The sequence below is a fragment of the Malaclemys terrapin genome, chromosome 6 (assembly GCF_027887155.1).
Source record: "Malaclemys terrapin pileata isolate rMalTer1 chromosome 6, rMalTer1.hap1, whole genome shotgun sequence".
NCBI classification, from domain to species: Eukaryota; Metazoa; Chordata; order Testudines; family Emydidae; genus Malaclemys; species Malaclemys terrapin.
In genome coordinates, this window is record NC_071510.1 from 57,254,853 (window position 1) to 57,388,582 (window position 133,730).

Sequence of the window (133,730 nt, forward strand, 5' to 3'; positions counted from 1 at the left end):
TATCTAAGACAGGATACTATATTTGATAAGCTGCACTTTACTTACATCTTACAATATCCCTGTTTAACAAGGGATCATCTGGTAAATAAATTAGGTTAGGAATACAGCATCTCACATTTGTCATCTCATTTCTTTTCCAATGAGGAAATAACCCACTTTTGGAGTCCAATTTTTTTTCAGACAACTGTGAAGTCAGGAGATGTAAATATACAGATGTGCACAAAATTAAAATTAAGTCATAAATAAATGCTTTTGTTCATTGGAAGTGTTATAATATGTTTATAATCACAGGGCATTAAGAAACCCCCTTATTGATTTATGGTTAGGGATTTTGGAATGGAAAGTCATTTTAAAGATAAACCTCATTCTAAGGGGGAGCTTTGGGTTTTTCTCAACCAGCTAGGTGTTAAAATATAACTTGACCTTTCTGTACTAAAATGTCTTTGTTAAAACATTTTAAATATCCACCTTATATCCTAGCCTAAGCAAGCCCTGCACATGGTATCCTAAGCCATTTTGCTACCTACCTTAGGTGGATTTAATCCTTTGACAGACAGGTATTGACACAAAGAAAATTCTTCAATATTTTAGAAAATATACAGTCTATATACTTTATGATAATTAATTCATATTTGATAAACACAGCACTTTAGACACTCCAACTGCTATAAGAAGGGTATTTGTTACTGTCTTCGCAGGAATCAGTTGTTATGAGGACTTCATGTTTCAAGTGGCTGTTTATACAAACTAGTAATTAGATCTGATTAAATCTAGGATTACATTAATTTTTCAGTGCCTGCATTGACCTGCCATTAAATTTACAGTATAGAGATTATGGACTGACTCCAAATATTCCCCTGGTGCAAACTGCACACAGCTATCAAAATAACCCATTTTGTATGGATAACAAATCCATGTGTTAGTTAGCTAAAACAAAGAAAGGCACACATTTAACCCATGTAACCCTGCTGAAATTTGACTTTGAGTTCTTGCTAAATAAATTGACAGAAGACCTTTCATGAGAAAACGGAAGAAAGGAAATATGTTTGTGAACTGTTGGTAGCAGTGCCAAATACCTAGATGGACTTTGGATAGTTTAATAATCATCTGCACGAAATCATGACATGAAAGAAAACTGTACAGTGTGCAAATCAGTGCTACTAAATTGGTTGAGCTGCCTAACATACCTTTTATAATTTCACGTGAGTAAGAGTAAGAATTTCAACTTTTGTCTATGTTAAGCAAAGAATTTAACAACTGTATGATTATTTTGAAGTCCCCTTTAAAATAATCCAGGTTTAATATCTTATTGCTCAATCATTTCTCATGAACTCATATGGAACTCATGACCCCAAATTCACCTCAGCTATGAAGGAATCAATAGGGCTGTAGTACTGATTTACAGTTTGCTCAATCACTTGCAGCATAACATTAATTATCTTGATCCCGCTCTTACAAACGTTAGTCGGAAAACCCCTGTCATATAAAGTAGACTAATCTGGTTTGTTTAAAATAAAGAAGATTCTGAGCCAGATTCTCAACTGGTGTAAATCAACATAGCTCAGTTGAAGTCAATGGAGCCACATGGATTTATATCAGCTAAGGATTTGACCAATGATCTACAGTATTGTTTCTTGGCTCAAGAAACCAAACCAGACTCAAAATTTCATTGACGTCATTGTAAATCTCTTTAATGACCAAAGACGTCAATTAAAACATTTGTATTGACAGCTTTCTTTTGGCGAGGTCATATACTTTTACTAATGTAACCTTGATATCTCATCTTAAGCTATCAATGCTGAAACAACATTTCTAAAACATATCACCTTCTGAATGATTCATAGACCAGAACTGAAAATCTAGACAACACAATGACAGAGTTCTTCCTTTTTAGATAATAATGTTCAGAAAAAAGGAGAGTGTTGCATTATGAACCTGATCTAATGACCGTTCCAGTCAATAGAAAGAAACCCATTAACTTCAGTGAGCATGAAGTTGGGTCCTAAATGGGTAGACAAAAATAGCATTACACTAGTAATAAAATAGGAGTGACTGTTTGCAATTCTATACACAAATATCTTGTGAACACCCTTAGATGTTAACTACATAACTTTTTTTTAATTTTTTTTTAGAAAAGACCATTGTAATTGTCAGGAGTGAGCTCTTTCGCCTGAGCCTGAGGACTAGGGCAGCCTAGCCTCCAGGCACATTAATGAGCTCAGCTGGGCTGTGGTAGGACCATCTGATTGACTGGCCTTCCTGATTGGCTGAAGGGAGACAGCAGGCCTGCTTTTAAGCTCAGCAGCAGCTCACTAGTTACTCCCTGTTTGTGGTGATAGTATCTGTCTTGTTCCCTCATCTGTGCTAACCCTTCTTGCACTTGAGTACTGTCGTTGACCCTTGACTCTGGTTCTTGTCTCCTGTTCCAACCACTAGGAACAAACCCCAGTTGTGACAGTAATTACAAGTTTGTGCATTTTTTTGGCAACTTTACATAGAAGGTCAAAAAGTAGTTACCATGTACTTTACACTGTGATATAGAAGATGAGGAAACCTTTTGGACCTTGCAAGTAATATATATCTTGTAATTTAAAAACTTTTAAATAATATTCCCCCTCCTGCTGAGGATTCTTTTACTAAAGCATGACAACTGTTAACCCCTTATACCTAGAACTGTGTAGCCTAGTATATAGAGCACTGTGCTGGGACTCAGAACACCAATATTCCTGGCTCTGTCACTGGCCTGCTGGGTGATCTTGGGAAAGTCATTTTATGTCTGTTTCTTTATCTGTAACAGGGAGATGATGACTATGTAACAGGGGGGCTTGCCCCTAGGCTGGAATGCCTGGACTTAAGTCAGCCCTGATTACAAGAGGAGCCCCGCCTGACAGGAATCAAGTGATTCCAATATAAAAGGCAGCAAGGCCAGGGGGCAGGCTGGGCAAGTTTGAGAGACTGTAGAGCTGGGATTGATGGGAGGAGCAGATACAAGGAGCAAGTGAGTGAAAATAAAGAGAAGCTGAAGGAAGCAGAACTAGAAGGGAATTGCAGATAAAGCTGTAGCACGAGAAAGTCTCCTGCAGGGTCCCTGTGGAAGGGACAGTACCTCAGGGAGGAGGTGCTGTGTCCAGTTTAAGGCTGTATGGAAGATGCATTTTGTGGGTGTCTTTTGGGAACTGTATTCATCTAATAAAATACCCAGACCCTGAGAAGGGCTGCAATTGAGCAAAGCTGTGGAGTTTTATTTAAGGAAGAGGAGGAAAAACAGGAGCAGGGCACTGTTGAGGCACCCTTGGCCACAAGGGGGTGGTTTAGGTGGCTGCAACTGTATTATGGATACTGCCCTTCCTTGTAATGTGCTCTGAGATCTGCTAATGAAAAGCACTGTATAAAAGTATATTAATTTATACCCTTTCTGCTTCCTTCCCCCCGTATTCTATATCTCTAGTTATAGAAGGATATGTTGTAATAATCGGGCCTACAAATGTACCCTAATTGTGAGCTCAGCTGTAAAAAGTGAGTGTATAAGTTCAAAAGATGTCATAGTAAACTGTAACAATAAATGTTGAGTGGGAAAAGGTGCAAAAGGAAGACAAACTAAATTAGTCCAAGCAAAAAGGTCTACTTGTATATTGATTTTCACTTCTACATTTCCTGAGAAAAGTGGAAATCAATAAATCAAAATTGGTATCAGAAATTAGGTCTAATCAGTGGACAAAATAATAAGGGGATGGGCTGGGCTAAACTAACCATTTCCTTTTGTGGTCCTTAAAAATAGATTTTTGGGAGACAAATTGGCTCTTGAAATGAACTTCACCTTCGTGGCTGCCACCCTTGCTGTTTCCTGGGATACCAGACCTCCTCCATCTCCATCCTGACCAGACTGGGCCAGAGAGGGAGCCAGATGAAATTGCCACCTCCAACAGCTCTAGCTGAATCCCAAACACCGCCTGGGATGTGAGACTTCATCTCCCTGCAATCCTTCTGTTCCTTCCCTACCTTACTACCGCTTTCTTACTTTTTCTGTCTATTAAAACTCTGAGCCAGTCAATAGTGCATATTTTTTAATGCTGCTGGGAGCTTGTGACTGGAGAGGTAAGTAAAAGCAATGTCATAAAGAGCCCAGTGCTAGTACAAGTTTGCCAGGCTTGGAGTGGCTGATAAGACCATGTGCTAGACTTGTGTTTTTCCTGCAGTGAGGTTGCACTAGAGGCAGAAGTTGCACTTTTTTTTTTCTTTTTTCCTGCTATTCTTTTCTCTCCCCTTTTGTGCTAACTGGGCACTTTAAGATATTTTTAAAAATTTAATAGTATGATTATAAGGAATTGGGGCTGGGGCAGAAGGGAGGTGAACTCAGGCCCAAGGTTCTCTTTACCAATGAGGTGGATATCCCTACCACAATTTTTAGGACATCTAAAAGTGAGGGCCCAATTCTCCTTTTCCTGAAAAGGTCTTAAAGCAGACAGAAACAGCCTCTGAGGAAGAGCCCCAGCACAAGGGGATTAATGAGCCATCCAAGAGTATATTACAAGTCCCCAGGCTACTTTAATTTACATTGTGGGGTGAACAGACCCCTAGAAAGGCTCAGAAAAATGGAAGCACAAAGACACCAGTCTTGCACTCAATGCAAGAACACAGTAAATGAGAATTGGGACTTGAATCTCCAGTATATTGGAGATCTATACATGAAAAGCAACTGCATTTTATTCTCTTTCCACTTTTTCTAACAAGTTTCTTAAAGATCACTGACAGTTCAGTTCACTAATAAAACTCTTGTAAATTATGTATTAACACAGAGATTCTAGTGTCACAGCTAGGGCCCTATGAAATTCATGACCATGAAAAATGTGTCACGGATCATGAAATCTGGTCTTGTGTGCTTTTACCCTATACTATACAGATTTCATGGGGGAGACCAGCGTTTCTCAAATTGGGGGTCCTGACCCAAAAGGAAGTTGCAGCGGGGTCACAAGGTTATTTTAGGGGGTAGCAGTATTGCCACCCTTACTTCTGTACAGACTTCAGAGCTCAGCAGCCAAAGAGTGGCAGCTGTTGGCTGGGCACCCAGCTCTGAAGGCAGCGCCCTACCAGCAGCAGCAGCACAGAAGTAAGGGTGGCAATACCATACCATGCCATCCTTACGTCTGCGCTGCTCTCGGCCAGCAGCTGCCACTCTCCAGCTGCTCAGCTCTGAAGGCAGCGTTGCCGCCAGCAGCAGTGCAGAAGTAAGGGTAGCAGTACTGCAACCCTCTCTACGATAACCTTGTGACCACCTCACAATTCCTTTTTTGGTCAGGACCCCTATAATTATAACACCGTGACATTTCAGATTTAAATTGCTGAAATCATGAAACTTATGATGTTTAAAATCCTATGACATGAAATTGACCAAAATGGACAGTGAATTTGGTAGGGCCTTAGTCATAGAGTAAGGAGACATCTGCATACCATGGAGATAGCTTCTGTCTCAGGCACAACCCTGATTAAGTACAACAGGATAGTGAGAAAGGAATCTTATCCTTAGGTATTTTGAATTTATTCAAATACTATATTCATATAAAAATAAACAACCAATTTTCCACTGGTCCCCCGTCCCCTCCCAGCCCTGTCCATGCTGTGAAATTTGCCATAAGTGACCTACAGTGTCTTAGTAGCAAGTCAAAGGGGTGGAATCCTGACAGGTATCACTGTCTAGTTTAGTAAGCATAATTAATGCTTACTGTTTGTTGCTGCTTCCAACCTGAATACCAGCTCCCTTAAGTATAAAGTTTTCAACAGGTCCGTTACTCAGTACAGCTGGATCAAATCCATTTGAAGGAGCGTATCCTACAGTTCGGGTCTCTTTTTTTCGAGGAAAATGTTTATTTCTCTGCAAAAAAAATATTCTCAACCATCTTTCTCCTATTTCAGTTTTCCCCTTCCCTAAATGATCAGTTGCTCTTCCTGAGCATTAGCAGGTCATGCAGTGAGGACAGACCCTTATTTTTAGTTCTTTGTTTCAAGTAACAGTGCAGATTTTACAGCACTTTGAAGAGTCAAGCTACAAACAGAAAGGGCTTCTCAACCTTAACTATAGCAGAGATGAATGAACTTGGGGATGATATAAGGACCATTGCCTCTATTATTAAAATAAAATCCCAAACTCCCCACTCCACTGAACACACTTCTCTTCCTGAGGAGAGAATGAGAGAACAAATATGTGTCATATGTTAGTCACATTGCTTAATGCACTACGGGAAGGTGCTTAGATACTAGGGTGATAGGCATGGTACAAGAACCTAGGTAGAAAAGAACAGAGGAATAGAATAAACTAAAATGTAATTATAGAAGGAACTGCAGTGTTCCTTTAGGGGTTGAGTTAGGTTACAGGAGTGCATAAGGTAAAAACATGATGCAACAACACCTCTAATGGAGAAGCAATTGAAAATGTTTATTGAAGTGAAGGAAGAAGAGATTGTGAATTAAGTAATGAATCTTGTAAAATGAGGGATAAATTAGGGCACGGGTGCAAAATTAGAATGTGAGATCAGTGAAAACTGAAATTGCAGGGGAACGTTAATGATTAGAGAGAGCTACTGTAGCTGAACAGTTTCTGGGACTGGAAGGAAAAATGAGTGAATTTAGACTATATAGTCTTTAACAATACCAGTCAGCCATAATTTACATATTTATGCCATAATTAGTCTAGCAATAGAATGTATGAAGTGCATTAAGTAGTTGAAAATTAAATATAATTAATGCTTACTATTTATAATATATATTTTTCCCCTTAGACTCCTTGATGAGTTAAGGTAGAAGTGAGACATGGGGTATGGATGGGCTATTTACTACATGCAAATTTCATTTTAAAATGATAGATGGATATTAAAACTCGTGTAATTCTAATCCCATTACTAAATGGGGGATTTTGTGTTTAATTTGTAGAGTATGTGCATTAACAAGAAAGATTTCAATGCCTAGGTTATATGGTGACTTCAGTAGACACACATAGAAACCAATAATTGTAATGGGGCAGAGGTTGACTACTTATTGAACAAAACACTGTGGCTGTTCTTAGTGATTGTAATAACATACATTTGGTTCAGTCTGAATTATATCTCAGTTTATTTAGAATTTGAAGTTTTGTTTTCATTTTCAGACACCTTTATTTATTTCACTGTCAACTAAAACAAATATGCTGCACTGAAACATTTAAAATATTACTCATGCTGTCATTTGCTTTACATAGTGTTAATTTAGGTCCCCTTCCAGCTCCCGTGTTCCTGTTAAAATCTTAAGGCCATTAGATTGTTCCATCCTGGTAACCTTTCAGCCACAAAGATGAAAAATGTGCAGAAATTTAGCCACATGAATTTTCATTCCTAGAGTAAATGATTTTTATTACCAAAGCACTTGCTTGGAGTGCGGAGAGGAAACTATTATAAAGACTGGCCAAAGAGGAAAATCAGACCAGATCAATGTGGGTGAAGTGGGGTGGGTGTCACAATTCTCAGATTACTGACTGGAAACTCCTGTTGTCTGGCCTCTGTTTTAAACCCATAAAGGGGCACTGCAATCCACAAAAACAGGACTCCCCTATACTAAATTAAGCTAAACAATCTGTCTTCATTTAAAGGAGGAGGAGGGCCCTGGCTCCCAATTCCCAAGTCCTTCTTAGCATAGTCTCAGATTCACCGCCATGGGGCCAGCCAAGACTGTTCCACTGCCGGTAGATCAGTAGGCATGGGAATCAGTGAGTGGCCTTGTGAAGGGCAGCTTCCCTGAAGCTTTTCTCTGAGCTACAGTCTACTGTCTTTCCCCCCCCCCCCCCCCCGAGCTGTCCAGCTGTCTGGAACTTCCTACTTTTAAACCCTTACTCCATCCTTGACATGATGGGGAGGGGGGAGGGAAGGAGGAAGAAGGTAGGAGGGAATCAGCCTTGTCCACAGTAGCTCTTTAACCCCTTTGTCACTGGTGGGGGTTCATACACTCTGTCACGATGGAAGAAAGTAAAAAGGGGTCAATGTAAGAATGAGAGAAAGCAAGAGGTAGCAAAGTTGTGAATATTAGAGAAGACAATGGAAGAATATGAGTGGAGGGAACAAGGTTAGAAGTTGAGGGGAAAAACATGATGAAATACAGAAGTTGAACAGTGTTGAGGAAGAGGGAAACCTAAATGTGTGTAAAAACAATGAGGAGTCCTTGTGGTACCTTAGAGACGAACAAATTTAGTGTTAGTCTCTAAGGTGCCACAAGGACTTCTTGTTGTTTTTGATGATACAGACTAACATGGCTACCCTTATGAAACCTAAATGTGTGTGATGCTTCCCAGGATTGTGAAGCATCTTCCTACCACCTCCCCGATTTGTCTGAATATGTCAGAGATCAGATTCCTAACTCCACCAACCACAGGCAACACAAGTATTCTCCTCTCAGCATATGAAGGCTCTGCCATCCCTTTGCAGGTTAGCAATAGATACAGTCCACCCCTGAGTGCTCCAGGCCTCCCCCTGGAGTGCCCAGCCACTGATCCACTGGACATTCACAGAATTCCCATACCTTATGCTCCCAAAAGAACAGTACACCCCAGCTTTTACTGTTACACCCTCGATCGCTGCTCCACTTAAAGCACAGCACTTAGATTTGTTTGTTTATTTATTTATTACAAGAATACGTTTATTGAACAAAGCTTAGACATTCTAGTGATAGCAAGTAGAAATATTGGAAACCAACAGAAATACTGGAAACCAAAATAGAAATATTTGCTTACCCAAAGTCGTCCTTACAGCATTTTCCCACCAATGTTGCTGAGACCCTCCTTTCATGTGCCCAAGCCCACTGGCTGCTTGTCTGCCCAGATGAAAAATGCCAGGGTGTGTCTCTGCACCCTTACATGTATTACACCAGTCCTTTATTCTTCACTTTCCTCTCCCCCATTGTTCATCCCTTCCTGTTAATTTCTTCTCCTGAAGTCTCGGCAATATGCTCATTAGCAATTGACTAAGTATGCAAATAGATTTCCATTGTAAGACACACAGTACACAGTGGCCAGCCAGTACCTCCTGTCTGGTGGAACCTGCATGTAAATATCAGATACAGGGAGTCCGTGTCCTCTGCCAGTTGACACAAGAAGTCTTTGAGTCACAATGGGACTAAATCTAATTACATTTTTGGGCCAAACAACCTACTCACTTTGATTTCTAGAATAAATGCTATTGCAATCCTTATTTTTGATTCTGTATAGCCTCACAAATGGCTGGACCCAACTGATTTGGGGTAATTGCCCTTGAGATGGCATTCTTCCCCAGCAATTGCTCTGGGGATCAATTTTTAACTATAGCTAAGGTTCAGAGGAGGATGCTGTGGAGATGTGCTTATTCAGCCTATCTCCACATCTCCTAGGCACTGTAGCCATGTTCCCTCTGTAGCTTTTCAGTTGGCTGCCTCCAGGCTCTATCGAAGACTGGGGCAAAGCAAGTGCCCATAGCCTGGTTTCTAGTGGCTTCCAATGACAGAAAACTGAGAATGACTAAAGTGCTGGATGTGACTTAGTGTGATGGAATGTGGCTTATTCAGGGGAGAAAGGCATAACAAGAAGCAATGGCTGGAGGATAAAGCCAGACAAATTGAAATTAGAAATATGGCACCATTTTTTTTAACAGTGAGGGTGACTGGAACAAGCTACCAAGGGAAATAGTGTGTTCTCCATGTTTTGATTTCTTCAGATTAAGACTGGATGTCTTTCTGAAAGAGACGCTTTAGTCAAACACAAGTTATTAGGTTCAGTGCTATAATGAAGGTCAGACTAGATGATCTAAGGGTCTATAACTGGTCTTAAGTATCAGGGGGTTAGTCTGTATCCACAAAAACAAGGAGTCCGGTGGCACCTTAAAGACTAACAGATTTATTTGGACATAAATTTTCGTGTTTTTTTTTTTTTTTTTTAAACTGACTCCTTGTTGTTCTTCTGGTCTTAAAATCTATTAAATCTAGCATACTATGGATCCTGTAAAAATAATCCTTCTTTAGGATTATCACTTATGTCTTGCTCTCCATTATTTATTCTACATTTATGTTAGAGGTCCGTCATGCTTTTTTTTTTTTCTTATCAAGCAGAGCCATGCTACACGCATGATACAACTATATATGTGTGCAGTGTTTGTTGTAGCCTTGTTGGTCCCAGAATATTAGAGAGACAAGATGGGTGAGGTAAAGTATTTTATTGGCCCAACTATATGTGTGCAGATAGCTGCTCCTCATTATCATAGTGAAAAAATTCACTGAACCCACAACAACTTTGTTTGAGCTCTGACTTCAGTGGGGCACAATATAATACATACTGCAGTTGCTTTTACATAGTCAATGTTTGTCAACTGTTACCACAGATATCTTCTATTCTACGTTTAAAGGGAAAACTCTGATATTTCAGATACCACTCGTTGGCAACTGTTGCCTGGACAACACTGTTTTTTAATGGTGACTCGTCTACATGTACATTTTTAAAAAAAGCTTTTGGACATTTTTTCTTGACCTGACGTGTTCAGATGGTATGTCAGAGATCTGTATGCACAACTATTTTACAGTCAATTTTAATTTTTGAGATATTATTCTGCATTTTTGATCCAACTGTATAGTTACTTAAAATCAGCATTAAAAATGAACAAATTAACAAAAATGTCAAGCACATAAAACTTGCAGCAAATTAAAGGCTGGATCTACTTCCTATTTAAGTTATTGGAAGAACTTCTATGGTCTTTGGACTTATTTCTGCATTTTGGTATACAGATTGGGTCCCAGGAGTATCATCTATGCTATATGGAGCAAAAGGGTGAAAAATATTGAAAAATAGTGAACTGAGGCTATTTAATTTTGAGACTCAAGATATTTCAGTTTTGTTCCTGGCAAAAACAATTTTACCCTATATCGTGTCTCTCAGCTTCTGTAGCACTGGCATTATTTGCATGTTTTTAAAATAGTTTCTCATAGCACTTCAGTGCCAAGTTAGTAAATACTAGGAATAAGTTATTAGTTAAAACAAATACATTGTTTTTCACCTCTTCTGTTTATATTTTGCACAGTTATTACATCCATAATATTTTATTAACAAATATAAATAAAGAAAAGGATATACATGGAATTTTACAAATAGAAATTTAATTACTTTGAAATTTAAGTTACTTTTCCTAAGGAAGTCTTCAACAGTCTGGAGTCTCTAAAACCACGTTTTGTTCCTTCACAGTAAGAGCTTGCCTACATGTGGACATTTACCAGCATAACTATATACGGGTAGCCGGGTTAGATTTGTATGCAAATGAGGCTGCCGCGAACACTCTTGCAGTCCCCCCCCCCCCGCGGACATTGTCCTCGCACACCAGCCCTGTGGCACAGCTAGGAGGACGGATAACATAATTGCACGAGCCCTTTTTTCTGTTGCTTTTGCACGCCCCCAGCTCGAGCGCTGGGGGTGTCGTTCTCCCGCCTCAACCACAGGTGGCGCTGCTCCACACACGCAGCCTCCTCCCACCCTAAACGCCGCTGTGAACGCTGGGCTGTAGGTTGGCCGGCAGTGATCCCAGACCGGAAGAGGCGCTCTCTCCTCTTCCACCCTAGTCTCTGTGTTTCTTTGTCCGCCAGGCTCCCCGGTGCCGCTTGGTTGCTAGGCGGAAGTAGAGTGGCAGAGGCAGCGGTTTGGTTTAAAGAGCGTCCGAGGCGGCAAAGGGTTGCGGGTGGCGGCACCGCGAGCGGAGCTGGGCGTGGCGGCTCCTGCTCTCCGGCGGCGGCGGCGGCGGCTTTCTGCTCTGTCCTCGTAGAGGTTGAGACGCTGCATGTAAGGACCCCCCCGCCAGGGCCCGAGACTCCCCTCCCCGTAACCCCGGGCTCAGCCCGGACTGGAACACCGCTCGCCCCGCTTCAGATTCCGCCCCCTCGCAGGGCCAGGGACCCCCCAGGCTGCCAGCCTTAGCCCGCATCCCCGATTTCACATACAGCCCCAAAGCAGAAATGGTCTCCAAATCCGACCAGCTTCTGATCGTTGTCTCCATCCTGGAAGGTAAAGTATTGAATCCGACGCCGTTCTCTGAGCCCAGCGCTGGCTCTTGCTCCGTGCACGTTTGTCTCCTGGCATTAACATCTTTGCACTCTTTCATTTCCCCTTTCTGTTTGTTTTTGGACTGTGTACATTTTGCTAAAATACCACGATGATGGATTTAGTAATCCTTGTAATAACATGCCAGGATGTGGGACTGAATTACCGTTAAATAATGTATATGGTCTTGCCTTACAACGGATGTATTTTTTTGTCTGATTTTTCTCTTTTTTGCCAACAGCAGAGTACTTCATAACGAATATACAAGAATAGTTTGAGAACTGAAGTTGCCTTACTCCTTAAAGGCACAGTCTCCATCTAAGGCCTGGTCTACACTAGGAGGGGATAGATCTTAGTTACGCAACTTCAGCTATGTGAATAACGTAGCTGAAGTTGACGTACTTAGACCTACTCACCGTGGTGTCTTCACTGCGGTGAATCGACTGCTGCTGCTCCCCCATTGACTCCACCTGCGCCTCTTGTGGCAGTGGAGTACAGAAGTTGATGGGAGAGCGCTTTGGGATTGATTTATTGTGTCTAGACTAGATGTGATAAATCGACTCCCGCTGGATCGATCGCTGCCTGCCGATCCGGCGGGTAGTGTAGACATACGGTTAATAAAATCAGAATTACTTAAAATCTAAATGAATGAGCAAACTTTCATTAGTTTTGTTGAAAGCTCTGTGGACCAAATTCAGCTCTGATTTAAATGGGCATGTTTCTCAGTGCAACTGACTAAAGTTAATGGCAAAGGTGAAGTAGGGCCTATATGTCTTAAGGGTCTCCTAGCCGCTACCTTCCACTGGGAAGGTGAAGCAGGTGTTGGGGTAACAACTGTGCAGTCTTTAAGAACTTCCCCCCTTTTTCTGCTTGCTTGTCCTGATGTTGTATCTAATTCAGGGTACATGCAAATAACAGGGTACTCCTTCAAAGGGTACGTCTACACTTACCGGAGGGTCCAGCGGCAGGCAATCGATGATCTGGGATCGATCCCGGAAGTGTTCGCCGTCGACGCCGGTACTCCAGTTCGGCGAGAGGAGTACGCGGCATCGACGGGGGAGCCTGCCTGCCGCGTCTGGACCCGCGGTAAGTTTGGACTAAGGTACTTCGAATTCAGCTACGTTATTAACGTAGCTGAATTTGCGTACCTTAGTCCGAAGTGGGGGCTTAGTGGGGACCAGGCCTAAGGTATCGGAGAGTAGAAATAATATTAAACTTTTGCTTGTCTCATTTGTTTTATGGTGGTGCTTTCTTTTTCTCCAATTTTAAGTGGCAGAAAATATTGAAAGAAAACATTCATTCATGTAACACCATGAAATTAGATGGTGTAAAAATCAATTCCAGGATGTTAGATTAATCCCTGATTCTGGTTTACTTGAGGGAAAGTGAGTTTTCGGCTATGTATAAGTTAGAATTGAAACAATAAAAGGGAAACAACATTTTCACTGTTGTAGTTGCTGTTTGTATGATTACTTTAATAGAAATTGGGTGAGGAGGAATTAATTTTCAGTGTTTTTAGAACATTTGATGGCAGTTTGTGTATGATCATTTTATCGGTTTTGTTTGCACAGTGCTTTCACATATAAATAAACAGGGAACAGAGAAGAGGACTTTAAAAAAAAAAAGGGGGGTGGGGTGGGAAGGGGAGAGAAACCCAAACAGGGTGACTGCAAAGTTTTGTGTATTTTACAGATGTAACTCAAAGACAGGTATAATTCCTGAAACTCTTGATATACTCATGGCACTCAACTTTAAAAAAAGCTGAGTAGAGTTTGTATGTTCCTTTATTTGCCATATCCTAATGATCTATATCTTAATTTTTTTAACAAAATCATAATCAAATAAGGTTTGATACCTGGACTGACCAAACCCTGTAGAAATGCAATTTATTTAAAATATAAAGACAAAAGCTAAAATATAAACGAACAAACGGAGCTGCCAGGTTTAGGTGTTGTAATAAATTCCGTGCAGGCCTCATTACAGCTTTGGACTCATGTTCCTTACAGGTGTATCCATTCCTCATTTCTCTACACAAAATGTCTTTACTCAGGAGAGAGCTTTCTTCTGAAAATCGTGTCAGTTTGGACATACACTTTGTAAATGTAATTTACAGCCTTCTGTTAACTTTCAGAAATTTTGGTAGGGGGGGAAACGATGGTTAAATAAATATCTTGGGCTTTTTTATGCTTCAGTTGCAGATTATCCTAAATTAATGTTACTCTGCTGTATCTGAAAATATCTGATTATTTCTGTATTATCAGGCACTTCAATGTGTCTTTCTGTGTTTTCAGCATTAGTTTCTCAGTGAGTGACTTTGGGAAGATCTTTTTCCAGGAATTGTTCTAAATGTTATTTGTAAAGTTCCCAGCACTACAGTATATAATTTAAAAGAACTTTTCCCATAGTCTGATAAAAAAATTTTGAGACATAACTATAGTAAATACAAAATACATGTTGATTTATATTCACAGTCATAAGGAGAAAAACTGTCTTGTTTCTTTAAAATGAGAAATCCATTAGGCCAGAAGAGTAGTGATTCAGACTGCTTTCTTATCTCTCTTGTCTCAGGAGTCATGCTATGTAGTAACTAACAGAGAGGCATGCTGGTTTAAATTTTCAAAAAAAGATGATTGGTGGTACCCAATTTAGTTTACCTTAAGGAAGCGTACTTTTCATAAAGTACTGAACGCCAGCCTCTTTAAAAGTTCCACGTAGTACTTTCAAAATAACTTGTCACATTTGAAAATGTAGGCTACTTTTTATGAAGTGTTGAGAATTTTAGGATGTAAATAAATATTTGCAGTCTTAATAATGTTCCTTCTCCAGGTATATATTAAAATTTGGTAAGACTGATTACTCTTTATGGACCAGTAGTTTTCAAAATTCAGCTTATACTTACTTTAGGAGGTGGTTCTACATTTTTAAATTCCAATAATACAACTCAAACATTTTTAGAGGTAATGCTCCTGGGCTGAAAACTTGTATACTAAATTCAGATAGATGCTAGTCAAATCCCTAAATGAAATATTGTGAAAATTTTGGGGGGCAAATTGCACAATGTTTATCTGGCTGAGTGTTTTTAATACCCTGCTGTTATGAGCACCCAAATCACAAAATTAACAGACTAACACAAGAGGTATGACTCCATCTTCATTTCCTCTACCCGTTATTTTTTTAAAAAAACAACAACCTCATATCAGGTTAGTGTAAAGCTTAATGGCAGCTTGTAATGAACCACTTACAAATAAATAAAAATCTGCACCAGCAATATTCCTACTATGTATCTGACTGTATTGTCTGTCCAACTTTGATTACAAGCTCTTTATAGCAGGCAGTGAATTATTCTTGCTTATGACAGTACTAGGACACTGTTAGTGTACAACAAATAATATAAAAATTCAGCTCTGGCTCTTAAGATAAAGTTAGAAAACATGGCATATTATACCCATTTAAACAACCCAATGAATTTCCAGAACTAAAGGAAAAAAATCAAAATATTTTAGTAAGTGCCTGATCCCATACACATGGGAGAGTAAAATTACTCATGTGAGTAGTTCCATTATATTCAATAAAACTACTCACTAGTAAAGTTACTGACGTACATGTTTGCAAGATTGGGATCAAATGCATTAAAAACCAGTTTCTTAATAGAAAATTATTTTATCACGTATATTTACTCAGGACACTTTTTTTTCCCCCATCTTTTAGGTGTTGAAGTCCACCTTCCACTTCTTTTTAAAATTAAGACCTGGAAAGTATATTAATACATATTAAAACAACTTCAAGAAGAATGATACAGGAAACCTATTTGTACAGTTTCTGTTTTTTGACAAAAAACAGATTCTTCTGTGTTTTTTAGCAGAGATGACTGAAAGTTGTGCCTTTGTATTTTTTCCAGGACGCCATTTTCCCAGACGTGCAAAGCATATGCTTGTGGTAGAAGCAAAGTTTGATGGTGAACAGCTAGCTACGGATCCTGTGGATCATGCAGACCAGCCAGAGTTTGCCACCGAATTGGCTTGGGAGCTTGATAGGAAAGCACTTCACCAACACAGGTTAAATTATAAAATTGTCAATTTTGTCATTATTTTTATCTTTACAGCCAATGAAAGCTTTGTGTTTGGCTTCTAAAAATTTTAATGACAGTAGTACCGGGGTGGATTTGATTTAAATCATGATGTAAATCACTAGTCAGGAAGACTCGATTTAATCATGGATTTCTACATTAAAGTGCATTCTCCTTGGTTGTTATAACCTTAATGCATATTCTTCAGAACTCAGAGATAAATGTAGGCTTCATTTTTAGAAGGTACACACTATACATTTTAAAGTGATTTATTTTGAAAACTTTTAGGATTAGTTTTACAGCTATATCAGAAAATGAATGATTGTTTGGTTATTTCATTTAAATGAAGCAGATATTTATGAAGTCATTGGGAGGTGAACTATCTCCAATTCAACAGGTTAATCATTAATATTTGGAGGATTTTCTTGCCATGCTGTATTAGGAGGAGAACATCACCAGACAGACATTTAAATAGTTTTATTTAATTAAAACAACGTTATGTATTCTGGATTTTTTTTTTCTTCAACAGCAAACATATAATATTTTAACAAAACAAGCATATGAATTTTTGATTTTAGTTAAACATTCAAGTTTTTTTAAAATCAGGTTTGGTTTTGTTAAAATTATTTTAAACTAAAATAGTTAAATGAAATATTAACACCCCCCCCCCCCCCCCAAATTAATGACTGTCAGTCAGGTCAACATGAGAAACTTAAAATATTGGCTTCTGCAGCTAACTCAGTCGTCTTCACCTTCATTTTCCTGTTTGTTCGTAATCTGGAAAAGAAAAACAAGCTTTCCTGCTTTTTCAGGTCCCAAATGATTTCTCAATTTGGAATGAACTAGTCCAAAGGAAGAAAATACTCTTTCTACACTGGCAGAAGAAGCTACTGCTGTTAAAGTGAGATTATCACTTCAACAGTCTTTGAATCCAAAGTGCTTAAGTGATTTCCACCAGTTCACTGGTGTGACTTTCTTTAAAATATCATCAGCAAACATATATTTCTTGAATGGTTCACCCTTAGCTCTGAAGTTGGCATTATGGAGAGATGATTGCTGGATGTCCATGTCTTATAGCCAACTTTTCTTCTCCAGTAGTTAAGAATATTTGCAAGAAAATGAGCTGGAGATAGTGCTTGTTCCATTTGTTTTTTTTAATGCTTGTAATTTAACACTGTCATTGCATATTTCTTTTTTTAAGATCTCACTCAGTTCCTTCTAAATTTCAACATTGTCAGCAATAAAACAGTTATTTCCCTGCATTTTATTGAAGGCTAGAGAAATAGGCTTCAGGGTATTCAGCATGTGGTCAACATTTCTCTTAAGCCAGGGGTTCTCAGACTTTTGTACTGGTGATCCCTTTCACACAGCAAGTCTCTGAGTGTGACCCCTCCCCCCCATACATTAAAAACACTTTTTTTTAATATATATTTAACGCCATTATAAATGCTGGAGGCTAAGCAGGGTTTGGGGTCGAGGCTGACAGCTCGCGACCCCCTGAGGGGTCCCGACTACGAGTTTGAGAACCCCCGTCTTAAGCCCAATGTTGAGAACTTTGGCTGTGACAGTGCCGTCTATTTTTTTTTTTTTATTATTATTATTTTTGGTGATTTTATTCACAAACTGTCATCAGATTAGGCCAGTTCTTGATACAGTGCTCAAAACAGTCCACTACTGAGTTCCATCGCATGTCTTGTGGGAAAGTTAGCTTAGTTCCTCCCACTTTTTTCAGAGCAGCTGCTGCAAAGTGGTGGTTACAGAAGTATTTTTCAATTTTAACGCATTAGCCTTTATTTCCAGAACACTGAAGTCTTTGGCTCGGAGGTGTATCAAATGAGCACTGCAACCGTATGTTGTTAGCTTGGGACTCTCTTCTAAATAATTTCTTCTCATCTTGGATACATTTGCAGCATTGTCTGTGACCAAGCTGCGTACTAGACATTTGAATTTTTTTTCACAGTTTGTTAAAGCTTTTATTACTGCTACTTGTAAGTATTCTGCTGTGCATTTCCTGATGTATCAATTGTTTCGGTAAGGAAGACATTCCTTTCTTCTGTTGTCACACAAATACATACAACAGGATCATTGTGGACACTGCTTCATCCATCAAGACTCAGGTTAACAATTTCACCCTCTAGACCTTTTGCACACTGCTCAATTTCTCTTTCCTACACTTTATCCAGCAATTTGCCTGCGACATCTGCTCTGTTGGGTGGACTATATTCTGGTCTTAATGACTGAACCATGTTAATGAAGTGTGGGTTCTCAATCATACGGAAAGGATAGTTTGTTGCATAAACAAACCGGGCAATTTTTTCATAAATTACCTCTTTTTGTAATATGCTGGTTCTTATCACAAACTTATCTATAGTTGTTTCTGGATGATGGAGATTTTTTTTTTTTTCTTTTTGCTACAGGTGATATACTGTGGCTATGTGACATACATGATATGACTGAAACACTATCATTGGCAGCTAATTCTGAAACTATAGAAAGTGATAGTGATTTTGAAGGTGGATAGTCTTCAGAATCCTGTATGTTGAGGATGGAGGTCTCCTAAACAAAATAAGTCAGTGCAGTTATTTAATTATTGTTGCCATACTGCTCATTTAGTATTACTCATTGCATTAACTGACACTTAGTACTAATTTAAAGGTGAAATTTGTAAAAGGAAGATCTGCCTATTTCAGCTATTTATTTTTTTTTATCACAAATGCATCTAAAATGATAGTACCATAGGGTAACAACTATATTTTTTTTTACTCAAACATGAGAATTCAAGAATAGTCCAGATGGAAGACAGGCAGTCCTTAAGAAAGAACTATGAAATAAAAAAGTTTACCAACCTGAAGATCCTGCATGTTCCTTTCATCATCTTCAATGCAGCTTCCTCCTCAGAAGGAAGACTTATGATGTTGTTTCATTCGGGCAACCAGGTCTTGCATTTCTTTGTTGCACTGTTTGCATTTTGCATGCATGCCTGTCTTACCCACAGGTAGAGGAACTTCATTAAAATATCCCCAAACTGGGTCTCCTTTACAGCCTGCTGCCATTATAGGTTTTCCCTTCTAGTGAGAGAAAGGTATGGTAGATCTCAAATCAATGAAGGCTACACTTAGAAAGATCTCAATGTTATACCAATAGAATAAAAACCAGCAGGATCTTATTAAGAGGGATAAGGCAAAGATGCCACATTTATTGTAAATATACTGATAAAGCAAAAGATAAAAGTAAACAACATTGTTTGACTACTTATTTCTTATACACACACACACACATATATATATATAGAGAGAGAGAGAGAGAGAGAGATTTTCACACAATTATTCATTCAAGTTCTGTATAGGTGTTATAGTTACCAGCCTAGAAGTTGCTCATGCCAAGTTACTGGCCAGGTATCTTGGTCGTGAGGATGGAGCCGAATCTGTGTCAGGTGCACCTGATGCTCCTGGAGGCTGGCAGCAGAACCAGAGACTCAAAGTCATCAGTCTTTAGAGTCCATTCTTATAGGAATTAATTCCTATGTTAGTCTATGGGAACTGTTTCATCCTGCTGTTGCTGACTCAATCAGCAGATGGCACATTCCTGTCCAAAGTGGCACATTCCTGGTGGCTCCACACTGTCCAAAGTTTGTGTTTCTCATCCTTCCAGGTGATGGGGTGGATCCCCAGTTTACCCTGGTGGTCTACTTGACACATTCTTCGGCCGATGGATACTCCTTTTCTAGGCTGGCACCTTCCTAACCATTCATGTATATCAAGCATTCATTAGCATACATTCCATATTTTAATTTACTGTCTTTACCACTTTCAGGGTGTGTACTAATTTATTTGAGACTCCCGGCCCTTTAATCACAGAGGGTGGGGGTCTGTCTTAGGAGCCATTGAATGAAGTGAAAGTCACTTAGCGGCTTATAGTGTTTGTTTGCATTGTATCAATTACTTCAAGAACAAAGTCAGTTAACTTGTTTGTAAGTTTTACATAGTAGTAAAGTATCTTTCACAGGACAGATGTAATCAATGGTTTCTACAGACAGTAGCTTACAAGTTTTAACAGAAGACCCAAAAGATTTTTGTACTTGGTGAAACTGTTGGATTTTAAAGTGTGGGGGACAAATTATGAGGGGGTCACTGTCACTTGGGGGAATCACTGTTAGTACCTTCTTTAATATCCCTACATAATCCCCCTTTTGACACTACGATATTTATATAATCGTTAGTTTTACTTTCTTTTTAACCTGTTTAAGAGAACGTACTGTGAGGCAACATGTGTTTGTGATTCCAATTTAGCGTACATTGTTTTTATATGAAAACACATGCCACACATACCAATTATACAAATACAATTTAATATGCTGCTCAAACAGTTTCGCTTTTGTTTCTATTGCCTGTCCCTCCCTTCTCACATTTATCTCCAGACTTCTTCTCCTTGTCCAGACCTATTCCGCCCCCAACAATCTTCTATTCATTGAACTTTTTGGAACTTTGCACTTTTAGAGAGAGGTAAGGGATTGACTCTGTGTACACAAATTTGCAGAGGGACAATAGTGTTGAGGTCTGTTATTTCACACCTCTATATATTTACTTATTTATTTATTTAAAATATTTTTGCTATCTCTGGAGACACAAATCCAGTTTCAGAACTGTAAAACTAAGCATCTTTGATAGTGATCAGTCTAGAAGATAACTAGTCCCGTTGGGTAGATAGAAAGATCAGCTTAAATAATCTTCACAGAAGCCCCTGGAACCCCGTAAGATTGGGTCCCTAATCCATGAACTATTGGAACTCCTTTACAAAACTTTTCTTAAACATTAATTACATTACATATTGTCTCATACTATAAAATTAGAATTTGTAATCCGTGTTCCATGCTGAGATACATTGTAGCTCAAAGATATCTTAATTAAAACTATCTTTAGATAGGTTTTTTCCTCAAAAAGCATTTTATATATATAAAAAAACAATTTAAATAAAATCCTAGTTTTTATTTTTAAAAAAATCAATGATTTTTATCCACCCCGAGTAGTACAATCTGCTATGTATAATTACAGTATATATTGAAAGTTTTCCACCATGGCATTGCTGCCACAGCACAAATGATAGTATGAGTGACATTGAAGGAGTCTAAAACTCATCCATAAGATATTTTTTTTTTTTTTAATTAAAACTCATAGCAGAAGAGCATTAAGCTACAATACATACAGTGGACTCAAATTATCCTGTATACACTGGAATATATTACTAGAAAACGTAATCCTATACCAAATTAAATGCAAAAAAAAACTATTGCAGTTTTGAGTTATAGTTTCTGCAGCAATGTCACTTAGCCTACTTGAGCATATATAATATTGTATGTGGCATCAATTTTATGCCTTAATATTAATGCTCAATGTAACAGACTCCCCACACTTCGCTACTTTGCATTTTCAGAAGTGGTACCACCAGCATCAGAGAAATTTTTTCACACTTGCCACTGACAAGTGCATGAGCATCTCTGCCCAAATATATTGATAATGCACAAACCACTAGGGGGCATTATCTGTGCAGCCATAACCATCTTTATTTTGATGGTTGTATATGGGGGGAATAATTTCAAATGTTTTGAAGCCACTGTTTTTAATGGTGTAGTTAAACTTACATTCTTCTTCGAGTGATTGTTCACGTCCATTACACATTAGGTGTACGCGTGCCGCGTGCACGGACGTCGGAAACTTTTTCCCTTAGCGGCTCCCGTCGGGCCGGCAGGGCCCCCTCCTTCCCGCCAGAGCGGCGCCCCGCTCCAGGGTATATATATCCCTGCCGACCCGACCCCTCCAGTTCCTTCTTACCATCCGTGGCGGCATTGGAACAACTCTGTCTCTCGTCTGAGAGTGTCCCTTAGCAATAGTCATTAGTGTTATCTAGCAATTATCAGTTAGTTTGTAGTAGTGTTGAGCCAGTAGTTAACAGCTCATTAGGGTACTTAAAGTTCCTGCCGTGGTTATTTGTTCAGCCCCGGCACCGGCCCTGGGCGGCGGGGTATGCCACACGCCCAAGGCTTCAAGGCTTGTGCCACGTGCCGCAGGCCTATGCCATTGAGCGAACCCCACGCCTCGTGTCTCCGTTGCCTGGGGGAGGCTCACCAGAAAGAGCGCTGCAAGATCTGCAAGGCCTTTAAGCCCAGAACTAAAAAAGAGAGGGACTTTCGCCTTAAGCAGCTGCTCATGGAGACAGCGTTACAGCCCTCCACTTCGACGGCACCGTCTGCCTCCGTGCGGAGCGCCCCGGCATCGGTGCGGGAACCGGCACCGGCGGGTCACCCGAAGCCCGCGGCACCGACCCAGCGGGGAAATACACGACGCCGATCGTCTTTGCCGGCGAAAGCGAAGGGCCAGCCTAAGGCCCGAGGACGCTCCCCGCACAAGAGGGCGGCACCGGTAAAGACCTCGAGTGCCCCTAAGGCCAATACGGCCCCAACACGGACCCCGGTAATGGCTCCGGCGCCGAAAGGCCCGTCGAGCCCCGGGATGGGCGCGTCGAGTGAGGATGAAGGGCTGGAGGAGCTCGTGGAACAGCCCTCCACTCCGGACACGTTTGAGGCAGCTAAGGACCTCATTGCTTTGTCCGTCGAGGCCCCGGCATGCGCTGAGGGCGCTCCGCCGATGCTGCCGCGCAGAGGCAAGCCGGCGATGGTGCGCCCATCACGGTCGCCGTCTCGGCACCGCTCCAGTAACCGGTCCCGGTCGAGCTCTGCCTCGGTGGACTCCCGGTTGCCCTCGACGCAGGAAGCACCGCAGCAGTCGGGCTTCAACAAGCGGTCGGCACCGACTCAGCAACCGAGCACGAGTCGGCACCGCGAAGCGTCGGTGGTTCGCTACCCGAGGCCAACCAGCCGTAGCCGTTCCCGGTCCCGCGACCACCGGTACCGTTCCAGGTCCAGGTCGGCGAGGCGCTATTCCAGGTCCTGGTCGCGGAGGCGCTACTCCCCAAAACTGGACCGGCACTATCCTACGGCTCCACCGTGGCCTTCCAGGTCACCGTCCGTGATCTCGGGAACTGACTCAGACCGGTACGACGGGTATGCCCATAGGTCACAGGCCAGCAGGTACTACGGTCAGTCCCAATGGGGCCAACCGAGCCAATGGCCATTCTGGACACCCTGGGCCTACCACCAGCAAGGGCCCCCATCGAGGGCCTCGAGATCCGGGCCATCCGGGTACCGATCCCGCTCCCCGCGGCACCGGCCGCCATCGTATAGGGAGGCAACGGTCTCTAGACCACCGGAGCGGGAAGGAGTGGACTCGGCACCGAGTACGGTGCCGTCCCAATCCCACGCTGCGGGTCAGGCCGCAGAGGAACAACTGGCTGATGCCGGACTGCAGGACAATGAGGATGGGCAGAAGGCCCCGACCTCTTCCTCCTCGCCAGACGAGGCGGTAGCGGGCACACTGGTGTCCGGCCCTCCCCTGATTGACCATCGGGCACACCAAGACCTGCTTCGCCGGGTAGCCCTCAATCTGGGCTTGCAAGCGGAGGAGACTGTAGAGCAGGACGACCCCATGGTCGATATCCTGAGCCCAGAGGGCCCCTCCAGAGTCGCTCTCCCGATTATACGGACAGTACAGTCCAACTATAAGACGGTGTGGCAAACACCGGCCTCCAGTGCGCCAACTGCAAAGGGCGTGGAGAGGAAATACTTCGCCCCATCTAGAGGGTTTGACTTCCTCTTTCTACATCCGTCCCCCTGTTCGCTGGTGGTCTCGGCGGTCAACGAAAAAGAGCGGCATGGCCAGCAAGCTCCTGCCCCCAAGGGCAAGGAAGCTAAGAGATTGGACTTATTCGGGAGGAAAGTCTATTCATCTGGGGGCCTTCAGCTGAGGATTGCCAATCAGCAGGCGATTCTAAACAGGCACAATTTTAACTCTTGGACAACAGTTGCCAAGTTTAAGGACTCCCTCCCACCTGACGCGCATCAGGAGTTTACGGCCCTGGTGGATGAGGGAATGGCAGTGGCCAAGACCTCATTACAGGCCGCACTAGACTCAGCCGACGCTGCGGCTAGAACAATTGCGTCGGGAGTCGTGATGAGGCGTTCGGCGTGGTTGCAGGCTTCAGGTCTCCCGCCAGAGGTGCAAACCACACTGCAGGACCTCCCGTTTGAAGGTTCGGGCTTGTTCTCCGACCAAACGGACGCCAGGCTGCATAGCCTTAAGGACTCGCGTGCGACCCTTAAGTCGTTGGGTATGCACACTCCGGTAACGCAGCGTAAACCCTTTAAGCCCCAGCCACCACAGAGGCAATACCACCCTCGCCCCCGGCACGAGCCTTACTGCTGTCAAGGCAGGGATAACAGGTGGAGACGTAACAATACGCCTAACCAAGGCCAGAGTCATGGCCAGGGCAAGCCGCAGCCAGGAAATAAACCAGGCTTTTGAAGCTACGCCCGAGGACAGCGTACCACTTCATATACCGGATCCTCCTCTGGGTTTCAAGGACCGTCTGTCCCATTTCTACCGGGCCTGGTTGCGCATAACATCGGACCGCTGGGTCCTGCGCACAGTGAAGGCGGGCTATACCCTCCAGTTTTCCTCGCCCCCTCCCTGCCATCCCCCTTCCCCGTCCCTCTTCAGGGACCCTTCTCACGAGCAACTCCTCATACAGGAGGTACAGACCCTGCTCACTGCAGGAGCAGTAGAAGAGGTCCCTCTAGACCTAAGGGGAAAAGGATTCTATTCCAGATACTTCCTGATCCCCAAGGCGAAAGGGGGCCTCCGTCCTATTTTGGACCTGCGCGATCTAAACAAGTTTCTGATCAAAGCGCGCTTCCGTATGGTCTCCCTTGGAACTATTATCCCATCCCTGGATCCGGGGGATTGGTATGCTGCCCTCGATATGAAAGATGCCTATTTTCACATCGCAATCAATCCGGCCCACAGACGGTTTTCTGCGCTTCATTGTCGACCAGCGCCATTTCCAATTTACGGTCCTGCCCTTCGGCCTGGCGTCAGCATCACGGGTGTTTACGAAGTGCATGTCCGTGGTAGCAGCCTTCCTTCGAAAAAGAAGGATGCGTGTGTTCCCGTACCTGGACGATTGGCTACTCGCGGGCAGGTCGGAGGCCGAGGTCCGATCTCACGTGACGCTGGCCTTGCAGACGTTCGACAAGCTCGGCCTCCGGGTCAATGTGCCCAAATCCACGTTAGTCCCCACACAGAGGCTGGACTTCATAGGTGCAACCCTGGACTCGGTAACCGCGCAAGCGAGCCTAGCAGAGGCACGGTTCATGTCAATTCACAGAGCCGTAAGCTCGGTCCAAAAATTCCCCACGACAACGGCGAGGTGTTGCATGCAGCTTCTGGGGCATATGGCAGCTTGCACACACGTGGTCAGACATGCCCGCCTGAGGCTCCGGCCTTTACAGTTGTGGTTCGCCCACACGCATCGCCCCAACAGAGACCCATTGGATCAAGTAGTCACGATCCCAAACCAGGTGCTCAGCTCGCTACGCTGGTGGCTCGATCGCCAACAGGTATGCGAAAGGATCCCCTTCGCTGCCCCACAGCCCACTCTGACGTTGGTAACAGATGCATCGGACCTGGGTTGGGGGGCGCACCTGGGGGAACTGCGGACCCAAGGGCTGTGGTCCAGAGAAGACAAGCTGCTTCACATCAATCTGAAGGAGCTAAGAGCGATTCGCCTCGCCTGTCAGACCTTCCGCGCCACCATGAAAGGTCACAGCGTGGCAGTCCTGATGGACAACACTACCGCCATGTTCTATATAAACAAGCAGGGCGGGTCCCGGTCTTCTCCCCTCTGTCACGAGGCACTCCAATTATGGAACTTCTGTATAGCCCATGCGATACACCTCATCGCGACGTATCTTCCGGGGATTCAAAACGGCTTAGCAGACCGCCTCAGCTGATCCTACCGAATGCACGAATGGACGTTGAGGCGAGACGTCCTGCATTCGATCTTCCGGAGGTGGGGCTTTCCCCGGGTGGATCTATTCGCCACCAGGGACAACAGCCAATGCCCTCAGTTCTGCTCGTTCCAGAACCTCAGCCGGGGATCATTAGCAGATGCTTTCATGATCCCATGGGGAGGGAGCCTAAGATATGCCTTCCCTCCGTTCCCATTCATACACAAGGTTCTCCTCAAGACCCGCAGGGACAGGGCGACGATCATACTTATCGCCCCGGCCTGGCCACGCCAGCATTGGTTCACGTCCCTGCTGGAACTGTCCATAGCCGATCCAATCACCCTCCCCCTCCATCGTGACCTAGTCACGCAAGACAAAGGTCGCCTACTCCACCCGAACCTGTCTTCGCTACATCTCATGGGGTGGTATCTCTCTGGCTGAATGATGCAGAACACAGGTGCTCTCACCAAGTTCAGCAAATCCTCCTTAATAGTAGGAAGCCCTCTACAAGAGCGACCTACCTGGCAAAATGGAAAAGGTTCTCCCACTGGTGTGAGCCCCTCAACGCATGCAGCCTTTACAAGCCTCAGTTCCGTCGATCTTGGACTACCTACTGCACCTTAAGAATCAAGGGTTTGCGCCCGCCTCAATTAGAGTTCACTTAGCCGCTATTTCGGCTTTCCATCCGGGAGAGTTGGGAGTGTCAGTGTTCTCCAACCCCACAGTGGCCCGATTCCTCAAGGGGCTGGAAAGGGTGTTTCCCTACTCGCGCCTGCCTGTTACGGCGTGGAGTCTGAACCTAGTCCTAACAAGACTCATGAGTCCTCCCTTTGAGCCCCTAGCCACTTGCTCCCTCACGCACCTCTCGTGGAAGGTGGCGTTTCTCGTGGCCATCACGTCGGCCAGAAGGGTATCGGAATTGAGGGCCCTCTCTTCGGAACCACCCTATACAGTGTTCCATAAGGATAAGGTGCAACTGAGGCCACACCCCAAATTCCTCCCAAAGGTGGTATCACAGTTTCACATGGGGCAGGACATTTGCCTACCGGTGTTTTTTCCTAAACCCCATACGGATCCTCACCACTGCAGCCTACATACCCTGGATGTCTGAAGGGCGTTGGCATTTTACCTGGAACGGACCAGGTCGTTCCGCAGAACACCCCAGCTGTTCATTGCTATTGCGGAACATATGAAAGGCTTGCCTATCTCGACACAGCGCTTGTCGGCATGGATTGTGCATTGTATACGCACTTGTTATGAGCTCGCCAATGTTCCGGCCCCGGAGATCCGGGCCCACTCGACTAGAGCCCAAGCGTCCTCAACGGCCTTCTTGGCGCAGGTCCCTATCCAGGAGATCTGTAAGGCAGCCACCTGGTCGTCCGTACATACGTTCACAGCCCACTACGCGATCCATCATCAGACCAGAGAGGACGCGATGGTCGGTCGGGCTGTGCTACAGTCAGTTGTACCTTGACTCCTACCCACCTCCAATGGTAAGCTTGGGAATCACCTAATGTGTAATGGACGTGAACAATCACTCGAAGAAGAAAGAACGGTTACTTACCTTCTGTAACTGTTGTTCTTCGAGATGTGTTGTTCACGTCCATTACACTTCCCACCCTCCTTCCCCTCTGTCGGAGTCTCCAGCAAGAAGGAACCGGAGGGGTTGGGTCGGCAGGGATATATATACCCTGGAGAGGGGCGCCGCTCTGGCGGGAAGGAGGGGGCCCTGCCGGCCCGACGGGAGCCGCTAAGGGAAAAAGTTTCCGACGTCTGTGCACGCGGCACGCGTACACCTAATGTGTAATGGACGTGAACAACACATCTCGAAGAATAACAGTTACAGAAGGTAAGTAACCGTTCTTTCTGAAGACGCACAGTACTTGACAATAACCAACAGACGTAACCAAGTATTTAACTCAACAGTCTGTTTTACGTATTTATACCTTTTTAACCACTGAATTAATACTGAGGTGAAATTCCAATTGTAATGAGTGGTGCTGCTTATTTTGTGTGTCAGTTTAATACTATACATCCAACTGTTAGCATAAGATTTAAAAATAAGTGGTGTTACATGTCTGAGAGTAGAATCTGAACCCGCCTCTTTCTGGTGAGGAACAGGATCATATAATACCACTATATCTTTTCCATGATTGCTTGGGCTCTAGGAGGGTCTAGTGAACACATTTTTTTTTTTTAAGTGGGTTTATCTACCTCCTTATCATTTATAACAGTGTTAGATTGTAGAAGTTTAACAGTACATTCAGTTTGTACCATAATTCGATGTAAACCAGTTAAATTGCTATATTTTCACATTTATTTTATACTGTTATCTTTCCGTGCTGTGACATTTTTCATCAGTTAAGTCTGATTACAAGGATTGTTGGCACAAATTGGATTTCATTATGGTATTCTTCCAGGCTACAGCGTACACCTATCAAACTCCAGTGTTCTGCTTTGGATCCTGTATCTTCAACTAAGGAGAATATAGGCTATATTGTACTCGATTTAAGAGCTGCTCAAGAAAAGAAACAGGTATGTTATTTGTTATGAAGAGATGTTAATAACTGACAGTTTGACAGTACTTATTACATTTTCTATTTTTGTAGGTACTGAAGTAGTTCTTGAAAGGAATTTGCAGAGCTCTCAAATCCTATTTGAAGGAATGTTGGCTCATCAGAGCATGTAGTTCAAAACCTTTTGAAAAGAGATTTTAATAGCATGTGTGAAGAACAAATACAAATATTTTGTATACATTTTATTAACATGATGAAATGTAAAATGCATCTGACTCTTAAATTGGTCATTGGAGATTACTGTGATATTGCCAAGTTAAACATGTGTGAAGGTTCTTTTGTCTTCCCGAATTTTAAAGATTTTGAGAATTGCAATATTAACATTGATGTATTTGTATTTCATATGAAATAATTCTCTGTAAACTGTGTCTAATAATCAGACTAGTATTGGATTTTTATTTTTTGTCTGTGATTGAGTAGTTGGTTCTTATTTGCTGAAACAACCATTTCCATTCTTAAAAAAAAAGCCTTCAGATTATGACAATGAAATAATACACAGAAAAACACTCAAAGAATGATTAAAATGAGTAAGAGACTGAGAGCTGAATCTGTTTAGTTTATCAAAATCATGATTGAAAGGTTACTTGATTACAATGTTTAAGTACCTTCTCAGGGAGAAAATAGTGGGTACTAAAGGACAAATGTGCAACAAGAACCAATGGCTGGAAGCTGAAGCCAGTAAGTTTTAACTAGAAATAAGGTAGACAAGGTGGGTGATATCTTTTGTTGGCCCAACTTATGTTGCTGAGAGAGACAGCTTCAGGGTTGCTTTGAAGAGCTCTGTAGAAGCATGTCTCTCTCAGCAACAGAAGTTGATCCAACAAAAGATATTACGTCACTCACCTGGTCTCTACTATCCTGGGACCAATACAATAACACTGACAGAAATAAGTACATTTTTAACAGTGTGGAACTGGTACAAACTACCAAGGGAAGTAGCAGATTCTCCATCTCTTGATATCTTCAAATCAGTCCTAGATGTATTTTTGGAAACTATGCTTTAGCCAAATGTTAAATATAGTGCTCCAATACAATGAAATGTTAATGCGATCTACAGGAGATCAGGCTAGATGATCTAATGGTCCTTACTGGTCTTAAACTCTGTGTATAAATTACACCATGGCTGGTCATATGATAGCTTGGATTCCCTAGAGTCATAGGTTCCCATTTTAGCAAGGTTGAGAAAGCTTGTGTTTCATACAATTTTACCATGTGAGGGTCTGTCAGATGAGATCTTAAAAAAACAAGATTTTTCTCTATTCTGATTAAAGATTCTATGGTGGTTTTAGCCTGTTATCTTGTTGAATATGCTCAGGCATTGGAAGGAATATATGCAGTTTTTTCCTCTAGGAGTCTAGCCTAAAATATGGACAGCTAATATGGCTTCAAATATGTCAGTGTGTGTCTTGATTCAGTTTTTCAGTTATGTTAAGCTAATTGGATTGAAAAAAGACACCCTCTTTGTGTATCAAGACAGGGCTTATGAGTCTCACAAAACACCTGTGAGTTAGGGTGCAATCTATTATACAGATAGGTAAACTGTTATACAAAGAGAGGTAATGATTTGCACAAGGTTATGCAGGGAACTAGGGCAAAACTGGGAATAGACTTCAGATACCTGGACTTCTGCTCCCTCTGCTGCAGTCATTAAGCCACAGTTGCCTACCTCAGAGGAGAAAAAGAGGGACAGAGATAGAAAAATGTTAAAAAGGAAAAAATAAAGCAAAAGGCTGGTGTATGGCAGTTTTTAAAGAGCTATTTTTTTAGGTGAATGGCAGGCACTTTTGAGTAAACCTTGCTCAGGGATGCCTGGGATGGGGCATGTGCAAAAGGGGTAGTTTACCCCCGGCCCCCGCTTGAGAGGGCTCCCAAACCAGTGGAATTTGAACACATAGCATTGTGACCTGGCCCACAGGGTCACAGTGCCACTTTGATTTGGCCCGGCCACTCCTTTGTCATGATGGAAAGGTCATTGGGCCAAATTTGAGTGAGCAGTGATCCCATGTGCCAGGTCACAATGCCTGGAGCAGAGACCCATGCCCAGCTTTGTGGGACAGGAGGTGCCTCTGCAGCGTGAGTGTGGGGCAAGCTCGCTCTCTGCCTCCTCTTCTCCCTGCCACCCTCCCCCAGGTCTCAGGTGGGGAGGGAGAAGTTCAGTTTCAGATTTTGCCATGGGGTCCCGTGAACCTCTGTGATCTTGCTTTAATTTGTTTTTTGCTCCATTTTAGGCTGCTTCCCATGCACTTCCAAAGGCTATCAAGGCATTGTTGTTAAAGGTCTTGACTGTTAAGCAGAAAGGTTTGGTCCACATCAATCTACCTAAGAAATTTGGTATAACAAAACCAAAGCTATTACGGTAGAACGTAACAGAGAATCAGTCTGATATTTTGAAAATAAACACTGAAGCACATCTTAACTCTGCTACAGCCTAACTGCCAAAAGATGAATTTCATCCTGTAACCACATTATATGCCTTTGCCATTCTCTTCTTTCTTATTTTAGGAACATACTTTATCCACTTTTTTTTTCTTTTAAATTCTGCAGGCACCAAAATGGTATCCTTTGCTCAGCAACAAATATACTAAATTTAAATCTGAGATACAGATAAGTATAGTGTTGGAAACTGATACAAAAGCACCAGTGGATGGCTTTAAAGCAAAAGAAGCACCTCCGAGAGAAGGGAAAGGTTAGTACCGTAATCCAAATTTAATTACATTTTATTCAGAAAAGTTTTGTTTCATGTGCCTGAAGAACATATAGTTTATTGCAAATGATTGTTTTGGGACACAAGTGCATTTTACTTTAATAGCATTTTTATATAAAATATTTACAACCTATTACATTTATATATACTATATACACTGTAAGCACTGAGTGCAATGGTGGTTTTATAATGGCTCTCCAATCATATCAGGATCCAATAAAGTGTGTGTGCTTGTTTGCTTATTTTAATAGGAGGGGTGTGAGGTTTGTGTCATTTAAAAACAAACAAGCTGCTTATTTCCTTGACAGAATGTAGTTTTGATAGCTTGTACTTAAGATCATAAAGTATTGAAATCAAGTAGTCCAGAAAAGAGGCAGTAGAAAACATGGGTAAGAGTTGATCAGGGCACGCAGGAAAATAAAATGTGGATACAGGGATGGATTTTAAAGCAGAAGGTACAAACTTTATTAATGTTTAGTTTAAGATGGGAGAGAGCTGGTGCTCTCCTGCTCCCAAACCAGTGTTACACACAGACCCCTTGGCAAAGGATCCTTTTTCTTTGTAAATATTTCTTGCACCAAATCTGACAAACTCACTATCTATCGAGAGTAACATGTAAAGTGTCATAACCATTGTGAAATATATTTATGGGTAATGTTTAAGGAATAATATACTGAAAGTATGCTTGATGGATTTGGAGTAGAAATTTGTCACAAGGAAACAGTGTCTTGGTGATGGCCCATATGGGCAAGGGGGAGTTGTCACTCTGCCTTGATTGGCCAGTGATGCAGTAGAAGGGCTAGATTGTTTAGCCCTGCATAACACGAAGGCTATATCTACAATACAGCGCTTTTAGTGATATGGCTGTGTCACCACAGCCGTGCCACTAAAAGTAGCGCAGCGTAGCCCCTGTTTGTCGGCTCTCCTGCTGACAAAAAACTTCTGCCCCCAATGAGCGGTGTTCACGTTGTTGGCAGGAGAACACTCCTGCCAACAACACGCTGTTCACACTGGCACTTGTTGCGGCAAAATGTTTGCCTTTCAGGATTTTTTTGTTTTTGTTTTTTTAACACCTCTGAAAGACACAAATTTTGTCTTTCAATTGCCAGTGTAGACATAGCCTAAGACTTTTGAATGGGAAACCAGCAGAGGCAACAAGAAACAATCAAAACCACTTAGAGGTAAAAAAAGAAACTTTACAGCTAAGCAGGGTTTCGCCCTATCTGTGAATAGAAACCAAAAACTCTTTTCAGTATAATATTGTATGGGGAAGGACACTCTGCATCCATTCACTGAGGAAACCCCTTATGAATGTTTGGATCCTGGTTCTAGAGAAACCAGCCAGTTCTGCAACAGACTGAATTTTGTCAGGAGGGGAGGAAAATCGACTTTCTTAGATTAGAAGGGTAACTGTTGATAAGTGTAGACCCAGGTTCATGCTTTTTTTTTTTTTTAATTGTAACCATTTGTTTTCACCACTTTTTTTTTTCTTTTATTTCTAGTTCAATCTTTATTGTTTTTGAAAACTACTCTTGTTTTATTATGTGGGAGGAAAAACGAGTCCTCACTCTGAGTTTGAAGCAACAAGCCAGAGGCAGCTTTATTTTTGAGCAATTGCAAATGCATGGGAGAGTACTCACAGGCAGGGGTTCCCCTCCCGAGGCAGGTCTTCGTTAGGTAAACAGTTAGGCAAGCTTTTATACCTTTCATTACATACAATAATGAGCAACAAATGTATTTTGTTATACATTTTCTTTCTGATATCTCACTTTTTTTCTCATTAATTTCTGCCAGAGTCTACATTCCATTCTTATCTAACACAAGGTCAAAACGAGTATCTCTTACAGTCTGTTCTCATTCGCTTTCTACTCCCCTACGCCTTCAAGTCTTGTGTTATTAGAGTCAGTGTTAGCCTGACTTTGTTAGCTTGATTCTTGCTCTATTCCTAGAGACTAAGATCTCTATGTTCAAATTCCCTTTATCCCTTTCTCCACTACCACAATTTAAGTGCTCACAAGCTCCTTGTGATTTACAGGAGCAGTGTTTAAGATAAAACTGGGGTGCATCTTTGGGTGCAGAGGATTTGAGATTTCTGTAAGTACCCAAGGGCTGGATATCACAAGGGAATGATTCAGAGGGACTCAGGAATTGGGGTACACCTATTGTTTAACCTGCAAGGTGAAGCTAGGGCTGGCATAGTCCAGACCAGAGTGCTTGAGTGGCTGAAAGGATGGTGGTGTTAGGGAGCTGACCCCCAACTACCACATGAAAGTCTCCCTCTTCTGGAAGCAGGGGTAACAAGGTGACTGTCAATCCTGGGTGCCCTGAGAACTGTCACAACAAGACAGTTCAATGCTGTGTTAAATGGCATCATGTTAAATAACCTATATTCAGGGTTGGCTCCCTTCAGCCTAACTCACTCCTTTAAATTTTCACCCTTCCCTGGAAGGAGGAATGAGGGCATATGTGAAAGGTTTACGAAGTTTGTGAAGACTCAAGGTCTTCCCTGTTTCCAGCAGGCTAATAGGCACCACGAGGTATCTCCTAGGTCTCGAGTCTACTCAAGTTTGTCTCTGGGATATTGAGTTCTCACCCACAAATTGTGACAAATTATGAGCTTTACTTAAGATGAAAACTTCATCTTTTAATTCTTCACTCCTTATTAACTTAAAATCAGGCCTCCATGATGATGTGAGGAAGGTGGAAAAACTATTAGACATCCTGCTCTTATTGCCCCAAAGGAAAATTTTCTTCCTGACCCCCAAAAACAGTGATCTGATCAGATTCCAAATCTGAGAAACACCAGACAAACTGGGAGGGTGGGGTAGTAACCTCAGCAGAATGGCTGCTGCTTGTCTTTGAGATCTTCAAATATAACAATGCACAATGAAAGAATCATTTCTCTTTTCCCTCAAAGCCAGCTGGGCAGCAAGGAGAGATGGGGAAACCCATGTTGTTCCTCTTCCCCACACCTCCTTGTCCAGGCATGACCTCCACTTGTGTTCTGGGTGGAGGCACTGGGAAAGATTGTGTAAGAGAAGGGCCCTGTCCTTCTCTCTCCTCAAGACTACAGTGGGATGAAAGGCTACAGATCTAAAGAGGAACTGTGGTGCAGAAGGAGAACCTGGAGTGGCTGGGCAAGGAGACTCCGACAAAGAAGAAGGAGGGAAGTGGGCAATGGATGTCAATGAAGATGGCGAATATAGTAGGGGGAGGGACAACTGGAGGCTGTATATGTAGGTGGGGTGAGACTAAGGTTTGCTTGGAGAAGAAGACTAGAATTCCAATGAGGAACCTGGAGTGGAGCCAGACTAACTAGGTGAGGGAATGGGAGTGGTCAGGAGGAGCCAGGAACAAGGAGGAGATGGGGCAGAGACAGGGATAATTTGGAGGAGACAGGGCAAAAGGAGTCGTGCCTAGGGTGGGAATGGGCATGTGAGTCAGTGTCTGCTAAAGCACACTTCCCTCCAGAGCCTGGGATTCCCAAGTCACCCGAGTCTCTCAATTCCTCTGCTATAAGCAGATGCCTGTGAAACCCACTGGTAAAATGTTCTGGTCCACATAGAAGATGCCAGTCTGATACTGCTATTAGTTATGTTGTTAGCTCAAGCAATCCTTGTCTGTGTGATGGATCTAAAGGTTCCAACTCTGCTAGTAGCCCAGATGGATATCGGTCTGATGCTCCATGATGTAATTTTGGGGCGGGAGGGTTTCAGTTGTGTGGGGGGTTTTTTGTTTGTTTGTTGTTTTTTTTTATTTAAGAACAGATAAAATACACAGATCTGGAGATCTAGAAGGACATAACCATATAAATTCAATTCTCTTCTCTTAAAGTGCCTGCTCTGCTTTGTGGGTTAGATCCTAAAAATATTGTAGCAGTCCTGAATGAAGAAGAAGGCTATCATCAAATTGGACCAGCAGAATATTGCAGAGAATACTTTGTTTTGTCTGTGACTATAGCATTTGCCACACAGTTGGAACAGGTAATGATTATTATTCACCTTTAAGCCCATTATGCCAATAAAACGTTTATAGCAGGGTTCGGCAACCTTTCAGAAGTGGTGTGCCGAGTCTTCATTTATTCACTCTAATTTAAGGTTTTGCGTGCCGGTAATACATTTTAATGTTATTAGAAGGTCTCTTTCTATAAGTCTATAATATATAACTAAACTATTGTTGTATGTAAAGTAAATAAGGTTTTTAGAATGTTTAAGAAGCTTCATTTAAAATTAAATTAAAATACAGATTTTCCCCCCCAGACCAGTGGCCAGGACCCGGGCACTGTGAGTGCCACTGATGAAAACTCTGGTCTACAATTTTTGAGAAGTCGTCTGCTTCAGAGATAAAATGTGCTATTTATTATGTATTTTGATGTGCTGAAATCAAATGACAATTAAAACGACTGGCTACTGTTTCTAAGATATTTAAGTTTTTACATTTTATGTTTATGTATATTGTGTAGATAGTCGAGTTTTAATCATAAATTGTAAACCTAGGTCTTTTCATGTGTTTATGGTTGCTTTACATGATGATATTTCACCTGTCCTGTTTATGTAACACTTTAAAAATCAGCAAAAGGGTTATATAAATAACATTTATTATGAAACAAAAGGCAAAAAACTATTATGTACATAGTTTAGTCCTATTCAGTGTCTACTCGGCGCTTCTTGGCTTGTCTCTTGTATTCATTAAATGGAGCATCTCTTGTCACTGTCCAGCAATAGTCTGCAAGCATTGATGGGCTCCATTTGCCCTGATAGCGTTTCTCCATTGTTGCAATGTCCTGGTGAAATCGCTTGCCGTACTCGTCGCTCACTGCTCTGCAGTTCGGTGGAAAAAAATCTAGATGAGAGTGCAAAAAATGTCTCTTTAGTGACATGTTGCAACCAAGGCTTTTGTATGCCTTGAGGAGGTTTTCCACCAACAACCTGTAGTTGTCTGCCTTGTTGTTTCCGAGAAAATTTATTGCCACTAACTGGAAGGCTTTCCATGCCATCTTTTCCTTGCCACGCAGTGCATGGTCAAATGCATCATCTCGAAGACGTTCACGAATCTGAGGACCAACAAAGACACCTTCCTTTATCTTAGCTTCACTTAACCTTGGAAATTTTCCACGGAGGTACTTGAAAGCTGTTTGTGTTTTGTCAATGGCCTTGACAAAGTTCTTCATCAGACCCAGCTTGATGTGTAAGGGTGGTAACAAAATCTTCCTTGATTCAACAAGTGGTGGATGCTGAACACTTTTCCTCCCAGGCTCCAATGACTGTCGGAATGGCCAATCTTTCTTGATGTAGTGGGAATCTCTTGAACGACTATCCCATTCGCAGAGAAAACAGCAGTACTTTGTGTATCCAGTCTGCAGACCAAGCAAGAGAGCAACAACCTTCAAATCGCCACAAAGCTGCCACTGATGTTGGTCATAGTTTATGCACCTCAAAAGTTGTTTCATGTTGTCATAGGTTTCCTTCATGTGGACTGCATGACCAACTGGAATTGATGGCAAAACATTGCCATTATGCAGTAAAACAGCTTTAAGACTCATCTTGGATGAATCAATGAACAGTCTCCACTCATCTGGATCGTGAACGATGTTGAGGGCTGCCATCACACCATCGATGTTGTTGCAGGCTACAAGATCACCTTCCATGAAGAAGAATGGGACAAGATCCTTTTGACGGTCACGGAACATGGAAACCCGAACATCACCTGCCAGGAGATTCCACTGCTGTAGTCTGGAGCCCAACAGCTCTGCCTTACTCTTGGGTAGTTCCAAATCCCTGACAAGGTCATTCAGTTCACCTTGTGTTATGAGGTGTGGTTCAGAGGAGGAGGATGGGAGAAAATGTGGGTCCTGTGACATTGATGGTTCAGGACCAGAAGTTTCATCCTCTTCCTCATCAGACTCAAGTGAGAGTGATTCTGGTGCATCAGGAACCGGCAGTCCTTCTCCGTGGGATACTGGGTGCATAGCAGATGGAATGTTTGGATAATGCACAGTCCACTTTTTATTCTTTGACACACCTTTCCCAACTGGAGGCACCATGCAGAAGTAACAGTTGCTTCATTGGCACTGCAAAAGGCATAGATTTCCTTTTCCTGTTCAACCACTGGCGAAGATTTGTTGCACAAGTGTTGCAGCATATGTCTGGGGCCCACGTCTTGTCCTGATCTCCAATTTTGCAGCCAAAATAAAGGCGATAGGCTTTCTTAATCATAATGGTTATACTGAGCTTTTGTGATGCAAAAGTCACTTCACCACAAACATAGCAGAAGTTATCTGCATTGTTCACACAAGTACGAAGCATCTCTGCTCACTTTGGCTAAACAGAAATGTGTCCCTTTGCAAAATCAAACACTGACAAATAAGAGAGCACGACACTGTATGATTTCTAGAGCTGATATAGGGCAATTTGTTCAGCAGAGGGATGATGCAATCATAACAAAGCTTACATCAATGACTTCAAGGAATAACATGATGCAATTCATATCATGTATGACGCAATACCAGCTTCAGATTGCATCATTCATTGTTTTGCCTAAAAAGCAAGTATTGTCCAAACCCAGTCATAGATTTATTCATAGATCCAGTCAAAGATGTATTTTAATCATTTCTGGTTTAAATTGAGATCCCTTCCCTTTATAACTCACTTATCCTCCGCCATTCCTAAGTCAAGGGTCGTATATACTGGCCCAATAGCATATCTTGAAAACTAGAGCCAATCAACAATTTTAAGCATCATTTTCGTTCTCAGTGACCCAGAATTAGTAAAGTTTGACTACATTTATTTCAGAAGCATTTTGGCTGTAGAGTAGTGAAATCAGCTCGCGTGCCTCCTTCGGCACGCATGCCATAGGTTGCCTACCCCTTGTTTATAGTATGTGAAAAAGTAATGGTTTGGCTATTGTTTTCCCATTTCCTGTATTCCAATGCAAGACTTATCTTCTAAATCTTTATCATTTTCTGGTGAAAGAATAGTATTCATTTTGGGCTAGATTTAAAGTTGTATTTTGAAAAATTATACATTGCTTTATACTTGGTAAGAATAATTTTATTATGTGGACAGTGTAAGATTTATGATGTCAAACCATTCATTTATTGTCTTCAGCATTTGGGTTTGTTAGCGGTGAGATAGGTACATTAAAAGTACATTGGCATCACTCAGCAACCTTAACTGATTTCTAAAATAGTGGTTTTTGTTTTTTGGTTTTTTTTTTATTTGGAACTTGCCAAGTTGTTGGGTTTTTTGTTGTGTTTTTTTTTAATTTCTTTGTGTAATTAAATTTAGAATTACAATCAATCAAATCAACCTAATCATGGAACTGTAGTTGCAAGTTTAAATGTGGAGAACTTCTCCCTAATACAATGTTACACACTTACTTAGCTGAAGCTTGAAAACTTTTGGTCCTCCATCTTGAGGTTAAGGAAGCTCTGTTTCCTATAGAAATACCCTAAGTCATCCTAAGTTCTTTCTAAGATGCAACCAGCCCAGAAAAGACAACATGCGCTCTCTCTCACACAGTAATTGGGCTCAAAAATATCCAAACAATAACTTTAATTAAATATAACCTATTTCTTCAAATATAGACATAAATAAATGTAGAGAGATTTAACAAATGGAAAATGTGGAGCGTTCACAACAAGCTGCTTTTTGAATTACAAGGACATTTAAATGATCTGTAACTCAAGTTATTTGAACTTTCTTCAAACCTTACAGAAATATTTTTCTTTTCCTTGAGTAAATTTAGGAATTTTCCATGCCAAATCATAGGGAAACAAAATTAGAGCTTTATAAAGAAACTGATTGGAATCATAGGACCAGATTTTGCTACTTTTACATTGAGTACCTTATTTGAAAGTGGTATTGTTATGCTTATAAGAAGCACATGGGATCTTTTTCAGGGGAAAAGGCAACACGCCGCATTTATTGAAGATACAACAATTAGCATATGCATTCAGTCTCGCCGCCAGTCGATGTTATAGTTACCAGTCCAGGGCAACCTAGTGGCCAGCTAGGTTGATCGCGGGCAGGGAGGAGCTGGGTTCTGTTAGTTGCGACATGATGCTCTAGGGAACTCTTGGCAGGACGAACCCAAAATTTAATGGCAAAGCATCCTCTTTATATAGTGATCTTCCTTCATTGGGACCAATTAATTTTGCACCGTCATGCTGTAATCAATTGCCATTTGACAAGTGCTTGTTTTCTTAAATTGTTCTTCTTTATTTTATTTCTTCATTAGTCTCTTGGGGAATTACCCCATGCTGGTTTTGATCACAGCTGTCTTGTCCCGTTAGATAGGTGCTTGCCTCATCTTTAGAGTTGTCAATCTGCCCTCCTTTGACATCTCAATAAGGCCATGTTGCAATCTTCTGGCGCCTTTGTCTGTCCTCCTTAGAACATCGGTCCAGTGATGGCCTTCACACTTATCTTCTAACACACATGTTCCTCATTCACACACAACAGGATCAATTTACAGAGAACATTTGAACAGGAACATCAAATTGTTTTCTCCTGCATTGCAATCATTGCTTTCTTTTTACTTATTTCAAAATACTAATTTTAAACCTACAACAAAGCGGTGACCCTAAAGGTCTATTACTGCCTTGAAATCAGCTTCAGACTCAAGATTCTGGTAGATGCATCTTTACCAGTGGCACACGAGACCATTTCTTTCTGCTTTCAGGAAGGGTGGCTGGCAGAATATGGTCAAATCATATCACACATCAATACATGCTACATTATTATTCTTTATCCTTCATTCTAAATTATACAAAATACAACTATAAAATCCTAGTACTACAGTATGATCTAGTTGCTGGGGCATTGAAATGGAAATCAGGAAACCTGGGTTCTATTTCCATCTCTACCATTAACTTCTGTGACTTTGGGCAAGTCATTACACATCTGTCTCTCTGACCTCCATTGTTTTTGATTGTTTCCAAAGTGCTGAGAATCTAGACACTCTTATTAGGTCTTTGTACAGTTCCTATTTTGTTGGGGCCTTGATTTCAGTTGGGTCCTCTAGGCACTAATGTGTAATACAAATTAGGGCTGTCAAGCGATTAATTCTTCTGTTAAACAATAATAGAATGCCATTTATTTAAATATTTTTGAATGTTTTCTACATTTTCAAATATAATTGAAATCCGTATAACACAGAATACAAAGTGTACAGTGTTCACTTTATATTTAATTTTGATTACAAATATTTGCACTGTAAAAAAAATTGCATTTTTCAATTCACCTAATACAGGTACTGTAGTGCAATCTCTTTATCATAAAAGTTGAACTTACAAATGTAGAATTATGTAAAAAAACCACAACAAAAACCTGCATTCAAAACGAAAACAATGTAGAACTTTAGAGCCTACAAATCCACTCAGTCCAAGTTTGTTTACATTTAGAAGAGATAATGCTGCCGCCTTCTTATTTACAATATCACCAGAAAGTGAGAACAGGTGTTCACACGGCACTGTTGTAGCCAGCATTGCAAGATATTTACGTGTCATATGTGCTAAAGATTCATATGTCCCTTCATGCTTCAACTACCATTACAGAAGAGACATATCCATACTCATGACCAGTTCTTCTCGATAACAATCCAAAGCAGTGCAGACCAACGCATTTTCATTTTCATCATCTGAGTCAGATGCCACCAGCAGAAGGCTGACTTTTCTTTTTTTAGTGGTTTGGATTCTGTAGTTTCCGCATCAGAGTGTTGCTCTTTTAAGACATCTGAAAGCATGCTCCACACCTCATCCCTCTCAAATATTGGAAGGCACTTCAGATTCTTAAACCTTGTGTAGAGTGCTGTAGCTATCTTTCACATTAGTACTTTCTTTACATTTTGTCAAATCTGCTGTGAAAGTGTTCTTAAAATGAACATGTGCTGAATCATCATCCAAGACTACTACAAATCTGTCGCATCTTATGCACATTTAAGGGTACGTCTACACTTACCGGAGGGTCTGGCGGCAGGCAATCGATGTTCTGGGATTGATTTATCGCGTCTGGTTAAGATGCGATAAATCGATCCCGGAAGTGCTCGCCGTCGACGCCGGTACTCCAGCTCGGCGAGAGGAGTACGTGGCATAGACAGGGGAGGCTCCCTGCCGCGTCTGGACCTGCGGTAAGTTCGGACTAAGGTACTTCGAATTCAGCTACGTTATTAACGTAGCTGAATTTGCGTACCTTAGTCTGAAGTGGGGGCTTAGTGGGGACCAGGCCTAACATGTGCAAATTCAGCTTTACGCAGTCGGCAAAAACCAAAAAAAAAAAAAGAGAAAAATAATAATTTAAATACTGTACTTGTAGAACGGGTGATTCTGCCTGCCATTAGACTCAATGTAATTTTGACTATACACGGTTTTCACTTTACGCACTGACTGTGGAATGTAACCCCAGCGTAAGATGAGACAGACCTGTATAACATGAAATATATGGCAGAATGTGGGTAAAATAGAGCCGGAGATGCACAATTCTCCCCCCAGGAGTTCAGTCACAAATTAAATTAAAGCATTTTTTTTTAACGAGCGTCATCAGCATGGAAACATGACCTCTGGAATGCTGGCCGAAGCATGAAGGAGCATATGAATCTTTAGCGCAGAGGTTCCTAAACTTATTTGGCCTACTGCCCCCTTTTCAGAAAAAAAATTACTCAGTGCCCCCCTGGAAATCTACCTTCTTTAAGCGAACAAACAGAAAGATGCAGTGACAAATTTGCGTTCTTTTATGTATCTATATTTCTGCCTACGTCCTACAATATAGTAAAGAAAGATGTTGTTGTAAATAAGACACCTTGAAGCTTGAAATTATAAAATTATTAAATTTATTAAAATCGACCATAGTAATATTGTCATTACACACAAAATTAAGATAACGAAGGATAATATTAAAATAAAAATTACGAATAACATTAAAAATAATCCTAATGAGAAGGATGAATCTGGTGCACTGATATCAATTTATTAATGTTCGACTCTATTTTTGTCAGCAGCATTCTTAAATCACCGCGATTTAGCTATTTGCAGTCCGTTTCTTTTTTTAATTAACAGATTTGTGACTGCACTGAACCCACGTTCCACTAAATATGATGAAGGAAATGCAATTAAAAACTTTTGTATTATAGCCCATAATCCAGGATAAAGTGTAGGTATCTGCTTTTTCAGACAGAACTGTTGGTAGCCGTCTTTGAATTTAAATTTCAATTCCTCATTTGTTGTTACTTCTATCAGTTCTTCTTGTAGTTTTGGAGATTCTTCTGTGTTTGTACTTGAAAAAGGGTCCAAAACCCAATCGGGTATGTTCATTTTAAGAATATCTTCAAATTGTTGATTGAAGTCAGAATGGAGAGCCTCCAAGTGCTGAGAATAGGTAAGCAAGTCGTCATCATGTTTTTCTACTGTTGATAAATTTTGGAAATTGGCTGAATTCTCCTCGTCCTAAATTTCGTTTGTACAGAAGAAGTTTTGCCACAAATGCGGAAATAACAGTTTTTGTTTTAATTAAATTCAGCTCATCGCCTTGGAGCTGTAAATTTGTTTCATTAAATGTATTAAACAAGTCTGTTAAATAAGCTGTCATTTTTGGAATCAATCAAGTTGGCTCGTAAAGCATCATCTTTGTTTTCTAGGAACTCTAGCACTGAGTCAAAGAGTTTATAAAACCGATCCAAACAGGCAACTTTTGATAGCCAACGAACTTCTGTATGAAGCAGCAAGCGATTGAATTCTTCATCGTTTTCAATACAAAGTTGTCCAAACAATCTGTCATTCAATGAATTGCTTCTGATTTTTGTTGATTGCTTTAATGACATAATGTAATGACCTATGTAGGCGTTCACTCAGATTTTTGGCAACTAAATGTTGACGATGAATGACACAGTGTACAGCGAATACATTCGGAACCGCTTTTTTTAAATATGCAAGAAAACCCCTATAGCGCCCTGTCATCGCTGGAGCACCATCAGTAGCAACTGACAAGATATTACTCGGGGATTTCTTTTTCTTTAAAAAACTCTTCCAATGCATGAAATATCAATTCTCCTTTAGTATCAGTTTGCAAATTTTTAGCAAATAATAATTCTTGGCAAATGAATCGCATGTATGCTAAAAGTAAGGCTTCATTTCCTGGCAAAGTTGACTCATCAAGCTGTATAGAGAACTGGGATGTTTTTAAATACTCACATAATGAGTCTTCAACATCTTTAGCCATTTCATCAATTCTTCTTTGCACTGTATTATTGCTCAAAGAAATTTTCTTGGTAATATCAGACGCTGGCTTGTGTAGCATAGTGCGTATTACCTCACTTATAGCCGGTAGAATTGGTTCTTCACCAATAATATGTGGTTTTCCCGATTTTAGCAATCAGTAACGAAATGTTGTAAGAAGCATGCAACCTATCGTCATCTTCTTTGGCAAAACTCTTTTCAATAGCATCCAATGTCAGCTGTCTCCAATTTTTCTTTAAGTGCTTGAAAATAAGATAAATCCTTATCTATCTTATCAGCATGAACTTTTGTCAAATGTTCTTGTAGTCTTGAAGGCTTCATAGCTTCATTTGATAAAACTTTTTGGCAAATCAGGCATATCGGTAATGTATTGTTTGTAGGCGACTGAATAAAGCCATAGTTCAAATATTCAATACTATATTGTCTACATTTTTTCTTGAGTTAAGCCATGATATCTGTAAAAGAAATAAAATTTGTGTTTATTTATCACAATAGGGGTATAAAATTACCAAGATATATAACAATTTATATAATTGAAAAAGTGCAATTTCTCTTCCCGGAACCAAAATTTTTTGCAATAGTTGTGTTGTTAGAATATTGCCCACGATATCAGGTATACAGTGGTTTTTGCGTAAGACGGCAAAAGACAACCAAACTAAAATACTAATGAAACTAATAAACTGGGTTTTGTTCTTTGCTCAGCATTAGATATATGTATTTGATATTAAATTGTCAAATATCAAACGAAATTTATCAAGAAATAATTAATTTAAAAAATAATCAATGTGCAATTAAAAATCAGTTAATAGTTTTAATTTAGTTTGCCCTTATTTAAATAATTGTTCCTTATTAACACACGCCTTATTTACCAGTTAACACAGATGATTCAATAGATATAAATAAATGTTAATAATTAACAGTTTTTTTACGATTTCATTCCCGTTTTCGTTAATGTAATAAAAAATATGACAAATATATTGACTGTACACTTCAAATAGTACTGTACCGACACAAGCCTGCTACGATTTTATTATTAGTAAGCAGTAGAGACACAGAAACATACGATAGATATGTAATAAAATGTATAAAAATACTCACGTGTAAATTGCTGTTCTACTGAAACAACAAAAATACAATTTGCTTTGTGTGTGATCCGTAAACTGTAAAGATCGAAGGTATCGAATATGAATAAATTTTTTTAAATACTTATTGCACTATTGTTAACTGCTTTTTACACAATTCAGAAACAATCTAAATTAGATTTCATACATGTCGTCTATTTATAGTATTGTATTGTAAACAAGTCATTACAGGCACATATTCCTGCCGATGTATGCTGGACTTCCCGAAAATGCGCGACACGCTCGCCTGCCAACACTTGCTTGTTAAGAGCTGTTGGCGGACTTGACACCTGATCGGTTATAATTTGTTACTTTATTTTCCAAATAAATTCATCACTACAACTTTAACTCTGTTACACAACAGATGAAACATGTACGAACGGTTTTTAAAATTTTTCTTATAGTCTCTTCTTTCTTTATGCTTCCGCCGCCCCCTTATTTTTATTCAATGCCCCCCAATTGCACCCGAGGCTACTACTGCCCCCCTGGATCGTTCCAGCGCCCCCCAGGGGGCGGTATCACCCATTTTGGGAACCTCTGCTTTAGTGCATCTGGCACATAAATGCCTTGCAATGTCGGCTACAAAAGTCCCATGCAAACTCCTGTTCTCACTTTCTGGTGACACTGTAAATAAGAAGAAGGCAGCATTATCTCCTGTAAATGTAAACAAACTTGTTTGTCTTAGTGATTGGCTGAACGAGAAGTAGGACTGAATGTACTTGTTTTGCATTGTTTTATTTTTGAGTGCAGTTGCGTAACAAAAAAAAATTTACATTTGTAAGTTACACTTTCACGATAGAGACTGCATTATAGTACTTGTATGAGGTGAATTGAAAAATACTGTTTATATTATTTGCATTGTAAAGACAATTAACAAAATAAAGTGAGCACTGTACACTTTGTATTCTGTATTGAAATCAATGTATTTGAAAATGTAGAAAAATATCCAAAAATATTTAATACATTTCAATTGGTATTCTATTGTTTAACAGTGGGATTACACATCTGTTTAATCGTGATTAATTTTTTTGAGCTAATCGCATGAGTTAACTGTGATAAATCAACAGCCCTAATACAAATTAAAGCTACCCCACAAGTAGTCCCATTGCAGTTGTTTGGATTGTATCTGAAGTAAAGTATCACTCAGCCTGAAGAAAAGTGGCAGAGTCTGGCCATTAATAGAAAGACTGACTCTCCATGTATACAGATATTTTAAAACATTCTTGCAATCTGGGATTTAGGTTAGTCTGGTCTTCTGGAGTTTGAGACAGGTTTTTTTTGCTACAGTATTTATAACTCTAAGCAGATGCTTGAAGGCAGCTGTAATTATTGGTTTGTAAAAATAAATTGCTTTTTTTTCCCCACACTTAGTTAATTCCTAGTACAATGAAACTTCCAGAACGACAGCCTCAGTTTTTCTTTTACTATTCGTTACTGGGAAATGATGTAACAAATGAACCCTTCACTGATCTAATCAATCCGAACTTTGAGCCAGAGAGAGCATCAGTTCGAATACGCAGTACCGTTGAAGTCCTTCAAGTATATTTTTCTGCACAGCCAAAAATACAGGTAAATAGTTTCTTCTCACCTATGGTAACCTACATTAAGTAAAATTCTATTTGGATCTAAACTTGCCAGTCTAGAACTTTAATGAAGTAGACTTCAAAATCAATAATATTATATAGATGGCTAATCTTTTGTCTTGTCATCTTTGAGCTTACTGGGTAATATTTATAAACCCCCTTTTAGAGCTTGATTCTGCTCCCATTAAAGTCAAAAGAAAAATTCCCAAATGGGAGTAGGAGTGGGACCTAAGTGAGACAGTTGATGAGCAAGCCATATGGCAAACATAACATATTTTGTCCTTTTTTATTAGTCTGTTCTCTAAATGTGAAGCATAGAGCTGATTTTATAGGTTTTTTTTCCTGCTGTACCTTTTCTCTACTGAACTATACAGTTTTGTTTTAAAAATGTATATTTTAAACCATTGTAATTGATTTAAATAATATTACTATGTACCTAAAATTATTTTATTTCGGGTGATTGCATTTCACAATTGAATAGCATTTGTTTACAAAGATTCTTTAAATTTTTATTTCTGTAGATAGGACTGTGCTGAGCTGGCATATTAGAATTTAACCCTGATGACGACCTGCCTTGATACAAAATACTTGTATGTCTGACTGGCATATTTTTTTTTTCTTTATCACTTTAAAAGAACAAATTCTTATTGTAACACTTTTTTGAAATAAGCATAGTGGGCTGGACTCATCTGGTCTATATTTGTGTGACTCCATTGATATGAATGGAATTATTCATCTGTTTAAAGTTAAGCACATACTTACGTGCTTTGCTGAATTGATGTCAAAGTGCTTTGCACCATTCAAAGCCTTCATCATTTGCTACAAAGGCATATTTATTGTTAAGGAGGATCAGATTTATTGATAGGGTTTAACAAAGACAAGAAAGAATAGCTGTTCTTTTCTCCAGATAAACTTTTTTTTGGGGGTGGGTGGGGGGGGAGAGAACGTATATACATTAAAAAGGAACCCATGTTGCGAGAATAGATATGCTTATATGCACTCCTTAGGACCAAACTTTACTCCAGGTGTGCAAAGCAGCAAATTCTTCTTGAAATCAATAAGAGTTGGGTGCATGTATTTGAGCACAGAATAATGACCCTAAGCCAGGAATTAAAGAGCTCTAGACTTCCGTTAGTAGTTCATAAAGTCTTTATTGTTAAGATGATACTTGAAGTATGTGGATGCATACAGATACGTAACTTACCTTTTTCCCTTTGCATATGTCTATGTCTACACTATGCAGCTTTTAGCAACACAGCTGTGCTGCTACAGCCGTGCCTGTAAAGGGCGCACACTGCAGCCGCTGTTTGTTTGGCTCTCCTGCCGACAAAAAACTTCCACCTCCAACGAGCACTGTTAGTGTTGTCAGCAGGAGCGCACTCCTGCTGACAAAGTGCTGTTCATACTGGCACTTGTCATGGGCAAACCTTTTGTCTTTTGGGGGTGGGGGTGTTTTTAAACACCTCTGAATGACAAAAGTTTTGTCTTTCACTTGCTAGTATAGACAGCCTACCTCACTGTGGTATAAATAATAGTGTATCTTGGCTATGTACTACAGTGCCTGCTCTGAGAGAATCCTTACCCAGATTGATACAGAGATTTTAGGGTCTATTTACACCACTCCAGCCCCTTTATTCAGCGTAAAGAGACTGGAGAGGGGCTGGACCTCATTCTTAATGTTTCTTTCATTTCTTTTTAGAAAGAGTTCAGTTTCAGACATTGGCAGTGGGAGATGTAAATACATATCAAAGTTATTTTCTGAGCACTTCTTTTTACAATAGATCCATCTGTGCTGTGGGGACCAGTCTCTTGGAAGCACTGAAATACCACTAACTGGATTGCTGAAGAAAGGAAATGTGGAGATTGATCAGAACCCTGTGGCAGTTGAAGGGGCATTCAACCTTGTTCCACCAAATAGAGCCAAGCAAAAATTGCCACCATTGGCCTTAGATATGAGTCCTACTGTTGGGGTATCGGTAACCCTACAAAAAGAAGGCATAAATACCCAGGTACAATCCACTCATTTAGATTGTGGTTCAGCTGCTGTTCTAAAAGATAAAAAATAAGTTTGATTTTGTTGAATCAGATTTTACACTTTAAATCATGAAAAGAAAAGCCTGAAAGAACAAGCTACAGTATATTTGTTACTCTATTTTTACAGCTCCATCTCTGTTTATCCATGCCATAAGAGTAATCTCAAATTCTGTAAATATAGTAAAGAGTTTTTCAGTGCAAACTATGATTAATAAGAAATTTGTATTATTTTGTTCAGTCATTGATCCACTTAGACCTTCAGACTGAGCCAGAACACTCACAGAAAAGAGTTTTGTCTCCCACACGGGATAAAACAAAGAGCCCACAGCAAAGATCTCAGAGTGCTCCTTCTGCCCCGCTTCAGAATGGTCATTCTCCTCCCACAAAAGATGAAGCAACAGAGAGCGAAGTAGAAAGTCTTCAATATGACAAGGGCACAAAACTAAACAAAAAAGGTACGCGATTTATGCCTATCAATATCCATAATTATAAACCAACTATTCTTAAATGTTTTCATAGCACAACCCACAGAGATTACCTCCTGGACTCATCCTCTCCCATTTGTGATCATATCCTTGTGGCAAATAAGAATCGCTTATGTGGAAAAAATATTAGAGAAGTTAATGTATTCTAGCTGCCTTTTTAATGTGTGTTGGCAACTGAAAATAAGTAGAAGAGCCAGTCCCATGTAACCATTGCACTGTAGACCACCACTGGTCTATGGACAGCAGTTTGACCAGCAGTGCCACAAATATCTAAAGACCTCTCTCTGAATTTGGGAATTGGTGGGTTAGAGATTTTTGATAAAGATCTTTAGATACTTTCTTTAATTTGTAGGTGAAAAGGTCTGATGTGAAAAAATACATTAAATGGGGAAGGAGAGGAGGCGCATAGGATATTTAACCCTGAAGTTAAACTTCTTTAAGGAACTGGGAAACAGCTCCTCAACAGTGGTCTATGCGAATCTATTTTTTGTAAGAATAGCTGCCAATTTTAATATTGTAGTGCAACTTCATGAACCCTAGGAGTGATTAATTCTTAAGAGAAAAGGAAAACTATTTACAGATTAACATTAAATATATAAATGTACAATAGAACTTCACTAATTTTCTATTTGCTAATCCATAAATGTTTTTCTCAAAACCCAAATCTTTCCCATTTCTCATCAGAGATTTAATAGAAGAGGGATTAGATTTAATTAATTTTGCTAAATATTGACCATTATGGAAGCCCCAGTCTTGGTTCCTTGGCTAAGGTTGAGTTGAATTTTCCCATTTTCTACTGTGTGGAGGGAGTGGGAAGAAGGAAAAAAACTTATTGTATTTTAAAAATCAGTTTTCTTGTAATCAGTAACTACAATCAGTATTGTACACTAATCATAACTGTAGTTCTTGCATCCAGTCACTGCAGGGTAGAGTGAAGGTGGATTGGGTGTTTTAATTATGCATTTATATACTTGAATATATCTAGATTTCTTTTCAGTTAATCTTAACTCTGAATTACCTGGGTTTGCAATGCTTGTTTTTGAGGTAATTCAACAGCTCTGCAATTTGTTTTACTCTTAAGGAAGATTACACATCAGTAACTTAACTCCTGGTTTTACATAGTTTTTATCAGGGAATCAACCAGAATGCAATGAGTTATTTTACTAAATAAAATAGCCTAAACTACTTCTGACAAAATAAATGAAAAACAAAAAAACAAAAACAGTACATTTTTAATAGGTACTGTTCTTGATTTTTGTTTTCTCATTCATTAACTCACGTCACTTTTCCCCAGTGCCTGGTGCAAAATAATAAGACCTTATTGTAAAAAACAATATGAATAGTTTGCTTTTATACATATACTAAAGCTGGCTGGAATTTTTTGGAATTTGAAACTTGGACAAAAATGGAAACAAAATGTTCATGACCTTTTTTTGACCAGCTCAGTGAGTAAATACTTTACAAATTGTAGGCCACTCAGTGTCTGAGAACACATTTATGACTATAAATGCCCATTAATTTATCTGTAGATTACCTGGACAATACCAAATATCACAACCATAAAGCATTTTTGATATTGCCCAAACATTCAGTGATAGCATAAAAACATAGACAAAAGAGACCCAACAGAGGTGTGGGTGGGTTTTTTGGGTGGGGTGGTCGAAGGGGGATATTTGTATTTAATAAAATAAAAATCAAAGAACAAGGCCCAGAAGAAACAGTGACACTGTCTGTTGAACATTATTCAAGAGTTCTCAAAGAGGCATATTAGTCAAGCAATATGATTGGCTAAACTTCCCAAAACAGTGGAATCAACAAGAACTCAGTTTATTTGCTAAATGGACTTCTTGTTACTTGGCTTTCTGGGAATGATCCTATACCATACTACACGGGGTAAACTCTGGGTCTCAATCCTGCTCCCTTTATTCAGGCAATAGCCCTTTAATCATTAATAGAGTTTCTCTAAGAAAAGTCAGCTAGATTGGGCTCTTAATCTGAAACATGACAGGGATAAAAATCACGAGCACAGGAGTTAATCTATAGATTATGAGGGAAATGCAGAGTTGTATTTGCTGTTGGTGTTTATTATTTAAAAAAAAAGACATTTTTGCAAGTGTGGAAGTAGTTATTTCTAAGTCATTTCACAATTATCTTTCAGAGCTGGTGGTTGAATCTTGCAAAGAAGTTAACAACCAAGAGTCTGAAGAACTAGCAGTTTTCAAATCTCAGAGCAGAGCAAAGTCGCCTTTACAGTCAGAGCTGCAAAATTCATGTAATGCTCACTAATGTTCAGTCATAGAAACTCTAATCAATGCAACTCTGTTTAAAAACAGAAAATAGAAGTATTTGTTTCCATATACCCCTGAAAATTTGTCAACCGTATTGGTTAGATTCATTTTTTAAAATTGTAAGTTGCTATAGATTTGTAATGCTTGTGATGAACTCTGATTCCTGTCCCGTCATTTTGGCTACATAATGCAATTAATGAATCTTTTCAATGAAGGGTAAAATACTACATTTTTAACTGCCCTCAAACAGTTTTTCGTGGATCCCTCTATATATTGAATAGCATACTTTGAAAGCCATCGTATTTAGCTTTCTCCTGTACCTTTCTTATATTGCTACTGTTAATGCTACAAAACACCAGCCAGCAGAAGATAGATGAGTTTTTATTTATTTTACCTCTTTTTATTAGTACGAGACCATCTTCAAAAATGTGACAGAAAATTGCACCAGGTTTGACAGACCAAAATCAGAAGAACCAGTGTTTAAGGATATGCTATAGTAACTAATTAAAATTAGTTTCAATTATAAAAGATAATCCTGTCCCTATCTTAGATCACAAAATAGGTTGAGGAATGAATAAACCTATCTCTTGAGATTTGAAGAAGCTACGCCTTGGTAGCCTCATTCATCAAACCCACAACTTGACCTGCTGTCAGCTCCCTGGAGGAGCATTTGGGAAGGTAGGGTGTAGATGGTAGGGCACTAGACTGGAACTTAGGAGGCCTAGCTGGCCAGCCGATTGATCTTGGGCAAGACACACAATCCTTCTGTGCCTCAATATCCCCACCTGAAAAATGGAGATAAAACTTCTTTGAAGTGCTTTGAGATCTGAGGATAAAAAGTTCTAAATAAGAGAGGCATTATTAATCTAAGCACTTTCATTCCACACTCCCAAGCCTGGGAGTTTGCTTCTTTCCAAGCAAAGGATCTATCCAGACTATTTATCTGATACTTCATCCCTTCAAGGAAAGCTTTTAGAATCTGTGTCCAACCATTTTCCTTGGTAATTTGCATGTGACTAACGTGTTATTTTATTGCACATGCTAACTAAATTCTTAATGGGTGTTTTTTACACGTTTTGATGCTCCCTAAAATCTCAGCGTCAGGTTCTAAAATTAGTGCCGAAAGACCCTCTGTTTACCTATTTTGTCAAATTGAGTATACTTACCAGTGCTATATAAGTAATGAGTGCCCATTTTAAAGTGGATGGTAAAGTAGCCTCCCCTTCGATATTCCTTCTCAGACATACTGTAAAGCTATGATCATATGGGATTTTATCTTTTCCAAATGGTTTCCTCTACTTGAAAAGTGGTAACTTAAAAATTGAAATGCCATTTCTCACGTCTAATGTAACACAGATTGTACTGTGTTTCAGAGTGGCAACATGTCTATAACCATTTAAAGTGCCAGGCATGTCGTGTGATATATAAATATTATTATTATTTTGGACAAAATGGAGGATAAAACTATATGCAAAACACCTTGTATTTATATTTTCAGCCTTGAATGCTCTAGCACCTGTTTCCCAGTCCCACCCTGGAGCTGCGTCCAGTGCTTCTGAGTCTACTTCGGGGCAAAAAATTGCAGTTCCAGCAGCATCACATCATTTTTGCTTTTCAATAGATTTACGGAGTATTCACAATCTCGAGGCTGGGTTTCCAGTCAATTGCATTTTAAGGTATGATATATTTCAGCTGATGACTTTACTGTAAAAAAGGGTATTGGGTTTTGTTTTGTTTTTTTTGTCCCCTTCCTGCCCCCATTTAATAATAATAAATAAAAAAAAGTGGGAAAACTACACACGGTTTGGAATATTGGTAGCACAGGCAACCTGATGCCTTCTCAAGTAGCTGCCTTTCAGTAGTGGGCAAAACACTTTGAAATGTTAGGTTTGATCATCACAAATGAAAGTTGAGAGTTCTAGTAGCGTATAAAACATAGTACAGACGCCCCCTGGGTTATGCAAATCCGCACTTACGGAAAAAGTTCCGTAAGCTAGAAATAGGAGTGTGTGGGTTGTTTTGTTTTGGGGTTTTTTTTTTTTGGCGTAATGGTTGGGTATACGTTTCCGATTTACGCAGAATTCGAGTTACACAAGGCGTTCCAGAACGGAACGCTTGCGTAAGTTGGGGAGCGTCTGTATTTATTTATATTGGATTTTCCTATTGTGCCTATCACTTGAAAATTTCAGACCGTGTGACACAGACTATAATTCAGCCCTAAGAGAAGACAGGAAGATTGTTTCTTAGGCACAATTCATTTTTAAGCTTGAGTGGGATCTTCTGGATTGTAAGGGAACACACCTTCCCACCTCGTTGCTAAATGGAAGAAGAAGTAGAGAAAATGCACTCCAGTACAACAGCTCAGAGTCAAATTGTCGTCATGCATCACGTGTGAGCATTTTGTTTTAGTACACAGAATATTTTTTTTCCTATTTAGTATATTCCAAAATAATTGTGCTGATGCCAGAGATGATTTTTCTTCAAAGACCTAAAAAGCAGACAAATATTCTAACTAACAAGTTGATATGCATCTTCAGTTACATTTTCAGTGAAGGTCTAAACTAACTTTTTAAACAGCAATATTTACATACACAACCAGAGAAAGTTGGACTTTTAGCAGCAGCAGGAGCTTAAGCAGCTTTTTCAAATACAGATCTGGAATGGAGAAGAAATCTAAATTTCTTGTTGGTTTGTGGGATTTTTTGTTTGTTTGTTAAGTGCTTATTGTTTTCAGGATTAAAATGTAATTGTTTGTAGGTAATATCCAATTTAAATACTTGTTGATCTCTGCAATCTAAATCTGATATGAAGATTCCTTTCCCCCACACCCTTACAGAAACTAGATGTGTTCTATAGAAGGCTAAAATGTTAAATATAACTTTCATAGTCCTGAAGATTAGCAATAACTATCAAGGACATTTGTGTTCAGATGATAATGAACTTTGGCTCTGATTCTGCACTGTTAACGTAAATGAGTGCTGTTGAACATCAAGGACCAAATTCTGATGTTGGATATGCTTGTACAACTGACATTGCACATGCATATTCCAAAAGCAGAATTTGGACCTAAGCTACTAGTGTCATCAGCTGATGATGATTTTCCTTGACTTTCTTGCCTACAAGAATATGACTTGAGTTAAATTTGCATTTTCTTTTTTCTCATTAGGTACTCGTATCCATTTTTTGGTAGTGCGGCACCTATTATGACGAACCCTCCTGTAGAACTGAGAAAAAACATGGAAGTTTTTCTACCCCAGTCCTATTGTGCATTTGATTTTGCAACTATGCCTCATCAGCTTCAAGACACCTTCTTCAGGTAGCACTTGTATTTTTATCTTATTACATGAAGCATTATTTAACTGTTTTTAATATAGAAAATATTTTGTAAATCCCAAGCTTTGTAATTTAGTGTCTTAGAATAATTTAAGTTGTGGAAAAGAGAAATCCAGCAGTTAGTAACCAAGAATATTTAAGACATTTTTGTTGCCCTTTGAGGCTGTATAGTCTAGCACGTAAAGGTCAGATTGTTCAAACCTTACTCATATTTGTGACCGTTTACTTAAACAGGAAATGTGGTGATATCAATTGGAGCATCTATTTGGGTAAATTCTTATCAAAATAAGGACTAGTTGATGTAGCCTGAAAAAAACAGTTCTGCTTACGCAGAATCATAGTAAGTTTTCTAGGGGTATGTCTACACTACCCGCTGGATCGGCGGGCAGCAATCGATCCAGCAGGGGTCAATTTATTGCGTCTAGTCTAGACGCGATAAATCAACTCCCCGAGTGCTCTCCCGTTGATTCCTGTATTCCTCCACCGCGAGAGTCGTAGGCGGAGTCGACTCAGCGTGGTGAAGACACCACGATAAGTCGATCTAAGTACGTCGACTTCAGCTACATTATTCACGTAGCTGAAGTTGCGTAACTTAGATTGATTCCCCCACCCAGTGTAGACCAGGCCTAGGTGTGTAACCTACTCTAGCTGACTTGGAGTCTGTCAATCAAACCAGCCATAACCTGTGAAACATAGTTGCTCTAAGGATTAGAAAAATGAAATTCTAGTGGAATGTTTCCCCACTACATTGCTCCCTTTTTGTAGGCATGTGAGTAGGGTAGAGAATATCTTTCACACATACTCCTACCCTAAAGCCTAAACCAAAGTGGTATTTTGGAAAGAAGGGTAGAGGAGAGAGGTTTTGTAGATTGGTATTTTCAGAAATGGAAAAGGGCCTATAAGATCATCCAGCCCATCACTATGTGAGTGCAGGATTGTTCTCTGTATACAGACTGGAACAGGGTAGTGATCTAGCCAAAGTGACGGAATGAAGGAGAAGATGCAGAGTTGTGAGTCAGTCTTTTTCCTGTGGGAATGAAAGGTATCAAGGGTATGTTTATGCTGTAATAAGAATCAACTAGATTGGTTTGGGAAGTTATTTCTGTAAGTTATTTCTTGCTTTTCCATGTAGGTGAATGTCGTCTTTTGTCTGCCCTACTGATACTAAAATACTCTTCTGTATTTCAGGTTACCACTGCTGGTTGAATTGTGGCACAAAGATAAAATGACTAAAGATATACTTCTGGGAGTTGCCAGGCTACAGCTTTCAAATGTTTTGGGCTTGGAAAAAACCCGATTCTTGGGTACTAATGGTGAACAGTGTTGGCGTCAGACCTGTAGTGAAACAGTTGGTGTTATGGCAGCACAAGGGTAAAACCTTTTTTTTAATATAGTTTGCATTATAGCATGTCTTACCTTTTTAATTTTATTTGTTTAATGTTTTCTCCTGTTAAAGAATCCCTTCCTCCCTCTATTTACCCCTTATCCTACTTTGAAAACTGTTTACTCTTAACTTTCATTTGAAGCATTAGGTCAGATGCTTGAAAGGGATAGAATTTTATGAATAGCTGTAATACATACTGTCATGGTATTTGGGTGTGATTTTTTTTTTTTTTTCATGTTTTAACAATTTTACAGAATTTCTATATAGAAAATGTACCTATCATAACTTGATATTTATGTTCAAAGTGCTGTAGAAACTTAAATTATTGCTGAAATTTCTGGTAAAATTTGAAAATAGGTAAGAAATGTTATTTGACAGTCCAATGAAATATTCAGTTTAGCCGCTCTTTGAAGGGATGATATCATACTTGTAGGTCAGATTTGGCCCCAAACTTATATTTTTGTAAAGGCAAGATTTCACAAAACTGATTTGAAAAGCCAATATAAATATTTCTTGTAATTTGTATGTAAATAAACATTCCCTTCTGGAGCTGTACAAATTATTAGTACTAGAGTATGAGAAACTGAAATTGACTGACTTTCATTTTCCAAATTAAGAAATGCAAAGGTAATCAGAACAAATAGTGAAAAGTAAATTTAGATTTAAAAAAAAATCTTATTTTAATAATCTGAAATATTTTAGGACACTGTCCCTATTAATATCTGTAGACTATAAATATATTGAGAATCACGGACAATTTCTCAGTATTGCATTAAGTCAAATTTTTCTCTTGTCTGGGAAGTAGGCAGTTGGACAACAGTAACTTCAGGGACCATTAAGAGAGTGACAGAGCTAAAAATTCCCATTAATTATTTGTTTAGACAAGTTATGTTGTTGTGGCTTTTACCTCCTGGAAATAACATAGCCTAGTTTTTTCAGATCCAGCTGTAAACACGGCTGCACCCTCATTCCTCCTTTCATGCAAGTTATTAGGTCTGGGTCTGTTCTTAGCTGACAAAACATAGGCTGTAATTGTTGGCTTTTTTTCTCCTTCCATATTGTTTGTTTGTTAAATTAGGATAAATACATCTTGGATCTTCATTTTGGAACATATTCTTTTAAAACTTTCCAGCTTGAGGCTGCCCAAAATGAATATCACTTCCTCAGTATGAAACTTCAGAGTTAGTATTATCAAAGCTTACAAACCGTTATATGTTTGGGTGACTACAGAGAAAGAGTAGTAAAGTAAAACCCATTCATTAAGGCCTTCATTCAGGAAAGCACTTAAGCCTATGCTTAACTTTAAACATGTGCACTGAAGTCAAGGGGATTTAAACAAGTTAGCTATATGCTTGAGTGCTTTCCTGAATCAGAGTCCAAGAGGTTTCGTTTAGGTGTCCTGAATCAGTATTGAGATCTATAAGAAACTCAGCAGGAGTTTGTTGGACAATGTCAGTCAGAGGACTTTCTAATAGTACAATAACTTGTTAATAGATTTAGGGGCCTCAACCTTTACACATTATGAAAAGTCCCAGTGAAATCAATTGGACTACACATGAAATGAAATCCTGCCCCATTGAAAACAATGGGAGTTTTGCCATTAACTTCAATAAGGCAAGGATTTCACCCCTAGTTTGTAAATGTAACCATATGTGTAGCTCTTTTCAGCATCATGGTCTAAATTATGATTTCCTTTATAGAATCAAATGGACTTTTCCCCAAGAGTGAAAATCTGTTCAAAATGAAACACATGGCAGTATTGCACAAAACTTAATTATCAATAGATGGCACTTTCAAAAATGTAATTAGCATGTGTTTTTACTGTGGCAGTGAATTTTAGTTTCATTCTCGTTTGACATAAAGTATTCACTATAGTACTAAATGTCTCTTTGAACATGATCAAATTAACAATTTACCTTAACATCTCATCTCTTTATGTAAACTACATACATTTAATATAACCTAGAAAAACATAAATATTTTGGGTTTTGTTTTTAGAAAATCAGAAGTTTAGAGTTCTGAGAAATTAATATAATATGCTTGCATACTCCACTCTCAAATTTAGTTAACTTCTTCCCTTGGAAAATAGAATATAACATAGGTGTAGTTTGACTTTTATATTTGGTGGGGGAGCTCCAGTCAGGTCAATGGGGCCACGCATGGGGGGTGAGGGGGAATTCTGCGCCTGCCCAAGGCTTGCAGTTTGCAGGGGGGAGGGAAGGGGCAACATGCCCTCTGCCCTCCCCAAACTAGGTCTATGGAATATAGCTTTTTAAAACCTTTTAAAAATACTTCAGTAGATCTCTTTAAACAATGCTGAATAAAGTACTTGGACCAGAACTCTCTGTACCAAAACAGACCTCGATGTTGGAATGATTGTTGCCTTCATCTCTATGGTGTTTATATGCATACTTTTCTTATTTAAACATCCTCTTCTCATGCAACATAAATACACTGGTTCCACTGCCTTCCACACCCAGAGAGATGGGGCAGGCAAAATTTTCTCTTGGCTAGTGGGCATCATTTACTCTCTGTGTACTCACAAGTTGTAAAAGATATCTTTCTTTTTTTATATCTAGAATAGTAAATCTCTTATTGAAGACATTTTGCATATCTGTTTCAGTACAATAACATTGTCATGAGACTCCCTAGGTGGGGTTCAGATTTTCTTTATAGGATGTGGGGAGAAATAATTCCCATTCTAAAGTGAGCATTAGGAAGCCAGACTTTTCACTTGTGAACACATTCTGTATAAAACTTATTTGAGACTGGGGCTTTGGAAGGAATAGTTCAGCCTATCTCCGGGGAGATAGCTGCTCTGTGATTGAAAAAGGGGAGAGTTAGTAAGAAAATGGTTAAGATGTCAAGAGTTTAAAGTGGAAAAGGTTAACAAATTCAGTGGACAGAAGTATTGATTAAAAGAATAGTATTCAGGCATGTTGCTAAGTAGTACATCAGTTATGTTAATTTTTTATAATTTTTTTTTTAAAAGTTAAGCATACAGTTGAATATAGGCTTCATGGAGTAAATTCAGTTGCAAAATACTTTGATCAAGTATATTTTTCAGATTGGAGATTTAAGATTGTAGCCCCAACTGAAGCATTGATTCTTTTTGTAGTGTTATGTGTAATAAAAGGGTTTTATTTTTTTCTTGATTTCCACCCCCCACTCCACCCCAGGAGCAAGTCTTAACTGTTCTTGAATTAGTGATAGATTGTGTACTTATTGCTGTAAGTTCTGTAAATTAATAGTGTTTTAGGACTCTGACATACAGCATGCTATGCTCTGGAAGAGGTTCGAACACACTACACTGCAAACTTGTTCAACCTTTTAGCCTTGCTGTTCTACAGCCTTGCTGTTCAACCTTGCCGTAAATGAACTACAGTAAGTTTTATGGCAACTTCCAACAAAAATAAAGAATAATCATTCTTATGTAATTTTTAGGGCAAACAATAGGATAGCAGAACTTTCTTACACTGTGACTCTGGAAGATTATGGGCTTGTAAAAATGCATGAAGTTCTGGTATCAGATTCTTCTCAGGTAAATTATACAGTCCATTAACATAATCCTTTTTCTTTAAAGTTTCAATTAAAGTTGATGGAAAAAAATAAAATTGCATTGTTTTCATAATCAGTGTTTAGGTGCTGGGCAGCAGCAGGTCCCTTCATCTCAGCCTCATCATGACCCAGAAACTGAGCCAGAGCCACGAGAAACTCTTGAATACAAAGCAGCACTTGAGTTAGAAATGTGGAAGGAAATGCAAGAGGACATCTTTGAGAACCAGGTTCCTTTATCTATATTTTTATAATGAAATTCAGACCGCATCTCTGCTTGAGTGACATTTAACAAATGGGGAAAAATCATTCAATTCAGTTGGCTGATACAGGATCATATGCCAGAGCTTTTCTTACTGGTCAGTAGTAGGTTACTAATTAATCAACTAGCAATAGACTGAATCAGGTTTATATGACCCTATGAGCTAAAACAGCATTTCACAAAGTATGGGTCACGACCCCCCAAAGAGTACCAGGAGGTTTGTGGGATGTTGGGGGAGGGAGAAGGAAGGTATTGAGGAGAGGGGAATGATGTATGTTTCCACCCTCTAATGTTTTCTTCTGCTACAATATCTATGGAGGCGGGAGTGGGCCCTGGCTATGTTTCCTCCCCCATGCACATAGAATTATAGGACTGGAAGGGACCTCAAGAGGTCATCTAGTCCAGTCCCCTGCATTCATGGCAGACTAAGTATTGTCTAGACCATCCCTGACAGTTGTTTGTCTAACCTGCTCTTAAAAATCTCCAATGATGGAGATTCCACAACCTCCCTAGGCAGTTTATTCCAGTTTGCTTTTTTTGTTTTGCCACAATGTTACTCTTTTGACCCATTTTAGTTTGTGGTTCACTATGACCCCCAGATCCCTTTCCGCAGTATTTCTTCCTAGGCAGTCATTCCCCATTTTGCATGTGTGCAACTGATTATTCGTTCCTAAGTGGAGTACTTTGCATTTGTCCTTACTGAATTTCATCATTTACTTCAGACCATTTCTCAACATGGGTGGGAGGAGTGGCTGATATGGTGCATAAGATTGGGCTGTCCACCTGGGTTGGGTAGGTAGCACCTGGTGGAGACACCTAGCCCAGGGAAGGGCAGGATTCAGAGCATGTGGCCAGCCACTGGGGGCAGGAAGGACAGGGCACAGGCAGCTGGGCAGAGGGTACATGTGCTAGCCATTGAAGAAGTAGGTGCACTGGGTGCTAGCTGCGGAGGGGGGGAGGAGAAGGGCACCCCTCCTCCCACTGCTGAGTTTCAGTAGCTCCACTTGCTCCCCTTCCTATCACTTTGGTGGTCTAAACATGATTTTTTGTGCTTCTAATTTTCAAACCGCCTACCTCGTAGATTCTTGGGGGCCATGTTAATGGAGGTGATCCCAAAGGAGGTCGTGGGAGGAAAAAGTTTGGGAACCACTGAGCTCAAATATATCCCTGAGAATATTTTTAAAGGATATAATAAAATGTATAGATTCTTGAGTTTTTAAACTTTATGAAACTCGAATTGAAAAGATGACCACTGGTAGGTATTATCTTCTTTCTCCCACTATTCAACCTGCATATTTTTTATTCTCTGTTAAAATTTACTGCTTAGGATTTTTTGTCCATTGCTGTCCTTCAGTTCATGAAGTCTTTTATTTATATCCTAGGCATGGTTTCAAAAATAGTGGTAAACGTTCTTTTAAAAAAAAAAAAAAAAAAAAAAAAAAAATTCAAGGGATCCTGAGTTTAAGTAGGAAATTTTTTGATCCTAATAAATATAACAAAAGATTATTGCATATCATACTATGTGTTTGCTGTACTGCTAAATGCTATTAAAGTACAAAGATGTTTCAATATCACCGTATGTGTTACACTGAGCCACTCTGCATCTGATTTAATAGTGTATTTAAATAGTTTTAACAAGTATTGTTCATGGCATCCTTCTACTAAAAGCCATGCATGTTCAGTATCCTGCTCCTCTACAGGTCAGATCTCCCTAGGAGTTCTGCTTGTGTAAAGCCAGAATATTTTAACTAAAATCTGCTATGTGGATCTGAGAACAGAATTTTGTTCTCATTCTTCAGGAAGACTCTCCTAAATACACCTCTACCTCGATATAACATGAATTCGGATAGAACGTGGTAAAGCAGTGCTCCAGGGGGGCAGGGCTGCGCAGTCCAGTGGATCAAAGCAAGTTTGATGTAACGCAGTTTCACCTATAACGCAGTAAGATTTTTTTTTTTCGCCAGAGGACTGCGTTATATTGGGATAGAGGTGTAATTACTTTACAGTTGGCTAGCTGTGCATTTTAATTTTTTCTGTAGCCTTTATTTTATTGACTTCCAAAGATGAAGTATGTTTTTGTTTTGTTTTTGTTAGCTAAAAAAGAAGGAGTTGGCTCACATGCAGGCACTTGCAGAGGAGTGGAAAAAAAGGGATAAAGAAAGAGAAGCATTAGTAAAGAAAAAGGTAAGGAGAGTGACCCATTCAAATTCTTTTGCAATATGATAACTTCAAACAAGAGCATAGTTGGGGATGTGCAGCTGTTAGTGGGGACCCACACTTCACATCATTAAAAGGACAGACAAAATCCTTCTTTCAAACTAAATCTAGAACAAAGGTCACTTGTGCTACCAATCATGGTTCTGAGGTAGTGTATTAGAAAGAGAAAAAGGATCTCTGCCATGTAATTTCTATATTAGCTAGCCTTAATATTTGGAGATTTGACTTGCCTTGTATAGTATAGAAGTTCATCTCTAATTTCTGATCCTAATACATGCATGTTTTAAGTTTCATTTCTGTTTATATAAATATTGGAGTATATATATCTGGAGCTCTGGGCTTATCTAAAATTGGGATTTTATTACAAGGAAAAAAAAATCAAGAAATCAGTGCTTGTTTTTAGGTAGCAGAATATACAAATTTGGAAGAACAACTTCAGAAAACCTTGACAGATTTAGAGAAGCGTGAACGACAGCTTGTCAGTGCAGAATCAGAGGTAAAAATACTTATCAATATGTCAAAGAGAATGTATGTTTAAATCCTGCATGCACATATACATGTTCTTGAGCTTTCCTATTTCCCCTCTTTCTGGACATTCTCTTAGCAGTTGGGTGGATATCAGGATTTATCACCTCCAATATGAATATCATTCCATTTCATCAGGTTCTTTTGAAGTTTGTGGACAGAGATAAGAGTGCAATTTTATTTGTGGTATCTGTGTGGCAATACTCTACTTTCACCTAATTCACCTGTTCGTTTGCAGTAATGGGAAAATCTGAATTGTGTCCTCAGCAACAGTATTATGTGTGCAGAGAAGACATCTGCCCAGGTTGTTGGTGACATTGGAAATGTTCTTGGGGAAAGATTGAGGTCATAGTTAATGTTTTGCATTACATTGCAAGTCAGATGAATTTGGTGAGTGTATTATGTACCTGTATCTGTTAGAAATGATCATCACTTTTCTGTGGGGGCCACATTGTCTCATAGACAGTGTGTAATTTGATACATGGGTGAAAAGGTACAGGGAAAAAATTCTCTATTAATTTGCAATTTTCTCAATTCTCTCCCTCCCCCCCCCCCCCTTTTCGGTTTTGTGAGTGGGTGGGTTATGCCCTGATGTGCCTAAACTGACTTTAACAAAGTCTCTGTTTGCTGTTTTCCTGGGTGGCCTTTTTTTGTTTGTTTGTGAAGGACCCAACAGTTGGAAAGGAGGGGGTGTGTGTGGAATATGGAGGTGGGGTAGACTTGACAAAAGGCAGGATCAGGCAGGTATTTAGTGCCTATTGTGCAGTAGCTGTAGTAGTGGTCTAAAGTGGGGAGGAGTTCTCCAAGACTTCACATCCACAAATAACTCCCCTTGTCAGCCTCCCCTTTTAAGGAATGTGTTTTTGGATGCATCAGCATCACCCTGTAATGGCACCACCCCAAAGTGTCACCATCCCATCCTAGTATAAGTGGTTCTGAGTTGGGGATGAGAGCATCAATCTGCCCGCAAGGGCATTCTGCCTTCCCCCAGCTCTATTTCTTGCCCCTTTTACAGAGCCTCCTGCTTTCACCTCAGAGCTCCTTTGTTGTCTGAGCAGCCTCATCAGGGCCACCAGATGCGTTTGTCTGCTGGCCAGTGAGCAGAAGATTGGTGGGTGGAGAAGTTGCTTAGAGAGGAACCCTACTCTCCTATTCTAATAGCTTCAGAAAGAGATTCCCCCACCTCCTCCCTGTTCCCATTTTAACATACAAGAGTGCTAAGCAGGGGCTGAATGGGCTGAATTGTTCAAATTCTGGCAACCAGATAAAATGTATGTGCTATATATCTTCTAGCGTGACAGCCCCAAGAACAAGGGAGAAAGAACAATGCTGCTGGGTCCCAGTGGATCTTCCACATCAGAGGTGGAGAAAGCTAATTGTCGATATGGGTGGGAAGGGCTTCCCTATTGCCCCCTTTCTGGACATTTTTTTTAGCAGTGTGGGTGGATATGGGGCTTTATCACCCCCAATAGGAATATCATTCCATTTCATCAACTTCTTTTGAGGTTTGTGGACAGAGATAAGAGTGCTCCCAGAATGAGCTGTCCTGGCTCTGTCCACGCCTTGCCCTACATTGAGATTCCCTGCATACCCGAGATGTAACTTGCTGTGTAAATAGTCATATATCTGACCAATTTTCTTTTTAGCTTTCATTCAAATACCCAGGGGCTAGAGTTTGGCCATGGTCATTTCAGTCTTGAGGGAAGGTAATTTTATTAATTTTGTATTACAAATATTTTTAGCTCAAAATTTGCTTTGGATTTAATGGGACACTGACTTGAAGATTTAGAGATACTATGAAGCTGTTGTGTTCAACAGTATCTATGCAACATGGTTTTTTTTTAAAAAAAAAAAAGTCTTTTAGCATGTACATAATTTCAGAAGAAGGTTTTTTGAGAGGGTTTTATTTAGCCTGTAGCAACCCTACTGTTCTTCATACCTTTTTGGAAAATTCAAGCATCCAAGAAAGATCATATTCCATGTTCAGTTCGGGATGTGAAGGTTGAACTGAACATCTTGATTCAACCTTAAATCTGATCTCACTGTTATTGCTCCACTATAATTGGCTAGATGGGATAAACTCAGTTCTTCATCTTATGATGGATTGAGGAAGTGCAATGTCTGTGGACTATGCATGGACAGTAAGATGTTGGTATCTCTGGATACCGGCATTGTTAGGTGCTGCTGCTCCTCTTTCTCCCTTGTTCTTGGGGCTGTCACGCTAGGAGTTATATAGCACACACATTTTATCTGGTTGCCAGAATTTGAATTAGAGGAGAGTTGGATCTGTGGCCAGTATGTACTAATGTGAAGGTCACTATTTCGAGTCTGGGGGGGAATAGCAGATGATTATAGTCCATATTGGAAATATAGGAATCAAGGAAGTGAAAGTAATACTTATGAGCCATAAAAAGTGGATCCAAGTGTAATGAGAATTTATTAAAACGAGTACTAACGGTTGTAATGAAGACTTCCAACTAAAGATCATAAACCTGTCTATTACTGCATTCAAAAATGTTTTAATTTTAAGCTCCAAAGAGTAAAAAGAGAATTGCAAGCACAGCATGAACGAAACTTTCAAGAACTGCAGGATTCTGTGCGGCGAGTCAAAGAAGAATGTGCACATCAAGTTGAACTGGAGAGGTCAAAGATCAAACAGCTGGAAGAGGACAAGGTCCGCCTGCAACAGCAAGTAAGTAAAGAAATTAAATTACCTTCCTTCCCGTTGGGTTGAGTGGAAATAAATATACAAATAACGTTAAAAAGTTGTATATTTAGGCACAAGCATAGTCTGGCAACTTGGAAATCAACACTTTGGTCCCAGTCATTCAATGAGCTTGACGCAAGCATAGAGGTCCACATAAGAAGCTTATTGCAGGACCAGGGCCTTTATTTTACCATTTAGGTATTATAGCATTATTTGCTTTTTGAGGCTGAAAACCAAATTGAAATCACGAAGGTGTATTGTATTTGGGACAAAGAGTCCTGTGGCACCTTATAGACAGACAGACGTACTGGAGCATAAGCATATTCACCCACAGAAGCTTATGCTCCAATACATCTGTTCGTCTATAAGGTGCCACAGGACTCTTAGGATACGTCTTCACTACCCGCCGGATTGGCGGGTAGTAATCGATTTATCGGGGATCGATATATCTCATCTTGTTACGATGCGATATATCGATCCCCGAACGCGCTCCCCGTCGACTCCGGAACTCCACTGGAGCGAGCAACGGTAGCACAGTCAACAGGGGAGCCGCGGCCGTCGATCCCACGCCGTGTGGACCCCCAGGTAATTCAATCTTAAATACTTCGACTTCAGCTACGCCATTTGTGTAGCTAAAGTTGCGTATCTTAGATTGATTCCCTCCCCCCCCCCCCCCCCCCCCCAGTGTCGACCAGCCCAGAGTCTGGAACTGTAAAAAGCAACAAACATGGCTACCCCTCTGATACTTGTATACTAGTGTATATTTCCAAAATTTTGCTGAAGCAATTAGAATTTATTAATGACATTTCTAATTATCTTGACTGTTCACTTCATTTTACAGCCCAATCATAAAGCAATGCTAGTATAGTAAAATATTTGAAAATGGAAAAAATAATTTTGAGAATACGTTATTCTTTTCACTCGGCATAATTATCTTTCTATAATGTGAATAGGGTAGCAAACCTTTTTGTTGAATGTTACGAAGGATGTTGGTAACAGAAAATAAAACATGTTTTCTTTTTAATTCTAGTAGCATTATTTCTAACGGTTCATGTTGAGCCATTTTACAGCTGTCTCTCAATTATTGTTACTGGAAATACACTATGGAATATTGCGTAAATATTTTTCAGTGTGTTTAGCTCATTTGAATGGTATTTTTTTTCTTTAGTGTTTTTCATTTCTTACCAATCCATAAACTCTAATGTTGATCCCACAGTAGCACTGACTAATGAAGAGATCCATCTGTATCGTGCTAGAGGAATCCTTTGTATTAGAAACAGCTGGGGTTTTTTCAATTTTGTCCTTTTCAGTATGTCTTTAATTTTCATTTAGCATTATCTTGGTTTTAAGATTTTTTTTTCATGTGAAAAGTAGTATCCAATGTATCCAGGTTTAATGTAAATTTTCCATTGTGGTGTTGAAGAGATGTTGACAACCTAGAAATAGCCCAGCTGTTGAGTCAAAAATCATTGACTTTTGATTACAAGCATGATATCTGTTGTATTCATATTTGATCATTTAAAAATTGAGTCTACCTTCCAAACTCATTCTGTTGTGTTCAACCAGCATTTTAAATTGTGGATACATCACACAAGCATACATTTCAATTTTCACATAAATCATATTAACTATTTTTATTTAGACTATTTAAACTATTTTGCAATAATCAGAGCATGAAATACTTTATACATTTATGTGACCTGGTCATGCCACACCTCTGTTCATATCCTAAGTCAGAGGTGGGCAAACTACGGGCTGCGGGACCCTCCTGCCCGGCTCCTGGCCCAGGAGGCTAGCCCCCGGTCCCTCTCCTCAGCGCAGCTGCAGAGCTGGGGCCTGACCCAGTGCTCTGTGCTGCACAGTGGCGTGCCTAGCTCCAGCCGGGCAGCGCGGCTGCCTGTCCTGGCGCTCTGGGTGGCGCGGCTATAGTGCCGCTAGCCACCAGTACTCCAGGCAGCACAGTAAGGGGGCAGGGAGCGGGAGGGGGGTTGGATAGCGGGCAGGGGAGTTTGGAGTGGTGGTCAGGGGGTGCGGGTGTGGATAGGGGTCGGGACAGTCAGAGGGCAAGGAACCGGGGAGTTGAATGGGGCAGGGGTTCCCAGGGGGCAGTCAGGAAGGAGAGGGGGGTTGGATAGGGTGGTGGGGGGCAGTCAGGAGTAGAGGTTTCTGAGGGCAGTCAGGGGACGGGGAGAAGAGGTGGTTGGATGGGGTAGGTGGGCTGTCGGGGCAAGAAGCAGGAGGAGTCAGATAGGTGGCAGGGCAGGGCTGGGCCATGCCTGGCTGTTTGGGGAGGCACAGCCTCCGCTAACTGGCCCTCCATACAATTTTGGAAATCCGATGTGGCCCTCAGGCCAAAAAGTTTGCCCGCCCCTGTCCTAAGTTGATATATTAGTTCATTACCAGAGGTCCAATCAAACCAGAGATTGGGACACTGAGGGCCATATTCAGACATGATATGAGCAGGTTCAACTCCCCTGATACCACATCTGAATCCGGCCTTTAGTGTACAAAGCTAAGCTCTGATGATCATAAAATATAGCCTTAAAATTCATTAATATTAGTAAATGTGATGAACCAGAAGACACGCTAATTAATTAGTAAAATATTAGTTGCCAATGAATGGCCCATATACAGTAACTCCTCACTTGAAGTTGTCCCACTTAACTTTGTTTCATTGCTAATCAATTAGGGACCATACTCATTTAAAGTTGCGCAATGCTCCACTCTTACGTTTTTTGACTGCCTGCTTTCTCCACAGCTGGCAGCCTCCCTACGGCCCCCTCCCCTCCCAGCACCTCCCGCCCGCCGGCAGACTGTGGCTCAGCGCTTTTCCCCCTCCTCCCCCCCGCGGCAATCAGCTGGCTTGTGGTGTTTTGGAGGGAGGGGGAAGGAGCGAGAACTCGGCGTGCATGCTCCCCCTTCCTCCCCTGCCTCCCGAATGCGGCAAGCCAGCTGATTGCCGCTGGCAGGAGGGAGGGGGAGTCCTCACTCCTCCCCCCTCCCTCCTGCTTCCAAAACGCTGCAAGCCAGCTGATTGTCCCAGCAGAAGGGAGGGGGGAGGAGCAAGGACTTGGCGCGCAGGCTCCCCCAGCCTCCCGAACGCGGCAAGCCAGCTGATTGCCCTGGGCAGAAGGGAGAGGGGAGGAGCGAGGACTCGGCGTGCCTCCCCACTCCCTCCCCTACGCGGCAATCAGCTGGCTTGCGGCGTTTAGAAGGGAGGGGAGGGAAGGGGGAGGAGCCAGGATGCAGAGAGGGAAGTAGAGGGGGAGGAGATGGGGGGTGGGGAGGAGAAGAGGTGGGTCAAGGGTTGGGGATTGGGGGAAGGAGTGGAGTGGGCGGACTGAAGGTTGAACCCCCCACCTCTGGTGCTTGCAGAGTAGGGGAAGCTGCCCTGGAACCTAACCCCACCCCCCATTTACATTAATTCTTATGGGGAAATTGGATTCGCTTAACATCGTTTCACTTAAAGTTGCATTTTTCAGAAACATAACTACAACGTTAAGTGAGGAGTTACTGTATTTTTTTCCTCAGCAGAGTAGTATAGTGCTGACCACCTTCCATTGTCCTTATACCACATACATCATACCTATCAGTCCCCCTGAAATTCACAGTGAACAAGCTTGCTCATTGCATCCTGCTGGCATTCACACAGGCTTACACCAATTGGATTCCTCTTCCACCCCACTTGCTGGATCTTGACATTTTGGTTTTGTTACAGCAGTGTGTCCCCAAATTTGCCCAACCTAGTGCATTGCTTTCAAATTGTGCTAGTGCAAATTTGCCTGGATACATTGATTGCTTAAAGACCAAGTGCTGTCTTGCCCCAATGACACTGCCAGTGACCTGATGTTGATATAAAGGAATAATTCATGCTACTCAGTTTCCTTCAGATAGGTATCAGTGATTTTAGTAATTAAAGAATGACATACCAAAAAATGCTTCAGTACATTCCATGCTTCCAGAAATTTTTATGGCTCTTCAAATAAATGTAACCTAAAGCATGAAAAACTAAGAAAGCTTTTGCCTTTTCTTTGCCTAAAGTTGCAGCGAATGGGAGATGAAAAGTCTGGCCCATAGTATCTTTATTGTTTAGTGCCAGCTAACTGAATCTGGACAGCTGTAACCCCATGCAGGATCTTCATATCCACTAGTGTGGGCTTCTTCATTTTTCTGACCTATTAAAAGGCCTATCTTTGTGTCTTCATACATTTGCCTATTTAAGATAGTCGTAGTTTAAATTCTTGATTTTCATGCTTGAAGAATTCTTTCAGAATACCATTTTAAATGATTGTCATGCAGTGTATGGTGGGTGAAGGTGAGCCCAATCATTTTCAAGAATGGCTATTTGGGTTGTCTTCTTTGAACTGTTCTATTTGAGACCTACTGAATAACGGAATCCTGTTTTGTTTTTGACAGCTATGTATATTGTTTTTGTAACACTTCCCAATGGCAGAGTCTCATTGACTGTTTGCACAGCATAGGCATCTATTCTGAGTTTGGTTGCAAGAGATATATGTCCACATTTCTTCTGGAAGTGAGTCTCAGGTCTTGGAAAACAAGCAAGGGATTAGACATTTGGTGCAAATGTTTTTAGCATTACAGGCATTTCCTCACAACTAAGCCAGTTAGTTGCCTTGTTGATGGTCAACATATATATGCCATATTTACGAAGGAATTAGCAGGAATAAAAAGAGAGATGGTATGTTAGCTGCCTTACTTTTACAGTACAAATATGATGAATTCTTTTCAAATGGCGTAAATGAGAATGACTGGAACCTAAATGTCTCCGCCTTGTGGGTTTTTTTGTTTGTTTGGTTTTTTTGGAAGTACTACTGTCTTCTGATAATATTTCTGTACAAAATAATGGACAGTTTTAAATGTTGGATACCAAAATGTGTTGAGCAAGTGGGCCCAAATAAATAGATGTTTTAATGCAACAATTTCATGCCTTTAACCAAAATGAATAATTTCCCCAATATTAGTCCTAAACTGCTAAGCTAAAAAGAGAACCCATGGAGAGAGTTATATTTACATGTTAAAAGTGAATTAAAATCCAACAGTTAGAAATGCTTCATTTCCACTAATGAAGTGGACTGTGTTATCGAAGTGAACCAAGTTAGTTATCTAATTGAATAATTTTCTAACAAACTAACTTGTATCATTATTTTATGTACTCCTTTTCCCACTAGATAATTGAAACTGTTTTGCCAGGCATTTACATTTCCAATCTGGAGTATTGAAAGTGCTAGTTACTTTAAGATATGACTTGCATAGTTCTTTTGATGGAGTGATATGGTCATACGTTGGTTAAGACAGCATCTTTGAAATTATCCATTTTTATCTAGAAACCAAAAATCCTTTCTTCCTGCAACTCTGCAAGTATACTGTGAGGGCAAAGGTTCCTAACATTTAAGTAATTTATCACTGAAGTCTTGCTGCTTCAGCCTTTTAAATCATTATTTGGCTAACCAAAATATTATTTATTTCCTCTTCCAGACATTCCTGGACAAGCTATACTGGTGAAGTTGAGTCAATAGTAAAAACTTCATATAGAAGATACGAATATAGCTGACTTTATATTTAAAAAAAAAAAAAGCCATGTGTACAAACTTGATGATAAAAGTGCATTTTTGGTTGTAATTCTATAGAATTACAAAGTCTCACTTGAAAAATTTGAACAGCTATATTTATACATTTTAGTTTTTATGTCAGAGGGAAATAGAACTTTCTTTCCTGTGTAGCCAAAACTATCCTTAAACATTATTTCTGTTATGCTCTCTGTATATCCCATAATCAAGAATTCATTACTTATGAATGTGAAGCTTTCAGTGTCTGTTTTATATCAGTTACTTGACTGAAATAAAATGTTAGGTCCAGGGGCTAATTTAAGTTCTGTGACTCATTCATCCCCGTGAATGTGTTTTATTGTTAAATTAATGTATTCTAATGGATTTCATATCTGGGTGTTTTTAATGTAGTTTTATGAAGCAGAAAACAAGTATAAAATTTTGGAAAAGGAGTTCCAGCAGTACAAGGAACAGCAATGCAGCAAACCAGAAATCCGGTTACAATCAGAAATAAATCTTCTCACTTTAGAAAAGGTACTTTTGGACTTTACTAACCTTCCATAATGATGTTCTCATTATTAATGAAGATGAAAGAATAATCTGTTTTCAAGATGAAGTGGGTTAATCTCCATTTTTTGTCTCTTCCAACAGTTCTTCAGCCACTAAATATTTAGAACCTATTTGTAGGTGAAACTGATCTTGTGGAATAGTCTTATATAACCTTTTTGACAGTTTTTGACTATTAGAAGTCAACATTTGACAACAATTACCACATTTATATCCAGTTCTAAGTACAGGGGGAAACTGTATAAACTTACATACCACTTGGAAAAGGCTTATGTTTTAATGGCTACCACTGTAGTTAGAATTGGGGGGGACTCTGAAGAGCAAAACCTGGGGAGAAAAATAATTGAGGGTTTTGAATTTCCTAGCTTTTGTTAAAGTAAGTTTTTAAGATGGATATTTCACTATTACTTTTTAAAGAGTGTCCAGAAAGAAGTCCCCTGTTTGTTTACAAAACAGAAACAACATTTGTTTTAGCAATAACTACCCCCATTCAACTTCTTCAATGAGTTTCAACCCTAGATAGAATGGCACCACAACTAGGAGTGAGAGGGTAGTTTTAGTCTGTGTTCATTTGGTTCTTTGCATTCTTGCTTGACTACCAGTGAGAGTGTGCATTTCCCATCTGGACATTGTTACAGAGATTTTAACTGAAGCCATCAACTTATTTTAAATGGGTCACTGAACAGTGGTCATGTAGTGACTACTTTATTTTACTACTGACTTGAGCTTGTTTCTAAGAAGCAGTGACCATATCATTGCTAATCCACTGAACCATCCAGCCCCAGATATTGTTATCAACTCAAGCCAGTGATCCCTATTTTTCCTGCCATGGTGGTATGAGTTGGGTCAGACTATGAATTTTTCTCTGTGGTTCACATACTTAAAAAGTGAGAACAGAGATTTATGCACACACATAATTCAGTGTATGTTTTTTGCCTTCAGACCATAAGCCCCGTTTTTGAAATTTTTGGCCTTAAATGTTTACATTTGTTTTTCATAACCAGTTTCATTTGAGATCCCCGAAGACTGAATGGTAAATAATTGTGTTATTAAAAACTATAAATCTCACTCAAAAGTTGTGTTTTAATGTTTAGGACTACTTGGGTGGAACACTTACCCGTTCCCAGGATACAACATAACAGGCACTCAAAATTAACAGGCATCAAATTAAGACCCATAGGATTTATTTATTTATTTATTTAATATGTTATACAATTAACCTATGAGACTTGCTGCCATAAGATTTTGGGGGTAGATAGCTTAGTAAATATTAAAAGAATTAGCCTATCATTTCAGAATTAAAAATATGACTTACTACTGACTGAAGTCTGGAAGAATTTAATAGGGTAATGGCAACATACTTAAGTGTATTACTTCAGAAGACGTTGTAAATGTCTTCCATATCTGAGAGAAACAATATAGATGAGATAGTAATATCTTTTATTGCCCTGACTTTTGTTGGTGGAAGAGACAAGCTTTCGAGCTTCACAGAGCTCTTCTTCAGGTCTGAAAAAGGTAACAAAATACAAGGTGGGCAGATTAAGAATAAGGCTGTCTACATTACAGTTTTTGTCAGCATAATTTGTCACTCAGGGCTGTGAATAAATCCACTCTCCTGTATGACATAAGTTACACTGACATAAGCACTGGTGTGGACAGCGTTATGTTGGTGGGAGAAACTCTCCTGCCAATATAGTTTCTGCCACTTGCAGGGTCTGGAAAAGTTAAGCCAACAGACAAGCTCTCTTCTGTCCGTTTAGGATGGCTACATTAGAGAGTTTACAGCGGTACAACTGCATCGGTGCAGCTGCACTGCTGTAAACTCTCTAATGTAGCCAGGGTTTAACATGGGGCAAGAAACCACTTAAAATGAAGCAGGCAATTAACACCTCTGCAGTCATAGCACAAAAGAGGGTTAGCAGGTTACAGATTTTTTTAATGAGTCATAAAACCAGTGTCTCTGTTGAGACCATGTTTTTTTAAGTGTCTAGAAGACATTTCAATTTAAGTTTCCCGGTTAGTCTTTTGAAGGTGTCATGCAGGTTTCCTTTGAGAGCAAGGACTGAGAGGTCATAAATGCAGTGATGGCTTTGTGAAAAGGTGTATTTGTCTTTCATCATTTTTCTGTTCATTTGAGTGTGTAGTGACATGGGTGAAATCAGACTAGCTGTCGCTGGGGCATTTGATGCACTGGATGATGTTGTGGGAGTTATTGATCATCATAGCAGTGAGGTATGTCTGCAGGTTTTACATATGTTATGGAAGTGTCTGGTGCCCCTTTGAGTTGATGTATCCTGGTCTGTGGGGAGCTTACTTCTGATGACAATGTTGGTGAGGTTGGGGGCGTTGTTCGAAAGCCAGAATTGGGGGTTGGGAAACATTTCTTTCAGGATGTGGTTCCCTTCAAATATGATTGTAATTGATACTTGCTATGGATTCCAGTGTGGGGTTGTAGGTGACCATTAGAAGTATGCAGTGGTGGGGTGGTTTTGTTTTGTGTTCTCCCCCTGTATTGAAGCAGGTTCTCTCAGGGTATTTGGGTGATCCATTTTTTTGATGTGATCTACTTCTCTGATGGAATGTCCTTGTTTGAATGAATGAAAGGATATCTCCATTCATTCAATCTCCTAGAACTGGAAGGGACCTTGAAAGGTCATCGAGTCCAGCCCCTGCCTTCACTAGCAGGACCAAGTATTGATATTTGCCCCAGATCCCTAAGTGGCCCCTTCAAGGATTGAGCTCTCAACCCTGGGTTTAACAGGCCAATGCTCAGGTGGTTTTAATTGCATTAAGGCTATATCTCGGACTTTCTCCTTGGAGCATGTTCTGTGGTTCCCTGGCTATACATAATGGTGTGTTCCGGTAGTTACTAGATCTGTGAAGGTAAATGTGGAGATCCATCTGTTTCTTCTGCATAGTCATCTCTAGGGTCTTGATTGTTGAAGCTGATTTTGGTATCCAGGAAGTTAATGGTCATGTGGAAATATTCTAGAGAGAGTTTGAAGGATGGATGGTGGTGGTGAAGGTGAAGTTGTAGAAATCTGAGGGAGTTTAAGTAGTCTGTCCAGAGGATGAAAATATAATTGCTTAAGTATATCATTGGTTTCATGGTGCATGTGTCCAGAAATTCTTCTTCAAAGTGACCTATGAAGGTTGGCATATTGGGGAGCTATCCTAATTTCCATGGTTTGGACAAAGTGTTTGTTATTAAATGTATGGTAGTTTATGGTTGAGTATGAAATAGATGTGTTTGGGGTGGATATCTGAGGGTTGTCCATTTTCTACTAAATACATGAGGCAGGCAGCAATGCTGTCATTGTGAGGGATGTTGGTGTATAGGAGGTGAGACCATAGTGGTAAAGTCGGTGGTGTTAATGTTGCAGAGTTTCTGGAGGAAACAGGCTCTTTGTGTGGGGAGTGGTTTGAGGATGGTATCTGAGAGTCCTAATATTTCTTCAGTAAGAGTGCCATGGCCAGATATGATAGGTTTGTCTGGGTTCCCTTGTTTTTGTATTTTGAGAAGCATGTAGATGGTCCCTGGGGTGGAGGTTGATGATGTAGATATTCTCTTGGAGTTTTTTGGGGAAGGATTTGTTTATATCCTTAAATTCCTGTGGGCATTGTGGTATGAAGTAGTCTTTAAGTTCTTAATAGTTGGTGTATTCTGAGAGAGAGTGGTTGGCCTCATTGAGATGTTCATTGTGGTTGTCTGCTGATTTGATCACGATTTGGTGGTTGACCTTCAGGGACTATATAGCAGTCCTCTTGATGGTTGAGAGCATGTAATGTTTAAGGAGTTCAGTTTTGTTTTTTGTTTTTCCTGAAGCAATCAATGCAACAAGCAAGTGTGTGGTTTTGTCCACTGGGGGATGTCCAGTCAGATGATTATTGTTTTTTTCCCTTGTAACTGTCGATGGGGATGTGTTCGTGTGGGTGGTGTCATCTTTGAGGAAGAATTCTTTGAGACTGAGGGCTTGTCTTCACTATGGGGGTAAATTGACCTAAGTTACGCTACTCCAGCTATCTGAATAACGTAACTGGAGTCGATGTAGGTTAGGTCAACTTACCCCAGTGTCTTCATTGCACTGCTTCGATGGGAGACGCTGTCTGGTCGACTTCCCTTACTCTTCTCAGAGCTGGAGTTGACCAGAGAGCGCTCTACCATCGGTTTAGCGAGTCTTCACTAGACCCGCTAAATCGATCCCTGCTGCATCGATTGCAGCAGCATCAGTCTCCCCATAGTGAAGACCAGCCTTGAGTGAGCGAAAGGGTTCTTCTAGTTCTTCCACATGCTTGTGACAGAGCAGAAGCTCAATCCTTTGGAGAGTCTACATAATTCAACTCTGTTTAGTGATGGTCTTGATAGATTGATGATGTTGGGGTGTCAGGTAGTGTCTTGTGGTGAGTCCTGCTGCTGTGGTTTCTCCTGGAGGTTGTGTTCTATGGATTGTGGAGTTGTAGTCAGTTCCACTTTTTGGTTTTGTGTTCGATGGCTGTCATAAAGTTTTTTGATAGTTGCTTTGGATTTCCTGCATTATAGGTTTCCTGATTTTTTTTTTTTTCCCTCCCCCCCCCCCCCCCCCCCCCCCCCCCACCTTCGGTTCTGTGGGAGCATCTGATGATTTCTTCTTTGAGGTGGAATTATGTGAGAGGTAGATGTGTCTTTATTTTTTTTCTGAAGTTCTTATGCAGAGCTGTTCAGCATATTTAAAATTGTATGTAGCGGCCAGAGGTTTATGGTTGGTGAGTCTTCTGGGGATGATGATTTGTTTCTTGCATTTGCTCAGGCAGTAGCTCTGGCTGTTAAGTTTGGCTTCCTTCTCTTTCATGTTGTGGAGTTGCCATTACATTTCTGAAGTATTTAACATTTGCTAGTTTGAGGTAGGATAGCCATGCTAGATAGCATATCCTAGCTCTCTTACCAAAATGTAATTATTTTTTAAATTTCTGCAGCTGAATTGTAGTATAAAGTTTAATACTTCTGTATATCATGATAAACTTTTCTGTGAAAAATGGAGATGATTCATAATTCTAAAGCATTGGCATTTCACATTTACCTTTCATTTTCTTTGTCGGAGTTGTATTCCATGCCTAGAACAGGAATAGTCAGGAAAAAGATTGAACTATTTTATATTTGAACCATGTCTTGTCACAGATCCTAGAGAGCACTCCTGCTTGGCCACCCACTAGGACTGCTCTGAGGTGACTCCAAACCTCTATTGCTGTGGATCCCTGGGATGTTTCTAGCTCCTGGAGCCTGAACACAATCCAGCATTGCCCCAATCTTGAGGTCGTTATGCACATTCTCAAGGTGCAGACCTTCTGTCTGACACCTTCCTCTACATGTTGGAATCTGCTGTCCAGCCGCCAAGCCCCTCTGCGTTCAGCACTGGTCCCAGACTCCCTAGTACTTAAACACACCCCTCTCCCAGGACTCTACCCCAACAGATGTGAAGCTTCTGGTTTACAGTTTAACTCTGTCAGGGCACGCAGTAGTTGTGAAGCTGTCAACACACACGTTGCCTCGTCTTACGTCTTTATGCTCTTTTTATTTAGTAGATAAAGCACAGGAGAATACAGGTCATACAAAACAATAAAACATCTTAATCACAGTGTCCCTCACTAGCTGCTCATTCTTTTGGGAGTCTTTGAGGGATCCATCTGTATTCTGTCAGGCAAGCAGACTGGCAAGGACCTCCCCCTCTCCCCCCCCCCCCCCCATGGCATACTCTGTCCCAGCAGCAGCCTTCCTCATCTTAATCTGGTGCAAAAAGGCTTTCTCTCTAGTTCCCCCATGTGAGTGCCGTTATGGGGTGCTACTGGTGTTTACCTGCTTCTTTTAGTTTTCCTGGCAACTTTCCATTTCTCTCAAACATCTGTTAACCCATGGTGGAGCCATATATGTAGGCTTTCCATGACACAATAATTTTGTGATACAATTTTACAAAATCATTCACAATTCAGAAATGATAAAATTAGACATTCTGTTTGTAATACAACTTGTCAGATCAGATGAGAGAGAATTTATACTGAAACCTGGACAGATTTTCTGTTACCGCTTAATTAATAAAACTCCAAACTCTGTATTGGCCATAGTAATTAACTTGGTTCTTAGTTTGAGACATTGAGGCAGTGCATTCCTGAAAATTAGCCAAGTTGGCTTTAATGCAGGTATAACAGATTGCTTAGTGCATATAAAAATAAATATTTTTGATATGACCACTGGAGCCTAGTTGCCTTCGTATATTTTAAATATAGCCTGAACAAGTATTTGCCTATAATTGTAATTTATCTCTTACCATGTTTTACCATTCTAATGTAATCTTCAAATATTTGTTTAGTTTTATGTCTTTATCAATGGTAAGTTAAACAACAATAGTTTTGCAACGTTCTAGAGCAAATTTGCCTGTGTATAGAGGATAACCATGAAACCTAGGCCAGCTTTCCTGATTTCCTCCTCTCTCCCCCTCCTCCCACCCCCGCCACAATCAAAGGTCCAAATTCTGCCCTCTGAGACCTATATTTGCTTTAGTAAGCTACCTACACCTCTAAAGGCAAGATTTGGCCCTAAGAGTTTAGAGTGCCCCTTAAACTGGAATGGTAACAATTAGAGCTTATTATAGAAAAATTAATGTGTTTTTCACCGCTTTGAGGCTCTTTTAAAAAAAGTTTACATTAGCTGTCTTGGGGCTAAGACTAATCTAGTTCTTTTTTGTATAGACTGCTAGACAATAAAAATAAGCCTATATTTTAAACAAGAAAATGTTCATGTGTCATAATATTTACATTAAATTACATAACAGCTTTAGATGATGTTGTATGTTATACTGCATAAGCGCTTTTCTTAAACGGACTCTTTGTATATATAATTTTTCCATGATTGTTACCACTAGTATAGTGTTTCAGCTGATATGATTTTAATCACCATAAGGTTGAACTTGAAAGAAAGTTGGAATCAGCTACCAAATCAAAGCTGCACTACAAGCAACAGTGGGCAAGGGCTTTGAAAGAACTTGCAAGACTAAAACAGGTATGTAAATAGGGTAGAGCACATGCACAATAAGGATGAAGTAGTCTTTTTCTTTGTGTTCCTATGGTAAAAACTGTTTATTAATATTATGTGCTGGTCATGCCTGCTTTTGTTGCATATTGATTTCCATTATAACTGCCAGTGTATGTTTAAAATGGTCAAAACTTTCCTAAACAGTCAGCTTTGGGCTGGAATTTTTTTGCAACTGGGCTTTGTCTGACAGTGATTTTTAGCAAAATCTCTTCATCTATTTTTTGACTGTAGGAAAAATGGAAAAATATTTATTTCCCAAAGTTTAAAAAAAAATTCTGACTACACTTATTTTTAAAATAACAAGGATACAGAACAACTGGCTAAAGTTTGGAACTTAAACTTGGACATAATTCTCATTGTAGACCAGGGCCTTTGCTTGGCTTGGAACTGGGGTGATTTAAAAAAAGAAAAGTCACTTCTGGGGATGCTCAGTAAGCATCTGCTGGAAAAAGTCAAAAAATAAAAAAGTTACCATGGTTTATCTTGGCCATGGTGCACATCCTGTTTTATATTTTATGCCAAAAACTGCAATATTTAACATTTAACCATATTCAACACTGAACCAGAAAAACAAGAATGAAAAATGCAATGCATGAATAATGCAGTTGAGTGAATGTCGCTGTTAGAATCTAAACTGGCATTTCTTCTCTTTTACACTCTAACTTTAATTGTGCAACCTTAACATTGCATTCAGGACTGCTTTAAGAAAATCTAGAATGTCCCATGCAAAGTCATTCAATAGTCGGGAGAAACAGAGCGTTGATTCTGAACCTGCGCCATCACCACTAGCTGCAAAATCAAAAGAATTACTCAGAAAACTTCTTTGCTGCCCAACCTCTTATGGAATTTGCCCCAAATTCCTTTACAATGTCAAATGAAGGGTAGAGGTATAAATCGTGTGTCCAGAAGTACTGTGCAGTTGGGATGTAGACTTTGTAATAGTGGATGGAGATTTCCTGCTTAAACAGGAAGTGGCTACCTACAATATGCCTTATCTAGAGTTTTGTTTTAGTTGAATATCTTATTTTCCAGGTGTCTCAGGTTATGATGTCATAGCACTGTCAGTATAAAGTTTGTACGCCATATTCTGTAGTACTGGAACATGAGCAATAAATACTCTCTTGCATTTTAATCTGTTCCTAGTGGGGATGAGGCGCCCGTGTATCTGAGGATCCATTGTAGATTCATGTTTGGCAGTATTAACTGAATTAAACCTTGTTGCATTAGTCTCTGTTTTTTTTTTGTTTTAATTTTCTGTATTTTCCAAGAGAAAAGTAACTGAGGGTAAAAATTGCTTGTGTGTTTAAATACTTTTTAAAAAAATTTTAATGCTTACAAAGTCTACATCCTAACTGTGTGGTGTGTTGAATGAAGTGTAGGGGTAAAGTACCCATCTTTGCTGCCGCTGCTGTTGGTTAGGAGGTCAGTTTGTTTTTGTGTTTTGTTTTTTGCAAAACTGACTTAACAGGCATCAGTACATCAGTTTACACTCTGACAGCTATATGGTCATAAAGAATACTTAGGCCAGATTTTTAAAGGTATCTAGGAGTCTAAATTTCATTTGCAAAAGGGATTTAGGCACTTGGGAGCCAAAAATGCCACTGTCAATAGGATTTTGACTCCCAAATGCCTAAATCACTTTTGAAAAATTAAATTTATGCTTCTAAACCAGTTAGGTATTTCAGTGTGGTGTACTGCAACACCTACATACTTTTAAAAATCTGGGCCTTAGCTTTTAAAAAAAGATAGAATTTGTAGAATTTTGCAGAATACAGCAAACTTAGAGAGATCCGGAAATCACAGGTTATACGATTTTTTTCCTGTCTCTGAATTTTCCCATCAGTGATGCCAATAGAGGGGTTTTTTTGGTTGGTTTGTTTTTGTGGATTTTTCTGTTTGTCAGTGAGGCATTTAAAATCTCTCTCAAGCAAACATGTAGCTGCAGTTCCTTCATCCTCAGTAATATATATACATGCCAGTATATTATTTTTCCTTTACCTACTGCCTTCTATAAATATGGCTTGTGCTTGCAATAATTTAAGATTCTGTAAGCACTTCCGTTAGGTACGGTCAAACACACTAGAAAAAGCAAGAACTTTACCAATCCCTAGATCGAAACAAAGCCTAATACATTTAAAGATTGAGGGTTCAGACAAAGGTCTTCATGTTTTCATACTCCATCTTCACCCCTGTTTCCCATCCTTTTTTTGCTTTATGGAAGGACTACTTTTCGAGGAGAGACACTTCTAATTCACTCCAGCATTAGGGACACTCTTCACAGAATAAGTGAGAACCTCAGCTCCCTGAATCCAAATCTGATTCAGCAGGACCCAATAAGTCTTTGGATTATGTTCCCCTGCTTTTCCATTTCAAGGTTTTGAAGTGTATGATCCAGGTTGCAGTATAAAAACTGCCTTTCCTGTTTTTCCATAAGATTTGCAGTGGCATGAAAGGAGCTCTAATCTCCTAGGAATATAGACCCCCAGTTATGAGGAAAAGCAAGAAGAGAGGGCTAACTCACTCTTTCCTGCAATATTAGAGATTTTTCTTAGCAGGATCTAGCAGAGACATCACTAAAGAATAGGCCAACCAGTTTCTCTTAGAAAATGTACATCTGTGGATTGGAAAGGAAAGTCTACTGGATTGGGAAGGAGGAGCTAGCTAGCTATCTGGATATGTGCTCAAAAGGAGACCCCGTTTCTCAATACGGGAAGGGATAAGCAGGATGCTGCTACTTCTCTACCTCTCCTTTCCTTCCCCCGTGAAGAGAAAACACGATCTAATGGATAACTGAAGCTTCAGGAAGGTCCTTCAATGAGAGTCCGATGGTCTTGTTGGGAGGAGAGGAGAAATTTGGGTGCTAATCAAGGAGGGATATGGAGCCTAAGGCATTGTCATCGTCAAAATCTTTGGATAAGCCAATCAATTTGAGTGCCCAAATCTGAACTCAATGAATTTGAGATCCCAAATTCTCAATGCTCTTTATTTATAACTTACAGATAAATCAAAGAAATTAGCGCAATGTATATTTGATAATAGCTAGAAAATCAAAGGTTCAGTTTTACGTACTGTCCTCAGATTGTTTTTCTTTTTGTCTAATTATTGTAGGGGTCAGAAATTGGCCCATAATATTTCTGAAATACACCTCTACCCCAATATAACTCTGTCCTCAGGAGCCAAAAAATCTTACCGCATTATATCGAACTTGCTTTGATCCACCGGAGTGCGCAGCCCCGTCCCCCTGGAGCACTGCTTTACCGCATTATATCCGAATTCGTGTTATATCGGGGTAGAGGTGTGCCTATGCACAACAGGGTGATCATTTGCCTCTCTAATCTTTTCACACCAGAGGCTGGATTTTCCCAAAGGAAGCACCAAAATGTCCTGTCTGGTTTTTTCATTTATTTGTTTTCCCTTAAAGGCTTTTTAGATTCCTGTTAGATGCATTTCACCTTCAGTTCACTGGTTCAAGTCATGCCAGATGGGTAGTGACAAAAACCATCACTAGATGATAAGTTTGGTAACTTTAATGGTTCCAGTCCAGGACCATCTGAAGCCCTTGTTAGACATCTGAACCATTTAAATGAATGGACATTAAGACCAAATTGTACTCCCCTAAAACTTTATCCCTGAAAGCAGTCCACTTAAAATTAGATGGAGGCTTTTTTGTGGGAAATATAATATTAATGCTTATGCTACTATTGTTAATGCTGTACTTATTCTATTGATAAATAGGATTTTAGGCAATCTGGCACTTTAAATTCAGTTAAAAAATTAAAAAAGCAAAACTGATCAGAAACCCATGGACTGTGTCTGAATATAAATTTGGAAATTTAGTTGCCTTCAGGAATTCCACATCAGCTTTAGTTCAGATGATTTGTGCAATTGCAATAGTTCATCCAATTTCTTGTTTAAATTGGATTAGTACCATATTAATTTTGTGTTGCCTTGGGTGAATAGCCACAGGGTTGTAATCTGTGCCAGTAATTTGTCACACCAAAGCCCTCTGGAGGACTATACAAAACATTTGTGTAGTGAGGATTAGACGTTGAAAACCATATCTTAGATTGTTAATAAATGTTAATGACAAAACCCAGCTGGTAAGTCTTGGAAATGAGATCTAATGCTTTGTGCCCATTGCCAAAGAACTGTTTAAACAGAGATTTCCATTACTCAAAGGTGACCTAGTACAGTCAATTTATGAAATAAAGAAGCATAATCAACTGGCTGAGTATTTAGCAAAATGTTCTGTTCTTCTGATTTTTCAACTTTAAAAGTCCATGTTTCCTTAATTATAGCATTTTATTTTTCTTTGTGAATTAGTCATGTTAGAACACTGCTGTGATGGCTTTATATTCTGTAGAAAATGAAGTTTTGTGCATTGTAACTTTGAAAATAAATTTTGTGTGGACATTAAAAGGAAGAAATTCTTAATTTCTCTCTATCTGGAATTTTTGGATAATAAAACATAATACCAGTTATAACTAGAGAAAGGCCTGAAGCACATCCTGACTTTTGTGACATAGGCTCATCTTTAAGTATGAAAACTACAAAATCACACATTTTAATGGATTTGATCATGGTGTATAAAGTTTATAAAATATTCTGAAAATCTACAGACTCTATTACAAGGCCCCCCAGATCTTTCTCCCTCATGCCCATTCCCTTTTTTCCTTGAAGGTATTTACTGTAATTTTTTATTTGTACTGTTTAACAAAATGTTTTACTCAAAAATAAGACAAAATGTTCAAAAATCTGCACATTTGGTGCATACGCATGCACTTTTTTTTTCTTTACAATTCAAGGTTTTAAAATCTTGGCCTTTAAAATTTACCATCTAAGACCCAGATCCTGCAAAGATTTAGGCACATGTAATTTTACTCATGGAAGTAGAGCCATTAAAGTTAGTGGGACTACTTTATGTGCTGAGTTACACACATGCTTAAGACTTTGCAGGCTCGAGATGTAAAATTTAACAAATACTTGAGTGATGCAAGAAACCACTTTTTAAAAATAATGCAGCATATTACCATTGCAGCTGTAACTAGCAACGGTGTTGTCAATTTTGAAGGCTGATAATCTCCCTTTTCTGATCTTGAAAATTAACAAAAACAATGTTTATGCTTAAATTAGAATTATGTACATTTTGGGATAAGAGGTTTTATTGTAGGATTTAAGTCTCTTACCATGTTTGTACTCTATGGATTTGTTCAAAGCAGAACTGATGGATTTGTTTAAAACAACACAGACCTTATTGGCTGACATCAGCTCTATCTTGTCCAGCCTCCTGCTTATCCACTCAGAGTAATTAATTTGATTAATTTATAAGTAATTTAGCCAAGGATGGGATGTAAATCTTTGTTTAAAAAAAAAAAAAAAAAAAAAAACAGTTGGAGATCCAAGTCTTGGTTAAAAACTGTGTCTTGAAACCATCCAGGCCCTCCTACTGACTTGTCAGCTCTGGGTTATTTTCAGAAAACTTTACTTGAGTTCCTTAGCTTCAATCGTAACTTTTTTCCCACAGACTTGCATGGTATGTGTGAGTGGGAGAGTGAATAGTGGCTGCTATTTAGCCATTGTTTAGTCTAGTGTATGTATGTTTACATCTCCCCTTTGGATTTATAGGCAGCTATGGCAAAATAGATTGTACTCTTTTGATTGAAGAGCCTCTTAACTAGAGCACCTGGCGGCATGATGGGATTCTTTTACAATCTGATTATTTTTCTTTATTACTGATTATTTAATTAATGTTTAAATTACTGTAGTACCAAAGGCCCAAAATCATTATTTAGAGCCCCATTGTGAAAGGTACTGTGCAAACATTAAGAAGATTGCAAGCTCTTTGGGGCAGGAATGCTATCTCAAGACACACAAAGAAATGAAGGATTGGGGAAAAGAATACATCAGGCATAAATAATCAGACGATTGGCACATCTCTTGTTAACTATACATGTTTGGGTTTTGGTTTTTTTTCTTGGTGATGATAGGGGGTCATTGGTGGAGTAAGGAGGAATAGCAAGAGTGCAGAGTTTAACCTGAGGAAAAGAACATGGGGGGGAAAAGGAATAAATGATTATAGAGGGAGGAAAAGTGAAGGGAAGAACAGGACAGCATGGAACTCAGGGAGAGTGAGACGGTCAGTGTGAAGAGAGTGATAGAATGGTGCTGGATCAGATAACCAATGAACATTTAAAAAAAAGAATCACTTCAGCAAATACAAAATGTAGTTTGCTGACATCATGGGCATCTGGGTTTTCTGAGGTTACCTTATCCCATTGCTGCACTGGGAACTGTTGCTATTTGGTGGCCTGGTATACCTGACCAGGGGTACCTTCAGTTCAGAGGCACTATCAGCCTTCGTCTCCTACCACACTGCTGCTCCTCTGGCTTTTCTGCAGTTCCTGCAGCAGCTGTAGTTCTCTGCTCTGCGAGCAGATATTCATCTGAAGAAATATATTTCAGGAATGTTTCATACTTTTTCCAACCATTTAGTGAAACCAGTTAGACTGCTCCAGGGCTCAGTAACCATCTTCAGATTTTAAACTTCAAAATTTGATTATGTAATATAAAAATTACCCATCCAGGCAAAGTATCTGTCTAAGGCATACATCTTGCCACATGAGGAGAGCAACAGCTCAGTAAGCAACGAGTGCAGTTTCAGACCTGAAAATACTCTTCGGTTTGTCCTCAGGTTAGGAGTATTACAAATGGAATGCTAGGATGATCAAATACATTTTTTAAATGTATTAACCGTGCTATTTCGTTTAAAATAAATTGGTAGAGAACATAGGTGCTGGAACTCCGGGTGCTGGGGGTGCTTCCATACCCCCTGGCTTGAGATTTCCATTCTATACAAGGTTTACAGTTTGGTTCACTGGCTTTCAGCACCCCCCACTATACAAATTGTTCCTCAACCCTGGTAGAGGATATTTAATATTTGGATTAATCTTTGCATTAGTGTGTTACCTCAAAGTATCACAGTATAAAGTGGCAGTATAAATTTTTGCAGTGTCATGATTTCAGCAACGTAAAATTGAGACCTTTTTTCCTATTTCATATTAATATGTAGAAGATTTATACTGAAAATAGTTAACATTATAGAAACTGCAAAAATTTAATTTTGTTCTTGTTTTGTCAGTTCAGTGTGAATAGTATGTAATATAGATACTGTAAATGAAAGTGAGAATGCTACATCATTTTGTATATCTTTTCCTGGTTTCAGAAGATGGTTTTTCACTAATTTCCATTAAAATTGAAATAGTCCTACACAATAAACTACTTTTAGCACCAATGATTACGGAGCTTGTTGCATAATGTGTGATTGGAGGGAAAAAGTGGTTTTTGGTTATCTGAAAGACCCTTTGATAAAGGGCAGCAATTTTCATTACCAAATACGGATAAAGAATCTTTCCTTCACCCTCCCTTCCCAAAATCTGAGTTTTACAAAGGATCCATTCTTTTTGTGACCTCTGATCTGATCTAATACTAAATCTTAGCTTTGAATTGTATCCTACATAGTATGATTTTCACATACTGTATGCTAACTCTATCTGTATCAAACAAATAATGTATGTTCTTTGACATCTTTTTCCTTTATTGAAGGATTATATGGGGAGCTAGTTTCTGTTTATTCAGAATGTTACATAAATCACATTTTGTTTCTGAATGTTCAGCATACAGATTATGACAGACTGTAAAGGATTCAAAATAGCTATGTTGGGTAAATAATATTATGTAGTTTAGAATGTGGGTTTGCATTTTAAACTACATAATTACATTATGCACCATAAATTGTCATTGTAGTCTATGGGATCACTTCCCATGTCTTTTATATCCCATATCCACTTTTATGGATTTTTCAGGGGAAGATTGGTCTTAGATATTTGTGATAAAGTAGTATTGAAAAAGGAGAAAAGGACAATGCTAAAAATATAAGTACATGTTCCAGTGCCACATCTAGTCAGGTAATTCACATTATTGTTTTGTTTTGACCCTCTTAAGGTATAAAGATGCTTATTTTTTATTGTTTTTTATAATAATCTAATATAAACCCACAAAAGTAATGAAATACAGAATGACTTTGCAGTAAATATACCAGACTTGGTCTTCTACTGTGTGAAAGGATTGTATTGCAACAAATTTAGTTAAGATTTCCTTATCTGCTTAGATCAGAAATGTGTTGCACAGAAATTATACTGTAGCCAATTTACTAATCTTGACACTGCTGGGAAGTACTGTCCACAGCTGTCATTGGAGAAAAGATTCTTGGAGACCAATTCCCAGTTTGTATGGATAGGAGGCACTTCAGCATGCTCAAATTAAACTATCTCCAGAGCCACACTGCAGCAGCTCACTCTCTGTTCTCTGCCCATTTAGAAAAAATTGCTTTGTATAATCACCAATCAGCTCTGCTTCCACTTCCAGTGAAGCTTTGCTTCAGCCTGCTTGCAAGGCTGGAAGGCCTGATGCAACCCATCCTGCCAGGATGAAATGACCAATGCAGGACAAAGATAGTGTCATGTAGGCCTTGTTTCTCCACAAGGTCTCCCTCACATTGACCTCCACAGATCCCATTTGTGACTGCTATTCTGCTTGTCCCTCATTTGCGGCCCTTATAAATGGTCAGTAATTATTTTCTGCATCAAGAAACTTCTGGACATGGGGGCTGTTCCCCATTCCAACATAAGAGGACTTCCAGACTGTCTTTTGACTAAGAAAGAATCTAGAGGTTTCTAGCCTGTCCCTAGTTTGTATCCACCCAGCCTGAGATGACTCTGGTCCATCAACCTCAAAAATGTGTACTTTCACTTTCTAGCACACTTGAGTTTTCTTTGTTTGCTGTCAAAATGATACTACAAGCATGTTATCTTGCCTTTTGTCATGTCTTTGTTCCCAAGACACTGAAATTCCTGGTCATTGTACTCGCCAGCCTTAAATGGGAAAGTATCTGTGTATTGCATTACTTAGATAATCTCTGTATAATGTTTCTTCTTTTCCAAGTGCTTCCTAGGGCCCCAACATGGTTCTTTCAGTTCTCCAAAACCACAGTTTTATGCCGAACCTTAGCAAGAGCTTAGGCTTGCCTTTTGAGGAGCTTGGACCACCTAAGCACCAGGTCTTGTTCTCACCTCAAGCAGGTGATTCTCCTCGGTGACACATTCCACAAACTGAAGGACACAATCAAAATACTTCTGTTCACTCTATTCACAGCCCTCTGATGCTTTCTTCACCTTCCATGCCTCATGATATTGTGTGGTAATACAGATAATATTGTACGCAGACAGGCTTCACTCTTCAGACCTTTTTGCTCTTGTGAGGGGACTATCAAGAAGAGAACTTAAATTATATCACGTTTCCAGCTTGTTTGTTTGCTGAGATGGTGGACTTTTCCCAATAATCAACTTCAAGTGAAGTCTCCCCCAGAATCTCTCTCTCAATCTGAATCTTGAGAGAAACAAGTTTGAGGACCTGGGATACCCATCTGAGTTTCTTTTATGTGACAGGAGCAGCAGTAGAGAAGGATGTTAGTTGAAGTATAGTTGGACCTACGGACCATAGGATATTCCTTATAGAAATTCACTCCTTCCCCAGAATCCATAACAATCCTTTGGAACATAGCAACTGAGCAGCTTGTATTGCGATACAGGTTGAAAGAGGAGAGAGAAGGCCTTGGAGCTTTTCTCTTCAAAGACATTCAGAATTCTGATCTGGGCTGAAAGAACATCATAATGTCATTCTCCTATATACAAGAAACTTTCAACATCTGGGCTAGTTCTCAAGCCAAAGGAGTAGGGTTTAAACCAACAGGTTCTCTCCAGGGTCTTGGCCTTCTAGGAGACCCCACAGGTAGAAACAGCTGTACCCTACAGTCATAAAAATGGTCCAGTTGTTCCCAGACGCTGGGTAAAGATGGCTTGGTAGGTCAAATCTTCTCACTGCCGTGTTCAAGTGAGGTTCTTCTATACCTCTTTTTTTCATTGTTTAGGTAGTGTCAACAGGAAAATCAGGTGGGACTAGATTAAGTAATAATGGTGGTTGGGCATTCCACCTTTTAGTGGCAGCTGTTTCAAGGAGTTGTCTATCAAATCTCTTCAGACTTCCTGTTGTTGAGGGTCTTCTGAAAGACTACATGGTCATCTATTTGAACTCACGTTCCTAGACTCTGTCTAGAAACTGAGGCTGAAATTTCCGGATTTATTCTATTCAGATGGCGGATAATCTCCTGAAATCCAGTCAAAACTGTACAACCAAGGTTTAATACTGTCTCTGTATGCAGCCTTATTTCCTCCTTTTAGTATTAATCATAACACTGCCTTAATTGTAGACTGACTTTATTTTCTCTTTATCTCTTCTTTTCACAAAGGCTAAGCTGCTTGCAGGTTCAAGTGGGAGCACCAGGAGCTTTGAGGATATATGGAGAAGCACTGGATCCTCCTCTCCATATTTCTAAACTTCTGTGCAGTCAAGATGATCAGACCAGCCTTTTGGCTTCTTACATAGATGTAAATTTAATCTGGTCTTGCTGACTTTGTACCAGTCTCCATTTGAGCCCAGGATGATATGCTCATTGTTTGTTCTTACCATTGAAGTAACTTTTTCTTAGCCATTTACCTCTTCCTGCAGATTAAATGAGTTTGGAGCTTTAACCATTAAGGAGAACCTTTCCTACAGTTCTTCTGGACAAAAGTAGGATTGTGAACAACTCTGGAAGTTTTGTCCCAAGTGAACTGAGCCTTTCACATTAGGACGTTACTCTTCCTCTTTTTTGCCTTTTCTGTCCTACTGAAAGTTGCCTTTATTATGTGGATGCTGAGACCTACAAGTACTGTACCCTTCTACAGATTGTGTGCTCTGTTTCATATTGTGATATTTAAAAAAGTCATGGGCTCATGTCTTTGCCCCATTGAATTTAATAACAAATACCGCATTTCAGTAGGATTTTTCACTGTGTCCAGAGCCCATATACGGTAGCAAAATAGACTGACTGTCCTTTGCTCCAGTCTGCAAGTCAGTAGGGAAACTACTTCTGCTTTAGTAAGCAGATATTCATCTAGCCTGTAAATCAGCGGCTGGCTCATGGGAAGAGAGACATAGCCCTTTCATGAGGAAATTTGCAGGGCTGCAACCTGGTAGTTGCTTCATTCATTTACTAATCATTACAAAATCTGTTCTTTCCTTGTTGGACACTCTCTTCAGTTGCTGGCACCTACAGGTTGCTGTCCTTTCCTAATTCTTCTCTTCTTTTCTGCTTGCTAGTGGTGCCAGGACTGGTGAATTACATATACTGTGCAAATAGATTTTATTAATGAAGTCAGACAGTGGAGAGTAACACGCATGCAATAAATGTTAAAAGTTGCAAAGTCAAGCAAGCACAAGTTAAGATATGCCAGTATTAAGGGGGACCATGCAGTATGACGTACTATTTAAGGACATGATCATATGATGTTTTTTCCTCCAGGACCCCTGCCTCTTGCAGTGTACAGGATGGACTGTGTACAGTAATTGAAGCAGGGTTATGTAGAGCATTAGTCAGAAGACAAGAGAAAAAGAAAGGATAGTCCTTGTTGTTAAGGCAATTGAATATCACCAAGAAGAACTAGGTTTTGTCCCTGGTTCTCCTATAAAATGTAATCTTTGATGCTGGGCAAGGCACTATGTTTTAGATTATGGGACTTTGAAAAATCCATTTAGGAATTGAACCAAGTTTTTAAAAAATGTGTATTGAGTTAATTTTTGTTCTGTTTTTCCCCCTTTGGGCTTTTATTCAGAGTTTGAAAATTTAATAAATGTAAGAAGAAATCCAAGTCAATTTTTAGATTTTTCACCCCTGACTTTCTAAGAGCTTGTCTACATGACATTTAGTTGGCGGCAAGCTGGCATGTGAATCTACCCTGCAGTATCCTCCAGCACTTTAATTGTCCAGTTCATTAGTGTAGCTTGATCTACACACTTCGAAATGGGAGTAGATTAAAGCACGCCATCTGTTAGTGCATATCAACAGGGTCCGTAGTGACAGTGTATGACAGGCTATTGCGGGGTAGATTCACATCCCAGCTTGCAGCGAACTAAATGTTCATGTAGACATGCCCTAAGACTGGACACCAGTTTAGAGAGTAGTTCTTTGCACAGTATAAAATTATCTCTGCCAAACAAAACTTTGTGGTGCTATGCATAGTATGCTAGTAGGGATAGAGTGTCGCATACAGCAACTTAAGGTTTTCAAATTTTACTTCTCACTGTATTTAATTTTTGTGCTTATAATTATCTATCTAGGTATTTATATAACCCCCGTCACTGTAGTTACTTGAGCAGTATTCAAGACTGTAGTCTGTGTTTCAGTTTAAGCAAAATCTTCAGACCCATACACATCACCTCTAAAATATACCCCTTGGATAGTCTACTACTAGTTGAGCTACTACTTTTGGCCTCAGATTTGGTTGCAGTCTGTTGTGGACAAATGTTTAGTGTGATCTTGACTGAAGCAATCTTTTGTCTCAATCTTATTTCATTTGTGATGGACATCAGAATTAATCTCATATCTACACTAAATATTTTGTATTGACTCGTGCTACTTAGTTATTGTTTCCATATTATTACTTGTGGATTCTGAAACACTGTAAGATTTGTTAGAATTAGCACTTTTTATCGGTAATATTTAATGTCAAATGATTTTTTTCCCCTTAGCGTGAGCAAGAAAATGCTATGGCCCGCCTTAAAAAGCAGCAACAAGAGCTGGAACACATGAGACTGCGCTATTTGGCAGCAGAGGAGAAAGAAGTGGGGAAAACGGAGCGAAAAGAGCTGGAGGATATCAGAAATGAACTGAACAGGTATTATAACATTTTGTAGGATTTTTTTCCCTCTGCCTCAAAATAGGGGAAGGTTCAGTTAAATCAAATTTTAATTGGCTGTCAATCCAGTAAAAGAACACAGTTTAGTGTCCCTTAGGTAAAAAATCGCTCATTTATAAAATGTAACAGGCTTGTATTATAGAAAATCTATGCCAAAGGCCACTCTAACCAGTTTTTGTCATGATTGTGCTTATACTGCAGCAAGCCTTTTTTTACCCTCAACTCTAAGCAGAACTGCTTCATAAAAAGCTACACTAATGGTGATTCTTTCAACTCTCCTCTTGGCCCATATCTTTATATTTTAAGTATATCTAATGATGTCCTCCATTTATTATTATGCTTCAAGTAATTTTGAAACCTGAGCTTGGTCACTTATGTGGGTTTTTAAACTGCATTATCAATGCAGAAACCTTGATGAAATCATGGTAATATGTACACAATTGATTGAAGGTATTCTTAGATTCGAAAGGCTTCCTTTAAATTTAATCGAGTAAGGGTTAGTTTGTGTTACTTTAAAAAAAAAAAATCCTTGATTTCCACTACTTCAGTAAGAAATTTCAGGAAAAATCCATCTAGAATGTATTTAACAGGACAGAATTTCCATGTGTCCTTTACCTGTGTGATGTACTTCTTTTATTGTCAGGCTAAAGCAACAAGACGACAAAAAACAATCACAAGATTCCAGAGATATTTCAGTTGAGCGAGTGGGTAGTCTTAATACTAGACAATTAAATGAAAGCTTGGATGATTATCTCACTCGCCTGATAGAAGAGAGAGATACATTGTTGAGAACAGGTGTGTATAACCATGAAGACCATATAGTAAGTGAATTGGATCGCCAGATCAGAGAGGCGCTTGCAAAAAGAAGCAGCAGTAAATAGTATATTTGGAAAATATTTTTGTAAGTTGATTAATTTTACAAACTAAGGCCCTGATCCTGAAGAGGCTTAGGCACATGATATATTTTACACTTATAGACCTTTTGAAGTCAATGTAAGTGTTCACAGGACATGAAGTTAAGCAGGTGTGTAAGTTTATGCAGGATCAGAGCATAAGGTGTGGTTTTTTTTAACATTTTTATGTTAAAATATATTTATATGTAAATATACTTACATACTTTTTGTATTTTCTGTTTAAATATTTTCTACCTCTCCCCATCACCCTGGCTGGATTTATTTATAATAGCATTTTGAAAAATATCTATTCTAAGCTTCTCTTCAGTATTTATTATCACTTGTTTTATGGATTTCTTTCAAAATAGGTTTTTCAATAAAATTGTATTAGTAAAAAGTGACTGCAGTAATTCCCATTGATATGAGTTTTGTTAATTCTTAGCCAGAACAAGTGCTGCACTTCTACAAATGTCATATCCTGTTATATTTGCAAATATGTTTAGTTTATTTTAATTTGTAAACTATTTCTCTGACCACAGTTAAAATAATTTAATCATAAATTCTGTAGCTGACCATTCTTTTAGCAGAACACCTTTTTAAACTTGTAACAGTTGCAGATGACAACGTTTTGAAGATAAAACCAGAAGATAATTTACCAAACTGAAACTGTACAAATTATTAGGCAACTCCAAGTCTGATCTTATAACCATTCTTAGCATGGAAATCTCTTTGCTATCAATGAGAGTTTTGCATGCAAAGGGGTAACAGATATTAGTTGCTCATGAGGCGGTTAAGGTCCTAATTCAGAAAAACACTTAGGCATTTGCTTTAAGTCCATCTTTATTCAGGAAAACACTAGTTCTTTGTAATGTAAGCACACACTTAAATGTAAATACATACTTAATGCCAATACAATTATAATTAGTGCTTTTGTAAACAAAGATGCTTTCCTGAATGAAGGTCTAAATGGCAGTGGCTACGAAGTTTTTTTTTTCAATCATCTATGGTTTTCGGTTTTAAATTTTTGTGTGAAATTGAGATATAAAGAAGCTAAAAAACCGAAATGTTATGGCAATTAACAAATACTGTATAAGAGAAGAGCACAAATAATAGGGTGGCGTTTTTTGTTTTTGTGACTGCCAAAGTTGAATAAGGGCCATTCTGCATTAAAAGCCCTTTACTCTTTTTTTGGCACAGTTAAAATTCGTAGTGTGGGCAGGGCTGAAAGCTTAGACTTAATTTCTTCTCCCATCAATGAATGCTGGGGTTTTGATATATCGCCTACTAGCACAAATGTTAGTGATGGTGCAAATCTCATAGTACTGAAAACAAACCTAACAATTCAGTTTCACTTCAAACATGAATGAAGACAATTAATGCAGAGAACTTTATTTTTTTTATTTAAAATTAATCACTGGACTTTTATGATGCCCAGGGCCAGTGCTTCCACTAGGCGACCTGAGGCAGTTGCCTAGGGCGGCAGGATTTGGGGGGCGGCATTTTGTCATCCTCGGTGGCAATTCGGCGGCGGGGGTCCTTCCGCTTCGCATCTTCAGGGCGCTTCGGCGGCGGGTCCCAGAGGGAGTGAAGGACCCACCGCCGAAGCGCCCCGAAGACGCGGAGCGGAAGGACCCCCTCTGCCAAATACTCTGAGGAGGAGCGCTGCCGCCTAGGGCGGCAAAAACCCTGGCGCCGCTCCTGATGGTGACCCAGTCATGTAAGTGCCATACTCTTCTTTTGGAGCTTTGCTTTCATAGAATACAGTTTTTGTATTGGTTCTGGGTTTACTTCTGATATATTGTTGATAAAGAGGATAGTATTTCTTCTACCACAGGTCAGTAATTTATTTAATGGAGGGTTTGTTTAGGTCACTTTTTTTTGGAAGAAAACAAACTTTTTTAAAACATTTATTTGGGGGGGGGGGAAGTGAACATAAAACTTTTTCATGAGGAATGGTCATTTATCAATAAAACAAATTTCATAACTTAAAAAAAGCAATACGTAGTAAACTTGTCAGTGTTTAGAAAATGTTTATTGTAATATGTTAATGGGTTTAAAGATGCTAGTTTAAAAAACAAAAACAAAAACAACCGCCACTGGCTATGGGAATAATGAACGCTCAGGTAACCATTATAAATCCATGGAGAATTGTAGATATTTAACTGTGGCTACATATTCTGTATCACTGATGTATGATTATATGCAAATATAGTCAAATAAATGTGGGATGTTTTATTATCTTGAATGGAAGACCTGTTCCGAGTTCTTTGAGTCATCTTTCTCAGTTTATTCCTTTGCTGGGATTATAATTTTTTCAAACACTAGAGGGGGCCTTAGTCTAAAAAAAGGCAACTCTCTTAAAATACTAAAATGCGGTTTACTTTGGCTGAGGTGAATGTAAAGATTCTCATCTTTAAAATTATAATAATTTAAATTTTGTGATTTTCATGTTTGTTATTTAACAAATAATCTAAATTTAAACAACTTTATGTTTTACAGAGGACTGAGTGATTTTTATTCTCAAATTCTATATTTGGGGAAAACATTTTACTTCAATTTATTGTTACAAAAAATCTATTCTTAGTGTTTTAGGTGCTTGCACATAATTGTATATTCAATCAGTGAAAATGTTGCCAAGTTCAATTTGAAAACTCATTTGTTTCTAATTCATTGGCTACTTTTACATGTCTCTTATAACAAAAATAAAGATGGCAGTGGTGCAAGAATATTTTTTTAAGAACTCATAACCGTGAACATTTTTCATTTTAATCAACTAAAACATTTTTAGTAATACACAAGATAAGGACACTTTATTTTTTTTTAAAGCTGTTTCTAGGCATGCTACGTAGATGTCCATGTCCATTTACATTTAAAAACAGCATTGCAAGAATGGGAAACATATTCTGTGACCCTCTAGATAAAAGCTTTTCTGTATATTTTTCTTAGTACCTATTGACAATAGATTGTATTTGTATTTTGACCAGGATTGAAAAGGATATGGATGGAATTTTAGGCACGTTAGTATATGCATAGTAGGTTTAGTTTATTTCAAACATAACTTGCCCAAAGGCTTTTCTATCTAAAATAGCCGTCTATTATATCTGATACAAATACAAATACATTTTTCTAGAGGCTTATTATGTATTTTTGTGTGCGCGTTGTGTTCCAGAGCTGCTTTTAAATACATTGAATTAACTGAAGATCTGGTCTTGTTCCAACACACTAACAATCCAGTGAGACCAAATCTCACTTTAATTCAGCCAAAAAATGTTTCAGTGAGGCAGGAAAAAGATCTATCTCCCCCCTTCCCCCAAATATGCCCACAAACACAAGATACTTGGGTTTATTTGAGTTTCTGATAACTGAAACAGTCAGGTTCCTAGGAAATTCATATGCACCAGCTCCAGCAAACACTTACTTATGCACATGGTTAAAATCCTGGCCCCGTCGGCGTCCATGACAAAAATCGTGTTAATTTCAGTAGGTCAGGATTTCACCAATGAAGTAAATGGGATTCATATCTTTAAGTGTTTACAGTGTTAGGTCCTTAGATTGAAATAACTTTAAGTGGTTCCCAAATTTTTTCATGTCGTGACCCCCTTTGGGCTCACCTCTGTTAACGTGACCCTTGAGGGTCTGAGAGATTCAGTGTTTGAAAATTAAAAGCATGAAAAAACATTTCTAGATCATCCAAAAAATCCTCCAAAAAATTGCAATAGTGTGATCCTAATTTTATAATAATTTATAAACAGGGCTGGCACCTCTGAGATGCAGAAAAACTGGGCATGGAACATGCCCCTCTCTCACCCTCATAACCACCTCTCAGGCATTCACTCCTCCCATTGTCACCTCCCCTCCCTCAAAGGAGCGGGAGCCCCTCTGACATCACCTAGACACAAGAGCCCCTGCCTCCCCCACATGAGCCCCTACATCCATGTCTGACTCCCTTGAGGGACTCCCCACTTTTGTTCTCAGCACCAAGAGAAGTAGGAGCTTCAGCTGCCACATTGGCAGATTGAGGGTCCAGGTGCCACTCTGACGTTGTTCCCAGTGCCAGTGTGACATGCTGATTGCTGCACTGCACCCATACGTGCATGGGTGCCAGTTTACAGTTGGTTGTAATGTGCCACCGTTGGAGTTTCTTTTTTCTCACTTACGAATGCAAAAAAGCTTCCCCCCTCCCCTCTTTTTTCCCCCCAACATGTCACAACTCCCTAGGTACCCTTGCACAACCGTCTCCCCCCTACCCCAGGGTCATGACCCTTAGTTTGGGGGAAAGCTGCAAAGAGTCATAGATTTCCTGCGGGTTGTTTGTGTTCTTGTTTTTTAGTTTGTCTTAATCTACCAGATAACCATGGCCCTGACCCTGCAATTGACTCTGCATGGGCAGACTCCTGCATGGAATCAATTGCAGGACCTGGGCCCATTTTTTGTCCAAATCCAGTTCTTTAACTGGCAGTGGGTCATTGGTACCTCCAAAAATGAGGGCATCTGCAAACTCATTACTTATATGTGATAGCCATTTTCTCATCTCCCTTAAGCACATTAATTATTGAATATTTATATATCAGCAATGCTGACTTGCTTGGCACTACACAATTTCACTACTAGAAGTGTTAACTGAAATAACTATGTAGCGCTCTTGGTTAAAGATAGAAGGGTAGATGTGTAATGTTTTTATACCCTCACAACTGACAGTGGAGCTTTGATAAAGGTTTTGAGATTTGTACAAACAAATTGAACGAATGTTTCTTTAATTACTAGAATGCTTATCTGAAATACTGTGGCTTTAAAAAAGTTCATAACTGCAGTGCAGTGGAATTCAGTAGATAAAGAAATTTGCCAGATGAAATATATAAAAACAAACAAACAGCAGTGTTGTGCTTTGGAACTAGATTTTTAAAATAGAGTTGCATGGTTTATTTTCCTATATATTGCTTTTTGTGTGGAGTTATGGCAATTGCACTTCATTGCTATAATTGTTTATTTGACAATTTGTAATCCACTTTCAAGATCTGCACCTTTCCTACAATGGTAATATTATGTCTGACGCTGAGGTTTCATGTATTCCACCCCTACTCTTTTTCACTGGAATTAAGATGCTTCTCCTTTCTATCCACTGAGGTTCCCCAAACGCATGACGCAATGATCAAGAATGGAAGTTCTCTATCACATCTGTTAAGTGCTACTGAATTATGTCTATACTAGTTAATACATATTTACTCAATTATTTATTTTGCTACTACTGTGCTTAAATGATCATGACCTGTGTCAAGTCTTGAAGAGGAAGCACCAGCTCTGCTATTGTTAAAGACAGAACTGCAGAAAGGCGGCTATATACTTAGATCTCATTTCATTTGCTTCTCCGGGGGGGGTTGTATTAGTAGTGTTTTCATTAGAAATGTTTTTACAGATGTTGGCTCTCCAGATATGAAGTCTCTGTGGTGGAGAAGCAGTCAGGAGTTTGGCATCCAGGATAGAAAGAAAGGGGTTGGGGGGGTCGGCTCTGAAAGACTAATTTTATGGAAAAATAATTTACTGACTTTCTGAGTATAAATGTACAGTAACCCCATGGAGACTTTAAGATAGAGGAATTGAATTCTTACAAGTACAGAAATTGTTTTCTATTCTTAATTTAAAATCCCCACACAAATCTGTCATTCTTCATCATAGCAAACTAAAATAGTGCCCATTAATAATGCTCTTGGAAAAGTTTCACCCACTAATTTGTAGGCCAGTTTTATTTCGAGTAAAATACTTCCAGCTTGACAGAATTTTGAGAATTTTGTGTGTTTATGGAGAAAAGTTTTGCCTCACAAGTGTACACACAATACACCAGTGTAGTAGTACAGAGGTATGCTGAATGTTTGATCAGATGGTTTTAGTGCATGTGTGGATGTATTGACGAAGGCACATTTGTACTGACAAAATAATTCATGATGAACATTCAGAACATATATGGAGACTTTAAGGTAGGTTCATGTTTTAGGATTCCAGAAGAACAAGATTTGATAAGTCAAATGATCACACTGGGGTGCTCCATCCTGTTTCTTACCAGTATGGAGTTTGGTTTTACTGTAAGAGGAAACTTAAAATTATTTTCACAGAAGTGTCATCACTATAAGTCATGTTTCTTAAGACTTATTTAGCATTTTATGCAATAAAACAAGTACATCAAGTCATAATGGCACTGCAGCTGAACAAAGCATTTAGTTGGTAAATAGTTTAACATGGGTTCCATATGCTGATTTGATGCCAGGTGGTTCAGATGGCTGATGCACTAGTCTTTTACTTCAGGACATGATTCAAGTTCTGCTGTAGATCACCAATGGGAAAATGAGCTTGTTGGTCTTATCTTAAATTCTAGTGGACGTTTACTCAACACACACAACCTTTTAATGTGTGCAATGCATTTGGCTGTGTTTGTGAAAGAGACGCCCAGGACTTCAGTAGACCAGGTGTTACAGATCAGGACTGAGGTGTATTGGCAGGGCTGTGACTGGAAACAGTCATCATATTTATTTATAGTAGTACCTAAAGGCCACTTATCAAAGAGCAGTGTTCCATTGTGTTAGGCACTGTATACGGATAAGAAAACAGTTCTCACCCCAAACAGCTTACAGTTTATACAGCTTGTTAGCTTTATTTTTATGTACAGTAATTTAAATTAATACTATTAATCCCTTATTTTTATGAGCAGTCACACACCTGTGAGTGTAGAGAACTGGTTTGGGCTACTTCTCTGAGAACCTTTTTAAACTTTTTTCTCCACACAAAGTTCATGTTTATGTCAAGGTATGTTATAGAAGTTATACAAACCTGATAATGTATTCACTTAGCTAACAAATACTTTTTTCTTATTTATGGTTTTCCGAAGCCTGGCTGAAATGTTGCTCAAAACATCTATTTTATTATTTCATCTCTTTCTGGAGATGTTTATGGGCTAACCATAACCCAAACATTTCTGTGGAAGAAATGGTGAGTTAGCAACCCAGAATAACCTGAAGCAAATTCACAGAATGTCAGCAAGAGCACAGGATGGCTTACCACACACATACCATAATCTGTACCATGGCTGTGCCTCCCTACCAGGGAGAGGAAGCTACCACTTTGGGAAAGCTTGCATGTATGTCACCCTATACATCCAGTCTCTAAGGGGGGGAGGGGTTTACCCATTCTGCTTTCCTGAATGACTTTGCTTTCTGTTTCCTACCAATTTCATCACCATTTTTTCTATCTGCTTTCAACCCACTTGTACATTTTATTGTACTGCCTTATCATGAACAATCAGTTTGCACCATGCAAGTCCTGAGACTATATCCAAACCTCTATACATGTCCTCCTGGGGGCTTCTTGCCTTGCTTTGTGAATGCCATTGAATAATATTGTGACCCTTGGTGGGAAACGCACAGTCCCTTGAGGACAAGTGAAATTTTATGGCTCCAAGATTGTATCTTCCTACTGCATACAAAACAAATCATTGGTCCCGTCATATAGCTAAAGTGGTCTAAAGTTAGTCGAATTTGGAGAGTGTCTAGAGTCTCCCTCAACCACAATATTATGCCCACATTGTAGGGCTAAAAGTGTGTGTGCGTATATATGCAATGTAGAGTGGATAAAAGGAGGAATCTGATTATCTGACTAAAGTAGCAAACCATGTGCTGAGGTGGGTAGGTTGGTACAGATGGGAATGTAAGCTGCACACTTCTCTCTTTAGAAGCCTGCAGAAGCTTCTTTTTAGGTTTAAGGGGTAGGAGATGAGTTATTGGGACAGGGCTGGTGAGCAGCTGCTCTTGGTGTTGTGCTCCTTTCTAAATCTAAAGGATCATGGTAATGGGGATTAGCTCAATCACAGCTTTTGTCCCCTCAGAGAGGAGGTGATATCAGAATAGCTCAGAAATAAAACAATCCTTACTCAGCAGATCAGAATTATGCTTGTATTGAGAGTCACGTCTGTTGATTTTTAGCAATAAGTAGCTTACCACCATTTATTCCTGCTTAGCTCTTCAGAACCAACATAACTACAAAGTGAGCTGGGTTATATTCTGGACTAGGCATCATCAGCAAAAATGAAACTCCTTAAGTGCAGGGCCAGCATTTTGTTCTCATTTGAAGTCAGAGAGGTTGCATGTGTGTAACTAAGGGGAGAATTTGGACTGCAGAATCTTTTTTTTTTTTTTTTTTATTTTTCAGTTGGTGATACATGTGCCAGAATGAATACATCTTGATTTTTAGATGCCAGATTGAGGTTGTATGGAATGGCAGCTTTAAAAACCACCCCTTTATTAGTTAACTGAGCAAATCTGATCTGGAGTCATTTGAAACAGTGTGTATGGAACCCCACAATGCTATTTTAGAGTCCCTTTTAGATTAGAACCAGCCTTCAAATTATTGAAGTCAATGCTAAAATATTCCATTAGTAGTGGAGTCTCTGGTTTACCACTCCAAGGATTTAGTGAGTCTAAAGAATTACATCTTCAACTGCTACCTCTACTGCCAAGGAGCTTTAGTGGTTGTTCCTGCTGTCTGAAAGTCTAGTCAAGACAGTGATTTCAGGCATGTCAACTTAGTTTCAGCATCCAGCTCAGATACTGTTCTACACAAAAATAAAAAGGTTCTAAAACTTTAAAACGAGTAAAGATTCTTATAAGATTGATTTTTTTTTTTTTAATTTAATTTAATTTCCCCAGGTTACCGGAGGTGTGGGTGAAGCATAACAGAATACAGACAGATAGGGATGGTAGGAGAAATCAACAAAAGGGACATCCCTACAACAATTACACAATGTGGAATGACAATTTTAATTGCTTCAGTTAACAGAGCTGACCTCACCTAATGCTCCTAATATTACAGTGGTATGTGCAACGTAGTGGATAGTGCACAGGACTGGACCTGCTGAGTGACCTCGAGCAAGTAATTTCATCTTCTTCTGCCTGAGTTTCCCCATATGTAAAATGGAATTAATGATTCTGACCAGGGGCAGCTCTGTTTTTTGCCGCCCCAAGCATGGCAGTCAGGCGGCTTTCAGCGGCGCGCCTGCGGGAGGTCCGCTGGTAACGTGGATTCGGTGGCATGCCTGTGGGAGGTCTGGGCAGGCCGCCCCCCGCAGCTTGGTGCACTGGTGCCTGGAGCCACCCCTGATTCTGACCTCCTCTGTAAAGCACTTGGAGGCCTGCAGATGAAAAGCAATATATCAGAGTGGGGTTTTATTATCTCATTGTTAATACACAAAAATGAATGAAGGAGGGAGGGATTAGCCACTACTGGAACTGTCTTTCTCGAGCAAGTCAATAGAAGTTGCCTATGTTACAGTTTCTTTTGATGCAACAAAATCTAACTACTATTACTTCCTAGCTTGGTTAGCAATTTAAGCATAAAGAGCCTCTTAAAGAGAGGATTTTTTTCATTTTTAATTTCTAAAAGTGAATGTGGTTTTTCCAGTCCCATAACTTCTCAGGAGAACCTTGGGCAGGCTGCTCTTTTCCTAGAGAAAAAGAATTGGATGTGTAGCTCAGTGCCTGGTGTGCTATAGTGTTCTGAGTCTAGTGGCTCTGCCACTGATTTACTGTGTGGCCTCTAGGCAGCTCCTCTCTGCTTTTGTTTCCCAATCTATAAAATGTGGATGATGCATCCCAATAGGGGTGTTGAGGATCAGCTAGTTAATGTTTGTATGGTGCTTTGAAAACATTTAAGGCAAGGCATTGTTTATTATCATATCCTTTATGTTGAGTGAATAAGTAATTGAGAGGGTTTTAGCAAATTCTTTTATAGGAAAATCATTTCCTGACTTATTAGTATTGGAGTACTAATAAAAGTGAATCCTTATTATCCTAAGAAACATGACAGATAATGTTCAAATGAAACTTTAAAGGGGCTGGACGGAAGCATTAGTACAATAACCCTCAGCCCGTGTGAAGCCAAATGTCTCCCTCACAAAGACACACACACATACCTCATCAGTTAATTTAATTCCAATGATAAAGCTATAAATTCTCTAAACTGGCCTGGAGTTTAGCATAAACACTCTGAGGGGATGCTGGACCACAGAGACAGAGGCAGAGAAAGCAGTTGCTTAGCTCTAGCTGATTGTCTATTGCAGAGAATGCTCACTATCAGCTGCTGAATCACAAAACCTAAAAATCTCCCTATATATCAACTAGTTACCAGCATTCTTGTGATGGTGGAAAATATCTGATCTCTGAGGGGGAGCGTAGGGGGATGGGGGAGAGACCGATACACTTTGTGTAGGCCAGGACTAACAGCTGCTGCAGAGTCCATTTGGCAGTCAGCTCTTTGTTTTGCCACTTACTCCTTGGCTAGTGCTGTAGAGCTTAGATTAGAATGAAGAGTCTATCCATTCTAAACTGGTGATAAAAACTGATAAATCACACTCCACAAGGGAGCTTTTTCACCCCTTTTCTTTTTGGAGTGTACACACTAGGAGGGAGGCAGATTCCTCTTACAAACAGAAATTAATATGAGTGAAATTGTTACTGATGAAAGGTGTGAATGAACACACGGTGGGTAAATGCAAATAGAAGATATATGTTTAAGTGTTTACCTCAAAATTAGACTAGATCAGTGTTTTTTGGGGGGGGAGTTGGTTTTTTTTGGCAACAGATACTCTGAAGTGTTTTTCCCAAAAAATTCTTCTCAAGTGTTAATTTTTTAACTTGCATATATAGATACACAAATAGTGAGTGGTTGGGAAATAATTTGGCAGTCTTTTATTTCCCAGCAGTCATCAAATAAATTATTCACAAAAATTCATTTTCATTGTCCTTCCAATTCTAATGGAAATATTCTGCTAAAAATGGAAATAATGTACCTTCGCCATAACAAACACTTCTAGAATTAAAAAATAAATGGCTGTCCATATCTTCATTTTGCTGCTGCTTATTTTACCACTCAAGTTTCAGATAAAAACACATTTCATGCTGTAAGGAATGCAATCCATTACAGAGAATGAACAACATAGTAACTTGTGTACCACAAAATAACAAACTTATGTGAGTACAGGCAGGTCTGCTGTTTATATTGCTCGATTCAAACTTTTAGTTAGATAACTTTTGGCAGTGAAAGTACCAGACTATTACTTATATACTAGTTAATACTGACTTACTTTTTTTTTAATTATTATTAAAAAGAAAACCTCCCATTAATGGTCCCTGAAGTCTTAGCTTAACTGATTTCTTTTCTATTATAATAAGAGATGTCCATTTTAATTAGAGGTTTAACGAGAGATTTATTCCATTTTCATTAGCAATAGAAGTTGCTGAAGCCCTTTGCAAATGTTTGCTTTTGAGAGAAAAGGAACAAGATCCGTTTATGAAGGGATGGAAGTATGGCATAAGCATAGAACAACACTACACAAGATTTCTTTTAAAATGTGCTGCTGAACGGTAGAAAATGGAGTTGATAGGCATTATAGTTAGACATCTTCAAGATAGAAAATACTGCTATTTATTTTTTTTTCCTCCTTTTTTATGGGGCAGCATCACAAAGGTGGGGGCACCAACATCAAATATTGTAGTAATTTTCTTATAAAAATGGATATTACACTCATTGGGGATTAAAAGTATTGTTGGGGAGTGGGTTAAAGGCAACATCAAGCATGAGGCTTTCATGAGCTGGAATTCCTGGTTAGTGCTAATACCAACTTTTTGTTCTTGTTTCCTTCACCTCTTTAACACAAGCTTTTGGAGGTTTCTTAATGGAAGATTTAAAATCCTACATTTATTCATGCATCCTCATAATACATGGTTTTTAAAATATCACAATCTAAACTGCTTTTTCTAGTTCCATTTTTGTTATCATAGTATCTGTTTTAATGGCTATTAAGCTACAACGTCCGTACCTTATCTTTGTCAGTTAATGTATCTAATTCCACCATTCCCGGAGGGAATAAACCTGAAACTAAAGCCTGCAATATATTAAAGAATCAAGAACGCTTATGCAGAACAAACAGAGGATTTAGCTTGGATAAACAGCAGAGAGCTCAGTGTCTTTTATGTCCAGAGCTCAGAACTGGAAGAAGAAAATGACTATAAATCATCCCAGTGCAACAACATAACATAAATGTTGTATGTTTATTTAAAACTTTACACAATCATTTATCTGGGCTGTAGCTCAGTCTCAAAAAGTGCTCTGCTGTAATGAGGCACTGAGGCTAGCAGTGAACAAGAGTAAAAAGATATATGGTCTTCAACCAGAATTTGCTTATGGGAAAAATGAAAAGCACTTAAGCAGGCCAAGAGTATCTATAGCTGGTAGATCAAGCAAGAGGATAGTGCAATAATAACAAAAACCTTGATAAATTTTTTCCTGTTTCTCTTCAAAATATCAATTTCTTGTAATGGGACATTGTTTTAAGAGCTAAGGGGAATTAAGTTATGCCTTAATTTTCACCCTTGAATAAAGGCTGATTTGTTGTCATTGTCTGAAGTATGACATTTCTCCATAAAAATTAAGATTTAAAAAAAAAAAACAGGGCAGGCCTTCACGTTAATATGCATTCCAGGAGAGGAACTTGTTCAATTGTACTGCTGTTTACTCTCATCTGTAACAATGCTTACAAACCACAGAGATTATCCTGAAAATATCACTAATTGTTAACTTTTAAAAATGTGTTATTCATGGGAGATTCGAACGCCAGTAATTATGTATTTATACTTGAGAGTAAAAATCTGACTTACTACAATAAATGTAATGTAGCTTTTATCGCAGACCAGCAAATGAAGCATTCATCTGTCCACGCGGCCAGATTCTGTGACCGCTATTCACACTGAGTAGCACTTTACTGCTTGGGTAGTCCCGAGCAGAACTCAGTGGGCCTGCTTGAGGAACGAGGTACCATTCAATATGACATGGCAGAAACTGTTTCACGATGGTCCAGATCCCACAAGTGACTGAGAGAGACCTTCATGCCTATGTTGTCCAGGAAGGGTTCTTAGTACATTGGAGCACTAGGCCTTGTATCCTGTTTAGAAGCTCAGTGTTTGGGTGGTGGGATAGTGATGATGGTATTAAATAAGGGCTACAATGTTGAGTTTGATCTATTGGTTTCAAACTTTCAGCTCTATGTTGCCAGAGTAGTGCAAGGGTTCTTTTTCCATGTGTGTGGGCGTACACTTTCGCATGTAATGCTTTCCCCCATTTTATTTTATCCTGGCAGTAAAATGAAATGGATGAGTGTCCTGTTGTATAAAAATGTAGGATTTTTCTATGTCCTTGAAATTAAGTGTTTGGCAGTGGCAGATGAACCCCATCCTACTATCACACCGAGGCCATTGTGCAATGCTGTATATATGTGGACCCACTGAAGCCATGGCAAGTCTCCTAGTCTTTTCAATGACAACGGGTTTAGGCCCTCTGGTAGTTAATTCTTTTATGACCTGCACAGCTGGTCAACTGAAGACTTAAAGCATAAGGTACTTTATATGAGCAGAATCATCATTGTTGCTTGCAGATCTGCAGATGTTATCAATGATCATAAAGTTAGCCTATTCTTTTAAAATCCAACCACAGTAATCATCTCTTGATTTCAGTTTCGCTTTACTGTCACAAAACAGGTGGGGTTAGGGAAAGTATTGTAAACCCGTGTTCAAAAACATAATAGGTAAATCATTTTTCCCCTATGTATTACCATTTTGACAATGTCCCTTTAAAACAGAAGTATTAGTGCTATAAACTACGTGAATGCATTAATAGTTCTGTCTATGCAAATACATATATTTTCAACCAAATGTATTTACTATGTCAATAATTAAAATATTCATTATTCAGTATTTCCAGAGCTGTTATGAACTAGCATTTGAATACATATTTACTGTAGATAATTTAAAATGTAGATTAATTCCTTGGCAGACTTTCTAGCAACTCTTTATTCATTTTAATTTTATTATTTATGTAACACATAAACACTAAAAAAAATCCTACACCTCCATCCACAGAACTCCCATATGTATATAACGAAATCTCTTGCACAACAATGGGTGTCAGTACAATCTTTAAAATGTTTGTCCAAGCTGTTAAAACAGGGCATACAGTAAACTAGATGACAGAACTCATTTTATTTTTGTAATTGAAACCATTCTGATGTTGGGGTTTTTTTGTTTGTATTTACATCTTTAAAATGGAGAAATACTCCCACATTGTTGGTATTGGTATACACCTTGTTAGCCTGCAGAATACAGTAACTGTAATGTACTGGGATATGGCATGGTCTGTGGAAACACTAATACGGTCCCTTAACTAACACAGTGACAGTCGTGTGACCAGCACTGCTTTAATCATTTCCCACTAGGAACTAGTGGGAAGAACCACAGTTTAAAATAGGAATGGGAAACCTATAAAGTCTTAAAGGTAGTATCTGCTGGTGGCGACAAGGTTAGAGTAGGCACACGGTTGTCAGAGCACTTACCACAGTGTCTGGGAGGCTTCAATGAATGCTAAAACATGGCCAGTAACAGTAGGATTCAAAGCTGTGTGAGATTTATTCCAGCCAGTTTTAAACGGGACAAAATTTAAGGTTTTTTTTTTTTTTTTTTTTTTGCATAAACTATTTTTATTTTTGTTATGTGGTGGGCAATTTCTGTCTGTCCTGTCCTGTTCCAGAGTATGACTCTTCTAAAGGAAAAGAGATTCAGATTCTTGAAAATTGTTCAACTTGTCTGTTCCATGTCCTTGTTCAAAGTAGGCAAATTGTGGCTGAAACCTTTTTCTCATAGTAAAACACCACAAATGCCGGGCCAGATATTAGTACAGGATCCACATGACTGAACTCCTGCGCCCCCAAGTTGCCATAAGACTGTTAACTTTAATTTGGAATTTTATTCAGGCAAAAAATGCTATTTTCTTTCAAAACAAAAAAACCCAAGCACTTCATTTTAGTAATGTTTGCACCAAAGAATAACATCAGTTCTTTGTATCCTTCTCTGTACCACAAATTCTTTCCTCAGGGTCCCCATAGCATCACAACAGAACTACGAGGTTACAGTAATCTTTACAAGTCAGTGCAAAAACTTTATTTATATATATATATATATATAATGTGTGTGTGTGTGTGTGTGTGTGTGTACGTACATATGATTTTTCAAAAAATATAATTAACTAGATTCATTTTAAATTTCATACATGCCCCCCACCCCCCATCCCCCCAAAAAAAGAGAGAGAGGCTGGTCTTGTTGAAAACAGACTATGCAGAGAAAAGGTAGTTCCACCTACTGGTGACCGTAGAGAGAAGTGCTCACCTCAACTGAATGTGGTGGGTCTTTGTCTGGCATGAAAAAGTAGATGGGGCTTGTTTAAAGGTCGCTACTGCATTTGGGGCATGAGGGAGGGGAAAGGGGGGTGGACTTATCTGAGCAGAGTAAAGGAGGGGAACAAAAAGTGGCTGGATCAGATGGGAGCATTGACTCACCATGTGCACTGCAGGTGGGGGAGGGGAGAGAATGAGGTATTTACTCCCCCAAGCAGACCAGAAGGCACTCTCTCTGTCATATTTTTGGCTGATGTTAAGTAAAGAACTGTCAAGTATGTGAAAACTGGCCGTGGAGGAGGCATTCGACTTAATTGCTGATGCCTCCTTGTCAAGGCATCCAGTGCAGGTACTTGTTTATCAGGGAGCCTGTAGCAGGAGTTGAAAGTGGATTTGCGGGAGGCATCCTCTGGAAAATGGAAAAAAGGACTTGGGACTTCTACCATTTGCTACAGCAGGGAGACACCCCCCATTAACACTCATACAACATAAGGAGGATAACAGGGTCCCAGCCATGAGGTGGCTGGGACCCAGTTGGGAAGGGGAGGGGGGTTGATGGCAGCCTTCCGAAATGGGTGGAAATGATGAAGGAAAGAACAATGACCTGCACTGTACAATTCATTGCCAGGTATTCCCAGATATGTTAAGTGAATAAAGTTGCAGCTTAATTAAACCACACCCACTGCACCTTGCCAGTCTTCCTGTGTAGCCGGGGCAAAAGAACTGAGGTGGCTGGGACTGCTTCTCCCTCGTATAACTTCAGTAACTGAGCATTCAGTACCAGTAGGCAGTGTTGAAGTGGTCTCCAATAGACACAACTTTGCTAGAAGGTTCTGGAACTCAACGGCTGCAGGGCTCCTTTTCCCAACAGCATGAATATGCAGTGGCAACAGCAGCAGAGAATAGTAAGTAACCTCTCCTTTTGTATCTCAGCTTGAAGTTACTGTGCTAAAAGTTATCCCCTATACACATGTAATCACCACTGCCATGCTGCTTATAATTACATACTAGTGAGGCTTCCCACATTGCGTTCAGTGCAGTACAAACGAAAAGCACACTCTAACTCATTTTAATCGCTTCAGAAGTTACTTATAATATACAACTAAATGTTTAGTTATGCAGAGGACAGCTTGTCACAGACAGCTTTGTTGCTAATGTATACAAATGTTGGTATGGCGCTGGCCTCCCTCCCTCCCTACACACACACACACACACACACACACACGCACACCACAGCATAAATAAGCTGATTTATTTGTTCCAGTTATTTGATAAGTGCATCATACCTCAAACCCTAAGAAACCACTTTAGGAGGATTATAAGTTTTATGATGTGAAAAGATTACCCTGAGTGTGCTGGGCAAAGTTTATATTCAAGGACTCTGCGGGAGTGGAGTTATTTCCAAAGGTTTGGGGGGGAAGGGGGAGACATACAAAAGAGGGATTTTCTTTAGTTGTTGGGTTTTCATGAAGTGACTGGCCCCATCCTCATCAAGTCTCTAAAATTACTTAATTCAAGAAAGATATTTTCTCTCCCTCACAGATATGAATGTCAGAATTTCCCTCTTTTCTTTATAAAAACCAATAAGTGCAGCAGTAAAATAGCTTAAGAAAAACAGCCATAGCTTTTTGCGTGACTTACAAGAAATAATCTGTGCATGCATACTGTATTGTGTGACAGCATGGGCTACGTACACATATGCTGTGGTGAAGGGTGTAACACATGCAAACATGCTGCAGGTGGGGATACATATATATGTCATGTCTGCAGCAATGTGGGAATCAGTTTTTTTTTTTGTTTTTTTTTAATATGTCGTGAACATAATTCCCCTTTTAGAGTGAAGGCTTAATAACTTTGATCTGGATCAGGAATACAGTGGGCTGGCAATATACAGGCATCCCACACATTTGTGCCAAAGCATCTCAAACTTGCAGTCCTGCCCTAGGATCTTGAGCAAATATTAGCTGTGGTGCTGAATCATGTGGTATTTGTGTAAACATGCAGTGTCCATCTACACTAGGAGATGGGTGCCTCCATTTTTGTGTGCCAAACTTTAGATATTTTACGGAGGGCTGATTTCTAGAGTGGGGGTACTCAGCATTTCCTGAATATCAGGCCCCTCTTATGTGTCTAAACTGAAGCACTCAGAATCACCAGATACTTCTGAAAATTTAAGCCACATTTTATACCCATTTTCAAGCAGTAGTGCAGTTGCACTGGTGCTATCAATAGAGTAAGTTCTAGTGTAGACCAAACACAGGCATTTTTATCACGTCATCTAACCTTGCTCAAAAACATCAGTTATGTTTATGCCAATGGAAAGCTGTAAAAAAATTGAGCTTAAGATCTGATTTTCCTGGCTACCCAAATTCCAGATACCAGAAGTTTAAGTTCCTGTCCTAAACTACTGTGCATTGTTGCTGAATGCTCCATTTGCCGCCTTTCACTCCTGAGGAGTGGTGGATGAAAAAAATCTGTGAATTGTTTGTATTTTGGGCTTTTACTTTTAAAATGCTTTGTGATTGAAAGTGTTACACAAATGTAAGATATTTGATTATTATTATTTTGGGTACCGTTCTCGGGTTTATTAAGAAGTGTAGAGGTAGTTGTTGAATCAAATCCCTCTGTTTACATTTACCTCCCAAAATGGTGTGAAACAGAACTCTACTCCAGTGAACATTTTTATTTATTTTGAAACAGGCAAAGGTCTAACACAGCCAGGGCTACAGGAGTATAGCCAGGGTAGTGGCTTTATATTAATATATCCGTATGTAAATAACGAAAGACCCGAAGAACACAAAAGACAGAGCATTCTTGTAGTATTCCATAGGCCAGTTGTTTAGGCCGTTGAAGTCTTTCCACTGACTGGAAGGGTTTTGGATCAGGTCCTAAGCTAGTGTTTCAGACTGAGCACACAGAGGATTTATTTTCCTCTGAAGTGCACCAGGATCTGTCTGACTTCACCCCAATCATAACAGCTGCACTTTTGGAAAGCTCACTGTGTTGGAGACTACTCCATTCCTCTACCTCCTTCTAGTGACCCCCCTTCCCCAAACACACACATACACTTCTAACCCTGTTTAAGTCCATTAATGAATGCACTAATGTCTGGCTATATGTACTCTGTAATACCACTGTTACTAGAATGGCATTTATATTATACTCTGTCTCCTGTATCTTTCATAAGGGAGTTTTTATGTGTCAGGAGAAAATACTGGATAACACTCTTTATTAGCCTCATGATACTATAACCCATCAATACTTGTCTAGGCCTGATGAGGTCATGATATGATTGTTAATCAGAGTGAAAGAAGGGAGTGGGGGAGAGAGAAATACCTTTAGAAAAAATCAATTAAAAACTGGTTGCTGCAGGTAAATACACACAATGTTTTCAGAGTAAAACAGAGGACAGCAGATTGGCCTGTTGGTTAAGCTCAAGCATAGTATCAATTTAATATCAGATCTCCTTTGCTCAAGGAGAAAATAGATGATGTACCTGCAGAGTATAGTCCAGTGGTTCTTTTTCCACTTCTCTCTACCTCCGTCATCTTTAAGACCCCCCCCCCCATTCAGGAAAGCAGTTATGTGCATACTTAGCTTTAAGCATATGTAGTGTTAGTGGGAGATGTCCCATTAATTCTTCAGCAGGTTAAAAGGTTTAGGCTTTAGTAGGCTGTCTGGCACTTGGTAGTGTTTATTATTCACTTGAAATTTTGCTCTGATCTTTCAGGGTTCCCCTTTGGCAAAAAAAGAGCAAAATGTTGTGACTGCCTTGTATACTCCTTTTAATAAAACTCTCACATCTCAAAGCCAGAGAGAGAGGGGATCACTCTTATTACTAGGTTAATGTATAGTATACTGACAAGAAGACCAGTGGTCTGCTTTAGCAGTACCAAAATTTCCCTGGAGTGAGCCTCCATTGAATGACATTGAATGATCACTGTTATTCTGGGGCCATTTAATGTTACTAGTATGCTTAACTTTGGGTTTCAAGAGTATGCTACTATTGTTTAGACTTGTATAGTACTTTTAATTTTCGTTATGTTTTCACCACACCCCTCTGAGGTAGTAAGTATTTTATCATGAAGAAGCAGAAGTAAATAAGCTAAATGACTTGTTAAAGGCTACAAAAGGAGTCAGTCAGTACTAAGACTGGAACATTGGCATTATAGAATCATAGAATGTGAGGACTGGAAGGTACCTTGAAAGGCCATCTAGTCCAGCCCCCTGCATTGAGGCATGACCAAGCTCCCAATCCTGGCTCCCTGTCTTCTGCTAGGACTGCTAGACCATGCTTTCTGTAGTATTTCAGAGAAGTGGTGAGAAGAGGTAAAAGATACTTTTTGTATCTATTTCTGAATGAAACCCACATCAGATAGGACTACTTTGCTCAGAAAATTGTACATGAAATATAATATTCAGTGTCTTTCACACCAGTCCAGGTCTTTAACTCAGTCCAGATTGGTAGTGGTGAGTCCTATGCCTGGTGTTCAGTGGCTTATACGTAATGAGTTGATTCTTTAAATCTAGCTCCAAGTAGACATATATCTGTATCACAAAGCCTCCTCTCTGTTTGGCTGTTAGTCTGACAGTTGCAACACAGTGGCCTGGGACTGAATGTACATGGAAGCTAACTTCTCACCCTATATAGAGATTGTTCCTTTAAAGCCTGTTAAGTCAACTGTGGTGTGTGTGTGTATTGCCTCTTACTATACTCACCCTATTCTAAGAATTAATGGATGATTTCAGTTTTCAGGGCTAACCATCTGGCACCTTTCACAGCACTAAATTAAATTTTAAAACAGGAAAAATTAAAATCCTATGACATTATAGTTGGCTCTGCAAGGTCCCCTGGTTTTAACCCTGGTGAGAAATTGTTGCCTAGGACCTTAAATTATAGGAAATGCATATGTGTTTTAAAAAGTGATGAGTAGGAATAGCAGAATGAAAAATAGAGACGAAAAGCAAGTCATATATGTAATAACTCTTGCTGTTAGTTCCTTCCTGCCAATCTGTAGTAGGTGTGTTCAAGAGTAATTTAGAATTCAAAATTCCAGAGGCAAGATCTTCAGCTGATGTCAATAGGCATAGCTCCACTGACTTCAGCTAAGGAAGCACTGACAATTTACACCAGCTGAGTATCTGCCTCTGTTTTCATAATTTTTCTGAATCACTGCATAAATAGGGAGGATATCCTGCAGTTATGCAGAATCTTTTGTGTTCTTGTCGGATTTTGAATATATGTTTCAATAAGCAGACCTAAACTTTTCCTAGACTATTAGGTTTCCTACTCTTCAACTCCTATCACTAGAAGGCAAATCCCATCCCAGTGGTGTTCCTAGAACTGCAGCTACTGGTGAGCCTGGGTTGTGGTGAGGCCCTAGTAGCATGTGATATTTATTGCTCATATCCTGTGCTACATAGTTTGGAGTATGAGCAGCTTCATGCTAGCAGAGAGCTTCTGGTTGAAGCATGTCAGAGGACACACCACCTTCGATCTAACACATGCCATTCATTTAACTCCCTCCATAAACACACATTGTTCCCTACCTCTGAAACAGGCCATGCCAAAAAAGTTTGGGGTAGGACATCCATTTAGGGGTTGCCAACCCTCCCGATTTCACTGGGAGTCTCTCAAAATCAGGTTCTGTCTCAGAGGCTACTGAAGTCAAACTGGGAGATTTTAGGCCGCTAAAAGTTGGGCGGCACAGTAGGGCTAAGACAGGCTCCCTGCCTGCCTTGGCCCCGCACTTCTCCCGGAAGTGGCCGGCACATCCTTGCGGCCCCAGGGAGGGAGGGGGTCTCCGCACACTGCCCTCACCCCAAGCGCCAACTCCTCAGCTCCCATTGGCCAGGAACTGCGGCCAATGGGAGCTGTGGAGGCGGTGCCTACAGGCAGGGACTGTGCGCGGAGGGGCCGCAGGGATGTGCCAGCCACTTCCGGGAGTGGCGTGGGACCATGGCAGGCAGGGACCCTTCCTTAGCCCCGCTGTGCTGCCGCCCGAGGTAAACGCCACCCAACAGGAGCCTGCACCCTTCACTATCTCCTGAGCCCCAATCCCCTGTTCCAGCCCTGAGCTCCCTCCTGCACCAAAGCTCCCTCCCATAGCCCACACCCCTCACCCCCTGCCCCAGGCTCAGCCTGGAGCCCCCTCCCACACTCCGAACCCCTCTCCCACATCCCAACTCGGTGCCCCAGCCTGGTGAAAGTGAGTGAGGGTGGGGGAGAGTGAGCAATGGAGGGAGGGGGGATGAAGTGAGTGGGACAGGGCCTTGGGGAAGCAGCAGGGCAAAGGTGTTTGGGTTTGTGAGATTATACAGTTGGCAACCCTACATTCATTTTATCTTGAGTATTCCAACTGAAGGGCCTTAACTGAATGACTTTACAGGAGACCCAACAATTATTTGAACCATCCCTGTTAGAAAGCTTATTTTCTCTGCAGCAAGATCCTGGACTTGACCTATGATTCTCTGTCACAAGCATTTGGGACTCTTACTATATCCATGCCTCAGAAGGGTGCTTTGCTGCTTATAAGATCCTTTGTCCCTCCCGGTATTCCACATATGCTCTTAGCAGCATTAGTTATAGCACAAAACTCAGGGTTCATGTTGAAGGGGAGGACTAGGTAACACTGAGCATACATCCCCTGTTTAAAATAGCACATGAGTTTAATGACTAGAGATAGATAACAAAAACAGAAAATGAAAGAGGGGAATGATTCCAGCCCTGACTAGAGGAGACAAAATACCTGCAATGATTGCAGAACAGACACTATTATGAGTCACACAAGGCTAGTGTAGAGGAAACCAGTGTTTAACAAAGAACGTTGTGAGATCATCTGGCTTATCTTTTGTGCGTCTTTTTTTATTCTGTTCTGAAGCAAAAAGGGACCATACATTCAGCAGTAGCAGCCCATTTTCAGAACTTTCCTAAAATATAGGTACTACCGTAACCAGTGTCTCCCTTCTTTGAGTCCTGGTGTAAACAACTGCTCTAGGCAAGGGCACAACAAGGCTGTTTAAGAGCATAAATTTACTGCCCATTGATTTGCACAGCTCCTGTGTGCCCTGTTAAATCCGTTTAAATGGATATCAGTTGCAGGAATAAAGCTGAGAAATTGAATAAAAATCTGCTCAGAGTGAAATTCACTGCTCATTCTCCTGTAGGAACAACTTTACTTCTGTTCACATTTCACTGTAGGAACTGTGCTGCACCAGCTTATGTTAAGGCTGATGCTGAGACAAAAAGAAAAAAAAAAACATTTTAAAGCAATACATTCAGAAATTCATAGAGTTTAAAACCAGAAGGGACCATTAGATCATCTAGTCTGACTTCCTGTATATCTCAAGCCATTACATTTGACCAAGTTACCCCGTATTGAACCCAATAACTTGTTTGACTAAAGCATATGTTCCAGAAAGGCAGCCAGTGTTTTTGTTCGTTCAGATTCACCACTGTTACCGCAGAATCAGTGGAGTGGAAGAGCTCTGCTTGGCTCCTTTGACAAATTCATATTCTAAGCAAGCCAACAAAAAGGATAAAATTATTTTAACACATTTTGCAACCATGGGTATTGTATAATTCAGCTCTATGGACCTTCTATTGCAGTGGTGGGCAACCTGCGGCCCATCAGGGTAATCTGATTGCGGGCTGCGGGACATTTTGCTGACTTTGACCGTCCACAAGCAAGGCCCCCTGCAGCTCCCAGTGGCCGTGGTTCGCTGTTCCGAGCCACTGGGAGCTGCGGGAAGCAGCGGGCCGCAGGGATATGCTGGCCACTGCTTCCTGCAGCTCCCATTGGCCACAACAGAGAACCGCGGCCAGTGATGAGTTCCCAAAATCCTAATAACTGGTTCCCTACCGGGTCCTTGGCAGCACTTCGGCAGCGGGGAGGAGGGGCCTTCACTTGCTCCGGGTTTTCAGCGGCATTTCGGTGGCAGGTCCTTCACCCAGAGCGAGTGAAGACCCCCTCCCCACCCATCCGACCCCAACCCACGTCCTACCTCCGACTGCCCCCCTCAGAACCCATAACCCATCAACCCCCCTGCTCCTTGTCCCCTGACCAGGGCCGGCTCTAGCTTTTTTGCTGCCCCAAGCAGCAAAAAAAAGCGCCGCCTCCCAGGCCCCTCCGCCGAGCGCCGGGCCGTGCCGCCCCCCCCATGCCGAGTGCTGCGCCGCCGGAACCCCCCCCAGAGTGCTGCCCCCTGGGCCACCCCCCCGCCAAGCGCTGCGCGCCGGAGCCCACCCCCCCCGCGCCGAGCGCCGCTGGAACCCCCTCCCGAGCACCAAGCCCCGCGACGCCCCCCGCCGCTGGAGCCCGCCCCTGCCCCCTGCCAAGCGCTGCCAGAACCCCCCTCCAGCACCACGCCCGCGCCGCACCGCCCCCGACTGCCGAGCTCCGCGCTGCCCCTCCCGCTGAGCGCCAACGGAACCCCATTCCAGCGCTGCGCCTGCGCCGCCCCCTCGCCGAGCCCCGCGCAACCAGAGCCCGCCCCCCCAGCGCCGCGCTGCGCTGCCGGAGCACCCCCCCGCCCCGCGGAATGCCGCGCTGCGCTCCCCCCGCCGTCCCTTACCAGGTGCCGCCCCAAGCATGTGCTTGAGTGCCTGGTGCCTGGAGCCGGCCCTGCCCCTGACCAACCCCTGCCGAGACCCTCCACCCTAACTGCCCCCCAGGACCCCACCCCCTACCCAACTTGCCCCACTGTCTGTCCCCTGTCTGCCCTGATCCTATCCACCACCACCACCCCAACAGACCCCTGGAATTCTCACACCTACCCAACCCCCCCCCGTTCCCTGTCTCCTGACTGCCCCCCCAGAACCTCCGCCCGCTCCAACTGCTCCCTGCCCTTTATACAACCCCTTCTCCCAGCCCCGTCCCCCTTATCATGCTGCTCAAAGTGGCAGGAGCTGCAGAACTGCCCAGAGCGCTGGCACCAGCAGTGTGGCACGCTGGGGCTCTGCGAGAGGGGGGCGGAAGCGGGGGCGAGCCCGGCAGAGCCTCCCCAGCTGGGAGCTCAGGCGGGCCGGACAGGACGGAGTTTAATCACCCGCTGGCCCATTTAACAACTGGTTCTACACCGGCTTCTAAATTTAACAACCAATTCTTGCGAACCGGCTCCAGCTCACCACTGACCACAGCCACTGGGAGCTGCAGGGGGGCCATGCCTGAGGATGGTCAACGTCAGCAAAATGTCTCGTGGCCCGCAATCAGATTACCCTGATGGGCTACAAGTTGCCCACCACTGTTCTATTGACTTCATTGGCACTTCCACTGTTTACCCCAGTGGAGGATCTGGCCTTGTTTCTATCCCTTTTCCAGATTCATAGCAAAGAAATGAAAATATTTGTTTTAAAAGTTAAATTGCTGAGTTGGCTAAGCATGGTGAGCCAATCCCAGCTACCAGAACTACAACCAGAACTAATGTCCTAATGTTTGTCTGACCTCAGTCTTTACTTCTGCAAATCAGGCAGTAGAATTTATCAGTTTTCCTGGGTATCCTCTGAAAATCTGCAAGATTGAGGCCAACAGAGAGATAATGGAGGCACCTCTTATAACCATAAGATGATGATAATAGTGATTTACAAGAAAAAAAATACTATGTCAAAGGTTCTATGTGATTCTTGAATCTTTTAAACTAAAAACAGGAAGAAAAATAGTTAGTTTTAAACTGTTCCTTTTTCCCCATGTTCATGAGTTCCTCTGGACATATGTAATTCTAACTCCTCTAGAAATGAATTGAAAGATCTGGAAAATGAAGCTCCTTTTCTATACAATTTTCTTTACTGGTCTCACATCACAAATAGTTGGTGCTCAAGATGGGACAGTAGAAAATTCATGTGAGTGAAGCTAAGATGACATCAAACTAATATATCACAATACGCAATACTTGTACAGCAATAGGAATATATAAAATAAATTAGGTGAATATGCTACCTTTGGACTGAGTCGTTACAACTGAGCATTTAGAGAGAATCCATGTCAATGACTTCTTTAACATTTAAAGTGAGTTATCCCTATTTTAGTGGATATAAAGATGACACATCAGCTCTTTGATAATTGCTTTCATAGATTTAAAAATTTCAATTTACTTGTCAAATACACACATAGGAGAGATGCAGAAGTTGGGCTGCTTAGGCAAGTTCAACAGCTTTTTAAAACCATCTGCAAGCATTTTGTTTGAAATTAACATGACTATTGGATTCAGCATTAACTTTAATTTGATTTTCTTTGGGAATTTTATATCCAAGTCCTTTTCATAATTTAGTTTCATCATTGTAGGACATGACATGATTTCTTCCCACAGGTAAGTCTCCCGAGGTTCCTGGCACTGAGGTTTCAGTTGCTACCATGAGTTGAAATGAAAGCAATGACTGATTAACCTTTTCTTTTGGCCTCATCTCAGACCAAAAATGTTGCCCTACTGAAGTCCTTGGCTTGCTCCATCAAAACAAAATGCCCCCGTACCCTGAGGTTGCTTAATGTACTGACCCCACATTCAGTAAATAGAACTTCAAGTGTGCTTGAAAACCAGGGGGGTACAGTATCATAATGATCAGAGAACCAGCCACTGCCATGATCTGAGACTTGTCTGTCAGATAAAAATGAAAATGGGCAAAAAATTATATTTTACAAAAAAAGTCTGTGTGTCTGTCTGTCTATCTATCTATCTCTTTAACTGTTCTGCTTGTTGCTGTTCTAGACATTCCCTATCTCCCTCTCCCCCAATTTAACAATGTAACAACACATTAGTTTACAACTAATTTAGGAAACTATGTGACACCAGGGACTCATAATTTTTGTACAGCTGGGAATTTGCTGGGGCATTATATGCTTCCAAGTTGGTTCCCACCAACGGTTAGATGTGGGTGTATTGCTAGAAAACACATCAAGGCAGCTTCATGATGTCTGCCACTCTTCACACAGATTTTTCCCAATTTTTCTAACTCTTCAAGATCTCTTGGGGAAGCTACAGTACCTTAGAAGCACTGTTGGGATGAGAGGAGGAGATGAGATTATTCGATCTGGTAAGTAGAAACATGACATTTCAACCACTATCCTCATCCCAAGTACTTAGGGAGGTCACGGCACAGGCTTCCTAAGTCAATCATCCTCATCAATCAGACAGGCACAACTTTGTTTTGCAGTCACTTGCACCGGAACGTGTTTGCATGTCTCATTAATTTGTCAGCTTCCATTTGGGAAGCATTCTTGTGTAATCAACGAAAGTCAGTAGGTAAACCAAACTATTTTCACAGGCTATACCTAATGTGATCCTGTAGTCAGCTGTTGACAGTATGTGTCACTGAGGACAAGAATGCCTCATAATAACAAATGGATAGTAGAGAAAATTTGTGTGGTATATACACATCCTCTCTCTCTGTAGATAGATGTGTACACACGCACAAATTAAGCAATGCCTAAGAAAAACTAAAAAAAAAAAGATTTTATTTCATAAAGACTAAGCCTAAATTCCACATATGATTAAAAATAAGTATACTATTTAAATACAATAAAAACCATAAAGTGCTGTATTGCTAAGTTGTCAAGTCACATTGTAACTTGTCAGCTGCAAAGATATCTAAGAAGCCTGTTTTCTGAGTAATGGTATTTGAAGAAATGCACTTATCTAAAGAAAGAGAGTGTTATAGATTTCTGTAAATCAAATATTAGCCAAAAAACAGTTCCCCTATATCCATTCCGACTTCACCACTTTGAATATATATAAACACACATACTGAGCTAAATCCTGTTGTTTAAATCAATACTACTATGACTGACACTGTATAAATAACTCAGGCAGACAGATGAATAGACACCCACCTGAGTAAGGACAGCAGAATTTTCCCACCCGTATACACTAAAATTCACAGTATCATACCCACAATAACACTGGTGCACACACAAATAGTATATGAGTGGATAACAAGGACTCAAAGCTAATTTTATCAATTTCTTCCAAGCATTGGTATAACTGGCTCATGAGAACAGAATTCTCCTTGGGGAAAGTCCCCTAAATTTTCCATTATTATTATGACATGGTGATATAAAGCTCATTCACTGACGCATAAGAGGCTACATTCACCATCTCCTATTTTTTCCTGTCCCAAGGGAAAAGAATGTATCTGTTAATGAGAGTAGTACCCAGCAGCAGCTACAATTACAGTTGATGTTCCTGTTATAATTCGTGAAAGGTTGTGGGTTGTTGTGGGGTTTTTTAATTCATTCATTTCTTATTCACTTTGGGCTGAAATGAAGCACTGTCATTTTTCTCTGTCTGGGAAATTCACTTTTTGTAACAATTAAGCTGCTTCTAGTTCAAGATAGTGAGTGCTCTTAAAAATTGTGGAAATTCCCTAAGTGGCAATTTAAGGGTCCCCACTAAAGTCACTAGAATGAAATCCAAATCAAAACCCTGGATCTGAACTTTGTGGAAGTTTGGAGCCGAATCCCTATAATGGGCTATATCCTTACCCCAGATTCAAATGTATGAAACTTTGAGAAGGTTCATATCCAGATCTGGATATTGATGCTTAGTCCGATTTCTAATGTGTCTGCTTGGTCTTTACATACTGGTTGTGGTTTAGTGAATTTATATCTAGATCCATAAAGTCTCTCAGAACTTTTTCTTGGTTCTTTTCAATGCTATTACCCACAGGAAACTGTATTATAAAAGCTGAACACTATGTTCATTTTCTAGGATATATTCACATGTCAAGGTTTTTTGGGAGGGAAAAATCATTTTAATGTGATCGTTTGTTGGGCCTTAGGGTAAAATTACATTTCACAGCTCCCTTGTTCCCATGCTATGGTAAAAAAGAGATTGATGTCTGAAATTTCAACTGTATTTGTATTACAAATTTGTTTGACTCCCTTGAGAATAATTGTCTCATATCATTTGAAGGCTGGTAATTCCTATGGAATGACCTCTGTTATAATTACAGCAAGAATACTAGCATGTAACTAGGCAAAGTGAAAGTTAATGTTCTTGGTTTCTGTCTTTGTTGTTTTTATTAAATTGCTCCCCTTTAAATGAGAACCTAGAGATATGGAGTTTTACTCTAGAGGTCTTTTTCTAGATAATACAAGGTCTTTCTCTGCAAAACGTTTGAGTATTAAGGATTATCTGCAATTTGCAAGGTGTTTTTAAAGTTGTCTTGTATTTCTGGAACATATTAGCTAAAATGAACCCTTACAAGAGTTTCATTTTAGAGTTATCTATTTTCTATCACTGAATTGCTCTTCAGAATATGCTGCTTCAAATAGTTTGTAGTTTTTCTGAGAACAGGTTCAACCGTGATTTATATGCATAACTTTCATTATCACGATGTAAAACTGAATTATTAATAATCTGCTCAATAGGAGGGAAAATCCATGGGAAGCTGGTAAGAGATCTGGGGGTAACAGTGGAAAGAACATTAGACATGCAAAATTAGATGTGAGTTTGCAGAATGATATGGCAGGAAAAAAAAGTAATGTAATTTTGGATAGTATATGGTTGGGATCTGTGCCCTTTATGCTGTTCTTCTTAGACCGCTAGCTAGCTAGATAGCTCTAGACAGTGCTCTGTAGACCTTAGTCTGAGAACCTGTGTATGGATGAATATGGATTCATCTATAAGGACATTTTTTGTATGTGTCTGTATGTATTCCCCCCCCCCCCCAACCCTTCTTGCTATGCAAGAAATTGAAATGGATAATTACCATTAATAACTCCGCTAGGATTTTCACATTCAAATTTCTTTCTGCCTCATTGAGGTGATAATTAAATTCCTCAAAATATTATCACTCAGAGTGTATGTAGTTCTGTATGTTCTAGGATCTTATTCTCTTCTTGCTTTACAAGGCAAATTTACTGGTGGTAACCTGTGTTAATGCTAATGGGAGTTTTTAAATCCTGAGTGCATCAAGAAATTATGTTGGAGTTATTCTGATATGATTCTTCTGTTTAAATAAATCCAGTAACTGTACCAAAGGGGCTTACTCCTCTTAACAGTAGTTTTTGTATAAATTCTTGAGCTATTATTTAAAACTGAAATGTAGCTTCGGGTGTCTCTTAGGGCTATTTGCTTCATGTAAAAAGTATCAGAGATGCGATTTTCCTAGGCAGAAACTGTTGTAACTTAGATACCTTGCTATAGAATTGCTAGTAAACACTGAGAGCCTGATTCTCTCCTACATTAAGCCTTTAATTGCAACCACCTTGTGATATAAATACATATAATAAACTACATTTCAGCTAATTTCCCCTTGTACTTCCTTGAACAATGTTCATTGGAAAAACTTGGAATTGACATCTCTAAAATAGTTGTTTAATTGTGCACGCTATGAACGTCCCATTGTCACGGGCAGCAATAGCAACTAGATCTTTCCAAGTTTTAGTAGCAGATCTCTTGCCTCTGTTTTTCTTCTGACTGGTTTTTCTCCCCCCACAATCACCTAAAAACATTTCCGCTTCCCCAATTTGTGAGTTAGTTATAGTGATAGACAATTTTAGATTATTCATGTAAATGAAACTGTGCATATTTTTCATTCTCTTATGACCTAAAGAGTTCAAATGTGTCATAAATGACTACCAAAAAAGTTTCCTAAAGTCATTTCAGTTAAATGACTTGATAGATTTGTAAAGTGAGCATGCACAGAGGCGGTCTAGTGATGGAATTAGAGGAAAATGAGAAACTTTGTTGAAGAGAAATGAGAATGTTTTGGCCGTTGCCTTTGATGGATATGGTGGAAAAATAGTTAAAGTGCTTGCTGTGTTAATATCAGCTGACATAACAATTGTTTCCAGAGAACCAGACTTCTGAATTCTCACATAAAACACTAGGGAGCTTGAACAAGGCAAAAGAATTTAAGGTTTGGAGGGGAAAAAAAGAAAGAAAAACATTATATGTGTTTGGCTACTTCAAACTCATTTTTTTTCCAATTGAAATGGAGATGTTATTGGGAGGCTGGGGAGTGACCCAAGCCAAGTTTGAAAGAACATTAATATTGCTACTTAACCTGAGGCTCTTACCTTATCAACTGACACACTGAAGAATCTTTAATCAGCATCTTTCTTCCAGCATCAAAATGAAAACTGGTTTATAGAGTAAGAAATAATAAAAAGCCCTCGTGAAAACTTTGCAATTCTTGACTAGTATAGCCTGTTCCTTGCATTGCCCTCCCAATGGGCCAAATCGTAACTGGCCTTTATGCAGGAGCACAATGGGGGAAGGGCTACAACAAAGAGTTTTCCCCTTCTCTATGCGCTGTGCATGTAGAGGGCCAGGCAGAAATGTAGCCTGTGCGTGGAGGGGACTGCTCCTGGAATATTCTTCCAAGGCTAAAGGTTACCCCAAACAAGGCAAATATCAGGCAGGGCCATGACTCTGACCCTCCTCTGCACAGGTTCACAGAGCAAGACAGTGCAAGCTGCATCCCATAAGAGGGTGTAGCAGTGACAGTGATCCCTCCACATGACAAGGAGCTCAGGGATGAGGCATACTGTCTCCCTGAAACAGAATGGCTGCTTGTGCCCCCACTGGGGTTGATGGCTCTGTGGTACTCCTAACACAAGGCTTAAAAGACTCCAGTGACGTCCTTTGTTGCTCAAAACTTAGACTTGCTAGATGTAACAGGAATCTCTATTACACTTTTTGTAAACTTACATCAATAAAGATTTTTTTTTTAAATGCATTGTATGGTTCAAGGTGCTACAGAGCAGCTTTATTTGATCTGGACCCGTCTTTGTTTTGGCTGGCGAGCTCTGTCCAAGGTCCTCTGCCATAGTTCTCATGTAGCACATGCTCATTAAAACACCTCTGTTTAAAGAGGCAAGTCTCATATAACAAGCTTGATGAAGTACAAAGCTTACCAGTGCTGTTTTCCTCAGCTTAATGTAGCCTACATTATACTGACTGCCCACAGCCCTATTGGGGTAGCTGTGGATCACTGAGGTGTAGAATTATCTTACACATAACCTTTAATAGCCTGACTCAGTCTGTTAAAGTCAATGAGAAGGGGGCCTTGGATCAGGAGCTAAGCCAAGTTTAAGGCCATTCTGCACCCTAAACACAAATGGAACCCTTCAGGATTTGCCATCTCCTACATGGTACCCTTCTTCTTTACCCCACTGATTTTAATGCTTGAAGTTGTTAAGTACCTTCAAGCATCATAGCCTTAACAGCCAAACTTGGGAGCTCTGAATTGAGTAAGAGTGGGGACAGATAAGTCCTAATTGTGTCTAGTTTAGTTAAACTGCTATCCATTTCTAACATGGCTGTTTCAATGGCTATCACACCTTTAAAGGGCTGTGGTGTTCTTTTTCTAAGTTGTCAGTCTCCCCTTCACCCCACCTCCCGACCTGAAATATTTTGCTAGTATACAAAGTACAAACTACCAAGAAGTATTAATTATATCAGATAATTATACATATATTTTCCTTTTGCTTCTTGTTATTCAGTAACAATTCTTTTTAAACATCTTGATCCCGTGTATTCTTCTTTGGGCGATTGCACGTATCAATTCCACTTCAGGTGTGTGCATGCCCAGTGCCCCACAATTCTTGATACTTTCCCTTAGTGGTACACCAGGGCAGCACATGTGCCATCAGCCACTTCATGTTGGTTCACAATAGTGTAAAGAGTGGAGCTGGCCCTGACCTCCCTAGCTTCCTTCTCACTACCTGTGATTGGTTGTCAAACTGCATTGAGTTGCTACTGCAAGTTTCTCCCTTTGCAGGGAAATTATCTTCCTTTCTGTAAATAGTAAAGATAGTGATATTCATTAGTATTAGATTAGTGTAGGTCGCCTTTGTTATTTTTCTTGGTGTGGGTTCCCTCTTATTCATGCCCACTACCAGGGTATGCATCAGTCTCCGTATTTTAAGCCTTGTGACAGTTGCAAAAAATCTATGGCAGGGAGTGATCATCATTCCACCTACCTGAAGTGTCTTGTGAAGGTCACATTCAAGATCACTGCCAGATTTACAGGGACTTCAAACCCCAGACAAAAGGAACAGAGATGCAACTGTGCCACATCCTCATGGAGGCTGCCCTGCATCTGCCTTCTGAACCTTCTTTGGCATTGGTAAGGAGTGAACTTTGGCACCAATCCTCTTCTCCAATGCTGACAAAGAAGCACAAAAGATCAGATCCCTGACTGAAGGATCCAAGATTTGGCCTGCTAAGGAATCAAGATCCCAGTTTCCTTCTACCAGTAAACAATCAAGAGGACGGGATAGACCATCTTCTGGAAAGAGATGTTCCCTGGTACTAACCTCTTCTTGTCTGGTGTTAGCAATTCTAGCACCAGTGCCCAGGCTGTTAACACCAACCCCCACTAAGGTGCCGACTCCTTTGGTGGAATAACAGCACCAGGAAAGTCTCTCAGTACAAATGAAATTGGAGACCTACTCTCCCTCTTGGTACCAGACTCTGTGATGATCCAGGAAACAAGCCAGGCAGTACCAGTGGATCATCAGGCCCTGGCTGTGGACTCACCTCAGAGTTGTGATTAAGCTCTCAGGACCATGGGGGTCTAGACCTTCAGAATGTCCAGTGCTCTCTTGACTGGTGCAGTCCTGGGGTACTCCCAGCATGCTGTTCCTGGTGCCGATTATTTCTGGAAAGCCACCCCTGGACTTCGGTATTACCTGGCACAGCGGTCTGTGGTCAGGTGACTCAGGGCCCTCCTCAGAGTCTGAAGTAGTGTTGTAATAACTGGACCAACAAATTTACTCTAATTGTAAGCTCAACTATAAAAAGCATGTAAAGTATGGAATCCCCACTGTTTCCTGGGATCCTGGGCCTTTTTCATCTAGATGCGGAGAGGCGTCTAGATCAGACTGTGCCAGAAGGAGGGTTCCAGATGACATTGCCACCCCTACCAGCTACAGTTGAATCCCAAAACCACCTGAGATGAAAATAGGATTGGACTTTAATAGCAGCAGCAGCCCATCTCAACTAACTTCTTCTCTTTTCCCCAAAGGACAGCTTATTAACATCTTTGATACCATCTAGGCGACTGCCCAACAAGGGGTTTTTTTCCTTCTAAAACTCCAGCTGAAGGGAAAGGGAAAAAATGTTTTTGTTAAAATGAAAAGCTTTCTTTAACACTTTTTCAAAAGCTTTAACTGTTTTCCCTTTTTTTCTATATCTTTAATAAAAGATTAAAAGGATTTTTAGTGGTGTGTTTGCCATGGCTGAGATCTCTGTATACCAAACCTCGAGCCTTATTTAACACTATTTAGTGTTGGACAGTACCTGTGCTATGTTAACATCTTTGGGCCCATATTCCCTCTATATTAATACATTTTTGGCATTAGGATTAATACCTACTCAAAAGCTGATGCCTTAGAAAAAACAATGGTTTTCAAAGTTAGTTTAAAACAATAGTTTTTTTTAATTCTTATGTTTTAAGCTTGTTTAAAATAAGCACACAAAGCAATCCATTGATGTTTTTGCTTTTTTAAAAAAGATAGATTTAACCATTTTAAAGTTATTATTTTTGTAAAATATGTTAACAAATGTTTTTTCAATTTTTTAATTTTTTATTTTAAGGTTTGTATTTTCTTTGATTAGTAATTTTCAAGGTTTAACTAATATATATATATATATTTTTAAAAGCATAACCAAAGTGTTTTAAATTGTTGAAGGTGAAGTTGCTAATGCAGATTTTTACTAAAATAACATATTGGGTATCCCTCCTTGTTAACCAAATGCCACCTGAATTCAAGATTGCTGCAGCACTGACTAAAAATTAAATTTCAAACCACCAAAACCAAAGGCTCTTGCAAGCAACACCAAACTTTTTGGTGACTTTTCTAATTGTTTTGGTTTTTTAAATTTTTCTTTGTGCAATTTTTTCCCCAGTGTTTTCCCCCTTTTTGTTGAGTGTTTCAAACAGCTCATGAATGCAAAAGTGATTCCAAAAGAACATCAGTTTGTTGCTTTTTTTTAAAGGAGGCAACACACTTGGTTAAAAATACCGTCAGGACTGAAGTTCTTCTCCAAGTGAGCAAGCTTAACCACTAATGCATAAAATGTTTGTCGTTTGTGCAAATATGCTGCATGAACTATGTTAGCAGCAAAATGGCGGGCGGGGGAGGGAGTTTTTGCCATCTTTACTCATTCTGGGCAAGCAGCCAAAGAGGTGATAAGAGCTAGTTTGTTTCTTAACATCTTACAAATAAGCAACAGCAACAGTTTCAAATTTTGTTTTAGCTACAAATAAAGTAAGTTGTAAATTCTTATCTTTGTTAATATTTCGAGGGTTTAATTGTAATTTTTGTAACATCTACTCAAGTACTATGTAATATATCTCCCAATTTTGGTATACACAAATTACAAACCTTAAAATATAACCAAATATCTTTCCTTTCCTTCTTCTAAATGCTTAAATTAAAATAAGGTTTCTGTTTGTAATTGCGGTTTTTTAAACAGATGTCCAGTCCTAGGTGGAATTGGCTCATAAAAAAAAGAGGGATTATGTTGTAATAACTGGGCCTACAAATTTACACTAATTGTAAGCTCAGCTGTGAAAAGTATGTAAAAATTGATAAAATGTCAAAATACCCTAAAATAACAAATGTGAATAGGAAAATGTACAAAAAGGAGACAAACTAAATTACTGTAATCAAAAAGTCCTTGAGTAGGCCTATGTTAAAATCCTGCCTAGTAAAAACAAAAGATGTGGAACCAGAAATTAGTAAACCAAAATTGGTGAGTCAAAATAGGCCTAATTGGTGAACAAAATGATGAGGGGTTGGGCTTCCAGCCCCCTTTCCCCTTAAAGAAGAGACTCTCATGGGGTGGGGGGGGGAAAAAGGGGGAGAAATGGAGGAACCAGATGGAGGTTACTGGAGCAAGCTGCACCATCATGGTTAACACCCGCAACCATTTCCGGGGACCCTGGGCCTTTGTCATCCTGACCCTGAGAGATGTCCTGACTTGACTGGGCCGAAGAGAGGGATCCAAATGGTACCACTCCCTTTACCAGCTCTAGCTGAATCCCAAACAACACCTGAGATGAAATAGGATTGAACTTTACTAGCAGCAGCAACAACAGCTTCAGCCCATCTCAACTTTTTATCTTTTCCCCAAAAGGACAGTTAACTTCTTTGATACCGTCAAACTAGGGGTTTTTCCTTCTAAAATATGTTATTGAAATGAAAGCTTTCCTTTACATTTCCTTTTACAACTGTTTTTCCTTCTTTTCTGTATCTTTAATAAAAGGTTAAAAGAATTTTTAAGGGTGTGTTTGCCATAGTACTAAAGCAGGCCGAAGTGTCTGTATGCCAACTCCTGAACTTTGTTTAACACTGTTTAATGTTGGACAGTGACTGGGTTATGTTAACATCTTTGTGCCCCTATATTCCATCTAAACTACTACAACAGTAAGTTCTTATGCCCTCAGCCTCGGATAGTGACAGAACTCCCCTTCACTTTCATCCAGGGAATTCCATTACTGGTGCTCACTGGATGTCTAGAGACAGTCCAGGGAAAGGGACGCTTGCAGCAGTCATGGCTGAGGTCTTATGCTGTACTCATGGCCGGAGGGCATGCCTCCCACTTCCAGATCCTCTCTGGTTCCTCAGCCTTTCGGATCTCCTAGCAGACAACAGGCTAGCTCACATGAACAGGGTATTATTGTCCGTACCAAGCAAGACCCTCAAAGCCTGAGTCAGGCTTCAGAACCTCAGCCCACTTCACTTCTGGAGGATCAGCCTACAATTCCTTCACATTCTTCCTTCTCATCACCTGGGATTCCTCAGCTGTCCATGATGATTAGAGAGCTTATCAAGATCTTTTAAAGAGAGTAGATACCTCTCTTGACGTTCCTGTTAGGTGGTTCAGGAGAGTTCTCACAGGCTGGTGCACATTTTTGTTTCAGCAGAGGGGTTCTACCTGTCAATGATTCCATACTAGAGCCTACAGAATCATTGTGGTGAACATCATCTTCTCTGAATCTGACATCTCAGAGAACATGAGAGAACCCTTCTCATGGCTATTAACATTTTTATACTCATTTTTAGCTGTGTTCCTCAGTTATCTCAGCAGTAAATGAAAGAGCAGATCAAGGATGATCGTCTGCCCTAAAGTACATAGATACAAAGAAATTAAATCTTTTCAGAAGAAAAATGTATTCCATTTCTGGTTTACAATTTTGCATTGCTAACCACAAAACCTTTTGGCAAGTTATAGGTTCTCTCTCTGGGACAATATGGGGAAGTCCTCAGACAAGTTGCAAAAGGATGCTAGACAGAAATTCCAAGCCATGTTGCACAAGGGCAAACTAATGGCTCAGATCTCTCTGTAAGTATCCTTGGATGGGGGAGATTCAGCAGCCAGACTCATATCATTTGCATAACTATGCACAGATATTCATGGCTTCAGTCCCTGAGTCTCCCACAAGAGGTCTTGCAAATGATCCAGGATTTCCCCTTTGAAGGTCTCCCCGCCCTCAGTCTATCCACAAATACCCATTTTCCCCATTTATGTAGCCTGACCAATTCAGAAAATGAAGGAAAAACCATAGAAGACCAACTCCTCCTCAATTTTCATCCTAGGTGGGTTCTTAAATCCCAAACAGTCTGTCTGACTGCCTTATTGAAGACCGTAACACATTGTGATGTACGGGTTTCTCCCACTCCTATTTTTTCCAACAGATTGTTCCAGTTACTATGTGTATGGTCCCACATTACCACAGATTGGTAGGCTCTAAGTACTGTGGAGTTAGGGATACATTCTGCCATTTATTTCCATCCATCCCTCCCAACCCCCTTCCCTGTCTCTTCAGAGACCACTCTCATGAGGAAGTCCTCCAAGAAATGAAGTCACTTCTCCATTTGGGAGCTATAGAAGAGGTTCCCCTTCTCCACTGAGGGAATGACTTCTATTCACATTACTTACCGATTCCAAAGGCAAAAGGAGGTCTTAGACTCATCCTAGACTTGTGAAATTTGACTGGTACTCTGCCCTCAATTTGAAGAATACATATTTTCATGAGACTATCCATCTTAGGTGATTCCTAAGATTTCTGGTCTTAAGTTTTCACCCATTATCAGTTTACAGCCCTACCCTTCAGCCACACCTGCTTTGCATTTTATAAATACTCACAGGGCAGCAGTCTGGCCGAAGTCCTAAGGAAAGCAGGTGTTCAAATATTTCCATGTCTGGATGATTGTCTGGTACAAAGTTAATCCATGTTCCAAGAGGAGATCAGTCTATCCAGGATCTGATGCCTCTTCAATGTTCTGGGTCTGTTGATCAAGAAGGACAAGTCAGTTTTCTCCCTAGTTCAGAGAACATAATTTATAGGGTGAACTTGGATTCTGTCGTAGCCAGGGCATTCCTACCTCAAGCCAGATTCCAGACAATGCTACACATTTCCACAGATCTCAAGGTCCAATCACAACAAACATTCTGGTTTGAGTACCTGCAGGAGTACTAGCCTCCACAGATTGGTGGCTGATCCTGCCCATATGTGTATGGGAGTTTCCTTCACTTTTCCCTTACCCATATTGACTCTGGTTACAGATGCTACTTCTCTAGGTTGGGGGGAGGGATAGCTCAGTGGTTTGAGCATTGGCCTGCTAAACCCAGGGTTGTGAGTTCAATCCTTGAGGGGGCCACTTGGGGATCTGGGGCAAAATCAGTACTTGGTCCTGCTAGTGAAGGCAGGGGGCTGGACTCGATGACCTTTCAAGGTCCCTTCCAGTTCTAGGAGATGGGATATCTCCATTATATTGTTATATTGTTATTGTTATTGTTATTGTTAATCACCTAGGAAACTTACAAGCTCAAGGTCTGTAGTCTTATCAATATTTAGTTTTCCCCATAAAGATGCAAGAGTTGAGGTCTATTCATCTGGCCTGTCAGGCTTTGCTCCCTCACATCAGGGGAGAGACTCTACAAGTTCTCATGGACAACACTGTGATGTTGTTCTACATGAATAGACAGAGAAGGGTAAGATCAGACCCTCTCTTTCAAAAGGTGATACATCTTCAGGAGTTTTGTATCACCAGTGCAATACATCTCAAAGTGTCTCACTTTCCTGGTGTTCAGAACAGCTTGGTGGATCTCCTGAGCAGATTGTTCAGCAGAGATCACAAGAGGTCTCTCAGGCCAGATCTCATGAGATTCTTTTTTCAAACCTGGGTGGTCTCTCACATAGACCTGTTCACTAATCATCTCAATAGAAAATGCCAACTGTTTTATTCCAGGGAAGGTCACAGTCAGGGCTCACTGACAGATGCTTTCCTGGAAAGATAAATTTCTGTATGCCCATGCTCCCATTCCGTTCCTTCCCAAGTGGCAGTCAAGCTCAAGCAGGGTGATCCTCATAGCTCTGGGCTGGCCTCAGCAACGCTGCTACTCTAGTCTGCTGAGTCTCTCTGCTAGTACTCTTTGATACTACCTCTAGAACCTGACCCAATCTCCCAGGATCATGGTCTCCTGCTACATCCCAACCTGGCCATTCTCCATCTTATGTCCTGGAGGCTCCATAGTTAACGCTTCAAGAGGTGGAGTGTTTGGGGAATGTGCAAAACACTTTCCTGAATAGCAGGAAGCTATCTACTAGATAGGCTTATCTGTTGAAGTGCAAACAATTCTCCTTAGGGTCAAAACAGAATGGTGTTTTGCCAGTCCTGACCTCTGTCCAATATGTTTTTGGACTGTTTTTTCCTCACCTAAAGCAACAAGGCCTGTTAATTCATTCCATCAGAGTTCCTCTAACAGCTATCCAATTTTCACCCACCAATCACAGACCATTCAGTATTTTCCAATCAGATTCTGAAACGATCTGGTTATATCTGAATGTTGTGGATCCCATTCTTCCCTGGTGCTAACAAGGCTGATGGGCCTGCCCTTTGAACCTATGGCTATCTGAATTTACAGCATCTGTCTATGAAAGTAGCATTTTTGATAGCTATTATACCTGTGAGAAGGTTGGCAGAGTTTTATGAGCATTGGTAGCTGACCCTCCATACACCGTTTTTTTTTACGGACCAGGCATACTTATGTCCACATCCAAATTTCCTGGCTAAAGTAGTATGAGAATTCTACCTCATTGGAGCTAGATATAATCTCACTGACTTTCTTTCCTAATCCCACTTCTCATAAGAATGAGGAGAGGCTCCATACCTTGGATATTGGAATGGCATTGACTTTTTAGTTGGACAGAACTAGCTTGTTTAGATTTCATCCAAACTGTTCATGGACCAGATGAAAAGCCTTTCATCCTGCATACATCTGTGCAATGACATTGCTAACATTAACCCCCTCCTCCTCCCACCAAGCAGAGTGGTAGTGTGCTCTAAAAGATCTCAGACAGCTTCCACAGTTTTTTGCTCAAGTACTTATAACAGACGTTTGTAGAGTTGCAACTTGGTCATCAATACATACCTTTACAACTCGTTATGCTCTATCTCAGCATCCCAGGGATGATACCAAGTTTGGACGAGTAGTTCTTCAGTCATTGTTCAGGTAGACTCTGAAACCCACCTCCAAATTGAACTGCCTCTGATTCAGTGAAGTGACACGGACATGTACAACTCATCTTGGAAAAAACAACAGTTACATACCAGGTTAGTAACCATTATTTTCCTCCTTGCATGTATTTGGTATAGGTTAAATGGGCAAGACACAATTGTGCCAGTAACTGTGAACCTGCATCTTCTTTTTCAGCAGTAGTGATGACTATGACATTGTGAGGTTTCAAGTTCCTCTGGCTAACCACGAGGGAGATTCCTGAGGGACAAGTTCAAGAATAATTTAGAAATTATAGACTAGATCATAGAGCTATCATAAACCTTTCAGCGGCCATTAAAAAAGGTTTTTCTTGTCATAAAAATGGTTCAAACATTTTAGTCTTAAAAATGAATATTGATGTTGGAATCCTTGAAGACTTTGTCTGAACTTTATTTTTCCTGCTGCTTTTTTCATTTCCATTTTTTTGTTTTCTTTGTGTGTGGTGAAGTCTCTTTCATTAGTGCCTAATGCCTTTTTTGATCCATTTACAGACGAGGTGCCTGGAATAACACCTCCATGTTGCTCGTCTGTGATCCTTACCATCAGGTCACAAAGCAGCCACAGGCTCTAAGAAATTGTGAAAAGGATATTTTAGTCAGTACTGAATTTCCTTCAAGCAATGGAAGAAGCTGAGGTTAGTTGGGGATCTAAATTGCCTTGGAAATGCACCCCAACATTCTAAATGTTCTAGACAGTGCAGAGTGTAAAACGTTTCATAACATTTTTGAGGGGAGGAGCACTTTTTCCATGACATACTTCTGCAAATATCACTGTGAGGATTAGGCATTTCTGTTCGACTCTGACTCCTAGGCAACAGAGAGCATGATGGACATTATTTTTATTGGTTGATTTGCTCACCCGATGTGCGAGCTTGTACTTCCTCCTTGATTCCCAGCTTCAATAATCCATTTCTGCCAAAAGGCCAGCCTATAGTCACCAAACACTTCATCTCCTATATCACACTAACCTGATGAAAATGTAAAAGCACCTGTTGCAGGTGCCAATCACCCCAGAAGCTTTACCTGCTCTCCTTTTCATGCACATCCCTGTTGTATAGAACACAGAGTCACCTGTCAATCAGGAAAGAAATGCTGCATTCTGTTCAGTTAGATTTAGATCTGAGCACACCAGATTAACAAAGGTGAGCTCTGATTTGTCTATCACTTCACGTGAGCTCTGATTTGTCTATCACTTCACTTTGCTTCACTAAGAGATGTGCTACATCCCACAAAAAGTTGCAAAATATATTCTATAGGTATAGTGTATTGCTCAGTTACTTTGCCCGTGTATGTATAGTGGGTGTATGTGGGGTTGTGTGTACATACAGTGCCTGGAACAGCATTCCAGAGCATTTCAGCGCAACATGAGCCCTGATACACACAATAGCTAAGCTCTTTGCATCCTGCAATTTCAGTCAAATATATTTTATTCTTAAAAATCATGTTAATCAGAGTTGTTATGTTTGTCTGTTTTTTCTCTGGTCCTGGATGTTATTAATTATTCACAAATATTTCATTAGTTGTTCTCTTCAAAAAGTTTGTCCTCTGATTAGGGAGGAGAAAATACTATGTGAGTTTGTGACAATTTGCACAGCACTAACAACAAACAATCAAAACAAATAGTTCATGAACAACCTCCAGCCTCGCATCTGTTTACATAAACTATTCCACAAATACTTGTCATTAAAACTATATCTGGAGACATCAGGATCGGTTCATGAATGGGAGTGGGGGAGGAAGGGCTAAATTCATCAGGATAACTTATTTGCAATGAATAATTGACCAGCTCTATTCATGTCTTCATAGAGACATGTACTGTACAGCAATTGACAATGCTGGAAATGATGACAGCCAGAAGATCAACACTGTAAAGCTTTGTCCTCTTCCCATGATTCAAACTTTTACAACTTAATGGAAATGGTATCTTAAATTATTGCAGGGCAGCTGATTGGAAGTTGCTGTACCTGTTTTCAAAATGCTATCAGTA

General features: G+C 40.0%; 1 protein-coding gene across 1 annotated transcript; it reads left to right on the plus strand.

Annotated features, from left to right (window-relative positions):
- The first annotated feature begins 11,815 nt into the window (after nucleotides 1-11,815).
- CEP120 (centrosomal protein 120) lies at nucleotides 11,816-94,222 on the plus strand. Its single transcript, XM_054032986.1, has 21 exons — nucleotides 11,816-12,028; nucleotides 15,963-16,119; nucleotides 28,449-28,563; nucleotides 31,149-31,290; nucleotides 35,143-35,291; nucleotides 46,030-46,227; nucleotides 48,023-48,250; nucleotides 48,514-48,730; nucleotides 50,919-51,032; nucleotides 52,547-52,724; nucleotides 54,215-54,364; nucleotides 55,570-55,752; nucleotides 59,210-59,306; nucleotides 59,401-59,550; nucleotides 61,677-61,766; nucleotides 62,203-62,295; nucleotides 64,855-65,016; nucleotides 71,010-71,132; nucleotides 78,097-78,195; nucleotides 90,913-91,058; nucleotides 91,723-94,222. The coding sequence occupies exons 1-21, from the start codon at nucleotides 11,980-11,982 to the stop codon at nucleotides 91,958-91,960; spliced, it is 3,078 nt and encodes a 1,025-aa protein (XP_053888961.1). The 5' UTR covers nucleotides 11,816-11,979; the 3' UTR covers nucleotides 91,961-94,222.
- Nucleotides 94,223-133,730: the final 39,508 nt, after the last annotated feature.

What these genes read in the sequence shown, in the direction of transcription:
- CEP120 (XM_054032986.1), top strand. Translation starts at nt 11,980, where the DNA reads ATGGTCTCCAAATCCGACCAGCTTCTGATCGTTGTCTCCATCCTGGAA. An exon ending in TTGCCACACAGTTGGAACAG is followed by an intron (nt 35,292 to 46,029) that starts GTAATGATTATT and finishes CCCCACACTTAG; the next exon opens with TTAATTCCTAGTACAATGAA. An exon ending in GTCAGAGCTGCAAAATTCAT is followed by an intron (nt 51,033 to 52,546) that starts GTAATGCTCACT and finishes TTATATTTTCAG; the next exon opens with CCTTGAATGCTCTAGCACCT.